The 144,179-nt window shown below is 41.8% G+C and overlaps 1 pseudogene; it reads right to left on the bottom strand.

Annotated features, from left to right (window-relative positions):
- Positions 1-104,198: 104,198 nt before the first annotated feature.
- LOC781000 (endoplasmic reticulum resident protein 44-like) lies at positions 104,199-105,272 on the bottom strand (annotated as a pseudogene).
- Between the last annotated feature and the right edge of the window lie 38,907 nt (positions 105,273-144,179).

The following is a 144,179-nucleotide window of genomic DNA, read 5'->3' as shown; positions in this document are numbered from 1 at the left end:
ATGGACTATATATACAGTCCATGGGATTCTCCAGGCCAGAATACGAGTGGGTAGCCTTTCCCTTTTCCAGGGGATCTTCCCAACCCAGGGATCAAACCCAGGTCTCCCATATTGCAGGCAGATTCGTTACCAGCTGAGCCACAAGAGAAGCCCTATTATGCAATAAAACCCCTTATGAACACATTGGAGGAGCAGCAGCTAGTCTGTCTGGGGGCTCCTGAGAAGGCCATAGAGAGACCAGCCCTGCCCTAGATGAACTCAGTCAAGCTAGGGGGCTCAGAGAAAGCACCCCTATCCCCACCCCAGGAAGGCAGAGATGGACTGTCATTCCAGCTGCCTCTTCTTTGCCCTTCTGCCCCAGCAATGGCCCCACCGCCCACCTTGGTCACGCCAATGGCCTTCTTTAGGTCCGGCCTTCTTTAGACACTGGGCTCTGGCCCCACAGCAGATCGCAGGCACTTGGCACTTGCTCTTGTCTAATCTTGAAGGCAGCAACCATAAAGAAGGGCAGCCCTGAAAGAGAAATGGCCTGCCCAGCTCCCATCTGCCAATCCACAAGCTCAAACTGAGCATCTGCTGTGCACCAGGGTACTATGCTCTGATTATACCAGTCCCCCCTCTCCCAGAACCCACAGCCTGTGAGGGAGACAGACCATTAACAGGTAATAGAACACAGTGTGATAAACGACATCATCTGTTGGATAAAGTGCTGCAATTGCAGTGGGAATCATCTGCTTGGTTTAGGGAGAAGGTAGGGAGGGTGGATGTTTGAAGTGGGCCTTGAAGGGACCTGAAGGACTTTGCCCAGTGGGTGAGATGGGGAAGAACTTCTGTGGCAGATGTTGTTGGTTACTTACTGAATGCAATTTCATTATCATCTCCTCTTCCCTCTCTAACACAATCCAGACTTTATTGAGACTTTTCCTTTAGACAGAAACCCTCTAAGCCAATCTAATCTCAGTGATGAGAGTTTATCATGACAATAACAATAGTAGCAAACATTTATATAGTGCTCACTATATGTGTGTCACTATTCTTAGTGTTATATAAATTAAATGATTTAATCCACACAACAACCCAATGAAGTAGGTATTATTGTTATTCCCATTTTATAGATGAGAAAACTAAGGCACAAGCTCTGGACACTTCACCACTGTAACCTATTATCTCTTTATTATGAGATGTTAAAGGTCCACATGGCAAAAGTAACTCTGGTGAGCAGTCTTAGGGGGGACCTTTGCCTAAGTATCAAAGGGTCAGGCCTGAAAGGCCACACTGGAAGGCAAATGCTAAATATGCTAAATTATCCTCAGTGAAAAACATCCCAACTCTGGACATCAACAGGACCATCAATCTTTTCTGTAAAATAAATTGAAATGTCATAAGGTTGCTTCTTCAAAATTGCATATTGTTCTAGTACATATAGTATTAAACGTTCTATAATATTTCCATCACTGAATGACAGTTCTCCTGCTGATCTGTACCTGTCATTTTCACAGTACATTATCTTTTATTTGTCAACAGTAAATTGTCCACTGGTTCCCTTGGGGTGCAGTGGAGAAGGTGTTAAAATGAAATTATCTGGGAGATGAACACTTAGGAAGCCAACAGATGACTTCAAATGTGAATAACGCTAATTTGGGGGCATTTCCCAACAAAAGGCCACGTGTCATTTGTATGGCTGAACAATATTCCACCAATAAAGGCCTTGTAGGGAAAAACCAGTTCTAAAGGCACACTTAACAGCTACAGTGCTACACCTGCATTCACGTGCCACATTTCATTCACCTGCATGCATGCACATCTCGTTTTATTCTCCAATGAAGTTCGGTAGGTGCATCTTATTATTATTCTCATTGTACAGGCTCAGGAAACTAAGACCCAGGGAGGCAAAGAGGCTCACCCAATGGCACTCATTTCCTGTCTTCTTTCCACAAACACACTGCATTCCCTCCTCCCTACCCCCATCCCATTCGAATCTTTATATAACTAATGAACACTTGGTTGATCTGCAGCCTGAACCTGTACACCCATTCCCTGCTCCGTCTCGTCACACACATCAGCAGGCGGGTCACGCTCAACAAATATCATATGCCCAGATCTTGTTCAAGAGAGGCTGGAGCAACCACTTCTCACTTTGGGTTGGTGGTCTTCCCACGGTAGGATCAACTCCCCTCTCTAGACCTACTGGGTCCTCCCTCCTAATCTACTTGCCAGCAGCAAGGGTTAAGCACAGCACTGTGGAGAGAGGAAGAAAAAATCTGCACTGACTAGTCCCAACATTAACCCACAGTGAATACTGACCAAGAACCTCTGTTCCAGTCACTACTCCAGGCAAGTGGCCCAACACTGCTCCCCCTGCCCCTTTCAGGTCCTCAGGAGCAGCTGCTCTCACGGCTGCCACTCCCTCTGAACTTTAGAAGTCAAAGAGTCCAGCTGATCTCCAGACCAGGAGATGCTCTTCTTCCAAGATATCAGAATGGTTCAGGCATTCTTCTGCAGAAACGAAAACTTGGCATGCTTGCATCTGCAAATCAGCAAGTGGTTTTCAACACCAAAGCAGATGTAGAAACCGGTACGGACCAATTTAATCCTTGTGGCTATTATATGTATGCACATACACACACTTTAGAGACTGCAATTTAAAAAGCTCTTTGTGTACTTTAAAGACTCAAATTAACTGTAGACTACATTTGAAATTCTGCCTCCCAGAATGTATCCAGGAATGCAGAAAGGACCTCGGTAAAAAAAAAAAAAAAAAACTCCGACTGCCACCATTCTGTGTGTTGTATGTCCCCCCAACACACACATACACATATACATACATGCACATGCACACAGCAATGTAAGCCCAGGAGGGTGGGGATCTCAGTTCTAGTTGGTGCTCCATCACTTCCGCCTGAACACTGCCTAGCACACAGCACATACTCAATATGCATTTGGTGGATGAATGTCATACAGAAAATCCTTGCTTTCCAAGTTAAACAAAATTTTTCCATACCAACTTGAACCCTTACTTCAGAAAGAACACACTTCTTTATTTCTTCAACTAAGCATTTCTGACTTAGCAGGACCGTCTTCTTCAAAGGAAGCACTCAAGACACTTGTTCCAGGACACTTTATTGGGACAACTCTCACCATTAGAGCCTTAATGTAAACCATTTAGCTCTAGTTCACGCACAGGTGAAACTGGTCCTGGGCAGTACCTGTACTAACTTTGTTTGGTACTGGAGGAAAACTCATTAAATGAGACTCAGTGATACAGAATTCATATCTCACAGGGGCCAAGCCTGGACCAGCCACAGGGCCAGGGTATGCTGAGCACATTGTGACACTTGTTCAACCGCTCTGGCAATACCTCTGCGTGTGTGTGTGTGTGTGTGTGTGTGTGTGTGTGTGTGTGTGTGCTCGCTTAGTTGCTCAGTCATGTCCAACTCTGTGCGAGCCCATGGCCTGTAGCCTGCCAGGCTCTTCCGTCCATGGGATTCTCCAGGTAAGGATACTGGAGTGGGTTGCCATGCCCTCCTCCAGGGGCTGACAATACCTATTTTCTTTCTTAAATAAAATTCCTTTTTTAATGGATATATTGTATTTATTTATTTTTAATATGTATTTTATCTTATTTTTTGGCTGAACTATGCAGCATGTGCAATCTTAATTCCAAGACCAGGGATCCAACCCACACCCCCTGCACTGGGAGCTCAGAGTCTTAACCACTGGACCACCAGGGAAGTCCCAATAGCTATTTTCTAAAAACAATAAGAAAATAGTAAAAGATTGTATTTATTCATTATGGAAAAAATCACAAAATCCATGAACTCTATAAAATTTTGTTTCACTAGAAGTTCATCTCACTTTATATACTTGGACACTTGTCCATAAGCAAGTATTTCTTTCAATCCACTATCTGATATGAGACTTTCTTTCTTCTCTTCAGAAGACACCAATCCCCTGATTCCACAGCAGAGTGACTTCACAGTATTGACCTTAAAATTTAGCCTTTGTCAATAGTATTACCAATGCCCATATATTTCCCTTGACCTGGGATGAGCTTCTTACCAGTTGTAGCTTTGGTTTTACATCTGGCATTTCTGAAACAAGACCATGTTGTGTGAGACTGCAGAGCGAAGTCTCTCCTCTGGAATAAGCAGGGGGATTCCTAGCACAGTTATAGCCCACTGGCCCGGTCCAGCCCACACCATCACTACAGTAAGTATATATACCACAGCCAGGACACAGATTCTCTGAAACAGCTCTTCAGAGGCTTCTCTGTCTTAGCCCACCACAATAACAACCACCCTTAAGTTCTTAGGGGAATGGTCTATTATAAACACTAGATGCTCAAAAGCTATTTTCTTGTTAATTACAGCATCCTTAAATCTTAAGTCAGGATCTAGCATTATCCTCTACATATTACAGACATGAATGTTGATATGAAGTTCTGAAGTGATTTTCTCTTTCATTAAATAAAGAAAGGCAAGATAATTGCAAAGCAAGGAATTCCCTGGTGGTCCAGTGGTTAAGACTCCATGCTTCCACTGTAGGGAGTGCAGGTTCAATCCCTGGTCAGGGAAATTTGGCATGCCATGCAGTGAGGCCAAAAAAAGCTAACAGTAAAACAGGTAATAAATAATGCCAGCAAAGCAGTTCTCAGGTCTCAGTGCAATATGAGGAACATTATGACACATATCCTCTAAGGTTTGAGTTCCACTTTTGACTGGTCTAGTCCTCATCTTAAAATAATATTTACATCAGTACGCTGTAGATAAGAGAGACCAAACATGCTAACATGCACCTAAGCAGAAACTGAGCCTGCATAAGAAATGAGGGATGGCTGACCAATGTCAGTTCATTTATTTGCCCAACGTTGATGAGGGTCCTACTATATACCTAGAAGTAAATGATATGATATTACGGTCATTATCAATTCACAGTTGAAAACAGTTCTGCAGTCACATTGGGGAAACTTAAAGAGATGAAGAGAAGTAGATCCAGAGAGAAGTGATGCTGTCCAATCACATACTTCCTAAGTGCTAGAGATGGAAGTGGATTCCAGAATATGAGGGTTATCCATTCTGGACTCCTCTCGCCCCCTTAATTAAGTGAGATGTAAACAGACCACTCATTACTGTTAACATTAAACCCAATCTCCTCCCCACATTGAAGAGTGCCCTCAGACCTTTAGACATTGTCCATTTTCATTCCTACCTTACTGAGTCTAAGCTGGGACCACTGCCATCAGCTTCCCGCTGCTTTCCCAGGCAGCCAGAGCTTTTCAACAATACATATCAGGTCACAAGGCTCTCCACCATGCAACCCTCCTAAGGTTTCCCAGTGCATTGGAAAAATGACATTCAAACTCCTCATCCTGATAAAGCCTTCAATGCTTCTGCACTGGCCCTGCCTACATTTCCAGGTACACCCCCATGCCTCTCTAGTCATAATGAATGTTATTCAATTATTCTCACTTATATTTTGCAATCCCTCTTCTTTTCCTTCCCCCTCTCCTTCCCTCCATCCCTCCCTTTTTTGTCTTCAGATGTGCTGTTCTGTGTTGCTTGAAATTCTCTTTCCGCTCTTCTCTGCCCAGCCAACTCATCACACATTTTTCTGATCCCAGTTTAAAGGTCTCCTTCCTCAGAAAGCCATCCCTGCCCCTTATCCAAGCTGAGTTAGCTGCCCTGCCTCTGGGCTTGCACTGCTCCCTGGGCTTCTCCTATTACAGCACTGCTCATGCTGTGTTTATCTTGATCGACTCTGGCCTTGTGTATCTCCCCACTAGACTGTAGCCCTATGAGTGCAAGAGATTATCTGTAGCTTGTTCACCTTTGTATCACCAGCACCTAGAATCAAGCCTGACACAGAGATGGCACCCAACACACATTCAATGAATGGATAAGTGAAATACATGGAACTCTCCTGAAATTCTATGTGGCAGCTCTGTAAGATTTGTGAAAGTATATTTACCTTTTCTGCAACTGCTGAAGTCAAAGTTAAGAGTCACCATGGAGTAAGTTGGAGTCAGAAATAAGTTGGCCTCCTGCCTGGCCATACTCCAAACTCTCAAAGAATGATGTTATTGTTAAATACCAAAGGTCTTTTTGACTTAATAAAAAATCATAACCTATTGAATACTAGCCCATATTAGTTTGTACTAATGGAAGTTTGTATGAATAAAGTCAATTAAGCTGCTTTCTGGGCTGGTAGTATCTGACTGCTAAACAATCCATATTCTGGATAGCTTGGAGGTTCTCACTCCTGTTATCAATTTTTTAAATAACTGCAAACACATATATGAATCTCTAATCACTGAGACAAGGATTCAAAAAACTCCAAGGCCTCTGATCTTAGCAGCACAGAATAAATTAAATCACAATGAGATATCACCTCACACTTCACAGAATGGCCACTATAAAAAAGACAAAAAATAACAAGAGTTGGAGAAGATGTGGAGAAAAGGGAACCCTTGTACACTGCTGGTGGGAATGTAAATTGGTACAGCCACTATGGAAGACAATATGAAGATTCCTCAAAAATTAAAAATAAAATTACTATAGGATCCAGCAATTCCACTTCTGGGTATCCAAAGAATACAAAACACTAATCCAAAAAGATATATGCACAGAGTCCCTTGGACTGCAAGGAGATCCATCCAGTCCATTCTAAAGGAGATCAGCCCTGGGATTTCTTTGGAAGGAATGATGCTAAAGCTGAAACTCCAGTACTTTGGCCACCTCATGCGAAGAGTTGACTCATTGGAAAAGACTCTGATGCTGGGAGGGATTGGGGGCAAGAGGAGAAGGGGACGACAGAGGATGAAATGGCTGGATGGCATCACTGACTCGATGGACGTGAGTCTGAGTGAACTCCGGGAGTTGGTGATGGATAGGGAGGCCTGGCATGCTGCGATTCATGGGGTCGCAAAGAGTCAGATACGACTGAGCGACTGATCTGATCTGACCTGATCTGATGTTCATAGCAGCATTATGTACAATTGCCAAGATATGGAAGCAACCTAAGTGACTATCAACAGATAAATGAAGAAAAATGTGATACATATACAATGGAATACTATCCAGACATAAAAATGATAAAATCTTTCTGTGTGACAACATGGAAAGACTTTGAGGGCATTATGATAAGTGAAATAAGTCAGAGACATACCACATGATATCCATCATCTGTGGAATCTAAAAAAATAATCAACAACAAAAAATAAAATAATGAACAAACTAAACAGTAACACATAGATATAGAGAACAGAAGAGCAGTTATCAGAGAGGGGAGTGGCAGGCAAAAGTATGCAAAAGGATCAACCATATGGTGACCCATGGAAACAAAATTTTGGTGGTGGAAAAAAAAACCCAACATTACCAACAACCAACAAGCTTCTACTTTGAAATCTAGCAAATTTTATTCATTTAAAAAGACTGTATCCCTTAAGTTTGTTCACAATAGGCATTTAAACACATATATTGTTATCATGAGCCTGCTTGACTTCTATGTGATTTGTCTTTTCATATATTTCTTCCAATCAGGGAACCTGCTTGTGAATGCAGAGAGAAATGATATTTTTGAAATTGCTTCTTAAGAGGTGGACATCAATAAGAATGTCCACGGCCACGTGAGCAACGTAACTTGGCACATGCAAGGCCTGGCTTGACACTAGGTTGACTTGCTGATCCAGGAACCCTGAACTTCCATCACTTCTCAGTTCTCAAGGTAAGCCCTGTTCTCACTGTCTGCCAGCATCTGCATGTAGTACTCCCACTTTCCAGGACATTCTTCTTCCTTCTCATCAACTCAGGAACCCTTGCTCACCTGCAGGTATCAGGGTATTGTCCCCACCATTAATTACCACTCAACAAGGTCAGTACCCTTTCTTCAAGCTTCCCCAGCTCTCCATCCTTCCCATTGTCAGCTCCAAGGGAGTGACAACAGCGACTCTCTGCCTTCTCAGTGTCTCCGCAGTGCCTGGCACTGAGCCTGCCATATGGCTGGTGCTCTCTGAATGAATGGTGGCCAGATTCTCAGGCATGTGTTTCTAAAGCATTGTCTATCACCTGACGATAAGTGTATCTGCACGCTCTCTGCTCATCAATGGGCAACAGAATATATTAAAAAAATGTAGGGCCTTCACAACAGAATATATTAAACAGAGCTAGGGCTTCCCTGGTAGCTCAGCTGGTAAAGAATCTACCTGCCATGCAGGAGACCTCGGTTTGATTCCTGGATCGGGAAGATCTGCTGGTGAAGGGATAGGCTACCCACTCCAGTATTCCTGGGCTTCCCTGGTGGCTCAGCTGGTAAAGACTCTGCCTGCAGTGTGGGAGACCTGGGTTTGATCCCTGGGTAGAGAAGATCCCCTGCAGAAGGGAAAGGCTACCTACCCACTCTGGTATTCTGGCCTGGGGAGAAAGATTCAGACTTGACTGAGTGACTTGCACTTTCACTTTCAGGGCCTTTATTAGAAACTGGAGTCCACTTGGGGACATTTCTATTTCAGGAAACATATAAAGATGCTTGGGAGAGTTTTGAAGATGGCAGGAGGCATGAAAAACAAGGCTTAGGAGCCAATATATAGAGTGGGAAATCTGTGCCCTGGTTATAAACACAGCACGGATGACACTGGCTGCCCAATCCAAGCCACATGCAAGACCTATACAAACCATCTTTGGAGGGGCTAGGAGGAGAGAGGATGCACAGTGAAGATGCTCAAAGGGGCTGCTGATGATGTGTTAGTCACTCAGTCGTGTCTGACTCTTTGCGACCCCATGGACTGTAGCCCGCCAGGCTCCTCTGTCCATGGAATTCTCCAGTCCAGAATACTGGAGTGAGTAGCCATTCCCTTCGCCAGGGGATCTTCCTTACCCTGGGATCGAACCCAGGTCTCCTGCATTGCAAGCAGATTCTTTACCGTCTGAGCCATGAGGGCCCTTAAAAGCCAGGGAAGAGCCCCAGAGGGGTGGCGTGGTGGTCAACACTTAAGTCCTTGCCTGGTTATTTCCTCTACTTCATGCCAAATATTTAGCAACTGTCTCTCACACTCCCCACAAAGGATCGAGAAGAAAAGAAAAAAACTTAATTGCCACATAGTTAAACCTGATTTGGGCTCCTGAACAGAAGACATGTCTCACACATCAAAGAAACAGAGAAAAACAAATAAAAATGTCAAATTGTTCCAAGACTAACTAGGAAGTTAAAGTTTTTCCAAATGACAGAAAGAGTCAAATTTCTATTCAAATAAGCATTCACTGTTTTTTCTTTGTGGGCCAGGTTCTGTCCTAGGTACTGGGCATCCAGAGATGAATGACAGGGTCTCTGAGTTCAAGAAGTTTACAGTATAGTGGGAGAGACATACAACAAAGCAAAAAGGAAATGGAGATAAACTGCAAAAGGTCACTGGAAGGCAGAGTCCACTCCCAATGCAGAGATGAAGGGTCATGGAGGCCATCACAGAGAAACCCCATTATTTCTACCAAAACATCACTGCACAAAAAATCCACACCATAAACAATAAATAGACAGAAGAGGCCAAGAAAAGCCCCCATCTCTCCTCTCATAGTTCTCAAACTTGCAAGCCATTTGGATTAACACCTCCATCCTCAGGACCCCTGATGGTTTGGGCTCTTTCTTCACTTTATTCAACATGTTACTTTGATGACCTAGGACTAAGATTGAAGAAACAAATCGAGTATGTCAAAACAACATTTCCTGGGAATTCCCTGGCAGTGCAGTGGTTAGGACTCGGTGCTTTCAGGTTAATCCTCGGTTGGGGAAAGATCACCTGGGTAAGATCACCCAGGCCATGTGGTGGAGAACCCCTCCCCACCACAAAAAAAAAAAAAAGACTTCTCCCATCAGGTAAACAACAACAACAAAAGATGAACACCCATGTTCACAGCAGCATTAGCCAAAAGGTAGAAGCAACCCAAATGTCCTTCAGCAGACAACATGGAAAAAGAAGATGTGGTACATACATATGTGATGGTTGATTTTATGTGTTAACTTGGCTGGGTTATGAGATGCCCAGTTAGCTGGTAAAGCATTATTTTGGGGTGTGTCTATGAGGGTGCCTCTGAATGAGATTAGCATTTGAATCAGATTGAGTTCATAAGATTCCCCTCACTAATGTGGGCAGGCATCATCGGATCCCTTGAGTGCCCCCAATATGACAAAAGGGTGAGGGAAAGGCAAATTCTCTCTCTTCTGGAGCTGGGAGGTCCTCCCTTTCCTGTCCTTGGACATCTGAGCTCCTGGTTCTCAGACCTTCAAAGTTCAGGACTTAGACCACCACCACACCAGCTTCCATCTTGGACTAGGAGTTACATCATCAGCTCCCTTGGTTCTCAAACCTTTGTACTCAGACTGAATTATACCATTGGCTTTCTTGGTTCTCCATCTTACAGATGGTAGATTGTGGGACTTCTTGGCCACCATAACCACATGAACCTATTTCTATAATAAATATCCTCCATCACTGTCTAATGTACAGATATCCTGTTGGTTCTGTTTCTCTGGAGAATCCTAATAAAATGCACAATGGAGTATTATTCAGCCTTTTAAGAGGACATTCTGACACACCCCACAACATGGATGCTCCTTGAGGACATTATCTTAAGTGAAATAAGCCAGTCACAAAAAGATACATACTATCTAAAATAGTCAAACTCATATAAATAGAAAGCAGAAAGATGGTTTCCAGGGGCTGGGGGGAGTAAGGATGGGGAGTTTTTGTTTAATCAGTATTATTTCCGTTTTTCAGGATAAAAACATCTTAGAGATTGTTTGCACAATAATGTGAATATACTTAGCACTACTGAACTGTACACTTAAAAATGGCTAAGATGGTTTTTTTTCTCTTATGTGTATTGTACCACAATTTGAAATAAAATTTTTACAAAGATCATGCTATAATGCTACAGGGTACACTGTCTTGACACTCCACTCCAAGAAAAAGTGGTTATGGTATACAAAGGCCCCAAACAGTTTAACTTGTGTAGAAACACTCTATTCCATCTGACCCATCCACCATCTAATGTAGTGGATGGAGTTCCATCATCTAATGTAATAAACAGGAAAAAAAAACATAATGCTTTGGTTCTGTTAGTCACAGGTAAATACAATGGTATGAGAGATTAACACACTTTTAAAAACTGTTCTTGGCTTTGTTGGGGGAAAACAATACAAGCAATCTTATTTAGGTCACAGCAGTTACTGTAAACATCCCAAAGAAAGCTTATTAATAACAGCCACCCACAAAGGACCTGGTTTCAACCATGGAATGTCTTGGAGTCAGTGGAAGGAAGGCTGGGGGAGAATTTGTCTGAATTTTGGAAATTAGAATGTTAGCACCTTTTTGTATTAAATAGTTGAATGTGGATCTAGAAATAGCAAATAGAGCCAATATTTTAAATTAGCAATTGGGACTAGATGGCCTTTTGATTTATGGCTCTAAATCATAGTGATTGATTGCTTACTTGATTTTAAAAAAAAATCAGGGAAACATCCTAAATATTTATGCCGATCCTTGATTCAGTAGAGTCTGAGACCACCTTTACCTTCAGTGTGGTCACACACGAATGCACTGGGCTAGGCCCCTGTCCATAACTTGCTTTATGGCTTTAGGCAGGTCACTGTCTCTCCGTGGGCCCGATTCCCTCTTCTTTGTAATGGGAAGGTTGAACCAAATGGCTATTATGGTCCCTTCCAACCATTATAGGGGCTTCCCAGGTGGCGCGCTAGTGGTAAAGAACCTGCTTGCCAATGCAGGAGATGTAAAGAATGCGAGGTTGATCCCTGGGCTGGGAAGATCCCCCTGGAGACGGAAATGACAACCCACTCCAGTATTCTTGCCTGGAGAATCCCATGGACAGAGGAGCCTGGCAGGCTACAGTCCATAGGGTCACACAGAGTCGGACACAACTGAAGTGACCTAGCACGCACGCGTGCACCAACCATTATAATCTCTCATTAAAAACCTTGGAAGTACGGTGGTGATGGTCACAGAGCAATTTGAATGCACATGATGCCACACAGAACTGTACACTTACAAAAAAAATCACTATTTTCCCACAGTAAAAAAGTAAAAACCAATCAACATTTTCAAAAAGAACCTGGGAAGCTGAAACAGTCACTGTGAGCAGTAACTTATAATGAGAATTGCAGGAAACTCAAATTCTTCAACAAAAGACCTCTAGCCTTGGCTTATTATTTCTTTATTTTTAATCAAGTAATACTTGATCCCTAAAGAAACATTCAGATACACCAGAGATGATGCTATGAAAAGAAAACCTTTTCATAAAACAATAATTCCTTCAATATTGCAATGACCTGCCCACTCACCATTTGAGTCCCATCTGTATATATCAGGCTTTCAGAAACTGAGCTTCATCTCTATTAATATGCTGCCCTGGTCAAAATTTCACTCTCAGTAGAGCAAGTGCTCTCATCTCCTCCAGCCATGTAAATGAAGCAAGTCAACTTCTGGCCCAAAGACAGGAGAACAAGTTTATTGTCTTTTACCTGGATTTTCCAGATCCTAGGAAGATGCCTCCGTACTAAAAATCAACACAAGATTTTTCAAGGTATTCAGTGTTGTCACTTGTCTGGAGACAATGGCCTCAGAAAAGAGGGTGAACTGTCTTACTTCCCTTTCCTCCCTCTCTGTGCCCGCTGCCCTTTAAAGACATGTTCTTTGTTCCATAAATTCAAAGGTTGCTTTTATGTCCAGTGGGGTGGAGGCAAAAAGCTGTGTTTTTTAAAATGGTGAAATCTGTCAAAGTCCCAATGGCTCTTGTGATACAAATCAGGTCATTCTATACAGCCTGAACCCCCAATTCCACAGGGGGAATAAAAACTATTTATAACTCAAAGTAAGCATCAGTAATAGGTCAATGCACTTGATTGGTCATGAACCAGTGACAGCGACACTGCTTGGTACCTGGGGGAGGAGAAGTGGGGTGCATCTAGATCTAGCTTAACTCTCACCCTCCTACTCTACTCCACCTTCTGCGTGATACAGGCAGGAAAATGGCACCAAGAAGGGCAAATTCCTTTGCCCACCTACTCCAGACTGGCAAAGGGTTATCTTAGAAGTCCCACTTCAGGCCCTTATCCCACTATATTAAGACCCACTGAGGTGCAGCCATTAAAAGGGTCAAAGTATTTCAGCATTGATCTCCACCGTTCTCATGTCCCCAAAGCTCCCTCCAGGCTTTTCCCTCCCTCCCTCTCTGAAAGGGCCCAGTCTTTAAAATTCTAGAGGAGCAAGAGAAAGACTGGAGGCCAGCCTGACAAAAAGAGAAAAGAGAAGCAAGAATGGAGAAAGGAAACTTCCAAACAGAACATTAGACTATGAAGAGTGAATAGGATAGAGAAAACCAAGGACTCAAGGCACACAGTTCATGGAGGGGACAGAGCTGAGGACAGAGCTCAGGGCTGTTTTTGGAGATACTGACCCCTCTGAGAATCTGCTGAACACTATGGATGCTACCACCTGAAACATGCACATTTACACACTATTTCCAGGGGTCCTTTGATGTCTCTAGGACAATGCCCCACCAACTTGCCCAATGACAGGAATCACTTAGATGCTTATTTACAATTCACGTTACCAAACCCTCTTCCTAAAGTTGTGGTTTAGCAGGCCAGGGGGGAACAAACCCTACAGGTGACTGTTAACTTCCAGCAACCTTGAGAAACATTGCTCAGGTGCAGTAACCCCTTAATTGGCTGTGCATTGGAATCACTTAAGTTTTATAAACCATATGGGTTCACAAGCCCCATACTTAGATCTACTAAGTCAAATTCTCATGGTGGGGATGTATGCAGTGGGAGGTGTTGCTGACATTCAAGCAGTTTCAAGAACCTCAGCTCTAGTGGTCCCTGGATGAAAGATGAATGAATGACCTATGTCCAACTCCATCCAAGCTTCCTCCTTGGTAGTGTGGATTGGCCAGGGCCCAGATGGCTATGATGGGCACCAGGTCATTTTACACACCGCCAACATTGGACAGTGTTTTGTGCATGAAAAATCCAGTTCCTTTAAAACATCAGCTCCATGAAGGCATGCGTCCATGCTTGTCTTAGTCAATGCTTTGCGACCCCATGGGACTGTAGCCTGCCAGGCTCCTCTGTCCGTGGGATTTCCCAGGCAAGAATACTGGAGTGCATTGCCATTTCCCTCTCCAAGGGATCTCCCCACCCAGGAATCGAACCTGCATCTCCTGAATTGCAGGCAGATTCTTTACCACTGTGCCACCTGGGAAGCCCTCCATGAAGGCAGGGGTAATTATCTGTTCTGCTCACTGCTGTCATAGGGAGTTTCAACAAGTATCTATTGAGTAAAGTAATGAATTAATTAATACATGAATTAGCACAGTAGGCACTCTGTATACACAGATTCTGCATCTATGGATTCAAACCAAATGTGGATCCAAAAAAATTTTTTTAATTCCAGAAAGTTTCAAAAAGCGGAAACTTGAATTTGCCATAGGCCAGCAACTATTTACATAACATTCACACTGTATTTACAACTGTTTACAGGGCAATTTACATTTGCATTAGGTATTAGAAGTAATCTAGAGGATGAGCTAAAGTATGGGGGATATGCATAGGTTATATTCAAATAAGCTATTATGTAGAGACTTGATCATCCACAGATTTTGATATCTGGGAGGGTCCAGGAACCCATGGTTTCAGGAAGCCTAGTAACTATATAACTAAAATCCATTAATCAGAGTATGACTGTCCAACAGATGTGTGACTCTGCAGATTTGTTTCTATGGCCAACAAGCTCTTTAACAAAAAACCTCTAACTTGAATAATCCATATGAAGATCACTACTATTTTGAACAATACTAATCAATATCACCACTGACCAAATTCCATGTATGTTTTTCATACATTATCTCATTCTATCTTTAAAATAAGCATATGAGATAAATATAATTATCTCCATTGTAGAGAGGCTTAGAAAGCCTCTTTGCCAAATGTCACATAGCAACTAAGCAGAGGAACATACATGTGAACACAAGTCTCTATAATCCATGCTTTTAACCATGCAGCCACTTTTACATAGAAGATGGCCCACTGGAAATTGGAAGTTATACCCCTAATTAAATTAGCAGTATTAAATCCAGATAGATTGTTGCCGTCATCCTAAGGGCTTCTAATATGGTTTGGAGTTTCAAAGGTACAAAAGCATTTAAAGAAATCTAGGAGGATGCTGAGCTTGATGGTTAAGTAACCCATTCATTCAGTATCTCTTGGTGACAAAGGCCCTTGAGGAGGTAAAATCTAGGCTGGGGAGATAAAACACCTAAATAGATGAAAAGTTAATCATGAGGATTTATCCACGGACACTGCCAATGGGTAACTGAGAAGTCCAGTTGCAGTTCTTTGTAACAAGGGTGAAGAGATGCTTCCTGGATGATGTGGGTTAAGCTTGGACATAAAGGATCACAAAATGTTGAAATAATAGAGCATTCCAGGTCAGGAAAACGGTAAGCAAAAAAAAAAAAAAAAAGGAATGGTAAGAGCTGAAGCAGAAAAGTCAGTTTGAAGACAATCTATAAGTAATATATAATGTCCATTTCATTATTTCATTATGATCATTATATACATCCATTGTAGGAAAATAGAAGACACAATATACAATACACATCCTCTATACATCTTCTATAAAGCCAATCACCCCAGATTCCCTTTTTGATATATATTTCTTTCAGGATGTATTCTAAGCATAATTGTGTTGCGTTTATTTAGACATATACGTATTTGTCTACATGCGTTTAATTTTTATATTCTATAGATTTATACATGCATATGTGTGCATGCTAGATTACTTCAGTCCTGACCATCTCTTTGGTGACCTTATGGACTGTAGCCCGCCAGGCTTCCTCTGTCCGTGGGATTCTCCAGGCAAGAATACTGGAGTGGGTTACCATGCCTCCTCCAAGGGGATCTCCTAGACCCAGGGATTGGAACCTGGGGTCTCCCGCATTGCAGGCCAATTGCTTACCATCCGAGCCACCGGGGAAGCCCTATACATGCATATATGTATCTTTAAAAGTGCACCCAAACACGAATGATGTTTGTAGAGGAGCCCAGTGAGAAGATCTTAAGGCAGTAGAGAAAAACTTTCACAACCACAGGGACAAAATCACCATCTTTTCCTTTGTCACCCCCAAATCACAACCACTGCAACACACCAAAAATGATACTATGGAAGATTATTTAATGACATCGGAAAACATTCTAACAGGGTGTTGAAGTTAAAAAAAAAAAAAAAGCCATGTGATAGTATTTACTATGTGATCCCACACATATACTTAAAGATGAAATCAGAAGAAATAAGACTGGAAGGAAAAAATCTCAAAAAGAACCTAGGAGTGCAACCTTTGGGGGGATATTTTCTTCTCTATGCTTTTATGATTTTCCGAATCACATGCATTATTCTTAATCTGAAAAGAACCAGACGCAACCGGAAACCATAAACATATAAAAGCAAACATCCGACATGGTCCAGGGCGTTCTGTTCAAGAACGCAGCCTAGGTTTTTCTGAACAGCTGAAACCGAATTTAGCATTGACCAGAAGACAAGGAGGAAGCAAAAGCCCTTGTGTTGGGCCAAGTCCAGGACTTCCAGGCTTGGACGGGTATCCGCCTTTGAGGGGCACAGCCGGTAGGTCAGGTACAGGCAGAGCAAGGAACCCCCTCCGATGGTTGGGCGGCGGGACCTTCTTTCCTCCGGCCCCCTCCCGCCCGCTCCCATCACTGCACAGAACCCGCGTTTTAGACCTCCAGGCCCAGGGCCACCCGCCCCCTTCGCCCGGCGCTCAGCCGGCCCGCCCCTCCGGGCCCTGGCGCCCAGCCCCGGCGGCGCTCGCGGGTGGTGTCCCCACGCGAGCACCCGGGGCCGGTGGGCACAGCCCTCCGCTGCCCGCCGCCGCTGTCGGCCGCAGAGCAGTTTTGTCATTGGCCGGGCGCCGAGCACTTTTTCTTCGCCAAGTTTTTCCACTTTCGGTGACACAACTTTTCCGTGTTTCTTTTTTTCGGCAGCTGCCCGCATCACGAGGTTCATGAGCACACAGGTTGGTAATAAACCCGCCGGTCGGATCCGCGGCGACCGAGGGTCGCCGGTTCACCGGGCCGTTCGGCGCTCGCCTCTAAGTCGGGTCCCAGCCAGTAGGAAAACCAACGCTCCCGGAGCGAGAAGCCGCGAGGAGCGCCGGCCCCGTTTCCAGTAGAACGGTTCACATTGTTTCCCAGGCTCCAAAACCACGCGCAAATCCGAGAGCTCTTGTATAAGTCTTAACGTTCAATAACCACCCCCCCCCACACCCCGCCCCGCAACAGGGGGAGAGGCGAGCTCACGCACGGAGAATCAAAGGCCAAAAGAAGCAGATCAATTCACAATACTTTCAAAGTCGTGGTTGAAAGAAGACTCTGAAAATATTCCATAGGCATATTCAAGAACTCGCTCAGGCCTGCCTTCTTTAGGTTGTTTACTTCTACTTTTAAACAGCAGGATAAATATTTTAAGAACTCGATCTGGTTTACTAACCCCCAGCGCAAGAGCAGAAGAAATGCTACCTCCGTAATTTTGAGGGATTTTTTTTTAAAAAAACTGGGTGTTCACGTTTGTTATTAAACTTACCTATAACCTTGCAATAGGACTCCATCACTGTTAATTACGGCTGTTAAAACATAGGTTCTGCAGCACAAGAGAAACATTACATGAGTCCTAACTTGGAGAACTATAATTAATATGCTCGTTCAAGGCGTGCATCTCTGTTAACAGATATATTTTTTGGAAATATTCTCTAACTAAAGGCAACATAAACAGATAAGAATAAGCTCACACTTTATTTTTCCATTTAAATGAGTTACATAATAAGTAATGAAAAGCTTCTTCCATGAGCAACTCTTTGAGGGGGGTAAGGATTTCTTTAATTGAAGTTAATATAGCTATTACAGGGAGAAAATCCAGACAGTTAATGAAAACCACTGATGTCTGTTCACAAGAAAGGAGTGGGGGTGGTGCAGAAAGGGAGGGGAGGAGGCAGAAGAGAGAAAGGGAGGAGGGGGTGGGGGTTGAGAGAGAAAGAGAAGGGAAATGAGACAGATGATTCTGATGGGAAAAAATAATAAATAATTAGGACTTTTACCCAGTCCCTGAATTATGAGTAAGAGTAGCCTTAGAACACAGGTGAAATAACTTTCTCAGACACAGTCTAAGGGGGAAAAAAAAACACCATTATTTTCAAACTGACAGATGGTTAGATCTTGAAAAATAAGAGTCATGGCCAACTGAGGGGAGCTGCACTTCAGAAATTACAAGTCAGAATGCCCAAGGCCAAGGAGGAAGGAAAAGGGCACAAGGGTACCCCTAAGGCTTAAGGTAGGACTAGGTTTCTCTCAGTACAGTGCCTGGGATGGATAAGTCACTCAAGAAATCTGTTCAGAAATTTCTTTGGGTGCAACAAGACCACAGCCCTGTAGCAATCGTGCCAGTATAGGCAAACTCTTCCTAGTCATGTCTATGTTGATAGTTGGGCAAGTAATTTTGTCCCTGTTGCAAACCTGGATTAGAAAAGAATCAACTGTGTTGCCTAGAAAGGCAGTGTTTGTATATCAATCCTGGATAGCTTGAACGATTTTCATGTCAATCCCTGGCATATGGTCAGTGGCTCAAAAAAACTATTGTTACCGAATGCCAAGTTCGTGTGCCCAACGTTGGAGTCTGGAGCAGAGAATCCCAAACTCCCCCAAAGGGTTTCAGCTAAGCATCCTTAAAGGCCCAGGTTGAGGGTGGGGTGGGGAGGTGATCAGCTCCAGCATAATTCTCTTGGTGGTGAGGTAACAGGGCGATTAACTTTATCAGTCCTTAGGTGCCAAAGGTCTGGGGGGTACTTGCACCTGAATCATCAAGTAGTTAACTTCTTCCATTTGGTGGTGGGTTTTAGGCATCTGAAAAATTCAGGGAAATATGCATGAGATACTATTATCTGGGTACTTCAGAGAGGGAAACTACCACAGAGGGCTATGGGGGAGGGGTCTGTCAGGGGCAGACCCCACAGGGTCCTGCTCCTGTTACATTGTATTTTTAAGACCCCAACCAAAATAACTTCTCCATCCTGTGTAGATGTCAAAAACTCACCCATTGGACATTAATTCCTTGGTGTTAAGAGGCACTGCCTCTGGCAAATCCTTTGTTCAGTGCCAGGGTACTGTGCAGTAATTTGGTCCCACTAGCTGTGTGAGCTCACACAAGCTACATGATCTCCCTAAACTTCATTTTCTCATCTCTAACATCTATAAATACTATTTTGCCACTTCATTTGGACTGCCATGAGAAATTAAATTATATATATATATATATATATAATATTATATATAATAACTATATATCATGCCAAGCTAGTAAATAGTAAGTGTCCATTAATTCCAGAAGCTACTGTAAATGGTAATGATAATAACTACGATCATTATTATTAAATGATGAATAGACACCCAGGGCTTAAATGAATTTCCTACCTTGCCTAGATCATCAACCAAATAACTCCGTTTTGGGCCAGGTCAAGGACAAGGACCCTGTTCTAGGGTGGGGTTCTTTCCAAGAAACCAGAGGAACACGACCAAGCCGAGAAGGGGTGGTCAACCAGGACGACGGAAGGCCCACTGGCCTGGAGCAGGTTTCCTAGGTGGTCCCAGGGAACCACCAGGTGGCCATTCTGTGTGAGAATCGAATGAAGGGAAACTAAAAGGTGATGGACAGAAATCAAATAGTAGTTGCCTTCTAAGGGGGAATGATTAGAAAGGAACACAAGAAACTTTCTGGGGTGATGAAAATATTCTATTATGTGGGTGTAATCATTTGTCAAAATCTATTGAGATGTACACTTAAGATCTGTACATGTTATTGTATATAATCTTTAATTACACAAAAGGAAATTGGGTTCATACCATTTTTTAAAAATAAACTCTTTTATACTTTGGCCTCTGACCAGGCCTGCCTTTTACCAGAAGATTTTTTTTTTCTTTCTTCTCAGACCCCACTGACAGGGTCCAGAAAGGACAGACATATATACCTGAGAATGCCTCTGGGCAATAGTGATTGTCCAGAACAAACCTTAAGGTCTCCGCAGAAGGCTGTGAGCAGGCAGGTCAAGCAAACGCCTCAGCTCAGTCCAGCCCTGATGCACCCCCTAGACCGTCCACCTAAACCTTACACCCACAGAAGCCAAGGGTGCTGCCAGGGTTTTAAAGACTCAGCATGGACACCTACTACCCTCTGCCCACTGCCTGTGGGGACCGTCATTAGCCAGTGACACTAATACTATTTCCATTTGAAAAGCAATGCGAAAGTAATTTACAAGGGCAGAGGCATGAGTAGGGCCTGAGAACTGTCTGACAGTAAACTCAACCTACAGTAATTGTAATTTAGGCTTAATGTTTATTACAAACTCAGATCCCTAATAAACAGCCCTTCACATTTCCGTCGTGCCCCAAGAATCAAGAACATCTCTATTTTCTAATATAAAAGCCTCATCTTTAGGATTAATATCCTGGAAAACAGGGCTTTAGAGAAAAACAAATGGCCATCCAATTAGAAATTAGAACTGCAGGCTGGAGTGGGGTCAGAATGATTACTATATAGTATTTCACTTTCTTTAGGAAATTAGTGCCATTTACCCAGAAATCCACACCCCTAAGAAATGTTTTCATCAGGATATGGCATTCAACAAAGTGACGAAGTGCCCATGTTTAAAATGTCAGAATTTCTGATTCAAATAAGTTCGTAGAACTGGTCTATCAGAGATAAGCTACCTGTTGAGCTGGTGAGGACCAACTAGATTAAACCACACTGCATAGGAATGATGAGCCTGAAGTCCGCTCCCTCAGCCTGGGCAACAAATCTACTGTGAATGTGTTTTCTGGATGCTTCTGGATAGGGAAACATAAACCGGTGACTAGACACAGTGATTTCTGCAGACGTTTGTCTTCTCTACTAATGGCTAAGAGTATACTTATGTGCCTAATCTTCACCTTCCAAAGATCATGTTAAGCTTAGCAAGGTAATAAACATGGAGGATCCCCTTCACTCACCACACTTTAATTCATGGGAGTTTTCTCCCCCTCCTTGAATTGTTTAATCTTGGCAATTATCTTCTATTCCTTTCAAATTCTCAACTCCAAAAATACAAGCCATAATGAAGCAGACACTAGAAAGCCCTTTTATTGGATATATTCGAGGAGCTGCAACACATTCTGGTTGTTCTATGTTGATTGTAATTCCCAGAATGAGTAGTTGAATTTGAACATAAATAGCACAGCTGCAAAAAGACCTGGAATGTTAACAGTTTTGTCTCCCTAGTGACTGCCTCACACACAGATCAGCTCTCCAGCTTACCACCCAGACCCTGATTCCAGTTCTCTCACCAGCTCTGGTCCAGTGCTCAGGGCCACTCTACACGGCCCCAGCACTAGGCGTGGATCTCAACCCTACAGCTCACTTTCTGCTTCTCATTACTCAGGCAACATCCTTTCCCACTCTAACCTCCCTCACATTGCCAGCCCGAGGATGCATCTGAACCCTCTGAAAGGACTTGAACTGTACTGGAAAGAGACTTAGAGGAAGCAGAACTAAGAGAGAAGATACAGCACCCCCAACCCATATCCCCCTCCTGCTCTAGCCTGTGGGTTAAGAAGAGGCACAGCACTGGAAATAAGAATGAAGAGGATCTGGGGGTATTGTTCACTTATCTCTTGCACCTATCCCCAGGAACATACTAACAATTCTGATCAGAGATCTCCCTGGTCACAACCCCTCACTGAAGCTGTTATTACCATCTTAGACACAGGAAACAACCTGGGGCTGATGACCCTCAAACCACACTGGTCCACAGTGACTGATTCACCAGGTGAAAAAGAAGTCCCTTCATGAGTAATAGGGAGGTTATGATTGCTAGTTTTTAATAAGAGGTCACCAGCATCATGATTTCTTATGGGTGAAATACCTCTCAACAGCTGGTTGGCCTGGCCCAAGCCCAAGAAAGACACTTGACGGAAGAAATCGCAGTAATCCACCAAGACCAAGATGAGCTTTAGGAATGGCCTTCAGGGTTCAAGATGTGAGATGCTGGCTGCCTGACTGCAATGGCCTTTCTTAGGTAAGGTTGGAAGGGCTACTGGAAAAGGCCAGGAAGTGAGCTGAAAATGAGCTGTCCCTGTGAATGCATGTGGGCACCATAATCTGAGAGCAACAGCTGTGCAAGTGGCTGGCCTCTCGGACTATGCTTGGAATTGTCCCGCACTGCCCAGCAGCCAGTAGGAACCCAGCCTGATGTGAGTGCTGGCCGTCTCAGCCAACCCACAACCCACAGCCCACATGGCCTTGAAACCTGTCTAGAAATGATGGCTCTCTGGCTAAGCACAAGGGAAGGGGTTGCTGACAAAACACAGACAAAGCCAACTAAACCCAAACTCCAAGTACAAACCAAATGACAGTTTCAGTGGTTTTGGCCACATCTTATAGCACGCGGGATCTTAGCTCCCAGACTGGGGATTGAACTCATGCTTCCACTCTCATGCCCCCTACGGTGGAAGGGTGAAGTCTTAACCACTGGACCACCAGGGATGGCCCAAACCAAATAACAGTTTTGAAATCCACAACTGGCTAGCACTTTCACTCAATCCACAAATGATCTGCATTTATCTGTTAGAGGCCACACATTTCCAAAAGCCACAGGAACACGGTTGCCATAAACCAGACACAGCCTTCCCTGAGTACTTTTCCAACAGAGAACTGCTGAAAAGATCTTATGTGACAAGGTAGAGAAGAGTGAATCAAAGCTAAGCAAGTATGTACTTAAACAAATGTTATGCTTTCTTTTTCCCTGAAACAGAACTAGGTCCTCCTGTTCAGGAGCTGAATGCCCCAGACTATATATTCATCTGCCAATTTAAAAGTTTGTGCAAAGCCTAAATAAATACACAAAAGATGATTTGCTGCACAAGAGGCCATTTAATACTTTCAAATGCAATCAAGATTCCCCTCCTACCTCCAAGAGTCTATCTTGTCTGCCTACCTTACTGAAAAAGGTTACAGAAAAGATCACTGTCCATCACTGGTGTTAACCTCAGTGAGTTGAAAAACATCATTTAAAAAGACAAAGAGCAATTTAGATGCTCTGAAAGCCACATTTCATTAAGGAGCACAAAATAACTTACTAATTATCTACTACCTATGTTTTAAAAAGTCTAGAAACTCTGTTCACAGTCATAAGAGTCCCATCTCCTTGGGGAAGTAAACTCTCTTCTTAAAAGTTGTCTTGTAAAATTACACTAATTTATTCTAATTACAGCCATAATTCCAAATGCTAATTACACAGTTCCTACAGAGAGGTATTCCGTTTCAAGTGAATCAACATAAGAAAATGTTATGACATATGCCTAGTAAAAATTTTCATTATTGGGTTACAGAAACTTGGGCCAATAATGTTTCCAGACTTGTTACTCCCCTTCTGGACAGTTACAAATTATATTCCTAGAGCAGCATCTCATTTTCTGTGAATGAATTTGGTTTCAGGATGCCCAAAGGTAGCCTGAAATAAGCCTTAGGTAATCACCTGATGGAAATCAAGGACCAAAGTTCAGAAACAAACTTGAAATACACCCAGATGCAGAAGAGGAATCCCTTGCCTAAGTCATTTTGGTGGTACCATCTTCAATTGCATTTACTTTTCCGGGCCCCTCGAGGGCAAACAAAACAGTCTAACGACCCTGAAGTCACTTTCTCTTATCACACGAATACCTGTTTAAAACGCACAACAATGAGTAAAGTTCTGGAGAAGTGTAGCAGGAGTTCTACTTTCTGGGTGACCGGTTCAATTAATCTGTGCGCTTCAAACAGCCAGCGGGCATCAGTAGGTCCGAAGGGGGTGACCTCGAGCCTTGAGGCAGGCCGATGGCAACACTGACCCTTAGCACCACGGATCTAAACCTCCCCACCTCAAACTTTTAGAGCCTTTCGTCGACGCTTCGCCTAGTTGGGAGAAGCGGCTCCATTTAGAAACAAGGGATAAAGGCCCTGAGCTGAAGACTTTGACAACTTTCCGCGGGGGAGGGCTGACGCTGCCCTAGAATCTCCCCGGAAAGAAAGCTCCGGAGAGATGGGGAGAGGCGAGAAGGAGGAGAAGAGAAAAAGGAAGAAGGGAAGGAGTGGGAGGGAAGGGAGCCCCAGGGCTCCAGGAGGAATCGGGGCCCGTGAACAAAGGCTGGGGCTCCCCCCGCGGCAGCCCCAACTTCTGCAGCCGCGTGGACCCGGCGTGGGTCGTTGCGGCTCGGCGAGCCTGGGGCCCTCGGGCCGGTCCAGCCCACTCCGGCGTCCGCTCCGGGGCCCTTCCGGACACTTGCACCTCAGGCACCTGCCGTTCCCCACGGCTCTACCACACCCCACCCCCCACTCTCTCTCTCTGTGCCCCTCTCCGCACCCGGGGCTTCCAGGATGCTGTCTCGGGTTTACAATCGGGAGCTAAGCTGGGCCCTTAGCAAGGCCACGGCTAGGACGGGTGGGAGTTCGGGCGGACGCCCCTTCCTGCTCCTGAGTTCTCCCCGGCCTGCGCCCTGTTCTGCTGCGCCTCCCCAGCCCGCCGGTGGGAGGCCCCAGGCCGAGAAGCGCTCTCGTGGCTGGGGGGGACCGGCGGCCGGGCGCCGCGGGCCAGGTGGTTGAACACCCCCCAGAGTGGAGGGACGGAGCTCTCCCCTCCCGCGGAGGCCCGCTCCCGCCGGGCACTAGTGGCCGAGGGACCAGAGCCTTTGTTCTCTCGGGGCTCGGCGAGGCGGCGCTGCCGAGGCGCAGCGCGGGCGGCGCCGGGGCACCGGGATTGCTCACTTTTGCACGCGGCGTAGGGAAGGTGACAAGCTCCTGCCTTCTGGGGAGGGGACGGGGAGAGTTGGGGAGCAGGGGGCGTGAGGGGAAAAGGAGCGTGGGGGGAAGGGGGTGCGTGTCGCGGCAAGGCTCTTTGTTTGCATTGGGGGTGGGGAGGGGGGGTGCGGAAAGGTGGATCGGAGCACGGGTTCTAAGAGTGGGGCAGATTCCTTCCTGAGTATGTCACCGTGTGGCACCCGCGCAGCACACAGATGCACACTCGCGCACACGCAACACACAGGCACTCGCACCGAGAGGCGGCCGGCCGGTGGCAGGCAGCGCTGTTCCCGGCGCTCCGGGCTGCAGCAGCTCCGTCTGCCCGCAGCGCCACCCCGGTGCGTCCGGAGGGGGGAGTGAAGAGGCTGCTGGCACTCGCGGGGCGACAATCCCACGAAGAAGGAGGGAAAGTGGTGCAAATTCAGAGCCCCCCACCCCCACCCCAGCGGCCCGGGCCCCTCCCGCCCCTTTCTTGCCCGGGGTCGCAGAGGTCACCAGCAGCTTAGGCTCTGGGAGGGAGGCCGGGAGCCGCCGGAGGGCGGCGCGCACGCGAGCGGGCGAGGGAAACCAAGGGAAGGGAAGCAGGCGGACTCGGCGGGCGGGCTTACCCTTAGAAGCATCTTTCTCCTCTTTGGGCTTGGTCACCTTTCCACTCATAGATCCCAGCTTGCTTGACAGGGTTCGGCCAGGAGACGGAAGTCCTCGCCGAGCGGGCCGGACTTGGGACAGTGCTTAGGGCGGCAAGTCGCGACCGCAAGCTCCCCTCGGTGTGGCTCCGGGCGGAATCCGCTGTTCCCCAGCTCTGCCACCGCCGCCTCTGCCTACGAGAGAGCGGGGAGGAAAGGAGAGGGGTGAAGGAGGAGCCGCCGCCGCCGCTGCCGCCACCGCGAGCCCGAGCGGCCGGCCGCGGGAGGAGCCGCGCGCCTGGCTCCAGAAGTGCAGAGACAAAGCGGCGCGGCGCTCCCCCCGCGCCCCGCGCCCGCCACTCCTGCCCACCCGCCCGCCCGCGGAGAGCCGCGCTCGCCACCCCCGGGGCCGTCGAGACGTGCGGCCGGGACTCCCCGGCTCGGCCGCCGCGGGCCTCCCTGGGCTCCGCGCCGGCCGCTCGCCGGGCCAGCGCGGGCCTCCCGGGGAGTTGCCTGGGGGTGGGCTACCCGCGCGCCAGCGGGCCGCTTCCCCTACTCTCCCCATATGCTGCGGGCCGCCAACTCCATCAAAATAAAACCCCGAGGAAGGTTAAAAAAAAAAAAAAAAAAAAAAAAACACATCAAAACAAAGACGAAAATATTCACTTAAAAATAACGAGGCTCCCCGAAAGGGAAATGTTTGAACATGTGATGAGCAACGTGTGAGCCTGTTACACCGCAGAGCCGCGCAGCTCTTCGCCCGCGGACAATCGAGAAAGGGAGGGTCGTCGCCTGTCTCTTTTTGTTGAACCAACGTTCCAGGTTCCTATGATTTTGCCAAAAGGGGGTCCCGAGTTGCTGGCGGGCAGAGGAGCGGGATGCGACGGCCCTTACCTGCTCTCTCTCTCCCTACACCCACACCCCCTAGGAGCTCGCCCGCTCCCTCGCTCGCGCTCTGCTTCCAAAGAACTCTCGGTCCCGGAGAGCCGAGAATCGGCGCGGCAGCGCCTTCTATATAGACCACAAGGTACGGGCTCGCGGGGGGCGGGGGCCGGTGAGGGCGGGGCCGGCACAAAGCCGCCGGCGGGCTGTAGTAAAAGGATAGCTCGGCAGGGGCGCGCCGACGTCAGCCGCGGGGTGGCCAAAGCCCCGCGAGGCCAGCGGAGCGCCGGCGAGCGTGTCGGCCGGGCGTCCTCCGGCCCCTTCGGAGCGGGCAGGACCCGCGGGCGCCGCCAGGGCGGACTCGCACTGTCGGCCGCCGAGATCGAAGCCCGGGGCCCCCCCGTCCCCCACCTACCCCGTACCCCGTTACCCTCCACCCTCTGATCTGGGCGCCCGCCTTCCCCGCAGCGCTGCCGGGGCCCGCGCTGGTCACCACCTACACTTTGGGGACTCCGCTGTTGGCAAGTGCCTGCACCGAGCGATGGAATCTCAGTTCGGGAGTCGGCGACTCCTCGCCTCCGGCCAGTTGCCCAAGTTGAGCCAGCTGGACTCTCCGTGAAGAGGGCGCGCTAGGATCTGGGTGTCAGTAGGGCAGAGAGTGAAACTGACAGCGGCCGCGGCCGCCTCCCACCCCCACCCCCCGCACACAGGCCCCTCCTCCTAGGGCTGGGCGCTCTGGTTGGCAACCTAAGCGCAGAGTGCCCACCACGCGGAATGGCCAACCCCGGATAAACCGAGTGAGGTGGGACTGGGGGCCGGTGCTGGAGAGGGATTAGCAGATCGGCCTGTCGCCTGGAGCACGCTAGTGACCAAAGAGGGACGGTCCATGAAGATCTGAACTAAAGGGAAACAGCAAAAATTGTACAAGAGAGGGGTGATGGGGAAGATGAGAGAGCCAGGAATAGGGAAGGGGGACAGGGTAACCCTGGGACATCCTGGGAAACCCTTTGCGCACGATGGCTCTGTTCTCGGCACGTGGATACCCGGAAGGGCATGGGACCGGGGTGGCCGCTGGCAGGACTTGGTCCTCAGAGCGGTCCATTAATCAGACCATAGGCTCCAGCCTGGCGGCAGAGACGCGGCAGCGACTACCATACAGAAAATCCGTTTCCCCTCGTCCCATCCAACTCCACCCGCTCCTTAATTCGGTTTCGTTAATGTCATTAAACCAGGCGAAGAAATTATATAGATGGATTAGTCTTACTGAATCCCAGGCGGTAACTCGATTACGAGAGCCTGCTGTGTCTTTTAAGACCAGGAGAGTGGGTTGCCCCTGCCTCCAGCCCCGGGTCTAAAGGTCGGCAAGCCTCTAAATTCAATTTGCAGCTTCTGTCCTTGGTCTGGAAGGAACTCCAGGCCTATTTTTCTTGTAAATAATATCTAATAATCTGGAAGTTGATGACACAATGTGATTATCCAACCCAAGTTTAGATCATTAATATCAGTACTCTGGGAAAGAAGGAATTTCTCTTCAACTGACCGGAATTCAAAAGGGATGGAAATCTGGGTGAATTTAGAAGAAAGATGAAGGAGAGAGGGGTTGAGTCTTCAGTTTACACCCAATAATAGTCAGTTACTATGGATTTAGTAACTACCCTGTGCCAGGCAGCCGGCTAAATGCTTTACATCATTATCTTATTTCATCTTCACAACAAGCCTAGGAAGTGTTATTTCCATTTTGCAAATGAGGAAACTGAGGTTCAGAGAGGTTAAGTAACTTTCTCAGAGGTCACACCTCCTAGTGGTGGAGCCTGGATAAAAAACTAGGAGAGCAAATAGGAAACCAGGTGGGTCTCTGTCTTTTCTGTGCTCTTCTATTAGACAACACGGTATCTCAACACTCCTATCAGCATCTTAAAAGGAGGGGAGGAAGCAGATTTTCACTGAAATCTGCCAAGCATGAAACCCCTCAGTCTTTTCAAACTCCCTTAACTCAGCATGTTCAACACACACACACACACATACACACACACATACACACACACACACACACACACACACACACACACACTCTTCTCTTGTGTGCATGTAACATTTGCTTTGTCTACATAACTCCAGTAAGCAACAAGACCCTCTTTGGGGAAAAGGGTCAGTCTCTGTCCCGGGGGTTATTAAGCGTGGTGTGCATCCTGAGTATCTAAGCTTTCCTGACACACTAAAATTTCCAGAAAGTTCTCTGCACAGAGAAGACTCCCCCACCCCCAAGTCCTATTACCAATGACACCTCTGGCACAGGTAACTTCAAGCTGGAAGCCAGATATCACCCTGTTCCTTGAAGGACAATAATAGTTAACATATGACTAAACCTAGGTGTGGAGAAGGAAATGGCAACCCACTCCAGTATTCTTGCCTAGAGAATCCTGTGGACAGAGAAGCCTGGTGGGCTGCTGTCCATAGGGTCGTACAGAGTTAAACACGACAGAAGCGACTTAGCATGCATGCATGCATTGGGGAAGGAAATGGCAACCCACTTCAGTGTTCTTGCATGGAGAATCCCAGGGACAGAGGAGCCTGGTGGGCTCCTGTCTGTGGGGTTGCACAGAGTTGGACACGACTGAAGCGACTTAGTAGCAGTAGTAAACCTAGGTGAGTTTATATGATTGTGGTGAATTGAAGAGACATCTGCTTGGGAGCATGAGTGGAGTCTGCCTGTCCATGCAAACAGACCAAAAAAAAAGTGTGTTTCTTCACCCCAAACCACTCTGCAAAAGAAATAATCAGAAGATAAAGAAACTAGACATTTCATGAAAGAACAATACAGTGATGTGTGTTCATTTGGGGGCAAATCAATGACATCATAAAGATATTCATGCACGAGACCAAGGATCATGAATATTTAAGGACCAGGGCAAGTTATCTCCTCTAAATAAAGCTTCTGGAGATTCTGCTAGGGAGGTCACAGAAGCCTCTTCTGTGAAAGGCATGGAGGCTTTCCCTTTTTCCAAGCCCCGTGAGATGTTTCATATGAACAAAATGGTAGTGGCTCAGAAAAATCCATACTGCTGTGTCCAGCCCCCAAGCTCCTTGGTAATTTGGGATGATCTGCTGCAGGAAGATCTGACATCCACATGAGGGGATTCAGTTGTTGTTCAGTCGCTCAGTCATGTTCAACTCTTTGTGACCCAATGGACTGCAACACACCAGGCTTTCCTGTCCTTCACCATCTCCTGGAGATTGCTCAAATTCATGTCCATTGAGTAGGTGATGCTATCAGAGGGCATTCAGAGGGTGGTCTTTTCCCCACCACCAAATAGACACTAGTGTTAAAGCATCTCAATGAAACCTGGGCTTAGTTTGTAGCACTTCTTTGCCCCTCCCAGATCCTTCTGCCCTGTTCTCCTGGGGTGAAAGTTCTTTCACTTTCAGTCTAGCAGTTGGTGCTATCTGATCCCTTCATTTCTCCTGACTTGTCACCACAGTAAAATGGTCCCTTCTGTCCTCTGCCCCTCCTATGAGAGAGAATTCTATACATTTAATACAACATGGGGCACAGGGGTTACCCTGTAGAGTCAAGTAATTCAGCCCTGGAAATAAAGCAATATTCCAAAACAAAAGCCTACATGGCCACACCCCTAAAGAGGGCCAGGTTGTTTTCTGGAGGGTGGGACCAAGTGTGAATCTTTGATAGGAAAGTGGAAAAGTTACTGAGCATCTCATCCTTTTGGCCCTATCACCTCCCTGGTGTCTGTTTCATGCCAGTTCCCAAATGCCTCAAGACACCAGCCTCTGGATTCCAGGTTTGCTCGTCCTCCAGCAGCTCTGAGCAATGCTTCTGGGCAAGATGCCACATGGTTCCATTGTCTGCGCAGAAGGGTAAGCTTAGGGTGAGTGGGGCCATGGAGGACAGACGCACTTAGGGCTTCTTCCTGACAGGTTTGGACTAGCTGAGTATAGAGCCATTGTCATCAGAAACCACCAAATTAGATGCTTCAGTGACAAGACTGCATCTCACTGGACCAAATGTGTTTTTCGTTTGTGAAAACACTTCACAGCAGAAAGCCAGTTCAGAAGGAGGCAGCCTGGCAAAAGCTATACTTCCAGCCAGAATACTTGAGATAAAGAAAGGCCCACTGGGCCAAGATCTGAGAGGTGGAAGTCCCTTTAATTTTTAAGTTCACATCTCAGGAATTTTGTTTGAGAAACAAATGATAGAGCTCTAAAAGGATTCATTTCTGATGCAAACCCTACAGTGTTTGTCCATGTCATAACTTAAGGTTGCTTTCTAGCAAGATCATAGGTAAGTTGGTGGATTTCTGTAACATTAGAGTTGGGTAAAATATAGTAAGAATCTATTGTATAGCACAGAGAACTCTAACCAATACTCTGTAATAGCTTATATGGGAAAAGAATCTAAAAAGAGTGGATATAGGTATATGTATAACTGATTCACTTTGCTGCACACGTGAAACTAACACAACATTTAAATCAACTATGCTAAGTGCTAAGTCACTTCAGTTGTGTTTGACTCTTTGCAACCCCATGGACTGTAGCCCACCAGGCTCCTCTGTCCATGGGATTCTCCTGGCAAGAATATTGGAGTGGGTTGCAATTTCCTCCTCCAGGGGATCTTCCTGACCCAGAGATCAAAGCTATATCTCCTGCAGTGGCAGGCGGATTCTTTACCACTGAACCACCACAGAAGCCTCCAATAAATTTTTTTTTAAAAGAGCTGGGTAAATAACCTCCAAGGGTTTCCCATGTGGTGCTAGTGGTAAAGAATCTTCCTGCCAATGCAGGAAACAAGAGACACAGGTTCGACCCCTAGGTTGGGAAGATCCCCTGGAGGAAGGCATGGCAATCCACTCCAGTATTCTCGCCTAGAGAAACCCATGGACAGAGGAGCCTGGTGGGCTACAGTCCATAGGGTTGCAAAGAATCAGACATGACTGAAGCACCTTAGCACAGCACAAAATAGCCTCCAAAGATGGTGACTGTGGCATGGCCATTGTGAAGTGGACACCATGAGTACTCTCCTTGATTCTAGGGGCCTTGTAACCGCTTCAATGGTGGAAGCGATGCTGTATTCATTTTAGGCTAGGTTAGAAAAGGCCATGCAGAGAAGGCAAAGGCACCCCAGTACTCTTGCCTGGAAAATCCCATGGATGGAGGAGCCTGGTAGGCTGCAGTCCATGGGGTCACTAAGAGTTGGACACGACTGAGCGACTTCACTTTCACTTCTCACTTTCATGCATTGGAGAAGGAAATGGCAACCCACTCCAGTGTTCTTGCCTGGAGAATCCCAGGGACGGGGGAACCTTGTGGGCTACCGTCTATGGGGTCGCACAGAGTCGGACACGACTGAAGCAACTTAGCAGCAGCAGCAGCAGCAGCAGAAAAGGCCATGCAGCTCCTGCCTGGCCCTCTTAGGACATTTGCTCTCAGAAAAGCCAACCACCCAGCATGATGTCAGCTTACCCTCAGACTACCACAGGGGAGAGGTGACATCTAGGCTTTTCAGCTTACAGTGCTACCTGAGCTCCCAGACGACAACTAGTGCTGGCTGCCCATCGAGCAACGAGCCATCTTGGATGTCCAGCCCAGTCAAACCACCAAATTACTGCAGGTCCTGGTGACCTCTGATGACAACCTTGTGAAAGACCCCTAAGTGCTGAACTATTCAATGGCACCCTTCTCAGACTTTTGACCCATAATTTTATGAGCAAAATTAAATGGATTTTTTAGCTGCTACATTTGAGGGTACTAAGCTGTGCAGAAATAGTAACTGAAATATTAGCGACAAACAGTTTCTCCTAATCCTATACATATATGCTATGCCACCGTCTAGAGATAATGTCTTGTTAAATCCAGGCTGGACCTGTGACTTGTTTCTACCAACAGAATGTGGCCAAAGTGATGCCGTGTCAGTTCCTGGCCAAACTTTAGGAGACTTGATAGCTCTACTTTCTTTCTGGGGGAAGCCAACCACCACATAAGAAGGCAGATGCTTTGACACCCACATGGCGAGGAAGCCCAAACAGGCTATGCAAAGAGACCCCGTGAAGAAGAACTGAGGAATCCAGCTGATGGCGAGCACGGGCCTCCAGACACATGACCCCAGTCAAGCCATCCAGCCAGCGCTCAGCCATTCAGCTGCAAGGCTCCAGAATTCATGGAGCAGAAAAGAGCTATCTTTGCAGCGCCTGGTCCAAATTTCTGACCTACAGAACTGTGAGTAGAATTGAAAGTAGGGAAAGGTTACAAGACAGAGAGATGTCAATGATTTATCCAAAAACAGTTTAACACTAAGACCTTTCCAATCTATACCGAGTATGCACGATCTTCTGTCTCCCTTGAACTTGAACATTTAGAACATTGTACTGCAATGTTTGGAGAAGGCAACAGCAACCCACTCCAGTACTCTTGCCTGGAAAATCCCATGGATGGAGGAGCCTGGTAGGCTGCAGTCCATGGGGTCTCTAAGAGTTAGACATGACTGAGTGACTTCACTTTCACTTTTCACTTTCATGCATTGGAGAAAGAAATGGCAACCCACTCCAGTGTTCTTGCCTGGAGAATCCCAGGGACAGGGGAGCCTGATGGGCTGCCGTCTATGGGGTCGCACAGAGTTGGACACGACTGAAGTGACTTAGCAGCAGCAGCAGCAACTGCAATGTTGGGATGCCTGTCAGGAATGAACATCTTAAAATGTTCTGTCACTTTCTTCTCCAGTGAAGGAGGAAACAATGAGGGAGAACTTGTTCAAGGATTTCACTCTTGCTCTCATACGAGGAACATCACTGGGCAGCATCGGGTCCCCAGCCGGAATCCCTATCAGTCCACAGCCTTCAGAATCTCCCAAGTCAAGAGGAATGGGTCATCAAAGGTGGCCTTTTCCCCACAGCATGCTCCTGGCATTTTCTCCATCCGAATCAGAAGACCTAGCCATCATCTCTCTCTGTAAATAACATACAAGAGACTTTGACCAAGGTCAGCTTCCAGAAGATTGTCAAATCTTGTTCTTGCCTCCATTCTACTGGTTACATGGCAATACTAACAGAAAACATGTCAGGCAGAAAAAAGATATTTCTTACAAAATTCTTGGATATGGTAGTAAGTTGTTAGCACAATACTACTACTTACTCCCATTTGCCCATATCTTGAATCTTCAAGGAAACTGTAAACTCCTAGATGACAAGGACTGGGTTAAACTCTCCTAACTGCCCCCATGCCCATTCCATGGTTTACATAGTACCTGGCACATCCAAGGCACAGGAAATAACTTCATCATTGTATCACCAGTGATTTAACTGACTGGGTTTCCAGCTCTGTACTAAATATTTATCCAAATTTTATACTTACAGCAACCCTCTGAATTAGTGACTATGATTATCTCCATTTTCGAGAGAAAACAAGCTTGAAGAGGTGAAACAACTGACCCAAGATTGAAGTAAAAAGGTACACCCAGAATTGAGACTCAAGTAGGACCTTCTGTCTCCAAAGGCCCAACTCTTTCTACTCTGTGACACTCCATATTTTATAAATGTTACAACATCATTGGTGGCTCTAAAATGTCTCTTTATTCAAAAATAAAGCCAAGGGACTTCCCTGGTGGTCCATTGGAACTTCTCATTCCTAATTCAGATGGTCTGGGTTCAGTCCCCGCTCAGGCAACTAGACCCCATGTCCCCAGCTAAGAGTTCACATGCCACATCTAAAGATCTCTTGTGCTGCAGCTAAGACCTAGCACAGCCAAATACATAAATAAATAAAAATAATTTACAAATGTTACAAATTTTAAAATAATTTTAAAACGTTACAATTTTTAAATAAATACAAGTATTAGAATGAGAATAGAGATCTCAGGGCAGATTGGGCTTTCATGCATTTCCTGTCAATACCTGACTGCCATGTGGTTGACAGGGAAGTGTGTCCACGGGAGGGATTCCCTTTCCCGGAAGGGCTTCCTAGCCAGCTGTGAGGGGGTGAGTCAGGGGGCAGCCTCAGAGGTCACTTCCTTCAGGGTCTGCCTCTGCTGCACAGCCCTGACCCTCACTGGAAATCCTGTCCTTCCAGGGATGGCCCACATCTGAATGGCAAGGCCTGGCCATCTGGGCTCAATGTAGGTTCTCTGGCAGATGGCCTCTCATGCCACAGCTCCCCACCTGGTGGCTGAGGCTTTGAGGCACTTGCATCAAGATCAACTTCTCCCTCTGCCTGATCCCACCTCCTCCCTCTTCCTTTAAAACTTGTTGAACCCGAGTGAGCATTTTCTGGCACAAACCCTATCTGCCTTCAGAGATCACAGCCTGTGACTCCTCTTTCCTTTTCTCTCCAACGCTGTCTGACTGCCCAGGCTTTTGTTAAAGAGAGATCCTGAGAATCTTTCTTTTCTTCTGGTGGTTTAAGTGACCATCACTGTGTGGCTAGTGCTGTTTGCCTCCAACTTCCATTTTCCTGGAAAGTTGCTTAGAACCCTCTTTGGAGCACCGGAGTTTGGGCTTGGATTTATACCTGCCCACAGAGTTCTGATACACTGCTGGTACAGTCTAGAACAGTTACATTTTAGGGATAGAGGGATAACTTGCAGATGGTTCAGAAATACCAAGCTGAGTTTCTAATGATGAGACAATTGTACCTGCACTCTCCTTCCATGAAACTGTACCCAGTTGGTGTGATTTTTACCTGCCACAGGATGGACTTGCACCTAGCACATAGCTGGGGTGTGCTGGTACCCATCACCCTGTGGGTATAACTACCTGCCAGTCTGTGGCTATGTTCTCTAAGGGATGCACTGGACTCAGTTTCCCAGTCCTGCAATTCTTTTTTTTAATGAATGTGTACATTCAGTGTCTTTGGGCTTCCCAGGTGGCACTAGTGGTAAAGAGCCCACCAAGGCAGGAGACTTAGAAGATGTGGGTTCTATCCCTGGGTCAGGAAGATCCTTTGGAGGAGGGCATGGCAACCCACTCCAGTAGTCTTGCCTGGAGAATCTCAGGGACAGAAGAGCCTGGCAGGCTATGGTCCATAGAGTCACAAAGAGTCAGACACGACTGAAACAACTTAGCATACACGCATGTACATATCTTTATATGTAGGGGATTTTATTTGTTTTTTATTACTTATTTATCATTGGCCACACCACGTGGCATGTGGGATCTTAGCTCCCCGACCAGACCAAGGATCAATCCCACATTCCCTGCATTGGAAACTTGCTGTCTTAACCATTGGACCACCAGGGAAGTCCTACCCCTGAAATACTTTATTCTGCTGCATTCCACTTCTGCCAATGCAGCCTCCAGTGCTATTTTCCTTTCCATGTTCTCACCCTCCTCTCCTACTCCCAGGGTCTAGCCTGACTGCTCCCTATTACTTTCTTCTCCGTATTCATTCCACTCTATTACATAAAGCCTACCTTCTGTGTACCTTATCCAGACTAAAAAGTCAAGATTTACTGTGTCTTCTTCTCGAGAGAGCCTCTCAGATCAACGAAAGGAGATCTGCCTCCCTGCCACTCAGCCAGCAAAAGAGGAGCCCCTTTGTGGTCCCCACTTACTACAGAAGGAAAGAAGTAACAGCATCATTTTTCTTCTCTGTAGGCAAGCACTAGAAGCATTGTCAAGGCAGTGACCAAATGAGGAGCGGTAATTAATAGATGGTGCTTTACATAAGTTGTCATTTCATACTTGTAACTGTCTTAAAAGTTTGAGATTGTTACCCTTCATTTAGAGATAATGAAAAGGGCTGAGAAAGAGTAATTTACCTGCCCAGGTAGTAGATAGCAGTAGAGGGATTTGAACACAGGTCTTTCTGTTGCAAAAGCCTGGGCACTTTGCACTGACAGATGCTGACATAGTTGAAAGGCTCACATACCAGCCTTGCCCCGGTTAGCATGGGCCACAGGATTCTGGAAGAATTCACGACCAGTAAGTGTGTGATGCTGTGGCTTTGGTGTTAATAGAGAGGACGTCTCTGAGAGACAGATCAAAGCATGCCGTCAAGAGGGCTACGGCACTGGGGCCAAAGGCAAGGAGTCTGCAGAGGCCACTTCTCTACAGCCACAGTCCTACCCTGCTCCTCTTTGCTCTTCCTGCTGGAATACTGAGCTCAACTGTCTGTTGTCAGCTCAGCGACCACTGTCACTCCTGACCAAGGCCAGTAACTAGGTTACCCAGAAGCCCCTTCACTGTGTGGTTCCAGGGTAGAGTTTGCCACTGAGAGAAACAGACTTAGAAGGTGGGAATGAAGCAAAGTCACCATTCTCGGGACTCTGTGACATTCAGTGTGACTTCACACATCTTTCTCTCTGAGCTTCCATTTCCAGGTCACTTTTTGCATTGAGACCTGGTAACTTCTCAGAATTCCAGTGAGTTCTGGCTTCCTCACCCCCTCCAATACTTTGTGAAAGTGAAAGTCGCTTAGTCGTGTCTGACTCTTTGCAACTCCATGGATCCAGGCCAGAATACTGGAGTGGGTAGCCTTTCCCTTCTCCAGGGGATCTTTCCAACCCGGGGATCGAACTCAGGTCTCCCGCATTGAGGGCAGATTCTTTACCAGCTGAGCCACCACAGAAGCCCAAGAAAACTGGAGTGGGTAGCCTATCCCTTCTCCAGTGGATCTTCCCAACCCAGGAATCCAACCGGGGTCTCCTGTATTGCAGGCGAGCTGCAGTTACTAGAGACATTTGATCCTCTGGCATGAACCTTCTGGACCTTCACTCTCCTAGCTACTCCCACTTTTTATAAATATGTATACATAAATAGATAGATAGATCCCTTCTTACTGTGACATTTCAGTTCTATTTTCACGATTGCCCCCAAACTGATATAGGTTCCACTCCGAGCCTCATTGTCAGCCCTGTGTTATTAAAGAGCAACTCTCTGGGACTCAGTGTAACTAAGGTCCAATCATATAAAAGGCTTTCTTCTTTTTCTTTAGAAACCACAGAAGATCCTGAGAAGATAGCGACCTAAGCATGAGTTGTTTCCATCCTTAACTCCAGGCTGCCTGGCTCTCCTTAACCAAAAAGCTACCAAATATGAGCAAAGCCCTAGGCATTGTGGGAGTCTCAGCAAAATCCTTTGATTGCTAAGCAAAGCTGGATGCAGCCCCAGGAAAGCCTGGTGCAAGGAGATCAGGAAACAGTATCAGACCTATATTCCTGGTCTCCTAGGCCTCCTAGGGCTTCCCTAGTAGCTCAGCTGGTAAAGAATCCTACTGTAATGCAGGAGACCCTGGTTTGATTCCTGGGTCGGGAAGATCTAATGGAGAAGGGATAGGTTACCCACTTCAGTATTCTTGGGCTTCCCTGGTGGCTCAGATGGTAAAGAATCCGCCTGCAATGCGGGAGACCTGGGTTCGATCCCTCGGTTGGGAAGATCCCCTGGAAAAGGGAAAGGTTACCCACTCCAGTATTCTGGCCTGGAGAATTCCATGGACTGTATAGTCCATGAGGTTGCAAAGAGTCAGACAGGACTGAGCGACTTTCACTTTCACACCTAGGCCTCCTAGAGACCAAAAAGGAATGAAGGAGCAGAGGGGGACTCTGCAAGGAGACCTGGGAAGAGGGCAGCTTTCTTCAGGTACTTAGTTTCTCACCACTTAAGGACCTCCTAGCCTCTGTGGGACTCTCAGAGACCCCCTTCCACCATGAGCTGACTGCTATGAGTGAACAAATAAATCCTTTATACCCAACCTGCACCCAGTGGCAGGTTGATGAAGCAATGCATGTCTAAAGAAATTAACCGATTGGGAGATAGACAGATGCCAACTTGAACAACCACAACAGCTATAACAACAAAAGAAGAACTCATACAGAGATTCAAGTGTAACTAAAAAGGACTTTCTGGAACTACAAAATGCAATTCCCCAACTACAGTTCAGGGATGAATTGAAGGAGAGGATGATCACTGCTGAGACCCAATAGTCACCTGTAAGAGAAAGTGAAAGAAGAATCACAGAGCACGAAGTCAAAAATACCAAGACATGGAATCATGAAGGAAAATATGAGAGTTGTAGATCTTGATGAATAGTCTTCTAGAAGAAGAGGGAAGACACAGAGGAAAGGCAGTAATATTTTTAAAATACAATAGATTTTTCTGAGCATAACAGCTATAAAATTTACATAATGTAAAAGATGCAAAGAATAACTGTTTGGGAAATTAAGAAATACACTCCTAGAACACCACTGGATAAAAAGTGAAATTACAAACTATCTAGAAAGCAATTTAAAAGAACACTTTATTCTAAAATCTACTTGGCACAGTAAATACCTTATTCAGAAAAATAATTATCTTCTTCAATCTCAGTATTAACAAAGATGCAAACATAAAGGAACTTAGTATTCATCTCAAGATATGTGGGAAAGAACCAGAAATTAAACAAATATGCAAAAACTAGGAAAAGTCTTTTTAGCAGCAAAAAAAAAAAGTGGAATTAATGAGATAACCAAAACTTGTTCTTTGAAAAGACATGCAAAACAGGTAACCTTCTTGTAAGCCTCATTAAGGAAAAAGGGAGAATAAATATTGACAACATTGGAATTGGAAAAGTATACATAAAAGATTTAAATAATTATAAATGACACTACATTAAACTCTATAGCAGCAAATTTGAAAATTTAGGAAAAAAGCATGATTCTTCAGGAGCCAAAATTAACTGAACAAGAAGTGTTGAATAAGTTAATTATCAAAAAGGAGATGGAAAAAGTGAATAAATATCTACCACTGAAAAAGTCATCATAAAAGAGTGGTTCATTTGTTTCAATTCAACTTTTTTTTTTTTTAAAGCAAGTAATGTTAATATGATTGGAATTATTCCAGGCCATAAAATAGAAGGAAAGCTCTTCAATTATTTTTCCCTCAGGTTTATTGAGATATAATTGACAAATAACATTGTGTAAGTTCTCTGTGTGTGCATATGTGTGTGTGAGAGAGTGAGAGATCACATAGTGTTTGTCTTTCTCTATTGTTGTTTGTTGTTGTACAGTTGCTAAGTTGTGTCTTACTCTTTGCAACCCCATGGACTGCAGCACACCAGACTTCCCTGTCCTACACTATCTCCTGGAGTTCGCTCAAACTCATGTCCATTGAATCAATGATGCCATCCAACCATCTCATGCTCGGTTTCCCCCTTCTCTTGCCCTCAATCTTTCCCAGCATCAGAGTCTCTTCCAATTTTGGCCACCTGATGGGAAGAGCTAACTCTCTTCCAATGAGTTAGCTCTTCCCATCAGGTGGCCAAAATATTGGAGCTTCAGCTTCCTCATCAGTCCTTCCAATGAATATTCAGGGTTGATTTCTTTTAGTATTGACTGGTTTGATCTCTTTGCTCAAGGGACTCTCAAGAATCTTCCAAGCACCACAATTCAAAAGTATCAGTTCTTCAGTGCTCAGCCTTCTTTAAGGTCCAACTCTCATATCTGTACATGACTACTGGAAAAACCAGAGCTTTAACTATACAGACTTTTGTCGGTGAAATGATGTCTCTGCTTTTTAATACTCTAAGTTTGTCATAGCTTTTCTTCCAAAGAGCAATTGTTTTTTTTTTTTTTAATTTAATTTAATTTTATTTTTTAACTTTACAATATTGTATTGGTTTTGCCATATATCAAAATGAATCCGCCACAGGTATACATGTGTTCCCCATCCTGAACCCTCCTCCCTCCCCATACCATCCCTCTGGGTCATCCCAGTGCACCAGCCCCAAGCATCCAGTATCGTGCATCGAACCTGGACTGGTGACTCGTTTCATATATGATATTATACATGTTTCAATGTAATTCTCCCAAATCATCCCACCCTCTCCCTCTCCCACAGAGTCCACAAGGCTGGAGCAATTGTTTTTTAATTTCCTGGCCACAGTCACCATCCACAGTGATTTTGGAGCCCAAGAAAATAAATTCTGCCACCGTTTCCACTTTATCCCCATATATTTGCCATGAAGTAATGGGACCAGATGCCATATCTTTCTCTACCTGACTTATTTCACTTAGCATAATGCCATCAAGGTTCTTCCATCTTGTCACAAATGGCAGGGTTTCCTTCTTTTTATGGCCAAATTATATTCCATTGTGTGTGTGTATATATATATACCACATCTTCTTTATCCATTCATCCATTAGTGAACACATGAGTTATTTCCATGTCCTGCCTATTGTGAATAATACTGGAATGAACATGGAAATGCAGATATCGCTTCAAGATAGTAATTTCATCTCCTTCAGATATAGACCCAGAAGTCAAATTGCTAGATCATATGGCAGTTTCTTTTTAATTGTTTTGAGGAACTTCCATACTGTTTTCTATAGTGGCTGTACCAATTTATATTCCTATAACAATGCACCAGAGTTCCCTTTTCTCTATATCCTTACCAGCATTAGTTATCTATTGTTTATTTGATGGTAGTCAATCACACAGATGTGAGGTGACATCTCATTTTGGTTTTGATTTGGATTTCCCTGATGTTTAGTGACTTCACGCACCTCCTCCTATACCTGTTGCCCACTTGTATGTCTTCTGTGAAAAAAATGTCCATTCAGGTGTTTTGCTTATTTTTCAATTGGATTGTTTGGGTGTTTTCACTATTGAGTTGTATGAGTTCTTTATAGATTTTGTATATTAATCCTTATCAGATACATAATTTGGAAATACTTCCTCCCATTCCATAGGTTGTCTTTTCATTTTGTTGATTATTTCTTTTGCTATGCAGAAGCTTTTTGGTTTAATATGATTCCACTGGTTAATTTTTGCATGTGTTGCCTATGCTTTTGGTGCCATACCCAAAAAATCATTGCCATAACCAAGGTCTCGGAGAAGGCAATGGCACCCCACTCCAGTACTCTTGCCTGGAAAATCCTATGGATGGAGGAGCCTGGTAGGCTGCAGTCCATGGGGTTGCGAAGAGTCGGACAGGACTGAGCGACTTCACTTTCACTTTTCACTTTCATGCATTGGAGAAGGAAATGGCAACCCACTCCAGCGTTCTTGCCTGGAGACTCCCAGGGACAGCAGAGCCTGGTGGGCTGCCGTCTACGGGATCACACAGAGTCAGACACGACTGAAGTGACTTAATAGCAGCAGTAGCAGCAACCAAGGTCTAGGAGATTTCTTGAATTTTACAGTTTCAGGTCTTACAATTAAGTTCTTAAACCATTGTGAGTTAACATTCTGTAAGTGGTGTAAGATAGAGGTCCAATTTCATTCTTTTGCATATGGGTATCTAGTTTTCCCAATACTGTTTATTGAAGAGACTATCCATTCTCCACTGAATATTCTAGTCTCCTTAGTGGCCTCTCAAGTCTGTTTCCTTGACCATGCCAATGCCATAGTGTTTTGATCATTATAGTTTTGTAATATAGTTTGAAATCAACAAGAGTGAGGACTCCAGCTCTTTTCTAGCTCAAGATTTCTCTGTGTATTCATGGTCTTTTGTGGTGCCATATGAATTTCAGGATTTTTTTACATTTCTTTTATAAGTGCTATTGGAATTTTGATAGAGGGTGCAATGAATGGCTTTGTGTAGTAGGGACATTTTAGTAATATTAACTCCTCTGATTCATGAATGTAGAATATCATTCTATTTATTTTTATCATTTTGAGTTTCTTTCATCAATGTCTTTTAGCTTTGTAAATAGATTTTTGGTTAAATTTATTACTAAGTATTTTATTATTTTTGATGTACAGCAGTGGAAACCAAATTGGAGGTGTACAGGTGCATAAATGCTGGGCCTAGCTGCAGGTGAGCTTAGTGGTACAGGTTAGTGATAGGAGAAAGGGCCAGATCCAGGCCCACAAGCAGCTGCAGGGGCCTTGGCTATCAGCATACACTTTCATGGCTGTAGGATGTCAACACAGATGCACACATGGCAGTGAAGGCTGGTGATGGGTTTCAGGCCAGCAGTGTGCAAGAGCACAGCTGGAGGGTCTAGCCCTGAGAGCACACATAGTGGCATGGGTCAGCTGTGGGGGGGGTGGTCTAGGTTTGTGCCTTGCACTCCTGTAGCCACTGGTTTCTTCAGTGGAGAAAGCTGCTGGGGCCATCTCCAGAGTAGGTTAATGGGAACCCCCTTAATTCTTTTCTAGGAAGCCAATTTAATTAAATAACCAAATCTACAAAGGAGGCTACCAAGAAGAAATCCATAAACACTTTTAAAATGTAGATGCTGACATTTTGAATACAACACTTGCAAATATAATCCAACAATCTTTCAGTAAAGTTATGGCTAGCGAGGGCCATAATTCTTCGCCCCCTCCTTGTGTCCAAGAATTTTTTCATTTGATTTTGGAGTTTCTGCCATCAACATGGTATATATTTCCCCGCACCTTAACTTTGTTGTTGTTCAGTCACTCAGTCATGTTTGACTCTTTGCAACCCCATGGACTGTAGCCCACCAGGCTCCTCTATCCATGGTATTTCCCAGGCAATAACACTGGAGTGAGTTGCCATTTCCTTCTCCAGGGGATCTTCCCAACCCAGGGATCAATCCTGCCTTTCCTGCATTAGCAGGTGGATTCTTTACCACTGAGCCACCAGGGAAGCCAAATGGCTTTGAGGGAATAAAATGAGGTCCAAGGGTACCAGTCCCCAGCCTACACTTCAAGAGGCCTTATGCACTTCTGTCTCCCTTCTTGTGCATCTGCAGTCACTTTGAAATAGCCTGGGCTGCCTGCTTTCCCCAGGAGGAGGATAAGAGTCACCTGGGGCAAAGCTGCTCCAGCCACCACTCCCTGAAGCAAAGCAGCCCCATTAGACCAACAGACCTGCAAGCGACAAGCAGAGCCACTTGGTTGAGCCCAGACTAGACTAATTAGACCCCAACTAGCCTGAAGAAACCATGAACAGGAAGAAATGATTGTTGTTTTTGAAGCCACTGAGATTTTGGCTGGTTTGTTTCACAGAAATTACTGATACACAGTATTACATTTGGACATGCAAAGGAGGTTCAGTATCAACAAATCTATCAACATAATTCATTACATTAGTAAATTAAAAAAGAAAACTGGTTTAATAATGGTATCAAGAAAGGCTTCAAAGTCAACTGATAAAACTCAGCTGCACTCTTAATACATTTCTAAGTGAAACAGGATTAGAAGGAAATTTCTTAAAATAATACAGATTGTTTACCAAAAATGGATGCCAAATATTATCTCAAATGGCAAAACACTGACCTCTTCAAATAAAATTCAGAAGTTGACAAGAATGCTTCTTATCCTCATTACTATTCAACATTGCCTTGGGGATTCTAGCTTATAAAAAAGACCAAAAAAAGAGGGAAAGAACTAACAAATATCAGAAAAGACGTCTATTTCTTTGTCTGCTAGGGGTATATTTGTACAGCTACCCAAACAGAACACTCTAATAAAATCTGTGAGACTTATTTAGAGAATTTGGTATGGTAAAGAATACAAGGTTACTATACAAAACAGATAGCATTTCTCTATTCAAGCAATCAACACCAAGATATGAAAATGAGAAAAATTATATTTGTAATAATGAAAAAAACCTATATAACAAGAAAAACATCAGGCCAGTAGGAAGAAAATTACAATAGCTGACTGAAGGACATAAAACAAAATCTTGAAAAAGGGAATGAATTAAAGAATTATAAGATTTTATATCATAAAATGTCAATTTTCACAAAACCAATGTTCATTTTAAAATTCCAGTTTAGGTTTCCAACATGACTTTTCAAGTAAAAGAGAGGGAATTTATTTTTGCAGATGGTCCCCCATTTATGATGCTTCGACTTATGAGTTATTGATCATACAATGGTGCAAAAGTAATATATATTCACTGGAAATTGTAATTCAAATTTTGATCTTTTCACGGGCTAGAACTATGTGGTCCCATACTCTCTAGTGATGCTGGGCACCAGCCCCCACTGCAGCTCCCAGTCAGTCAGATGATCACAAACATGAATAATCCATGTTTACAGCCATTCTGTACTCATACAACCACTCTGTTGTTCACTTTCCCTACAGTATTCAATAAATTACATGAGATATCAAACTTGTGTATGTGCTCAGTCACCCAGTATACTCTTTGCAGCCCCCTGGACTGTAGCCCACCAGGTTCCTCTATTTCCCAAGCAAGGATACTGGAGTGGGTTGCCATTTCCTACTCCAGGGGATCTTCTGGACCCGGGGATCAAATCCCTGTCTCTTGCAGCTCCTGTATTGGCAGGCAGATTATTTACCATTGAGCCACCTGGGAAGCCCTGAGATATTCCACAATTTATTATAAAATAGGTTTTGTGTTAGAGGATTTTGTCCAACTATAAGCTAATGTAAGTATTCTGAACATGTTTAAAGTAGACTGGGTTATGATACTATGAAGGGTTAGGTGTATTAAATGCATTTTTAACAGGATATTTTCAACTTAGAATGGATTTATCAGGATATAACCCCATAATGCAGCTCCTCACCCATGGACAATCAAGAGAGGAGGGTCGCCTCTCTCTTTTTGTTGAATCAATGTTCCAGGTTCCTTCTTTTTTTTGAAAGTCACTCAGTCGCGTCTGACTCTTTGTGACCCCATGGACTATACAGTCCATGGAATTCTACAGGCCAGAACATTGGAGTGGGTAGCCTTTTCCTTCTCAGGGGATCTTCCCAACCCAGGGATTGAACCCAGGTCTCCTGCATTGCAGGTGGATTCTTTACTAGCTGAGCCACAAGGGAATTTTGCTGACAAAGGTCCATCTAGTCAAAGCTATGGTTTTTCCAGTAGTCATGTACGGGTGTGAGAGTGGGACCGTAAAGAAAGCTGAGCACCGAAGAATTGATGCTTTTGAACTGTGGTTTTAGAGAAGACTGTTGAGAGTCTCTCAGACTGCAAGGAGATCAAACCAGTCCATCCTAAAGGAGATCAGTCCTGAATATTCACTGGAAGGACTGATGCTGAAGCTGAAGCTACAAAACTTTGGCCACCTGATGTGAAGAACTGACTCACTGGAAAAGACCCTGATGCTGGGAAAGATTGAAGGCAGGAAGAGAAGGGGATGACAGAGGATGAGATGGTTGGATGGCATCACTGACTCAACGGACATGAGATTGAGCAAGTTCCAGGAGTTGGTGATGGACAGAGAAGCCTGGAGTGCTACAGTCCATGGGTTCACGAAGAGTCTGACATGACTGAGCAACTGAACTGAACTGAATCCCATCATAGAGTTTCCCAGGTGGTGCTAGTAGTAAATAACCCAACTGCAAATGCAGGTAGATGTAGAAGACATAAGTTCAATCCTTGGGTCGGGAAGATCCGCTGGTAGGAAATGGCAACCCATTCCAGTACTCTTGCCTGGAGAATCCCATGGACAGAAGAGCCTGGCAGGTTGCAGTCCATAGGCTTGCACAGTCGGGCATGACTGAAGCAACTTAGCAACCCCATCATAAGTTGAGGAAGATGTGTATACATAACCTTAATATTTGTATGGAAAAATATAAACCTTAGAATAGCCATGAAAAATAAGAATAATTAGAGAAAAAATTTTAACCAGATATCAGATATACCTTAATGTCAACATAATGAAGTCAAAACATGGTAGTGGCATGGGAATAATAGGCAATTAGAACAGAGGAATCAAGTAGAGAATAAAGAATTAAGTCCCGTACATAATCATTTAATACATGGCAAAAGTATTTCATTTTAGTGGAAAAAAGATGGATTGTTAATGAACAATAGAGATGGAACTAGTTATTAATTTGGAAGAATAAACCATTAGACTTCGGGACTTCCCTGGTGGTCCAGTGGCTATGACTCCATGCTCCCAATGCAGGGGACCTGTGTTCGATTCCTGGTTGGGGAACTAGATCTCACATGCCACAATTAAAAAAAAAAAAAAAAAACAGATTCTGCATGCTGCAACTAAGACCTGGCACAGCCAAATAAATAAAACTAAATATTTGGAAAAAAAACTGGACTTCTATTTTATACCAAAAATCAATAGTTTCCAGGTAAGGACATATTTAAATATAAAAACAGTAAAAGTCTTGCAAGAAAATCTAGGAAACTATATGTGCAACCTAGGAGTAGGAAAACTCTCTTAGTTCAGTTCAGTTCAGTCACTCAGTCATGTCCCACTCTTTGCGACGCCATGAATCACAGCACGCCAGGCCTCCCTGTCCATCACCAACTCCCGGAGTTCACTCAAACTCATGTCCATCGAGTCGGTGATGCCATCCAGCCATCTCATCCTCTGTCGTCCCCTTCTCCTCCTGCCCCAAATCCCTCCTAGCATCAGGGTCTTTTCCAATGAGTCAACTCTCCGCATGAGGTGGCCAAAGTATTGGAGTTTCAGCTTTAGCATCAGTCCTTCCAAAGAACACCCAGGACTGATCTCCTTTAGGATGGACTGGTTGGATCTCCTTGCAGTCCAAGGGACTCTCAAGAGTCTTCTCCAACACCACAGTTCAAAAGCATCAATTCTTCAGCACTCAGCTTTCCTCACAGTCCAACTTTCACATCCACACATGACCACTGGAATAACCATAGCCTTGACTAGACGGACCTTTGTTGGCGAAGTAATATCTCTGCTTTTTAATATGCTATCTAGGTTGGTCATAACTTTCCTTCCAAGGAATAAGCGTCTTTTAATTTCATGGCTGCAATCACCATCTGCAGTGATTTTGGAGCCCCAAAAAATAAAGTCTGACACTGTTTCCACTGTTTCCCCATCAATTTCCATTGAAGTGATGGGACCGGATGGCATGATCTTTGTTTTCTGAATGTTGAGCTTTAAGCCAACTTTTTCACTTTCCTCTTTCACTTTCATCAAGAGGCTCTTGAGTTCCTCTTCACTTTCTGCCATAAGGGCGGTGTCATCTGCATATCTGAGGTTATTGATATTTCTCCTGGCAATCTTTTTTTTTTTTTTCCTCCCGGCAATCTTGATTCCAGCTTGTGCTTCTTCCAGCCCAGCATTTCTCATGATGTACTCTGCATATAAGTTAAATAAGCAGGCTGACAATATACAGCCTTGACATACTCCTTTTCCTATTTGGAACCAGTCTGTTGTTCCATGTCCAGTTCTAACTGTTGCTTCCTGACCTGCATATAGGTTTTTCAAGAGGCAGGTCAGGTGGTCTGGTATTCCCATCTCATTCAGAATTTTCCCAGTTTATTGTGATCCACACAGTCAAAGGCTTTGGCATAGTCAGTAAAGCAGAAATAGATGTTTTTCTGGAACTCTCTTGCTTTTGAGATGATCCAGCGGATGTTGGCAATTTGATCTCTGGTTCTTCTGCCTTTTCTAAAACCAGCTTGAACAACTGGAAGTTCACGGTTCATGTATTGCTGAAGCCTGGCTTGGAGAATTTTAAGCATCACTTTACTAGCATGTGAGATGAGTGCAATTGTGCGGTAGTTTGAGCGTTCTTTGGCATTGCCTTTCTTTGGGATTGGAGTGAAAACTGACCTTTTCCCGTCCTGTGGCCATGCTGAGTTTTCCAAATTTGCTAGGAGTGGGAAAACTCTCTTAACCAATCCTTAAAACTCAGAAGTTATAAAAGAAATTTAACTATATATATATACATATATATATATATATTTTCAAAATTTTGGCACAAGGCCCAATAAGTAAAATCAATAAAATAAGAAACTGGACACAAAGCTGCACACAGGTAATAGATGAGGGGCTTATAGCAATAACATAGGAGGAGTTTTTAGAAGCTGACAAGGAGAATCAACCCATTCAAAAAATAAGCAAATGATATGAAGAGCCACTAAGAAGTGAATCCAAATGGCCAACAATTTTTTCAAAAGATACTCAGACTCATGAGTAGCCATAGAAACTCAAGTTAAAATAACAATGAGATGATCTTTTTCATACAACTGTTAAAACTTAAAAACAGCAGAAAGATCAACAATTGATGGGATTTCCTGAAATGGTGTACACCCATACTTTACTGATGGAATTGTGTACTTGTTACATGCTTTTTAGAAAGCAACATGGTGACCTTTAATGAAATTTAAAACAATATACATGCACTTTTTAACCTAGCTATTCCATTCCTGGGAATCTGTCCCAGAGTAAGAAAAAAAAGTACAGGTTAAGGGTCTGGTTTGAGATCAAATCAGTCAATCCTAAATGAAATCAGTGCTAAACGTTCATTGGAAGGACTGATGCTAAAGCTGAAGCTTCAATACTTTGGCCACCTCATGTGAAGAGTCGACTAATTAGAAAAGACCCTGATGCTGGGAAAGATTGAAAGCAGGAGGAGAAGGGGATGACAGAGGATGAGATGTTTGGATGGCATCACTGACTCAATGGATATGAGTTTGAGTAAGCTCTGGGAGATGGTGAAGGACAGGGAAGCCTGGTGTGCTGCAGTCCATGGGGTCGCAAAGAGTCAGACACAACTGAGTGACTGAACAACAAAGCAAAAGGTTATATATAGGAAGGTTGCAATGTTGCTTTCTTGTGACCAAAAAAAAAAAAAAAAAAGGAAGCAAAGTGAATGTCCACTAAAAGTCAAATGGATAGAGAAATTGTTCTCCATCACAAAATTCTGTGCAACCATTAAAAAGAATGAAGTCCAGCAACTGCAGATGACTTGTATGTTTTGTTGAATGAGAATAATAGCAATAATGCTAATAATAAGCACTCCTATATAGCTCTATTTTAAGTGCTTTATGTATTTTAACTCCATGAATACTCATAATAACCCTAAGCGGTAAGTACTATTATTATCTTCATTTTACAGATGAGGAAACTGAAGACCAGAGAACCTAAAGTCACACAGCTAGTACATGGCAAGAAGAATAAGATGCAAGAATGTTTAAGTAACATGACATAACTTTTGTAAAATAATCTATAACAAAAATGTATTTATGTGTACATATGCATGTTTTATATAATTATATGAGAATAGAAATATAGAAGGATACCTACAAGGCTAGTAATGTGGGTTATGTATTTTTACATAATTATATATTATTTTTACACAATTATATATTAATATGTGTTTAAGTAAACTCCAAATAATTAAAGAGCCACAGAATTTCAATAATGGATGATTCTAGAGGAGCTGCAGTTGTTACACCAGGTGAAGGACAGAAGGGAAGTGTACTCCCAGTGAAGTCCCTGCAGATCTCCATCACCCAGTGTCTCCTGCCCCTCCTCTGCTCGTCCCTCCCTTATGGCAGAACTACTGTATTTAGAAATGCCAGGTGCTTTTCCATGCTACCTAAGCCAAGAGACTTCCTGGAACCCAGTCATCATTTTGCTCTGAGATTTTCCAACTCCAGAAGTCTTCTCAGATCCCCTTCTGGTGCATACATCTCAGATTTTGGGCATAGAGACAGAAAGGGTCTGCCTTACACTCACATTTCTGAGGGAAAATAAAGCTTTATCCTTGGGATGGTTTCTTGCCTTGCTTCATCTACTGCAGAGTGATTTAAACTTGATGATGTCCACTGACTCTGCACACTCAGGCTCAAGGTGTTCACATGGACAAACGGACACAGATCCTTTCTCCCAAGGAGCGTGGGTTCTCGAGGAAAGATATACCTTTATATTAGGCACTCAGTGAATGTCTGTTGAGTGAGAGAAATTATGATGTACAGGAATGATTCAAATAAAAGGTAAAGAGTGAAGTATTAAATTATGATCTATAAACAAAATGCTTTAGGATTTGGAGTGGAGAAGCATGAAAGCTTTGAGCAATGGTTTTATAAAGAGATGACATTTGAGCTAGATGTAATGTCTCTGAAAGCGTGCCAGCATCAGACCCTCTGAGGCTCCTGAGCACTCCAGGCCTGCTGAATCAGAATCTCCAGAAGTGAGATTTAGGACTTGGTATTTTAAAGACGCCCTCGGAGTCCTTCTTACGTACAGTGAAGCCTAGACCATGAGAAATAGGGCAGATTTGGGTGTGCAGAGATGTAAGGAAGGATGCAGCAGTCAAAGGCATTAGTTAAGTGCCCAGGCATGGAAGTAAAATGAAGAGTGGCCAATTCAATTTGACTGGGAGTGGATGTGAAGAGGAAAAACAAGGAATCAGATTGGAAAGGTGGGTTAGGGCTAGAACATGGAGGGCCTGGGGAATGCCAAATGAAGTATGAACTTTTTCCTGAAGGCAACAGAAAACCATTAAGAAATGTGGGACAAAGAAACAAAAGCAGGGCAACCTTGACTTTCACAGAGCCTCCAAAATCTGGCCATGTATCAGAATGATCAGGATGGCTTGCTAAAAAGTCCAGGTTCTGGGACTCTACTCCCAGACCTTTTGAATCTGAATTTCCAAGGATGCAGCCCAGAAACCATATTTTTAAACAATCTTTCCAGGTGATTCCTGGGCAGCCAACCTGGCATTGGTTCATAAAGTAGAATATGAGAAGCATCGCTTTACTGACAAATGCATTCCTGAAAAGTTGTTTGTTCATGGCGATTTTCTTAGAGGAGTCATTTGTTCAAAGTACTAGACAAGTGCGCTATTTAGAGGCAACATCCAGCAAATCACCTTCTCTAGAGTGTTTCAATAAAATGAATACCCAATTTGAATGCAAACCCCCTGACGACTTTCGATGAAATGTGACAACACATTTGGGTGGTAAGACCAGCATCTGGCATTAATGATGCCATATGGTTACACAAATTCAACATGGGGAAAATACTTCAAAACATTCTAGTTTCATCTGGCTTTAAAGCAACATGAATAAACCTTAAAGTATTATTGGAAAGGAGAAAGTACTAGTAAGATGTGATGTCAATAGAACCGTGGCTTCAAAATGGAAATATCCACCATGTATCCACGTGGAGGTCACAGGGAAAGCTGAGGCAACAATCTAGGTACAGACTAGGTGGTCACTCAACCTAATTCATGCCCCTCTAAGGATCAGACAAGATGACTTCCAAGATGTTTCCTCTAGGTTTAAGGGGGGTTTTTTTGGCCATGCCATGTGACTTGTGGGATCCTAGTTCCCTGACCAAGGATTGAACCTAGGCCCTTGGCAGTAAGAGCACAGAGTCCTAACCACTGGACTGCTAGGGCATTCCCTAGGTTTAAGATTTCAAGTTTATGATATTTAGACACTCATCTACCCCAAAGATGGGTAAAAGGGAAAAAAAGATAGGGATATAATGTTCAAGTGTCCATCCGTAATCCATTCTTCTACAAAATGTACACAAATGATGATTCTGAGTCAAAAGATTTGTCTCCGCCAGCCATGTAATATTTTAAGATTGTAGTTTTCATTTAAAGTAAGCATATCTGTTACTAAAGTGTCTCTTCGTTTTCATAAAAACACCTTGGTTTGGCAAGCTGGAATGTTGGCATAGTACTTTGCATAGCAAATGCTCAAAAGTTAACCTTAAGCAAGAAATTGTTAGTGCTTAACCTTCCAACCGCCAAGGCAACTTCTTTTTCTCTCAGAGGTCTCCTAACCTCACCCTCAGAATTTTCCAGCTCCCCTCAATTCCAACTCCTTCCCCAAGGCCTGTAGCTATAAACAAGCTGGAAATCATAGATGTGTCCTGACAGGGGTTTTGCAGGGAGGAAAGGGAATCCAAGCAAGTCTTTTGTGCACCTGGGGTGGATTCCCTCTGTCACAGGGCCTGCCTGAGCCACAGGAATCCCTGCTCTAGGCAGCTCTGTGTCACTCTCTGTCACTGTACCAGCAGAAAAGACAAACAGAGATAACCAGTGCCCTGGGCCAAGTTCAAATTCTCAGTGTTAGTAACAGGGCAGAAAGCACAAGGCAACTTTAAAAAAAGGCAACTCTAAGTTGAGAAGTCAAGAAAGGGTTAAATCTAACATTTGAGCTGCTTTCCTGCCGGCTAATATCTTGGCTTTTGGGCAGGAGGGGACAAAGAAAGGAAAGAATTGCCAAACAGTACCATGATTGGGAGCATGGACTCAGACTTTTTTTCCTAAGGTACGTCCTGCCCTGACATTTGCTTCCCTGGCCCAGGCGGAGGAAAACTGGGTCGAGGTTACCCAAGAGTATCACAATTCCAGTGGCTTTTCCCCCAAAGACTTTGGTTTCACTTACCTTAGAAGTGGAGATGCAATGGGCCCAGTGGTGAGGAAGAAGCTGGATCCCACCATGGACCAAACTCTTAAAGGGACCTGTTGTTATGAGTGCCAACGGTCACGCGCTCCCACGGGGGAGGAAGCTTCTTGATCGTATCATCACCATGCAGGTCTGAGATTTCCAAGAGTCTGCATCTGAGCCAAAGCACTCCCAGCTCCCTAAGCCCCTCGTGGGTTCAAGGGCTCCGGGCAGAACAGGCAAATCATCCAAAGTGATGGCAGGGGTTAGAGGACCCCATGCGGTGCATAGCAAACTGTTGTGAGGAGTGGTAAGTCACAGGGTCTATACAGCAGCTATTTTTAGTGAAACCAAATTCCTTCCCCAAGTTCTCTTGCTTCCAACTTGTTCTAAGTGTAGGAGACCAGCTGTGGTCAGATCATCTTACTGGACCAAGGCTCTGTCAAGGCGAAGGAAACAAACCTGGGAGGTGGAGCCAAGAGCTGGCGACTGTGGGCGCTGTGGCTCCTTCTCGCCGTCTCAGGCATCTCCGGAGGGAGTGGGCATTCCCCTCCAACCTGGCAGAAACCTGAGAGGTAGATGACATCAGCAGGAAAAACTGAGAAGTTGGCAGTCCTTCCTCTCTTCCCCGATTCCTACAAACACTCTCTCTCACATACACACACATAAACATGCACATACACACACACTCGCATTCTCAAATGCGTGGCAGGTCCTGCAGGCCAAACCCGATCTTGGTCCGGACTTGTTGTTAGAAGGGTCTAGAAAACAATGCCATGATCCAGGAGTCAGGCCAGAGGTGAAAGTATGAGGGCTGGTGTCTAGTCACTTTGCAGCTGTCATTGTTCTCAGAGGGAGTTCTAATGGGGAAGATTTATTTTGGATCCAAACCTTGGCCGAGGTGTTAATTCAGAAGAAGACAGATCCTGAGTGTGCTAACTGCATTTCCCAGATCCATCTAGGTGAGCGTTTTACAAACTGTGGGCCATGACCCATTATACAGTAGTAAAAGCTATTTACCAGGCTGTAATCAGTATTTAAGAATGAAAAGAAATAAAACAAACAGAGTAGAATAAGTATTTAGACTAGAATATCATAGAACACATTCCACGTAGTAAAGGGGAATATTGTTCTGTGAAACTTGCTTCTTCTATGGATATGTGTATCAATCACTCCATAAAATGTATTTCTTACTGCTGGTCATCATAAAATTTGTTTGAAGAACAGTGAGCTACATGATTTGGTAGAAAAGAGCATGAAGAAAAGCCCTTGGGCAACCCCCAATTTCATAAATATTACTATTAATACTACTATAACCACTATTTGGGAGGAGTCATTATGTGTCAGGCACCATTCCACTTCATGTCATCATCTTGTCTACCCTACCACAATCTTCTGAGGTAAATTTATCCGATTCTCCAGAAAGAGCAGTAAAGCTCAGTAGCAAGCTCAAACAGCAAGTAAATGGAAGAGTCAGGGTATAAACCTAGGTCTACCTATCTCCGAAATTTGTGTTTTTAACCACTTTAGACCACTCCCTTCTTTAATTGGTCAATACATGGTTAAATTCATTGTGTGTGTGCTAATTCGCTTCAGTTGTGTCCAACTCTTTGCGACACTATGGACCGTAGCCCGCCAGGCTCTTCTGTCCATGGGATTCTCCAGGCAAGAATACTGGAGTGGGTTGCCATTCCCTTCTCCGGGGGATCATCTCTTATGTCTCCTGCATTGTCAAGTGGGTTCTTTACCACTAGCAGCACCTGGGCTAAACACATATGAAAAGCTTAAATGTGCTGGTGGCTTAAATAAAATAAGATGAAAATATTTAGAAAAATAATTTCACATTTCCAAAAGCTTCTGGTAAACTCTTATCAGAAAAGAGGGCTTCATTTCAAATTAGAATTCGTTGCCTATTAGACTCAGAACCCCTCACCTCACACAGCTTCCAGACATCTGAAAAATCAGCTGGAACCATATGACTTCCAGGCACTGCATTTTCATGGTCTTACCCCTCTAGTTGCTTCCACTCTATTCCACACAGAAATCTTGTAGCAGGCCGCATTTGGTGTTCATCTTTTTATAGTTTGAGCTAAATCAGTTCAACCACTTCTGAGTTGATGAGGAAAAAAAAAAAAAACCATACTTCTTCCACTTCCAAAATAAGCTCCTCTTTTGGGCACACAGAAAGCTCAGAAAAGGCTGAAACTTAAAACTTCCCACTTCACATATGGGTACTTTTAGGCCCTCATTACTTTTAAATTTACTTTTAAAATTCCTAGTGATTTGCTCATTTTGCAGGCTCCGATGTTCTGTTGTCATTTTTGTAATTCCCACAGCCCACACCCTATGCGCTGAGTCCTCCTGTTGTAGACCAGAGGTATTGGCCTCCACAAGTGCCAGTAAAAGGGGTGGGGCTGAATAGGAGCGGAAGTACCAAATATAGCCTAGTGCAGGTTCAGTGAAAAATGCCCCAAAGGGCAAGCCTTCCTTTTGTTTCCTGGCTGCTTGCATGGGCCCAAACAATACCACCTGGCTGCTGGCTTCAGAAGACAATTCTCTCCCAAGCAGGGGAGCCTAAAACTTGACCTCACTGGCTATTCACTTCTCTGTAGTAGTTTCTGGCCACTCATCAGAGCTTCTCTGATCTTTTTGTTTGAAATGAAAACTAACTGACTAATAAACACGTATACAATTTCCAGGCAAGAAGCTCTCCATTGTCACCAGTGACCTGATCAGACCCTGTGGCCACAGGCACTGGCAGGTGTCCAGCCCAAACCTCAGCTGGGCACCTTGGGGGCCTGGCCCCTTCCTGGCGGGACTTCACTCTCAGGGGCCGACATGTACCCCCACCTGTAGCAACATCCTTCTGACACTCTTCCAAATAGGAACAGTTGTCTCAGTGCTGTCATTATCCTGGCTCTTCTATTTTTGCCGGTATGGAATAGGATATTGCAGGCCTGCCCCAGCCAGAGCAGGGCTGCCTTGTTGTAAGGGAGCCCTGGGGCTCCCCACCCCAGGATGTGCCCCAGCCCTGCCTTCTCTAGTGGCCACACCCACCGAAGCAGGGCAGGAAGGACAAAGTCAAGGGGTTCCACTTCTCAACCTTACCTCTCTGCCTGGAGCTTCTATGAACAAAGGACATTTAATAATAGAATTCCTCGTCTGGTATTTATAGCACCAATTGCTCAAAGCTGTTTTAGGCTTTATTTTTAAAATCCCAGCCTTTGTCACAACCTCCCCAGGAAATGGAGCAGAAGGCAGGTATTAGCAGCTCCACTTCGCAGACCAGGAGACTGAGGGATTGATCAAGAGGATACTATTTTAAGGATGAACAATGAGCAAAGGCAGACAAGAAGTGGAAGCCCACCCAAACCAGGTACCAGGCTGAGGAATTTGGTCCTTCACTCCTTCATCCATTCATTCTTGTGACATCGATTAAGTTTTGATACTTTTCTAGCTACTACACTAGACATCACAGAAACAGAGAAGAACAAGTTTCTGGTCTCTTGTTTCTTCAACAAATAAATTTCTAGGAAACAAGGAAGGAAGGGGGAACTTGTGATGAAAAGAGATTCGAGAGACACATAAACCAAATTCTTGTTTGGATCCCAAATCAAATATACCAACCAGAGGGACACATTTATGAAATGCCAGGGGGACTTTTGATATGGATTCAATGTTGGATAGTTAAGAAATTGTTAATATTTTTAATGAGATAGAATTACGTTAATAAAATTACCTTACCATTTAAAGACACACTTTGAAGCATTTACAAGTGGAAAGATATAATATCTGAGACTGGCTTCAAACAATACATGACTGATAGGAAATGAGCAAGAATACAGTTGAAACAAGAGTGCCCTTGAGTTGATGATTGTTGGAGCTGGGTAATGAGTACAAGGTAGTTCGCTGGACTTTTCAGTTTTGTGTATGCTTGAAAATTTCTGTAACAGAGTCAGAATCACCTGGAAACCTCAACTTATAGCCATTTATGATACGCCCAACTCAGACGTTAAAGCATCTGCCTGCAATGCGGGAGACCCGGGTTCGATCCCTGGGTTGGGAAGATCCCCTGGAGAAGGAAATGGCAACCCACTCCAGTATTCTTGCCTGGAGAATCCCGTGGAGAGAGAAGCCTGGTGGGCTACAGTCCACGGGGTCGCAAAGAGTTGGACATGACTGAGTGACTTCACTTTCACTTTCAACCTCTTCTGAGCTACATCAGCTGAGATCAAGAAACACAAGGTCAACCGGATATGAAGTAAGAGAGGAGGAGGGGAAGCAGATTTAGACACAAGGCCTCATGGGCCATGGTAAGGAGTGGGGACTTTTCCCTGAAAGCAGTGGGAAGCCAGTAAAGTGCTCCAAACAAGCAGCTAATATGCTTTTATTTGCATTTTTAAAATATCCTACTGGCAACATGGTGGGAAATGTAATGGTGGAGATAGGAGTAGAAGCAGTGGGCCCACTGGCCGACTATTAGAGAGGACCATGAGAGACAATGGTGGCCTCTTCTGGAATAGGGTTAGGATGGGAGAGAAGTGAACAGATTTTATAAGAATTTAGGAAAAAGGACTTCCCTGGTGGTGCAGTGAGTGGTTAAGAATTCGCCTGCCAATGCAGGAGACACAAGTTCAATCCCTCATCAGGGAAGATACCACATGCCATGAAGCAACTAAGCCCATGGACCACAACTACTAAGCCTGTGCTCTAAAACCTGGGAACCACAACTACTGAAGCCCGCGCATCCGAGAGCTCATGCTCTGCAACAAGAGAAGCCACCACAATGAGAAGCCCGCACACTGCAACTCAAGAATAGCCTCTTCTCACCACAATTATAGAAAAGCCTGCTCAGCAATGAAGATCCAGAGCAGCCTAAAATAAATAAATTTTAAAAAAGAATTTAGGAAACATGATCAACAGAATGAGGTGCCGATGTGGAAGTGGGGGTGAAGAAGTAGGAAGAGTCAGGGATGACTCCTAAGTTTTTGTCCTGAGCAGCTAGATGCTAGGAGCAGGGATGAGGGTGGGGTGAGCATCGTTAGGAGAAAAGGAAGATCAAGAGACTAGTTTTGGATCTGGTGTCCAATGCTTTCTTGGCAGTTCAACGAGGGTGGAGTGGCTTCACCAGGCAGAGGGCTGAGTTGTGTTAACATCCTCAGTCCATGAGCTAATTGAGCTACCTGGCGTGTCATGGTGCCCCATTCATTACTGCTCCTGGGACCATTTCCAAGATGACCATGCTGGGTCTGTGTTCTCTGTGATCTCTGCTTTCCAGGAGCTTCTTTCCAGGTACCTTGCAGGGATGGGTCCAATGGCTTGATAGGATGGACCAGGCAGAGTAAAAGACAAGGATACTCCAGATCAGCCTGGAAATGCTAAGACAGACCACAGGACCACTGCCACCCCACCTCCCATGTGGAGAGACTCCTGAAGTACCTGCCCTGCCATAAGCCCATCTGTTCTTCACAACAACACTGTGCCAAAAGCAGGAAATGAAGTCTTTGACAGATGTGGACAATGTGTGTGCTCTGATGACAGGGACCGTGATGTCTTTGTCTACCTCTCCCTCTTTCTCACCCTCGGTACCCCAGCACTGAGCACACAGCTTGCCACAGAGAAGGGACCCAGCAAGCATGTGGTGAAAGATAGAAAATGCTATCATTCATTTTAATTAAACATAGGAAACTGCAGCACCTTCCCCAAGCTGTCCAGATACTATCTAAAGTTCCTATCTAAGGCTGTCTGGACATTCTATCCAGAAACACACAACTTACCCTACAAAACAGGTAATTGTGTGTGTGTGGGGGGGTGGGTACTGCTTTTATTCATTGTCATTTGTTTTATATATACGTGTGTGCATGTGTGTGCTTAGTTGCTCAGTCGTGTCTGATTCTGAGACCCCAGGCTTCTCAGTCCATGGAATTCTCCAGACAAGAATACCAGATTGGCTAGCCATTTCCATCCCCAGGAGATCTTCCTGACCCAGGGACTGAACCCACATCTCCTGCATCTCCTGTATTGCAGGTGGATTCTTTACCCACTGAGCCGTTGGGGAAGCCTATTTTATATTTATATATATATATATATATATATATATATATATATATATATATATATATATGAAATTTCAAAAAGCCAAATGTAGTAAACACTTGGGCCTAGCCTTCCAGAAGCCACATGATCCACAGTTAAAAAGAATTTAATCAAGGAAATTGCTTCAGTAGGCACAGAGATTGTCATCTGGGAAAAATGAGATTTGCAAGGAAAGCAGCAAGCCTTCATCCTGGGAGCCTGGGGTCATAAACATCCTATGAGGATGGAAATAGAACAGTCAGGGATGGAGACAGGGAGGCCAGGTTAGAAGGATATGGTAAAGGAGGAAAACGGGTCCCTGTGAGGGGGTCCAGAGAAGCAGAGACCCAGATCCAAGGAGCAGGCCTATTCTGGAGCTGTTCAGGTCTCTCAGGCTGGAGTCTGCATGAGGACAAGGCAACCTTACCAAGGGGCCAATGGATTTCTGGTTTGAAAGGTAAGGGGGAAAGACAGAGGGGGTTTCCCTGAATGTATTAGTAAAGACTTTACATTGAAAGTAATAGAAACCCAACTTGAACAGGCTTCTCCCATCAGGTGGGTCCCTCTCTGATAACCTCAGAGACACAAGTCTAGAAACAGACCTACCTCTTTTACAATAAAACCAAATTCCAGGTTGAGTCTCATTGGACTGGATTAGCATTGTGCCCAAAAGCTTGGAATTCAGCAGTAGGCCAGGCCCAGGTCACATGAGTAGGCAATTGAGGTATAGATAGGGGTCAATCCCACTCAAACCAACTGGACTGAGAATCGAGGCCTAATGTTTCTCAATGAAAAATTAGTGTCATCAGAAGATGGAGAGGGACTTCCATGGTAGTCCAGCGGTTAAGACTCCACACTTCCACTGCAGGGGACTTGGGTTCAATACCTGGTTAGCGAACTAAGACCCCACATGAGGCACGGCCAAAAGATAAGATAAAAAAAAAAAAAAAAAGAGTACTGCTCTTTGCTCAGTGCTCTGTGATGACCTAAATGGGAAGTAAATCCAAAAAAAAAGAGGGCATATATGTATACATATAGCTGATTCACTTTGCTGTACAGTAGAAACTAGCACAACATTGTAAAGCAACTATGCTCCAACAAAAATATTTTTTAAAAAATGGGGAAATGAAAGCTGAGGAGGCAAAAACAGCAGAAATTCAGTGCATGGAGGACAAGACTGTAGAAAAATAATCCATTCGAAACCCTTGAGGGGAGAGGGAGGAGACATACGTATACCTATGGCTAATTCATGTTGATATTTGGCAGAAAACAACAAAATTTGGTAAAGCAATTACTTTTCAATTAAAATTAAAAAAATTAAATGACATTCCCCCTTGAGGGGAATGAGCCCAGGCAGGAGATGTTACCAGGAGGTGAGGAAACATCATTGGATGGGGAGGATGAAGGAGACCTGTCAGTGGAGAGACAGAAGTGTGATGGTCTTCAGAGACTTTTGCCCTATGCTTAGGGCAGCAACAGAATTCTTCTTAGGATTGAAGAAAAATGTTCTGCTGGGCTAGTCCTAAAAGGAGGGCCTCAGCCTGGTCACATGTTAGGGAACGGCAAAACACCTATACTTTGGGCCAAGCAAGTGCTGGTTGTTGTTTGTATCCTTAGTTCTCCTGTCCAATCACTCTAGTCCAGCCTCCTTCAAGAATCTCAGCTATTGTAAAGGCTAAAATGATTAGTGCTGTACAATAGAGATCCTTGAGCCATCATACCAGGAAAGGGCTTCTGCACCACCAGCCAGAATCTGACTTCTCTGATTCCAAGGTGAGTAAGACAGTAGGAATGAGAAACTGAAAAGCTGTCTATCAGCCTGTTGAAGTCACTCCATCTCTTTGAGCTTTAGTTTTATGATCTGTAAAGTAGAGATAATACTGTAATACTGTATTTGGAAATGCCTAGCATCCTATCTGGCTCACAGTAAATTCTCAAAAATGACCATTTCTTCTCCTGTTCTACCCCAAATCCTCCAAGGTGACATGGAAGCACTTCCTACAAAGTACTTTCAAAGTACTTCCTGAAAGCATCTGTTAACTCATCAGCTGAACCACAGCCTAAAATCCTGAAACCAGAGCTAAACCACCTTATCCCGCTGGCTCTTCTGACCTCTTGGTGTCACTGGAAACTGCCTAAGGCCTATTCCCTCTTATTTTGTAGAACAGTGGAAAGAGTCATACCCTATCCTAGCCAGGAACCTAGGGATGTTACTTGTCTGCTCACTCTGATCATCCTACTATACCAGGACTGACAGATTCACAGTTGTAGAGAAGTGCCAATTAGCCAAGATGGTGATGGTCAGGCTCTCTTGCCCCACGTTCTCTCACTCTCACCCCACATTCTATAAACAATAACTTTGCATGGTTACATAACAGTGGAGATCATTTATAGCAATGCACATGTACATCATGATATACTCGCTTGGCCACGTGCCACCTTTGTTCGGAATACCTATATAAGCACCACCTGAACAGCCTTTGCGTCTGTGTCAGTCACAAAAGAATAAAGCATGGCTGCCTCAGTGCTGCATCAGCCATTAGCAAATAAAGCATGTCTGTAGTTCCTATGGCTCCTCACATTTTCTTCCAGCTTTCCTGCTTGTGCCTTGTCTACCCTGGATTCAGCGATCAGCAAGACAACAGTATTCCCCAAACTCAAGTGAGCCTGAGAGGTCACCTGGCCTAATTATCTCTCCCATATTACTAAATTGGAGACAGATGCCCAGAGGGGGAAATTAGTTGACTTGAGGTCACACAGCATCTTAGGGACAGAGTCAGGAGTAGACATTAGGGCTGAAAGACCAGTGCTCTTTCTGTTGCTACACAGCTGTTTATAAACCTTTTTTATTTTCACAAAATGTAGTATACTTTACTAGCTAAATTAACTTATTTTCAACATGCATCTACAATAAATGTTTTCAGAGATAAGGCAAAAAGATGAAATGATAACTGTTCCTCAAAGAAAAAAATCATCCTGCTAATACTTATCCAACCAGGGCTGATTATGTGGAGTAGGGGGCTGTGAGGGAAGGAAGCCACTAGGCCTAAGCCATATATTCACAGAGAGTCTCAGTTCAACTTTTTATATCATCTAACAACAACAACAAACATACTGTATTTGGTATGTATCAGACTCTACTCCAAGATCTTTATTGACAAAAACTCATATAATCCAAAGTTATACTATAATGATATTCTAAGTGCATGCTAAAGTGTTAATATATGAATGATTTTTTTAAAAATAACACAAGTGTTGCTACCCTATTTTGGCATTTCTTCTTTTCTTTTTTTTTTTAATTTTTAATTTTATTTTATTTTTAAACTTTACATAATTGTATTAGTTTTGCCAAATATCAAGATGAATCCGCCACAGGTATACATGTGTTCCCCATCCTGAACCCTCCTCCCTCCTCCCTCCCCATACCATCCCTCTGGGTCGTCCCAGTGCACTAGCCCCAAGCATCCAGTATCGTGTATAGAACCTGGACTGGCAACTCGTTTCTTATATGATATTTTACATGTTTCAATGTCATTCTAAGACCAGAAACTATAAAACTCCTAGAGGAGAACATAGGCAAAACACTCTCTGACATACATCACAGCAGGATCCTCTATGACCCACCTCCCAGAATATTGGAAATAAAAGCAAAAATAAACAAATGGGACCTAATTAACCTTAAAAGCTTCTGCACATCAAAGGAAACTATTAGCAAGGTGAAAAGACAGCCTTCAGAATGGGAGAAAATAATAGCAAATGAAGCAACTGACAAACAACTAATCTCAAAAATATACAAGCAACTCCTACAGCTCAACTCCAGAAAAATAAACTACCCAATCAAAAAATGGGCCAAAGAACTAAATAGACATTTCTCCAAAGAAGACATACAGATGGCTAACAAACACATGAAAAGATGCTCAACATCTTCTTTTCTTAATATATCACAAGCTTCAAACAGTGAAAGAGGCCTGGATATTGACCTTGGAGAGGTCCTACTACCATCCAGTCATCTATCCATTCATCCATCCATCTATCCATCTACCCATGTACTCATCCATCCATCCACCCACCCACCCATTCACTCATCAATTCAACCATCCATCTACCCACCCATCCATCTGTCCATTCAGCCACCCACCCACCCACCCATCTATCCATCTGACATTTGCCACATTCCTCCCATATGCCAAGCATTGTTTTTGGTGCTAGTGATACAGAGATGAAGAGAATACACTACTGTGCTTTAGTTGCTCACAATGTGGGGAGAGGAGGGATAAGTAGGAACTTAAATGGAAACCACTGTGGAACAGTTGCATAAAAGCATGGAGGAGGGGTACCTTGTCAAGTCTGTTGGCTTAATTATTTTCAGTGGGGAGTATTAAGGAAGACTTGCTTAAGAAGGTGACACCTCAGAAGAGACCAGGAAAATAACAGTAGGAGACCTCAGTAAGAGTTCTTCTGGGGTAATAATACCCTTGGAAAATCTGATGAAAAGTATATCTCTCTAGATAAGGGCATGTGTCTACTTATATGCACATTTTACCCTTTCACAGGTGAGTTTAAGATGCAACTGCATCACTCACTAGCTGTGAGACTTAGAACCTCTGCTCTCTAATTGGTAAAATGAGAATAACAATGGTACTATTCTTCCTCTCAGGGTAGTTGCGATGATCAAATGCAAAATTGCCTGTGAAGCACCTACAGGGACTTGGCAATCAATAAATGGTCATTCTCCTTCCTTCTCCTAAGTGGAATTTAATTTTCGAAAGCAATGAGATGACAGTGTAGCCAAGAGATAAATTGATCTTTTTTTTGTTTGTTTGTTTGTTTCCTACAGAGTCTATTGGTTTTTTTTTTTTTTTCCTCTTCCATCACGCAGATTAGTCTGTCTGGCTTCATTTTCCCAAGTGGCTTCTTATGGCCAGCCTCTTAGATTATCTGGAGTCCCTCAGGGGACCTTAGAGATGTGATCCCTGCTTAGGCCAGGAGGCCATTCTTTCCCTTTGGGAATCCTCTTCTCTACGTGAAAGGACTTTATTTTATTATTATTTTTTAATCTCAGTTTTATTCATTTATTTATTTACTTTACAATATTGTATTGGTTTGACATGACATGAATCCGCCATGAGTGTACATGTGTTCCCCATCCTGAACCCCCCTCCCACCTCCTTCCCCATCCCATCCCTCTTGGTCATCCCAGTGCACCAGCCCCGAGCACCCTGTATCATGCATCAAACCTGAACTGGCGATTCGTTTCACATGAGATAATTTACATGTTTCAGTGCCATTCTCCCATATCATCCCGCCCTGGCCCTCTCCCACACAGTCCAAAAGACTGTTCTATACATCTGTGTCTCTTTTGCTGTCTCACATACAGGGGTGAAAGGACTTTAATGTTTCTTTTAGGGCTTCTAGAAATCTCCAGCTATATATAGAGTAGCAGTTCTAACAGGGACATGGGCTAGAGGTGCTGTGTCAGGCCTGCAGGAAAATACACAACCCCAACTAATCTCTTAACTTCTAGAGTCTGCATTTGTTTCCTAGGGCTGCTATAACAAAGTACCACCAGCTGGGTGGCACTAAACAACAGAAATGTATTCTGTCATAGTTCTGGAGGCTGGGGGTCTGAAATCAAAGCGTTGGCAGGGGCAATTCCTTCTGGAGGTGCTGAGGGAGAATCCACTCACTGCCTCTCTCCTCACTTCTGGGGGTTGCCAGCGTTCCTTGGCATTCAGTGGCTCCTGTGGATATCACTCCAATCTCTGCCGCCATCTTCCCATTCCCTTGTCAAACTCTTTGTTTGCTTGTTTTTGGTTTTTTGGCCACACCATGCAGCATGTGGGATCTTAGTTCCCCTACCAAGGATTGAACCTGCGCCCCCTGCAGTGAAGGTGAGGAGTCTTAACCACTGGACCACCAGGGAAATCCCACATTTCCTTCTCTGTGTTGCTCTGTGTCAAATCTCTCTCCTTTCTCTTAGGAGGACATTTGTTGCATTTAGGGACCATCCAGGCAACCCAGAATGATCTCATCTGGAGATCCTTAACTTCATTACATCCGCAAAGACCATTTTCCCAAATCAGGTCACATTCCCGGGTTTTAGGAATTAGGACATGGATGTTCTCTTGTGCATCACCATTCAATCCACTACATGTCTTCATTCCATGACCAAAGTCTACCTTTTTCAAGCCTGGTGATTTTGGTTTTTCATGATGTCACTACCTTTGAGTAAAGGGGAAAAATATATCCGATACTAACTGGTGCCAGAACCAGGGCTGGTGGCTGTATCTGCATTCTGTCGCTTAATCCTCACAGCGTCTATAGAAGGCAGATGCTCAGGTCAACTTTATTTTGCAGATGAGGCTGAGAGTACTTCAGTCATTAGCCCCAGGTCATACAGTTAGTACATAGTGAAGGTGCATTCCAACTCATCTCCGCCAGATTCTGAAATTTCATTTATTGAGGACTGAGCCTGGGCATGGCATTCTCCTATGTGCTTGACAAATCAAAACACATCTAACATCCATAACTGGGACTTCCCTGGTGGTCCAGTGGTTAAGAATCTGCCTTAAAATGCAGGGGACACAGGTTCGGTCCTTGGATGGGGAATTAAGATCCCACGTGTTGCAGAGGAACAAAGCACATGTGCCACAACTAGAGAGTTTGTGCACCACAAGGAAAGATCCAGCCTGGTGCAACTAAGACCCAAAGCAGCCAAATAAATAAATAAGTAACATTCATAATGATCATACCAGTTAAATACATTATTAACAGTCCCTTCTTTTCCTAGAGATGAGTAACCTGAGACATGGAGGGATTTAGTAACTTGTCCAAGGGCTTCCCTGGTGGTTCAGTGGCAAAGAATCTGCCTGCCAAGCAGGAGACATGGGATTGATCCCTGGGTTGGGAAGATCCCCTGGAGAAGGAAATGGCAACACATTCCAGTATTCTTGCCTGGCAAATCCCATGGACAGAGGAGCCTGGTGGGCTACAGTCCATGGGGTGGAAAAAGAGTTGGACATGACTGAGTGACTGAACAACAACAACTCCTTGCCTCCCAGAGTCGTGGGAAGGATCTCGGGAGATGATGTATGTGACTGGAACTCACTTTGAAAAGAAGACAAGTCCCATGGAAAATAAAGTAATTATCCATATTCTTATAGACTTCCTCTTCTTCCTCCTCATCATAATAACCAGTGCTGTCAGCACCATCCAAGTACCTCTGCAGTTACCCAACCTGAGAAGTCCAAGGACAGGGTCAGCAATGACCAGGGGGTGCCACTGGCTTGCACAGCTCTGACCTGATCCTGACACTCCTGAGGAAAATATTATACAACCTGAGGGAAGAAGGATGAGCTGGCATAAGGCACACAGCTTGGTCACATTGTCGTCATGCTTGGAGTGTCTCCTGACAATGGAGAGGTTCAGGACAGAACTAACACACCCCAACGTACACGAGGAGCTGAGCAAGTAGACTATGCAGGCTTCACAGAGTCACGTGTCACCAAGGGCTTCTCAAGTCAGGCCCAGCTGTTAACAACACTGGGGTAGGGCTGGAGATGAAGGGGAAGCTGGAGTTGATGTCACCAGAAATGCTATAGGTCAAGGGTGGCAGGGACCCCCTTGCCTGGGGCACATGCCTCAACACCCCAGCTCCAGCTCCAGCTCCTGCCTTTCCACTGCTTCATTTTTAAGGATACTATCAAGCCTGAACCTTTAGCCTGTCTCATTCTTTCCTCACCCTTAATTCCCGTGGAGCCTGCATTGTGGTCACTGCCCAGGTTCTAGAAGTCTCCTCACCTGCTGTGCTTATGGCTCCATCTCTCTTGTGAGAAACAGTTCCTCTTGTGCTGTGACATGTGATCCAGGAAGCACCCCACCTCCCATCCTATTGTGCCCATGGAGGTCAGTCCAAATAGTGCTCATGTGTGTGTTCAGTCGCGTCCAACTCTTTGTGACCCCATGGACTGCAGCCCGCCAGCCTCCTCTGTCCACTAGATTCTCCAGGCAAGAATATTGGAGTTGGTTGCCATTTCCTCTTCCAGGGGACCTTCCCAACCCATGGATCGAACCCACATCTCCTGTGTCTCCTGCACTGGTAGGCAGATTCTTTACCACTAGTGCCACCTGGGAAGCCCCTAATAACGCTCATAAGTCTGGCCAATCAAGGCCTTCTGCTGGGCTTTTTCAAATTGGAGCTGGAGGGGAGGACCATCTTTGTTTTCTTGGGTCCCCGCAGTCCAGTTTCTCACCTCATGGAGGATGCTGCCTCCAGCAGGAAAGAATGAAGCTGCCCCATGAAGAAAAGAGAGTGGAAAGGCAGAACTAGCTTGTCCAAGCATTCTTCTTCCTGCTTTCCAGCTGTCCCCAGGGCTAGCTCCATTCTTGTCCTTCCCCAGCTTAATCGCAGGAACCAACACATTCCTCCCTTTTTTGTTTTAAGCTGAATTGAATGGTGTTTCTGTCACTTTCAATTCAACAGTCCTTATCCACACCCCCATATGCCAAGAAGAGTCATAACTATCCTATTTAATCCATGGCACTAGGGGCCTCATAACATTTCTCTGAGGCAGCTAGCCCCATTTTACAGACGAGGAAGCTCAGTCACGGAGAATTGAATTGTCTGAAGGCCCCTAGCAAGTGAGAAGCAAAGCCTAGAATCTGTGTTCTTTCCCCACCCTTGCTCCTCAAAGTTACTCACCTAACCTCCACAGCATGCATCACAGTCCTGCTTTCCTTTCTGTCCACTGTACCATCTACCTAGGGCCTCTTTGCCCTCTCCTAATAGAGTGCGCTAACATCCTAACCAGCTCCTCTGCCTCTCCCCATCTCCAATCCACTAATTCAGGTCACGATTCCTAAACCATACTCACTGGTTGTGTAATTTACTCAGTTAAAAAGTGGTCCAGTCCTTCCCACTGCCTACTCAACTAACTTCTGAGCCTAATCAACCCTTGCATGTTTCTCTTTCTTTCTCCTGATACCCACTGTCAAGGTTCCAGCTGTACCAGACATGCCCTTACACTCCTATCCCTAGCCCTTCACTCAAGAAAATTCTCCACTTGAACTGCCCCTGTGCCCACTGTGGAAACCCACCCGGTTCATTAAAGCCCATCTCAGACACTAGTACATAGAAAAAGCCTTCCCAAGGCCACTAATTTTATGTTACGGTACCCTCTCAGAATCCTGATGGACCCTTCATTCTCCCCTTTTAAGGCACTTTTCATACTCTTCTGAATATTATGGGCTTCCCAGGTGGTGCTAGCAGTAAAGAACCCACCTGCCAATGCAGGAGATGTAAGAGACGTGGGTTTGACCCCTAGGTTGGGAAGATCCCCTGGAGGAGGGCATGGCAACCCACTCCAGTATTCTTGCCTGGAGAATTCCATGGACAGAGGAGCCTGGCAGGCTACAGTCCATAGGGTCACAAAGAGTCAGACACAAGTGAAACAACAACACGCACATGCACTGGATATTATAGTGATCTTGAGATTTTCCTCAAAATCTTTACCAAGTCAAGAGTATCAGGAAGATGAGGTCTGTGCCTTTCTTGAGCACCTTCTCCACAACTGGCCCTCTGTTTTGTGCTAGAGGTAGTAAGTTGTATTAGACAATGTGCCAGGCACTATTCTAAGAATTTTATGCAAGATAGCTCATATCATTCTCACAATAATTCTACAAAGTACGTATTGTCATGCTTATTGTAGAGTTGAAGAAACAGAGGCCCAGAGAACTTAAGCAACTTGCCTGAGATCACACAGCTAGTAAATGGCAGAGCTGGGATGCAAACCCAGGCAGTCTAACCCTGGGCTAGGTGCTCGTAAGCACTCTGCCAGACTGCCTTTAAGTTCTCTTCTCTTTCAGCATTCTCTTCTGAGGTCATCCCACCTGCATCTTCATATCTTTTATTTTTTTGCATCTACTCATATCACACTGGAGAAGGCAATGGCATCCCACTCCAATACTTTTGCCTAGAAAATCCCATGGACGGAGGAGCCTGGTGGGCTGCAGTCCATGGGGTCGCGAAGAGTCGGACAGGACTGAGCGACTTCACTTTCACTTTTCACTTTCATGCATTGGAGAAGGAAATGGCAACCCACTCCAGTGTTCTTGCCTGGAGAATCCCAGGGACAGCGGAGCCTGGTGGGCTGCCGTCGGTGGGATCACACAGAGTAGGACACGACTGAAGTGACTTAGCAGCAGTAGCAGCAGCAGCATATCACACAGTTTTATTGATGCCTGCTGTAATCCAGGCACTGATGGTGATTCAGCATTGCAGTGGGTTGAATGACTGCCCCAAAGATATGTCCAATGAGCATGACAATACTTACTTTGTACAATTATTGTGAGAATGATATGAGCTATCTGTTATGGTGGCATGGCACACATGGGTGCCAACAACACTTATGGAATGTCACACACAGTTTAGAACAAACTACTTTCTCCAAAAGTTACCTTGGAACATTCATTGTTTTCTCTATTTAAAAAGCCTATCTTTTACTTGCATATTGGTATATTATGAAAGATGTGGGAATTCCTTGGCTGTCCAGTGGTTAAGACTCTGCATTCTCAATGCCGAGGGCCCAGGTTCAATCCCTGGTCAGGGAACTAAAGTCTCACAAACTGGGAAGCTCAGCCAAAAAAAAAAAGCCATGATTCTTGTGGATGAGAATGGTTGGATAAACCAGGGAAAAGCCTGGGATCACCTATGGGGAGTGCAAAGCCCACACATCCTCTAAAGATAATTGACAAGCCCTGATCATATTTGTATGTTTCAGGAATTCCAGGCTTGGGTTTTTTCCCACAAATTCATCAGCAAAGGGAGAGTGCAGAATTAGGATCCTTCTTTGGGGATTTTTAGCTCTTTTTTGGGCTGCAGGGAAGAAAATATAAAACTAAACTCACACCAAACAGTCATACTTAGAATCCTGAAGCTTTAAAAACCCAGAGTAATGGGGAGGGAGGAGGGGGGAGGGAGGAAGGTTCAGGATGGGGAACACAGGTATACCTGTGGCAGATTCATTTCGATATTTGGCAAAACTAATACAATATTTTACAGTTTAAAAATAAAATAAAATTAAAAAAAAAAAAACCCAGAGTAACATCATGATCTGCAACTTGCAGAGAAACAGTAGAAAAACCTTTGGTCAGCTGTTAGATGGATGGCAGTGTGTGTCAAGAGAACAGAAAATTCTCAGTTATGTGTTGTAGACATGAATTTCGGAAACAATGACGTGTATAAATACAAAACTTCACATTTCTAAAGCTTAACTGACCCCTTAGGCCTCCTATTTATGCTGAAGACAAAAATTTAACCTTACCAGTTCAAAGTAAACTTATTATTTCTTGATTTTTGGTCATTTTTTAATGCCTATTTCAAGTAAATATTTAAACAATCCAGGATACTCTCTCCCCCATTTTTTATCTCCTTCCTCATGTCAGGTGGGCAGCGGATGGTTTCATAGGGTCCAGACATCTGTGATCTGCTTCTTGTCTCTGATCAGTTTCAGTCCCAAATTGGCATTTACTGGCCATGTAACTCATCCTGTGTGTTCTTTGCAGTCCTTTGGCAAAGGACATCCTACTTCTTTCCCCTAAGCTGAATTACAAGGATAACACAAAGGGTGAGGAAAGAGACAGTCAGCTCCATAAATGGAAGGGCAGGAGGAAACACAGTAGGGTGACATTTGCCCAGACATGAGTGGACGTTGCTGCCACCCACACTGAAATGCCCAAGCCTCCTCTAATCTTTATTGCCATGGACCCTGCAGATTGTTCTGAATCATCCATTCTCTGTCTAACTGGGCAGCCTCCTCAGGTCTGTTTGCCTACAGTAGAGTCCTATCCCAAAGTAACAGGAGCTAGAAGAGTATGTAAGCCAGTGTCTTCCTAATCATTCCATACAACCCTTGGTGTTGGCAAGGTGGGGTGGGGTACAGGTATATTTCTCTACTGGCCCCAGAATATCTCCTGATCAGAAGATGCCTCTATCCTCAGATGGCAAGGAAAGAAGAAGAGTGGCTCCAAAGGAAAAGAGGAAAAGGAGTAAGTCATTTACCCTGCATCTGGTCTGGGTAAAAAGAGTCTGTGTCATTCAGACCATCTCACCAGGGGAGGACTGATCATATAGGGATCTGGGGCCAGTGTTTTTGGAAATGATTTCAACTTCAAGGACTTATAGCACTAAGAACCTGTTGAAAGTTAGTAGCCTTGGGGCTCTGGACAAACCCTTTGTTACATCTAGGGACCAACTGAGCTTTCTTCTTCACTTGCTATCAATTAGTTATTTCCATTATTTCTCCCTCTCTTTCTGTACTGTTTTGGCTTTAGCTCATCTCAGTTATGTTGGCATTTCAAGGAAGCACTTTTTCCCACAAGCCAGAAGTTGATGTAAGTTGATCTTTACACATTCTGAGGAGACTTGATTATCAAAGACCTCAAAGAATCTCATTATCAAATGTTTTAATGATGACAATCCTAGCATGTGGTCCTTCCCAGAAGTTTAGAACTATAAAATTGTTTTTTTTTAAGACATCTTTTCTTAGTTCCACAGACGAAACTTTTAAATCGAACATATACACACCTTAGTAAATGGATAGCTTTTTTGTGATATGGGAATTATAATGTGGAACTACTATAGCAACAGCTGAAGGAAGCACATGTTCAAAATTCTCCCAACAGCAATTTAGCCATATGTAGAAAGAAATCTTAAAAATGTGTTTATTCATATCCTTTGTTTCAACTGCACTTCTAGGAATTTATAGTAAGAAATAAAGATGTGTGCACAGAGACTGAACTTCCACTTAGGATGTAGAAAGGCACATGAGAATGTGATTTCCACCCTAACAATGAGAAAGATTGAGTAATTTATAAAAACATAACATTTCTTGATCCCAATAGAACTCTGAAGTCAGAGGGAAAGCAAGTAAAATGAGTTCTTGGATCACCAAACCTTCTGAGAAGAGATGAGACAGCTGATCTATTTCATCTTTGGCAGAGCAGAGGGAAAAAGGAGTTGGCAACACAAGTGGTATCAGCTAACATTTTTTTTTCTTTGCTGTGCAACATGTTAGATCTAGTCCCCTGACCAGCGATCAAACCCACACCCCCTGCGTTGGAAGCATGGAGTCTTAACCACTGGACCAGCAGGGAAGTCCCCTCAGCTAACAATTTAACGAATTCTTAAAGGCCAAGTCTGGGTTAGCACATCAGTTTAAAATAGCTAAGGAGCGCAGACATAAACAGATCTCACACTCACTTCCACAAACCTTCACTGGGGGTTGACTTGAAAGACTGAAGGGAAGGCAGGAGACTGGAAAGAACTCCTCTTGGTGAAAGAGGCCTGCAGGAAGTGATGACTGATGCTGGGGGACCAGTACAAAGTCTCATCTATTTCCCTGAACCTTTTTTTTTTAATGAAGCAAAAGCTTTAAGTGACTGGGAGAATGGTGACATATCTTTTTGCTCCTAGGTTCCAAGTCGAAATCTCTTGCCTCAGGAGGAAGGTAGAAGCAAAAACCTCCTGACCCTGAAGGAGGGGCAGGAATCCATCTCGAGCTCAGGAGCTTTCAAGGATACCAAGCAAAGATCCACATCATCTGGGAGAGGGGAAGGGAACTCCTATACCAGATCAACGCTGAAAACAAGGCAGAATCTGGTGCCATAGGGAAGAAGGGCAAGAACACTGAGAAAACACTACCCTTGAAGACCAAGTACACAGAGCTTGCCTAAGAAAGGGGCTGGACCAAGACAACAGAAAACGTGTCCACCCCCTACCACAAGCCGACTATCGAGTAACAAGCAATAGCAGTTTAACAAGAGTGGACAGTCAGTCAACCTCTGTAGGGCAAGTGTATAAAACCTAGTAATTCCCTTATGGGTGGATAATGGAGGCATTGAGAAAAACCCATGAGCATCAAGTTCCATTCTAAGAACAGGGTAACAACAGCCAAGATCTGGAGAAATTTGAAGCCTGTAGCACACTTAGGTAAAGATAGCAACAACAAAACAACACAAACCCTGCTAAACTCCCAACTAAGTTGACTCAAGCCCCAGTGGCCTAGCAGAAGAAGAGGTGTACTCATTGGCAGGCTAATGTTCTAACCATGATGCCCAGGATTCAATAAAAAAAATTTTAAGAAACACAAAAAAGCAAGTTAAAAAAAACATTTTCAGGCGATTACATAGTTAACAGAACTAGATTCAGAGATAACCCACTTGTAGGAATTTTTAAACAGAGACTTTAAAATAAATATTAATAATACGTTAAAAGCAGAAACATTACTTTGCCAACAAAGGTCCATCTAGTCAAGGCTATGGTTTTTCCAGTAGTCATGTATGGATGTGACAGTTGGACTATAAAGAAAGCTGAGCGCCGAAGAATTGATGCTTTTGAACTGTGGTGTTGGAGATTTTTGAGAGTCCCTTGGACTGCAAGGAGATCCAACCAGTCCATCCTAAAGGAGATCAGTCCTGAGTGTTCATTGGAAAGACTGATGTTGAAGCTGAAACTGCAATATTTTGGCCACCTGATGCGAAGAACTGACTCATTTGGAAAGGCCCTGATGCTGGGAAAGATTGAAGGCGAGAGGAGAAGGGGACGACAGAGGATGAGATGGCTGGATGGCATCACTAACTCAATGGACATGAATTTGGGTAAACTCTGGGAGTTGGTGATTGACAGGGAGGCCTGGCATGCTGCGATTCATGGGGTTGCAGAGTTGGACACGACTGAGCAACTGAACTGAACTGAAAGGCGGAGGAGGGCTTCCCAGATGGTGCTAGTGGTGCCAATGTAAGAGACATGGGTTTGATCTCTGGGTTGGGAGGATCCCCTGGAGGAGGACATGGCAACCCACTCCAGTATTCTTGCCTGGAAAATCCCATGGACAGAGAAGCCTGGCAGGCTATGGTCCATAGGGTCTCAAAGAGTCAGACATGACTGAAGCAACTTAGCACACACAGAGACTCAGAGGAATATGATATTAGATGGAAATTTGGATATATGAAGATAAATTAAGTGGAAAATGGCAAAAATTAAGGTAAACAAAATATATTATTTTCACATTTAATTGCTTTATTTTTAAAATTTTTTATTATAATAGTTGATTTACAATGTTGTACATGTTTCAGATGTACAGCAAAGTGTATTTTAAAAAGTTTCCTTGAGATGTCCTTTTTGACCTATGGTTTATTTAGAAGTGTATTGTTTAGCTTTCAAATGTTGGGAGAATTTTCTGTTATTTTTCTATTATCAATTTCTAATTTGATTCCATTGTAATAGGAGAACACATTCTGCATTATTTTAGTTCTTTCAAATTTGTTGAGGTTCATTTTATGGCCCAAGATATGAACTATCTTGATAAATGTTTTGTGGACCTTTGAAAATAACAGGTATTATTCTGTTTTGAGGGGAAGTGTTCTATCAGTTCAGTTGTTTGGTCCGACTCTTTGTGACCCCATGGACTGCAGCACGACAGGCTTCTCTGTCCATCACCAACTCCCAGAGCTTGCTCAAACTCTTGTCCATTGAGTCAGTGATACCATCCAACCATCTCATGCTCTGTCAGTTCTATAAATGTCAATTAAATTCTGTTGGTTGACAATATTCTTGATTTCTTCTATACTCTTCCTGATTTTCTCTCTAGTTGTTGAGAGAGGGATGTTGAAGTCACCAAATATATCTGTGGATTTGGCTATTTCTCCTTTTTTTCATCACAAATTTTATAGCTCTGGTTTTTTTTCCTGCATTTCTGTTTTGGGTTTCTATGTCTTCTCTTTTATTCATTTATTTACTTTTGACTGTGCTGGGTCTTCGCCACTACATGCAGGCCTTCTCTAGTTGCAGTGAGCAGTGGCTGCTCTTCTTTCACTGAGGTGCACATGCTTCCCACTGTGGTAGTTTCTCTTGATGTGGAGCACAGGCTCAGGAGTTGTGCCGCGTGGACTCAGTAGTTTCGGCCCTTGGGCTCCAGAGGACATGCTCAACAGTTGTGGTGCATGGGCTTAGTTGCTCCAAGACGCATGGAATCTTCTCAGACTAGGAATTGAACCCATGTCCCCTGCACTGGCAAGCAGCTTCTTATCCACTGCACCACCAGGGAAGTCCTCCCTAGATCTTCCTGGTGGATTGATCTTTTTGTCATTATATAATGTCTCTGTCATTCTCTGGCAACTTTATTTGCTCTGAAGTCTGCTTTCTCTGATATTAATGTAGCTACTCCTGATTTCTTTTTGTCTTCCTTTTACTTTCAACTTATTTCTAATTATAGAGTGAGTTTTTATAGACACTATATAACTGAGTCATATTTTTTAAATCTACAGTGAAAATCTATGTTTTTAATTGGTGGATTTAGACCATTTACATTTAACTTAATTATTGCTATGCTAGCACTTAAGTCTGCCATTTTATTTTTCATTTTCTGTTTATCCTCTGTATTTTTTTTTCTCTGTTTTATTTTTCTTGCATTCCTGTGGGAATTCTACTTTGATTTATCTATAATATTTTTGACTGGATCTCTTTGTATAGGCATTTTTTAGTATTTTCTCTAGATACATCGTGTCCAACTCTTTGTGACCCCATGGACTGTAGCCTACAAGGCTCCACCATACATGGGATTTTCCAGGCAAGAGTACTGGAGTGGATTGCCATTTCCTTCTCCAGGGTATCTTCCCGAACCAAGGATCAAACCCGAGTCTCCTGCATTGTAGGCAAACGCTTTACTGTCTGAGCCACCAGGAATGTCTTTACAGTCTACTGGTGTCATCATTAAACTAGTTTGAATGAAGTATAGCAACTGTACCTCCATTGACATCCCTTTACTCTTTCCATTTATGATAGAGTTGCCTTAAATAGTTCTTCTACATACAGTTAGAAATACAAGAGACACTTTAAATTTTTGCTCCAACTGTCAAACATAATTTGGAAAGCTCAAGAACAGGAAAAAAGTCTATTTACTTGCATTTTTACTAAGTGTATTCCTTCTTCCTTCCTGATGCTCCAAGATTTATTTATTACTTAATTAAAAAAAATCATTTCCTTTTAGTTGAAGGAACTTCCTTTAGCCTTTCCTTTAGGGTAGGTCTGCTGTTGAAAAATTCTTATATTCCTTTATCTGAGAATATTTTGATTTCTCTTTTATTTCTGAAGTATATTTTCATTGGGTAGAGGATTCTGAGTTGACAGTTTTTTGTTTCAGCACTTGAGAAAGATTGTGCCAGTTCCTTTCTAGCTCTGTGGATTCTGATGAGAAATCCCTTATTCCAATTGTTTTCTTCCTACAAAGTGTCATTTTTCTCTTACTGTTTTCAAGATTTTTAATTGTCTTTATTTTGCAGAAGTTTAACTGTAATGTGTCTTGGCATAGATTTTCTTTGAGTGTACCCCTTTGTAGTTTGTTTAGCTTCTTGAATCTGTGTGTCTTTGCCAACTCTGAGGAGTTTTCAGCCATTATTCTTCAAGTATTTTTCAGCTTTTATTCCTATCCTCCAAGACTCTTATTACATTAATGTTAGATATTCTGTTATAGTTTCATGGGGTTCTGAGGATCCATTCATTTTTGTACTAGATTTTTTGTTGTACAAATTGTATGCATGTGTGCTCAGTTGCTTCATCATGTTCAACTCTTTGCGACCCTATGGACTGTAGCCCACCAGGCTCCTCACTCCATGAGACTCTCCAGGCAAGAATACTGGAGTGGTTAAAATCTGGAGGGACAGTGTGGGGAGGGAGGTGTGAGGGGGTTTCAGGATGGAGTGGACATATGTATACGTATGGCCAATTCATACTGATGTATGGCAAAAGCCATGACAGTGTTGTAAAGTAATTATCCTCCAATTAAAATATATAAAGAAAAACACAATACTGGAGTGGGTTGTCATTGCCTCCTCCAGGGGATCTTCCCAACCCAGGGATCAGGCCCACGTCACTTAAGTCTACTGCATTGGCAGGCAGGTTCTTTTCTGCTAGAGCCACCTGGGAAGCGCTGTACAGATTGAGATAGAATAAATATTATTCTGTCTTCCAGTTCACTGATCCGTCCCGCGATCTCCTCCTTTTGTTATTCCACCCATCCACTAAACTTTCTATTTCAGTTATTGTATTTTTCAGTTGCAAAGTTTATGTTTTGCTCTTCTGTGCATCTTCTATACCTTTGTTGAAACTGTCTGTTTCTTTGCTGAGAGTTTTATTTTATTTTCTTTTTCATTCTTTTCAAGTGAAACTGCTCCTTGAAATATTTTTATTATGGCTGCCTTTAAATTTTCATCAGACACTTCTCACACCTATGTCATCTTGGAATTGGCACCTCTTTTCATTTTTATTTTGTGGCTTTACTTCTCAGCATGTGGGATCCTATGACCAGAGGTTGAACCGATGCCCCCTGAATTGTAAACATGGAGTCTTAACCACTGGACCACCAGGGAAGTTCTGGAATTGGAACCTCTTGAATACATTTTTTATTCAGTTTCAAATCTTCTTTTTGTACATGTAAAAGGAAGATTTACATGTACAAAACAGAAAATTAGATCTGATAAACAGAGTGCCTGAAGAACTATGGATGGAGGTTCGTGACATTGTACAGGAGACAGGAATCAAGATCATCCTTAAGAAAAAGAAATGCAAAAAAGCAAAATGGTTGTCTGAGGAGGCATTACAGATAGCTGAGAAAAGAAGAGAAGTTAAAGGCAAGGGAGAAAAGGAAAGATTTACCCATTTGAATGCAGAGTTCCAAAGAATAGCAAGAAGAGATAAGAAAGCCTTCCTCAGTGACCAGTGCAAAGAAATAGAGGAAAACAATAGAATGGGAAAGACTAGAGATCTCTTCAAGAAAACTAGAGATACAAGGGAACATTTCATGCAAATATGGGCTTAACAAAGGACAGAAATGGTGGGAACCTAAAAGAAGCAGAAGATATTAAGAAGAGGTGGAAAGAATACATAAAGGAACTGTATAAAAAAGTCTTCATGACCCAGATAATCACAATGGTGTGATCACTCACCTAGAGCCAGACATCCTGGAATGTGAAGTCAAGTGGGCTTTAGAAAGCATCACTATGAACAAAGCTAGTGGAGGTGATGGAATTCCAGTTGAGCTATTTCAAATCCTGAAAGATGATGCTGTGAAAGTGCTGCACTCAATATGCCAGCACATTTGGAAAACTCAGCAGTGGTCACAGGACTGGAAAAGGTCAGTTTTCATTCCAATCCCAAAGAAAGGCAATGCCAAAGAATGCTCAAACTACTGCATAATGGCACTCATCTCACACGCTAGTAAAGTAATGCTCAAAATTCTCCAAGCCAGGCTTCAGCAATACGTGAACCGTGAACTTCCTGATGTTCAAACTGGTTCTAGAAAAGGCAGAGGAGCCAGAGATCAAATTGCCAACATCTGCTGGATCATGGAAAAAGCAAGAGAGTTCCAGAAAAACATCTATTTCTGCTTTATTGACTATGCCAAAGCCTTTGACTATGTGGATCACAATAAACTGTGGAAAATTCTTCAAGCAATGGGAATACCAAACCACCTTATCTGTATGAGGGTCAAAGAAATCTGTATGTGGGTCAAGAAGCAACAGTGAGAACTGGACATGTAACAACAGACTGGTTCCAAATCAGGAAAGGAGTACGTCAAGGCTGTATTTTATCACCCTGCTTATTTAACTTATATGCAGAATACATCTTGCAAAATGCTGGACTGAATGAAGCACAATCTGGAATCAAGATTGCTGGGAGAAATATCAATAACCTCAGATATGCAGAAGACACCACTCTTATGGCAGAAAGTGAACTAAGGAGCCTCTTGATGAAAGTGAAAGAGGAGAGTGACAAAGTTAGCTTAACATTCTAGATCATGGCATCTGGTCCCATCACTTCATGGCGAGTAGATGGGGAAACAATGGCAACAGTGGCTAACTTTATTTATTTATTTATTTATTTTTGGCTTCAAAATCACTGCAGATGGTGACCACAGCCATGAAATTAAAAGATGCTTGCTCTTTGGAAGAGAAGCTATGACCAACCTAGACAGCAGATTAAAAAGCAGAAACATTACTTTGCTGACAAAGGTCCATGTAGTCAAAGCTGTTTTTTCCAGTAGTCATGTATGGATGTGAGAGGTGGACTGTGAAGAAAGCTGAGCACCAAAGAATTGATGCTTTTGAACTGTGGTGTTGGAGAAGACTCTTGAGAGTCCCTTGGACTGCAAGGAGATCCAACCAGTCCATCCTGAAGGAGATCAGTCCTGGGTGTTCATTGGGAGGACTGCTGCTGAAGCTGAAACTCCAATACTTTGGCCACCTGATGCGAAGAACTGACTCATTGGAAAAGACCTTGATGCTTGGAAAGATTGAAGGCAGGAGGAGATGGGGATGACAGAGGATGTGGTGGTTGGATGGCATCACTGACTTAATGGACATGAGTTTGAGTAAATTCCGGGAGTTGGTGATGGACAGGGAGGCCTGGAGTGTTGCAGTCCATGGGATCGCAAAGAGTCGGACACGACTGACTGAACTGAATTTTCTATTGAAACCTGAAGAATTTCATAGTGTGTTATAATGCTTTGGATCTAATTTATTTAAACTTTAGCAGGCTTTCTCTGACACCACACTGGCAGAGGGAGGATGACTCAGCCTCACTGCTGATAACAGGGGTTAGAAATCCAACTTTCCTACTTGACCTCTGCTGTCAGTCAAGAGGAGGTATCTCATTAATGTTGAGTGGTGAGTAGGATTTCTGGCTCCTCATGAGGCCTCCATTGATACCTTCTTGCCTTGGAAGGGTAGGAGTTCTTTGTTACTGCTCCCCAAATAAACTTGACTGACACCAGGAGGTGTGGAGCTCACTATTAGCCATCAGGAATGAACACTGCTCCCTATATGGCCTTCTCTAATATCATCTTGATGTGAGTTTTGGGTCACCTTCTAGCAGTCTGCAAGGACGGAGGTCTACGCTCCCCATTCTGCCTTTGTTGATATGAGTTGGAGGTGGGTTCATAGTTTTATCTGTGATGTTGTGCTGGAGGAGAGCAGTATTCTCTAAAAGTTTCTGTCTTCCTAGGCTACTCCTTTCCTAGTCCTTTGGCTAGAGAAGGCATGCTTCTACTGGGTCTTTTTTTCTCTTGGTATGTGCCCATTATTATTTCTCTGTTACTGACTTCTCCAGCTTCAAGTCTGGGATGTATGAGGAAAAACAAAACCCAGAGAACTCAGTACCATGTTGTACCTCAGGTCCTGAAGTCCATACATGGTTTGCATGTCTCTCCACATTTCAGCGTCTTCTTACATTTCTTTTATATATAATTTCTAGGGCTTTTATTTGCACTTAGCAGGGCAAAGAGGATAAAGTATGTCCATCTTCTCAAAAGTGGAAGTCCTCCAAAAATATTTAAAGAATTAAAATTATACAAACCATGTTCTCTGGTTACAAAAGAATTAAACTAGAAACCAATAGCAGAAAGATATCTAGCATATCTCCAAATATTTGGAAATTAAGAAATATACTTTTAAATAACTTATGAAACAATAGGTAAGTCACAAGGAGAGTCAGAAAAAAATTTGAGTTGAATAAAAATAAAACATAATATAGTCAGAATGTGTGGGTAGAGCTAAAGTAGTGCTAAAAGGGAAATTTATAGCACTAATTGTATAAACTAGAAAAGAGGAAAAGTCTAAAATCAATCAACTAAGTTCTACTTTGAAAAACTAGAAAGAGTAGAAGAAATTAAACATAAAAGAAGCAAAATGAAGGAAATGATAAATATAAGAACAGAAATAAATCAAATAGAAAACAAATAATAGAGAAAATCAATTAAATTGTTTCCTTGAAAAGAATAAAACTGATAAATCTCTAGCAAGACTTCAAAAAAGAAGAGATAAAACACAAACTTTTCAACATCAAAATAGATTGTGTAATAGCTATAGCTTCTAAAGATATTTAAAAGATATTAAGGCTATATTATGAATAACTTCATACCAGTACATTTAGTAAATTAGATGAAGTTTAGTAACTTAGATATTCTTTGAAGATCACAAGCCTCCAGTTATTCAAGAAGAAACAGATCACCTGAATGTTTTTATGGCTATTAAAGAAATAAAATTTATAGTCAAAACCTTACCACAAACAAAACTCTAGCCCTAGTTTGAAAACCTCCCCAAAGAAAACTATTGACTCAAGAGGAAGGAATAATTAATTCAGTTTGTAAGTCCAGCTTTATCCCAATACCAAATCAAAGGCATTAAAATAAAATTACAAAATAATATCCCTCTTGAATACAGATGTAAAAATCCTTAACTGTATATTAACATATTTAATCTGACAATATATAAAAGATAAACTATCATACCTAAGTAGAATTTGGTCCAAGATAGTAAGTTTAGTTCAAAATTCAAAGACCAATAGATAAAGAAATGGTACAAAAATACAATGGAATATTACTCAGTAATTAAAAAGAATGAAACGCCATTTGCAGCAACATGAATGCAAGTAGAGATTATCTTACTAAATGAAGTAAGTCAGAAAGAGAAAGATAGATACCATATGATATCACTTATATGTGGAATCTAAAATACGACACAAATGGACCCATCTACAAACCAGAAACAGACTGATGGACATTAGAAAAAGACTGGTGGTTATCAAGGGGGAAAGGGTTGATGAAGGGATGCAGTAGGGGGTTGGGGGTAGCAGATGTAAGCTTTTATACATAGAATGGATAAACAACAAGGTCTTAGCATATAGCACAGAGAATTATATTCAATATACTATGATAAATAATAATAGAAAAGAATATTTTTAAAGAAGAATGTATATATGTATAACTGAATCACTTTGCTGTACAGTGGAAATTAACACAACATTGTAAATCAACTATATGTCAATAAAAAATTCAAAGACGAGTAAGGCAATTCACTATAACAAGTGAATTGTTTTTTATTATCTCACTCCATGCAGCAAAAATATTTGACAAGATTCACCATTTATTCAGTTAAAAACCCTCAAGAAATAAGAATAAAAGAGAAATTTCTAAAACTGATAGAGTATTTATTTTTTAAAAACCCTCAGCCAGTAGATGTTCTCTAAAAAATTGCTCTATCACAGTCAAATGATGAGTTTATGTGTTTTTCCCCCTATGATTAGGAATAAGACAGGAATGTCCAGTCTCATCTCTCTTTCTCAACATTTCACTGGAGGTCCTAACTACAAATACAAAAGAAGAAGATACTCATTTACTAGAGATTTGAAAGGGAGAAATAAATTTTCATTCATGCTGGAAACTGTAAAAAATTTCAAAGCTTCTGGAACTAATAAGTGAGTTTGTATCAAAGTCATAAGATGTAAGATTCACTCACAAAAATATATTTCTATATGTTGGCAATGAACAATTGGAATTGAAATTTTAAAACAAGTATTAACTTTTACAATACCACCAAAATACATATAGATCTGTACCCTGAAAATAAATCCTAATTGTAGAATTGTTTTTAGTAGATATGAACCTCAAACTACATAAATGCCAATATAGAGGTATGGGTAAATTATACATGGTTCTTTCAAATAAAGGGATGCTATCCAATCACTTCCCTTCATGGTTCATAGCCTTGTTGTGGCAAAGGGGCTTGCATAATTCAATGAAGCCATGAGCCATGCCATGCAGGGCCACCCAAGACAGATGGGGCACAGTGAAGAGTTCTGACAAAGGGTGGTCCACTGGAGGAGGGAATAACAAACCACTTCAGTATTCTTGCCCTGACAAGTGACAGACTTCATTTTCTTGGGCTCCAAAATCACTGCAGATGGTGACTGCCGCCAGGAAATTAAAAGACACTTGCTCCTTGGAAGAAAAGCTATGACCAACCTAGACATCATATTAATAAGCAGAGATGTTACTTTGCTGACAAAGGTCCATCTAGTCAAAGCTATAATTTTTCCAGTAGTCATGTATGGATGTGAGAGCTGGATCATAAAGAAGGCTGAGCACCAAAGAATTGATGCTTTTGAACTATGGTGTTGAAGAAGACTCTTGAGAATTTGTTGGACTGCAAGGAGATCAAGCCAGTCAATCCTAAAGGAAATCAGTCCTGAATATTCATTGGAAGGACTGATGCTGAAGCTGAAGCTCCAATACTTTGGCCACCTGATGCGAAGAGCCACCTCATTAGAAACAACCCTGATGCTGGGAAAGACTGAAGGCAGGAGGAGAAAGAGACGACAGAAGATGAGATGGTTGGATGGCATCACCAACTCAATAGACATGAGTTTGAGTAAGCTCTGGGAGTTGGTGATGGACAGGGAAGCCTGGTGTGCTGCAGTCCATGGGGTCGCAAAGAGTTGGACATGACTGAGTGACTAAACAACAACAATTCTTGCCCTGAGAACCCCATGAATAGTATGAAAAAGCAAAAAGATACAACACTGAAACACGAGCCCCCCATGTTGGAAGGTGTCCAACAGGCTATTGGGAAAGAGCGGAAGGCAGTTATGAACAGCTCCAGAAAAAATGAAGCAGCTGGGCCAAAGCAGAAACAACACTTGGTTGTGGATGTGTCTGGTGGTGAAAGTAAAGACAGATGCTGTAAAGAACAATATTGTATAGGAACCTGGAATGTTAGGTACATAAATAAAGGTGAATTGGATGTGATCAAGCAGGAGATGGCAAGAGGAACATCCACATCTTAGGAATCAGTCAACTAAAATGGACAGGGATGGGCAAATTTAATTCAGATGACCATTATACCTACTGCTGTGGGGAAGAATCCCTTAGAAGAAATGAAGTATCACTTACAGTCAACAAAAGAGTCTGAAATGCAGTATTTGGGTGCATTCTCAAAAACAACAGAATGATCTGGGTTCCTTTCCAAAGCAAACCATTCAACATAACAGTTGTTATCATTCAGTTGCTAAGTCGTGTTAAACCCCATGGACTGCAGCACACCAGGCTTCCCTGTCCTTCACTATCTCCCAGAGTTTACTCAAACTCATGTCCATTGAGTCAGTGATGCCATCCAACCATCTCATCCTCTGTCACCCCCTTCTCCTCTTGCTCTCAATCTTTCCCAGCATCAGGGTCTTTTCCAATGAGTTTCAGCTCTTCACATCAGGTGTCCAAAGTATTGGAGCTTCAGCTTCAGCATCAGTCCTTCCAATGAATATTCAGGGTTGACTTTCTTTAGGATTGACGGGTTTGATCTTGCTGTCTGAGGGACTCTTAAGAATCTTCTCCAACAGAACAGTTCAAAAGAATCAATTCATCAGTGTTCAGCCTTCTTTATGGTTGAACTCTCACATCCATACATGACTACTGGAAAACCATAGCTTTGACTATTTGGACCTTTGTTGGCAAAGTGATGGTTCTCCTTTTTAATACGCCTCGTAGGTTTGTCAGAGCTTTCCTTCCAAGGAGCAAGCCTCTTTTAACTTCATGGCTGTAGTCACCATCCACAGTGATTCTGGAGCTCAAGAAAACAAAATCTGCTACTTTTTCTACTTTTTTTTCAACGAGCTTCTTGATGAGGGTGAAAGAGGAGAGTGAAAAAGCTGGCTTAAAACTCAACGTTCAAAAAACTAACATCATGGCATCTAGTCTCACCACTTCATCACAAATAGGGAAAAGTGGAACCAAGTATACGTCCCAAGCACTGATGCCAAAGAAGCTGAAGTTGACTGGTTCTATGAAGATGTGCAACACTTTATAGAATTAACATCAAACCCCCCCCCCACAAATTTCCTTTTCCTCATAGAGGATTGGAATACAAAAGTAGGAAGTCAAGAGATATCTGAAATAACAGGCAAGTTTGGCCTTGGAGTTCAAAATGAAGCAGGACAGAGGCTAACAGAGTTTTGCAAAAAGAACACGTTGGTCATAGCAAACACCCTTTTCCAACAGCCCAAGAGATGACTCTAGACATGGACATCACCAGATGGTCAATACCGAAATCAGACTGATTATATTCTCTGCAGCCTAAGATGGAGAAACTCTAGACAGTGTGCCTGAAAAATTATGGACAGAGATTCATAACATTGTACAGGAGGCAGTGACCAAAACCATCCCAAAGAAAAAGAAACGTAAGAAGGCAAAGTGGTTGTCTGAGGAGGCCTTACAAATAGCTGAGGAAAGAGAGAAACAAAACACAAAGGAGAAAGGGAAAGATATACCCAGTTGAATGCAGAGTTCCAGAGAATAGGAAGGAGAGATAAGAAGACCTTCTTTAATAAACAATGGCAAGAAATAGGGGAAAACAATAGAATGGCAAAGACAGAGATCTCTTCAAGAAAATTAGATATGCCAAGGGAACATTTCATGCAAGGATGGGCATGATAAAGGGCAGAAATGATAAGGACCTAATAGAAGCAAAAGAGGTTAAGAAGAGGTGGCAAGAATACACAGAAGAACTATACAAAAGTCTTAATGACCCAGATAACTGCAGTGTATAATTACTCACCTAGAGCTGGACATCCTGGATTGTGAAGTCAAGTGGGCCTTAGGAAGCATTACTAAAAGCAAAGCTAGTGGTGGTAATGGAATTCCAGCTGAGCTATTTCAAATCCTAAAAGATGATGCTGTTAAAGTGCTGCATCAATATGTCAGCTAATTTAGAAAAGTCAGCAGTAGCAAAAGGACTGGACAAGGTCAGTTTTCATTCCAATCTCCAAAAAGGGCAATGTCAGAGAGTGTTGAAAGTACCATACAATTACACTCATTTTACATGGTAGCAGGGAAATGTTCAAAATTCTTCAAGCTGGAATTCAACATTATGTGAACCGAGAACTTCCAGATGTACAAGCTGGGTTTAGAAAAGGCAGAGGAACCATAAATCAAATTGCCAACATCTGTTGGATCATGGAGAAAGCAAGGAAATTCCAGAAAAACATCTACTTCCGCTTCATTGACTATGCTAAAGCCTTTGACTGGATCACAACATACTGTGGAAAATTCTTCAAGAGATGGGAATTCTTTAAATTCTTACCATCTCTTGAGAAACCTGTATAGGGGTCAAGAACCAACAGTTAGAACTGTACATGGAACAACAGACTGATTCAGAATAGGGAAAGGAATACATCAAGGCCGCATATTGTCACCTTGCTTATTTAACTTTTATATAGAGTACATCATGTGAAACATTGCAAGGCTAGATGAATTACAACCTGGAATCAAGATTGCTGGGAGAAATATTAAAAACTAAGAAATGCAGATGATACCACTCTAATGGCAGAAAGTGAAGAGGAACTAAAGAACCTCTTGATGAGGGTAAAAGAGGAGAATAAAAAAGCTGGCTTGAACTCAACATTCAAAAAACTAAGATCATGGCATCCAGTCCCATCACTTCATGATAAATAGAAGGGGAAAAAGTGGAAGCAGTGACAGATTTCACTTTCTTGTGCTCCAAAATCACTGAGGATGGTGATTGCAGCCATGAAATTAAAAGAGGCTTGCTGCTTGGAAGGAAAGCTACAACAAACCTAGACAGCATTTAAAAAAGTAGAGACATTAATTTGCTGACAAAGGTACGTATGGTCAAAGCTATGGTTTTTCCAGCAGTCAAGTACCAATGTGAGACTTAGAACATAAAGAAGGCTGAGCACTGATGAATTGTTGCTTTCTAATTGTGGCGCTGAAGAAAACTCTTGAGAGTCCCTTGGATGGCAAGGAGACCAAATCAGTCAACCCTAAAGGAAATCAACCATGAATATTCATTGGAAGGACTGATGCTGAAGCTGAAGCTCCAATACTTTTGCCATCTGATGCGAAAAGCCTACTCATTGGAAAAGACTCTGATGCAGGGAAAGATTGAAGGCAAAAGAAAAAGGGGGCAGCAGAGGATGAGTTGGTTAGATAGCACCACTGACTCAGTGGGTATGAATTTGAGTAAACTCTGTGAGATAGTGGAGGCCAGAGGAGTGGTATGCTTCAGTTCATGGGGTCACAAAGAGTAGGACACAATTTAGCCACTGAACTGCAACAATAATTCAATCTCTAAAAAAGACAATGTAGATTATTATTTATCAAATGTATTTTAAATATCTTATGCTTTTTAAAAGTTAAAAATAATATATGCAGTAAACTTTATTTAAAACTATCTTATACACGGTGCATAATAATGAGCTGCAGTAGATAAACATCAAGGTTTACATGACAACTTGCTGTGAATTATAAATTGTGAGTATTTTAAACTTTTTCATCTATTTACTTATCTGCTTTTCTTCATTTTTATACATGAGCTGTATAGCTAACATCATAAAAATAAATAATACTTTAATATATGAAATTTGGTCTCTATCAGATCTCTTGTATAGTTTAGAAGTAATATTACAGAATAATATAAATGTATCATCTTTTTAAATTTCTCTTCATCTTTTTCATCTTCATCTAAGTAAACCCTCTAAAATTTATTTAGGTCCTGACCTTTTCATGTAAGTATAGTGAGATTTGGTTCGATTTGATCTTTGTAATTTCAACATTTTAGAATCTCAATTACATTTCCTATTTCCCCCAATACTTTGAGATACACTAGTATTTTAACATTCATATACAATTCTGCCTTTTGAAATTTCCTTTATTTTATTCCTAGTGCAGTTGGTATGACAATCTAAAACATCATTAATTCCAAGATTAGTTTTAATCAAACAATATTTTAAGTGATCAAATTTCTACTTGCATTTTAAAATATCCTTTAAGCATTCACATCATGTATATATTTAATTCAGATACTGCTGAGAAACATAATTTCTGTTTTACTTGTACTGTCTGCATTGGAAAAAATCACTAATTTACATCTCAGAATTATTATGTTAAAATGTTCCTGAGCAGAAATCAGATCCTGAACTGTCAACAAAGTCTTTTGCCTGATATTATTTCTAAAAGTCACTTATTATACCCTCTCTGTTAAAGGATTATGGAAATCAATACACACTGGTCAGTCACTAGATTTGAAAGAGAAAACCGGCCCAGGACTCTAGCATATAATTATGGAATTGAGTGAAAAATATTGATAACTGAGTTAATTATGACACATCTTCTGCTTATAGCATGGCATTTAGGAGAACAGGCCATGGAGTGAGATTGCTTGGGTTCCAAATCCTGACTTACTAGCCAGAGAATGTGGGAAACTTACCCTCTCTTGGCCTCTATTTCCTTCCTTTAAAATAAGAGTAGTGTAAATGAAAAGACGTCCCAGAATGGAAAAATAAAATAAGGGTAATGCCAGTCTCTTCCTCAAAGGAATGATATATTGATTAAAGCACTACATTCAAAGCACTTAAGAGTAGCACCTGGCAGGTTGTAAGGATTCAGTAAATATTATCTATTATTTGATAAACTGATGGTTTGAGGTGAAGTCAGTTAAGAAACAGATGGAATGAACAGTGAATTAAGTTGTTGTGGTTGTTCAGCCACTAAGTTGTGTCCTGTCCTGTACAGAGAAGATTGATCCTTGGAGCTCTGCTAAAGACTGTTTGTATCCCCCTAAAATTCATACGTTGAAATAAAATCTCCACTGTGATGGTATTTGGAAGTATGGCCTTTAGAAGGTAATTATGTCATAAATACTCGTAAATGAGATTAGTGCCCTTGTAAGGGGTTGAAGAGACCAGAGCTCTCTCTGTCCACCATGTGAGGATACATGGAGATAATGGCCTTCTATGAACCAAGAAGTGAGCACTCACCAAACATTGATCTGTCAGTGCTTTGAACTTAGACTTCCCACACTCCATAACTGTGAGAAATAAATGTTTGTTGTTAAGTCATCCAGTCCATGGTATTTCTGTTAGAACAGATCTAATGGGTGTAGACAAGCTCCTCAATCATCTTCATAGAAAGATTTCCTCATGAGAGTGGATTTTTATGCTTTTGTTTCTCTCTTTAGACATGACTCTTCCCATCCTTATACAGAGGAAGGCCAAGAACCAAATTTATCTTGCCTTTGGCTTGGACAGAAGAGCATTCCCAGTGCTTCTCAGTAATAAGCTTTCTGAGTGTATCAGATCATATATGCTGTATACTCTTATAACAACTAGAAAAACTCAAAATAATTCACAAATCATGCAGATACTTGTACTTTAGGTCACAGTGCCATATTTACTGGTATCCCCCTTTCAGCCTTGTATCTGTGCTGTCATGCTAAGTGCTTCCAGGAAAAGAATGCTCTTTGCTCAACTTTTGGCTTAGACTATACAAATTTCTCCAGAAATCATTGTTTTTGTTTTTAGAACAGAAAGACGAATTTATAGTATAGCAAGAGATCACAATGTTTACTTTAAAAATGACGCTCTTGGGACTTCCCTCAGTGGCCAAGACTCTGGGCTCCCCATACAGGGGGACTAGATTCAATTCCTGGTCAAGGAACTATTAATAGACCCCATATACCACAATTAAGAGCTTGCATGTCGTAACTAAAGAGCCTGCATGCCACAACTAAGACCTGGAGCAGCCAAATATATATATTTTTTTAATGAGGACCTTCACTTAAACCAAAAAAGGAGAAGTGACTTGCCATCACAAGCAGCACAGAACCAGGCAAAGAATAGGAAATAGAGAATTAGAGAGCTTTGTGACCTGGGACTAGATATTTATGATTATCTGTTCTAGTAGCAATAATAACATCTCAGGAGTCTTGATCACCTATGTGCCACACATTGTGCTAAGACCTTAATATGTAGTAACTCATTTAAACCTCACAGGTACGCTATGATTCTGGCCTTTTGCTTGAAGTGTTTCACACTTTAGATATGGGGACATTGAAACTTTGAATGTTCAGGTGATCTGTCCCAGATCATGTAGCTAGTGAATACTAGAGCCATGATTAAAACCCTGGAAATCTGATTCTTGATCTGAACTCTTACCCCTGTGTTATGAAGTGACATGGAGATGCTAATACTTGTCTGATAAGATTACATTAAACCACATAGTGCTATGAGATAGCAATTAGCACAGTTCAGCTCAGTTCAGTTGCTCAGTCGTGTCCGACTCTTTGCAACCCCATAAATCACAGCACGCCAGGCCTCCCTGTCCATCACCAATTCCCAGAGTTCACTCAGACTCACATCCATCAATTCAGTGATGCCATCCAGCCATCTCATCCTGTGTCATCCCCTTCTCCTCCTGCCCTCAATCCCTCCTAACATCAGAGTCTTCTCCAATGAGTCAACTCTTCGCAAGAGGTGGCCAAAGTACTGGAGTTTCAGCTTTAGCATCATTCCTTCCAAAGAAATCCCAGGACTGATCTCCTTTAGGATGGACTGGTTGGATCTCCTTGCAGTCCAAGGGACTCTCAAGAGTCTTCTCCAACACCACAGTTCAAAAGCATCAATTCTTCAGTGCTTAGCCTTCTTCACAGTCCAACTCTCACATCCATACATGACCACAGGACAAACCATAGCCTTGACTAGACAGACCTTTGTTGGCAAAGTAATGTCTCTGCTTTTGAATATGCTATCTAGGTTGGTCATAACTTTCCTTCCAAGGAGTAAGTATCTTTTAATTTCATGGCTGCAGTCGCCATCTGCAGTGATTTTTGAGCCCCAAAATACAAAGTCTGACACTGTTTCCACTGTTTCCCCACCTGTTGCCCATGAAGTGATGGGACCGGACGGCATGATCTTCATTTTCTGAATGTTGAGCTTTAAGCCAACTTTTTCACTCTCCACTTTCACTTTCATCAAGAGGCTTTTGAGTTCCTCTTCACTTTCTGCCATAAGGGTGGTGTCATCTGCATATCTGAGGTTATTGATATTTCTCCCAGCAATCTTGATTCCAGCTTGTGCTTCTTCCAGCCCAGCGTTTCTCATGATGTACTCTGCATATAAGTTAAATAAACAGGGTGACAATATACAGCCTTGACATACTCCTTTTCCTATTTGGAACCAGTCTGTTGTTCCATGTCCAGTTCTAACTGTTGCTTCCTGACCTGCATACAAATTTCTCAAGAGGCAGGTCAGGTGGTCTGGTATTCCCATCTCTTTCAGAATTGTCTACAGTTTATTGTGATCCACAAAGTCAAAGGCTTTGGCACAGTCAATAAAGCAGAAATAGATGTTTTTCTGGAACTCTCTTGCTTTTTGGATGATCCAGCGGATGTTGGCAATTTGGTCTCTGGTTCCTCTGCCTTTTCTACAACCAGCTTGAACATCAGAGGTTCATGGTTCACGTATTGCTGAAGCCTGGCTTGGAGAATTTTGAACATTACTTTACTAGCGTGTGAGATGAGTGCAAGTGTGCGGTAGTTTGAGCATTCTTTGGCATTGCCTTTCTTTGGGATTTGTTGACTCTATATACAGTCAATAAAAACGAGACCGGGAGCTGACTGTGGCTCAGATCATGAACTCTTTATTACCAAATTCAGACTTAAATTGAAGAAAGTAGGGAAAACCACTAGACCATTCAGGTATGACCTAAATCAAATCCCTTATGATTATACAGTGGAAGTGAGAAATAGATTGAAGGGCCTAGATCTGATAGACAGAGTGCCTGATGAACTATGGGCTGAGGTTCGTGACATTGTACAGGAGACAGGGATCAAGACCATTCCCATAGAAAAGAAACGCAAAAAAGCAAAACGGCTGTCTGGGTAGGCCTTACAAATAGCTGTGAAAAGAAGAGAAGCAAAAAGCAAAGGAGGAAAGGGAAGATATAAGCATCTGAATGCAGAGTTCCAAAGAATAGCAAGAAGAGATAAGAAAGCCTTCCTCAGTGATCAATGCAAAGAAATAGAGGAAAACAACAGAATGGGAAAGACTAGAGATCTCTTAAAGAAAATTAGAGATACCAAGGGAACATTTCATGCAAAGATGGGCTCAATAAAGGACAGAAATGGTATGGACCTAACAGAAGCAGAAGATATCAAGAAGAGGTGGCAAGAATACACAGAAGAAGTATACAAAAAAGATTTTCACTACCCAGATAATCACGATGATGTGGTCACTCACCTAGAGCCAGACATCCTGGAATGTGAAGTCAAGTGAGCCTTAGAAAGCATCACTACAAACAAAGCTAGTGGAGGTGATGGAATTCCAGTTGAGCTCTTTCAAATCCTGAAAGATGATGCTGTGGAAGTGCTGCATTCAATATGCCAGCAAATTTGGAAAACTCAGCAGTGGCCACAGGACTGGAAAAGGTCAGTTTTCATTCCAATCCCAAAGAAAGGCAATGCCAAAGCAATTAGCACAGGTATATGGAATTCAGTACTCAGTAGGTAAATGTTGGTACATTTTGCCTGTTACATAGTCATCAGATTAAATAGGGCCCCTTCATGGATCACACCCTTCTCATGGTGAAGAGGCTTACATAATTCAATAAGGCTATGAGACATGCTGTGCAGGGCCACCCAAGATGGATGGGTCATAGTGGAGAGTTCTGACAAAACATGGACCACTGGCGGAGGAAGTGGCAACCATTCCAGTAGTCTCACTTCAAGAAGCCCATGAACAGTATAAAAAGGCAAAAAGATATGATACCAGAAGAAGAGCCACCCAGGTAAGAAAGTGTCAAATATGCTACTGGGGAAGAGCAGAGGGTGATTACTAATAGCTTCAGAAAGAATGAAGTGTCTGGGCTAAAGCAGAAATGACACTCACTTGGGGATGTGTCTGGTGGTGAAAGTGAACTCCAGTGCTATAAAGGACAGTATTGCATAGGAATCTGGAATCTTGGGTCCATGAATCAAGGTAAATTGGACATGATCAAGCAGCAGATGGCAAGAGTGAACATCAACATCTTAGAAATCAGTGAACTAAAATGCATGGGAATGAGTGAATTTAATTCAGATGACAATTATATCTACTGCTGTGGGCAAGAATCCCCTAGAAGAAACAGAGTAGCTTTCCTAGTCAACAAGAGTCTGAAATGCAGTACTTGGGTGCAATCCCCAAAATGACAAAATGATCCTGGTTTGTTTCCAATGCAAATCATTCAATATCGCAGTAATCCAAGTCTATGCCATGATCACTGATGTTGAAGTTGAATGGCTCTATAAAGATCTACAACACCTTCCAGAGCTAACACAAAAAGGATGTCCTTTTCATCCTAGCAGACTGAAATGCAAAAGTAGGAAGTCAAGAGATACCTGGAATAACAGGCAAGTTTGGCCTTGGAGTACAAAATGAAGCAAAGCAAAAGCTAACAGAGTTTTGTCAAGAGAACATGCTGGTCATTGCAAACACTCTTTCCCAACAACCCAAGAGACAACTCTACACATGGACATCACCAGATGGTCAACACTGAAATCAGATTGGTTATGTTCTTTGCAATCTTTGATATATTTGAACAATGTGATTAATTCTTTTTGAAAACTTTGAAAAGCAAAATTCAGAAGTCAAAACGTCATGAGAGACATTTTAGCAAGAATACCAAATGTGGTGAGACAACCCAGGAAAACAATGAGAAGAGGTGGCTAAGTCTAATGCTTCTTTACTTCATTTTCTTCCAGTTTTAATGAGAAATAATTGATATTTTTTACTGTATAAGTTTAAGGTGTACAGGATGATGCTTTAATTTACGTATATTGTGAAATGATTACATTATGTTTAGTTAATATCTGTCATCTCATATAAATACCAAAAAAACACACCCTTCTTGTAATGAGAATTCTTAAGATCTACCATCTTAACAACTTCCTGTACATCATACAGCAGTGTTAACTATAGTCATCATGTTGTACACTACATCCCTAGTACTTATTTTATAACCGAAAGTTTGTACCTTTTGACTACCTTCCTTTTAATCACTCCCCTTCTTGCCTCAGGTAATTACAAACTGATCTCTTTTTCTGTGAGTTTGGTGATTTTGGCTTTCTTTTTAAATTAGATTCCACAAATAAGCGAGATCATATCCGATTTGCCTTTCTCTGTCTGACTTATTTCACCTAGCATGTCTGCAAGGTCCATCCATGTTGTCACAAATGGTCGGACTTCCTTGATTTTTTTACGGCTGAATAATATTCCACTGTACCTACGTGTGTGTGTGTGTGCATGCACGCATGTGTATCACAAATTCTTTATCCATTCGTCTATCTATGGGTACTAAGGTTGTTTCCATATTTTGACTATTATAAAAAATGCGTCTATGAATGTGGCAGTGCAGACATCTTTTTGAGTTACTGTTTTCATTTCCTTTTGACATATTCCCAGAAGTGGAATTGTTGATTATTTGGTAGATCTATTTTTAATTTCTTGGGAGACCTCCATACTGTTTTTCCAAAGTGGCTGGACCAACTTACAATCTCATGAATAGTATACAAGAGTGCCCTTTTCTACACATTCATGCCAGCATTTGTTATCTCTGGATTTTTGATGATAGCCATTCTAACAGGTGTGGGTTGAGAGCTCACTGTTGTTTTAATTTGCATTTCTTTATTAACTAGTGACTTTTCAGATACCTGTTGGCCATTCATATATAAAAGACATTCTGAGAACAGAAGAACAAAGCAGGAGGCATCACACTTTTTAATTTCAAGGTATACCATAGTTCAGTTCAGTTCAGTTGCTCAGTCGTGTTTGACTCTTTGCGACTTCATGATTCACAGCACTCCAGTCCTCCCTGTCCATCACCAACTCCTGGAATTCACTCAGACTCATGTCCATCGAATCAGTGATGCCATCCAGCCATCTCATCCTCTGTCGTCCCCTTCTCCTCCTGCCCCAATCCCTCCCAGCATCAGAGTCTTTTCCAATGAGTCAACTCTTTGCATGAGGTGGCCAAAGTACTGGAGTTTCAGCTTTAGCATCATTCCTTCCAAAGAAATCCCAGGGCTTATCTCCTTCAGAATGGACTGGTTGGATCTCCTTACAGTCCAAGGGACTCTCAAGAGTCTTCTTCAACATCACAGTTCAAAAGCATCAATTCTTCGGTGCTCAGCCTTCTTCACAGTCCAACTCTCACATCCATACATGACCACAGGAAAAACCATAGCCTTGACTAGATGGACCTTTGTTGGCAAAGTAATGTCTCTGCTTTTCAATATGCTATGTAGGTTAGTCATAACTTTTCTTCCAAGGAGTAAGCGTCTTTTAATTTCATGGCTGCAATCACCATCTGCAGTGATTTTGGAGCCCCAAAAAATAAAGTCTGACACTGTTTCCCCATCTATTTGCCATGAAGTGATGGGACCAGATGCTATGATCTTTGTTTTCTGAATGTTGAGTTTTAAGCCAACTTTTTCACTCTCCTTTTTCACCTTCATCAAGAGGCTTTTTAGTTCCTCTTCACTTTCTGCCATAAAGGTGGTGTCATCTGCATATCTGAGGTTATTGATATTTCTCCCAGCAATCTTGATTCCAGCTTGTGCTTCTTCCAGCCCAGCGTTTCTCATGATGTACTCTGCATATAAGTTAAATAAGCAGGGTGACAATATACAGCCTTGACATACTCCTTTTCCTATTTGGAACCAGTGTGTTGTTCCATATCCAGTTCTAACTGTTGCTTCCTGACCTGCATACAAATTTCTCAAGAGGCAGGTCAGGTGGTCTGGTATTCCCATCTCTTTCAGAATTTTCCACAGTTTATTGTGATCCACACAGTCAAAGGCTTTGGCATAGTCAATAAAGCAGAAATAGATGTTTTTCTGGAACTCTCTTGCTTTTTGGATGATCCAGCGGATGTTGGCAATTTGATCTCTTGTTCCTTTGCCTTTTCTAAAACCAGCTTGAACATCAGAAGTTCACGGTTCACGTATTGCTGAAGCCTGGCTTGGAGAATTTTGAGCATTACTTTACTAGCGTGTGAGATGAGTGCAATTGTGCGTAGTTTGAGCATTCTTTGGCATTGCCTTTCTTTGGGATTGGAATGAAAACTGACCTTTTCCAGTCCTGTGACCACTGCTGAGTTTTCCAAATTTGCTGGCATATTGAGTGCAGCCCTTCCACAGCATCATCTTTTAGGATTTGAAATAGCTCAACTGGAATTCCATCACCTCCACTAGCTTTGTTCGTAGTGATGCTTTCTAAGGCCTGCTTGACTTCACATTCCAGGATGTCTGGCTCTAGGTCAGTGATCACACCATCGTGATTATCTGGGTAGTGAAGATCTTTTTGTACAGTTCTTCTGTGTATTCTTGCCGCTTCTTCTTAATATCTTCTGCTTCTGTTAGGTCCATACCGTTTCTGTCCTTTATTGAGCCCATCTTTGCATGAAATATTCCCTTGGTATCTCTAATTTTCTTTAAGAGATCTCTAGTCTTTCCCATTCTGTTGTTTTCCTCTATTTCTTTGCGTTGATGGCTGAGGTATACCTTAAAGTTATAGTAATTAAAATAGTATGGTATTGGCAAACAAAAGACTAATAGACCAGTGGAAAAGAACTGAGATCCCAGAAATAAACCCAAGCATACACAGTCAAGCAATATTTGATGAGTAAGCCAAGGATATTTAATGGAAAGAGAGATTCTCTTCAATAAATGATACTGGAGAAATTTGATATGTACATGAATAAGAATCAAAGTTAATCTCTACCTTACACTACTCAAAAAATTGACTCCAAATGGATTAAAGACTGAACTATAAGACATGAAAGCATGAAACTCCTAAAAGAAAACAGAAGAAAACTCTTTGGCATGGGACATAGTAATGATTTTTTGAAAATCACACCTAAAGCACAAGCAAAAACAAACAAAAAAACAAAGTGGACTATATTTAACTAAAAAGGTTCTATATGGCAAAAGAAACCATCAACAAAGTGAAAAGACAACCTACAGAATGGGGTAAAGTATTTGCAATATATTTATCATATATCTGATAAGGGGTTAATATACAAAGTATATAAAGAATACATTCAACTCAACAAAAAATATAAGGGGTTAATATACAAAGTATATAAAGAATACATACAACTCAACAAAAAATAAAACCTCAAATAATCTTTACTACATTCTGAACCTTGCACATTCATACTTCATTTGAATTGTCCTCTGAGGAAGCTATATTAAATGTTCAAATCTAAGTAATAACGCAATGTAATTAGTCTGTATTTATGTTTGGGGAAAATTCTTTGAAGCAAATTATACAATAAGAGTTTAGCTTTAAATAAGTAGGACTAAGTACTATAAAGCAAAAATTAGGTTAACAGGACTTTTATTTTTTAAGCTTTGATCTGGGATCAAGTGAACCATTAAGTCCCCTTATCAGCTTGCTGGTACCTGTACATATCAAACGAAAGGTACTCCTTGTCAAGATGGTGTACTGAGACAATAGTAAAAATGAAAACAAAAGCAACCTTCTGCCTCAAACACAAAATAGATGTTAGATAAAATATGACAAAGTCATTTAAAAATGCCTGGTCAAGATTAAAATAGGAAGAGAAAATATCTTTATAAAAACCAAGAAGGAACTCAAAAGTTAGAATGGCAGGCAGATATTGACATAGAACAGCTCTTATAGGTGACAAGGACAGGTCTTGGAGTATTTGTATTTTAACATCTATTCAAGGATAGCAAATAAAGGTTCAGGACCATGTAGAAAGCTAGAATTGAGCTTCCTCCCTAAAGCTACATGCCCCTCCCCACCCCCACAAAAAAAAAAAAAAAAAACATGTCCTTTATGTGAAACAGAGAACCACAAAACTCTACCTAGGAGCCAATGGAAGAAGCAGAATAGCTTGTCATACTCTTGTCAGTATGGGTAAAGAAAAGAGCCAGTTGCAAGAATGGGTTCCCAAATCTGCATTATCCATGGAAGTGAGACTCAAATTCATGGTACTTGCATGGTTCAGGAAACTGAAGCAAGAAATAAAAAAATATGTTTGAAGCAAGAAGATTCTATAGGGATCTGAAAAAAAGGGCCAAATTGACCTACAGGATTTCATCTGCTACCAAAGGGTCTAGGATACCTACTAAAATAACTTCCTCTGAAGACTAGTTCACATTCAAGACTTACAAGAAAACAAAACACTGTGAATGAGATTTTGGACTCAAGACTAGAAATAATTCAGCATTTAAAATGTATTTAATTTAAGCTCTTTTTGAAATTATTTTGTTAAAAGAGAGAAAATGAATAAGAATAAGTGGATTTACAAATGATCCAAATAAAAACTTCCAAATTTGGAAAATATAACCATTGAAATTGAAAAAACTCAACATATGAAACAATATATTAGAAATCATTGAAAAGAGTTAAATGAATTGGAAGATAAAGCTGAAGACATCACTGAAAATGCAGCACAAAGAGATAAAAAGAACATATGAAAGTGAAGTGAAGAGACATGAAAGATAGCATGAGAATAGCCAACACTTAGCCACCGGGAGTTCTAGAACCGACAGTGTAGATGCAATCTTCAAGATAATATTTGCCCCAAATTTCAGAACTGAGAAAAGTGAGTGTCCCCAGATTCAAGCAGCATATATAATGTAACTGAATCCCTAGAAGGTTATGTTACAACAAAATCACAACTAGATAGACTGTAGTGAAATTGCAGCCACAGACAAAAGATAGATTAATTGCAAAGGAAGGAAAGCCACAGTGCAGTGTATTTCAACTGTATCTCAATAAAAATGGAAGGGAAAAAACAAAGAATGCCACAGTTGCTGTAGATATTGAATCACCAATAAGAGATGTCAGAAAAAATAATATATTCATAGTGCTGAAGGAAAATAACAATCTAATAAGCTCTACACAGCTAAGCTCTCATCTTGGAGGAGCATAAAATACTTTTACAGGCATATAAATTCTGAGTTTATTACTCACAGACCATCACTAACAGAACTACTAAATGACACATTATCACAAAAAGGAAATAAAACTAGAGGGGAAGTTTTAGTTACAAAAATCACTGTAAACATATAAAGTGCTAAACAATATACTTAAATAATATTACATCTACTACTATTATGTGGTCTTCCCTGGTGACTCAGAGGCTAAAGCGTCTGCCTGCAATGCAGGAGACCTGGGTTTGATCCCTGGGTCGGGAAGTTCCCCTGGAGAAGGAAATGGCAACCCACTCCAGTACTCTTGCCTGGAGAATCCCATGGACAGAGGAGCCTGGTGGGCTACAGTCCATGGGGTCACAAAGAGTCAGGCACAACCTTATTTACTTACTTACTACTATTATATAATACTTATACAGCACTTGCTAGGAGCCAAATATTATATTTAGCACTTCACAAGAATCTTTAGAGATAGGTGCTGATATAATCCTATTTTATAAAGGAGAAAACTGAGACTCAGGGAGGATAAGTGACATGTTCACTGTCTCATAGCTAATAAGTGGCAAAGTCTGGCTACAGAATCTGTGCCCATAAACCTGTTTGCTGTATTGCCTCTCTAATAAATTACTAATAAAAATGGTAAACATAAAATGAAACTAAAAATCTAAACAATGGTAACATAGAAGATGGAACATGTGAGCTCAGAATTAAAACATTCTAGGGGCTTCTCTCGGAGAAAGCAATGGCACCCTACTCCAGTACTCTTGCCTGGAAAATCCCATGGAAGGAGGTGCCTGGTGGGCTGCAGTTCATGGGGTCGCTACGAGTCAGACACGACTGAGTGACTACACTTTCACTTTTCACTTTCATGCATTGGAGAAGGAAATGACAACCCACTCCAGTGTTCTTGCCTGGAGAATCCCAGGGATGCGGGAGCCTGGTGGGCTGCCGTCTATGGGGTTGCACAGAGTCAGACACGACTGAAGCGACTTAGCAGCAGCAGCAGCAGCAGGGGCTTCTCTGGTGGTCTCCTGGTTAAGAATCTGCCTTGCAATGCAGCGGACAGGTTTAATCCTTGGTCCAGGAGGATCCCACATGCCATGGAGCATCTAAGCCTGTGGGCCACAACTATTGAAGCCTGCATGCCTTAGAGCCCATGCTCCTCAAGAAGAGAAGTCACCACAATGAGAAGCCCATGCACTACAACTAGACATTAGCCCCGGCTCGCCACAACTAGAGAAAGTCTGCATGCAGCAACCAAGACCCAGCACAGCCAAAAATAAAGAAAGAAAGAAATCTTTAAAAAAAAAAAAAAAAGGAATTAAAGTACCCTAAAAGCATTTTATTTTTTAGGAGGAGAGAAATACAGATTAAATTTAATCTGTATTAAGTATAAAGATAAAACCATCAAAAGAATAGAAACAAAATGTGTATCAAACCAAGAGAGGGGAGAAAAGGAATAAGGAATCCTTAATTACTCCAATGAGTAAGTAAATGAGAAAAAAATACAAGTAATTCACCACAAAGGCCAATTCAATCAGTTCCAAGAATACAATGCCATATAGACTTCTTTCTTTAACCACAACTAATGCAATTAGAAGTCAATAATTATAGCAAAAATGTGGACTCTAAAGAACTTAAAAATGAAATATGGATTAAAGAAGAGATCATGATGGATACAGTATTTGCAATAAACAGCACTGAAAGGAATACTTATAGAAATTGTGGGATTTGGTTTAAGGGGAGTATTTGGGGGAAATTTTATAGTTTTAAATACATATTTAGAAAATAGAAAAAAATTAAAATTAATGAGGTAAAAGTTCAAATAAAGAGTAAAGAAAAATAACTAAGCAGTACTAAAGCAGAAAGAAAAGAAAGATAATAATAAAAATCAAAAAGAAACATTAATAAAAACAACAGAAATGATCAACAACATGAGAAGTTGGTTCTCTACAGACAAATAAATATTGGAGGACATTACTATAGATTTTATAGAAATTTAAAGATAATAAAATAATACTGTGAACAGTGAGTGTAGGCCAATACATTTGGAAATGTAGATAGAATGAATAATTTCCTTTAAAAGTGTACTTAAATCAATCAAGAAGAATATCACAGTAAAAGTACTAGAGAAATTCAATAGTAGCAAAAAAAGAAAAAACTAACCACTAAGCCAAGGAATTTTCGGGACTATTTTCCAAAACAAACTTTAAAGGAAAAAATAAAATAATATGTATGTATTTATTATATTTTTAAACAACTTTACTAAGGCATAATTGAAATTCAAAAAACTGCATATATTTAATGTTTACAATTTGATGAGTTTGGACATAAACATATACTTGTGAAACCATCACCACAAATGAGGTAATAAACATACATAACCTTCAAAAGTTTTCTCTTACCCCATTTTGTTTGCCTGTTTGTTTGGTAAGAGTACTTAACATGAGATCTACCCCCTTAACAAATTTTTTAAGTGCACAGAACTATTAACTGTAGGCACAGTGTTATAGACAGCTTTCTAGAACTTACTCATCATACAAAACTAAAACTTTAAGCCATCCCTACTTCTTCTTTCCAACCCTTTGCAACCACCATTCCACTATCTGCTTCTATGAGCTTGACTATTTTAGATATCTTATATAAATGGGATCACACAGTATTTGTTTTTATGTGTCGGTTTATTTTACTTAGTATAATATCCTGAAGGTTGGTCCATGTTGTTGTATGAGATGGATTTCTTTTTTCCTTTTTAAAGGCCAAATAATAATATTCCATTGTGTGTAATACCACACTTTCTTTATCCATTCACATGTCAATAGACATTTTTGTTGTTTCCATATATTGGCTATTTTAAATAATGCTGTGATGAACATGGGAGTGCAGCTATCTCTTCAAGATTCAGCTTTCATTTCCTTTGGATATGTATCCAGAAGTTGGATTACTGGATCATTCATTCCCACCAACACTTTTCTTGACATCCTCACTGACATTTAACTTTCATCTTTTTTTAAACATCTGTCTTCCCTCCCTACCACATCACTCATTGTAAGCTCCACAATATCTTTTGTCTTTTTGAAAATAGCTATTCTAACAGGTGCTATGTGATAGCTCACTGTGGTTTTTATTTTGATTTTTCTCATGACTAGTGATGTTGAGCATCTTTTTATATAAGTGTTGGCCATCTGTATGCCTTTTTTGGAAAAATGTCCATTCAGGACCTTTACCATTTTTAAATCAGGTTATTTTGGTTTTTTTATGTACTCCCACTTGTCAATTTTTGCTTTGGTTGCCTGTGCATCATACCCAAGAAGTCATTGCCAAAATCAATGTCAGGGGGGTTTTCCCCAGTGTTTTCTTCTAGGAGTTTTGTAGTTTCAGGTCTCATGCTTAAGTCTTTAATACATTTTTAGTTGATTTTTGTATATGGAGTAAGGAAAGGGTCCAATTTCATCCTTTTGTATGAAATGCAGATATACAGCTTTCCAAACTTTCCTGTTTGTTGAAGAGACTTTTATTTATTGTAGATTCTTGGCACTCTTGTTGAAGATCGGTTGACCATGACTTTATTGGGTCAATTCAGGGCCCTCTATTCTGTTTCTGGAGAAGGAAATGGCAACCCACTCCAGTGTTCTTGCCTGGAGAATCCCAGGGACAGAGGAGCCTGGTGGGCTGCCATGTCTGGGGTTGCACAGAGTCAGACACGACTGAAGTGACTTAGCAGCAGCAGCAGCAGCAGCTATTCTGTTCCATTAGTCTATATGCCTGTCTTTATCCCATTACTATACTGTTTTAAATACTGTAGCTTTGTAATGTGTTTTGAAACCAGGAAGGTATAATGTCTCCAGCTTTGTTCCTTTTCAAGATTGCTTTGTTATTTGGGGTCTTTTGTGGGTTCCATATGAATTTTTCAATTGTTTTCCTCATTTTGTAAAAAAAAAATGCCATTGGGATTTTGATGAGGATAACATTTAATTTGTAGGTCAATTTGAATACTATGGACGTTTTAACAATATTGAGTCTTCCAGTTCATGAACATGGGATGTCTTTCCATTTATTTGTGTCTTCTTTAATTTCTTTCATCAATATTTTATAGCTTTTAGTATATGGCTTTTACCTTCTTGCTGAAGGCTATTCCTAAGTATTTTATTCTTTTTGCTATTGTAAGTTATTTTATTTTCAAATAACTTTTTGCTAGATTATAGAAATGCAACTGATTTTTTTATGTTGAATCTGTATTTTTCAGATTTACTGAATACATTTATTTGTTCTAACAGCTTCTTTGTGAATCTTTTCTACATATAAATAGTTTTCTATACATAAAATCATGCCATCTGCAAACAACTATTTAGCTTCTTTTTTTCTGATTAGGATGACTTTTATATCTTTTTCTTGCCTAATTTCTCTGGCTAGGACCCCAGTACTTGAATAAAGTGGTAAGAGTAGGCATGCTTGTCTTGTTTCTGGTCTTAAAGGAAAGACTTTCAGTTTTTCACCATTGAGTATAGCATTTGCTGTGGACTTTTCCTATATGGCCTTTATTATGTTCAGGTAAATTCCTCCTATCTTCTAAAAACTATTTGAGATAATAGAAAAAGAAGCAATGTCCTCAATTCCTTTATGATCCTATCACAACCTAATTTTCAAAATAAACAAATAAAAAAGTTAAGAACCAAAAAACATAGTAAAATTATAGGCAAATTCAACATAATCTTATAAATGAAAAAGTCTTAAAATGTCTGCCAGATGAATCCAACCAATGAGGTAGTTTTTCTAAAAACTGCATCAGAGGGATTTCCTTGGCAGTCCAGTGGTTAAGATTCTGTGCCCTCAATGCAGAGGCTGGGGGTTCAGTCCCTGGCTGGGGAACTAAAATGTCATGTGGTGTGGCCAAACTTTTTTTAAAAAATTGCATCATGACTAAGTCAAGTTGAATTTGTTCGAGGAATTATAGAAAAAGCAAAGAAAAGATCAAATCATCCCACTGAATTCAGAGAAGTTATTTCAATAAATTGTCCACAAATTCATGATTTAAAAATCCTTAGCAAAATGGGAATAAAAGAAATTTTCTTAGCCTTATAACAGATGTCTACAAAAAACTATAGTGAGCCTCATGCTATGTAGCAAAATGTTAGAAACACTGATATTGAATCAGGAACAAGGAAAAGAAGTTGATTATCTCAATGCATTCACCACTCACTAGAGATCATGACTGATGAAGATAAGAAACAATTAAAATGATTATAAAGGGAAAAATAAAATTTTCATTATTTACAGATGATGTGGTTATATTAGAAAATCCATGAAAATCTAAAGACAAATGACCAAAAATAATATGAGCAAGATTCAAGAATCAAGACAAACAAAAAAAATAAGTAAATGTATCTATAAATAAGGAAAAATAGACAAAATAAACTATAAAATATAAGGGATAAATTACATCAAAAGAGGTACATCACAGTTATATGTAATCTATTATTATATAAACTTTTACAGAATCACTTAAAAGAAGATTTAAATAAAGAAGTAGGCATGGATGGGAAGACACAAAATAATTAAGATGTCAGTTTCCTTCAAAGTAATCTATGAATACATTGCAACCGCAATCAAAACTCCAATAGAAGTTTCCATAGAATTTGACTTACTGATTTAAAAAAAAAAAATCTTCTTTCAGTTTATTCAAAATAAAAATTGAAGATGAGATGTATGAAGGTGAGATGTATGGAAAAAGTAACATGGATATTTACATTACCATATGTAAAACAGATGATCAATGGGAATTTGCTATATGGCTCAGGAAACTCAAACAGGGGCTCTGTGTCAACCTAGAGGGGTGGAATGGGGAAGGAGATGGGAGGGAAGTTCAAGAGGGAGGGGATATGTGTATACCTATGGCTGATTCATGTTGAGGTTTGACAGAAAACAACAAAATTCTGTAAAGCAATTTTCCTTCAATTAAAAAATAAGTTAACTAAAAAACCCCAAATCTTTCAATTTATTCAAAATAAAAACAAACATAGAATTATGAAAATATGATTTTCATAATTGAAAGGCTTGCAAGTTGTTTTTTTAAGTTTTTAAAGCTCATCTCCATCCCTCAATAAAGTATACTTATATTCACTGGGTGCTTTGGAAGGAGCTCTCAGGTGGACTGCTTACTACATCTTGGACTTCCTATCCTGAGGCTGTATCAGTTGGGTCAGGACCATGATGGAATTTTCTGTGTAGTTTTCTAGAATGTAAGTCAAATATGAACTGCTTGAGTTTTTCAGGAATTACTACATTACTGAAGTCTGCAAACACATGCATATGCCTAAAGTTGTCAATAGCTTTCACAGGGCAATCTGTATGTGCGGAAGACAATGTTTAAATGTGTCACCATCAGCGTGTAAAAATTTATTGTACCGTTTTCACTTATTAATTGTTGGCCTACTTCATTCTGGAACATTTCTAAACTTTCTGTATCTTCTTTCATACAGTGGAACCATATCAGAAAAGGCAGTCTTTCCTCTGTCAATCCCTCTCCATTTTCAAATGCTATTTCTCAGACAAGAGGAACACATTTATCTTGAATCCAATTATATATCTCATCAGAATTTGTCATAGATTCCAAGTACAACATATTTGGAGCAGAAAGCCCTGATGGTTTGTAGATTATGTTGTCTCCATTGTATCTTTCTGGTTCTGAAACAACCCCAAATGCAGCTAGCTAGGAAGGCACAATCATCATGCAAAATATTTGCTACTCTTTCAAAAACTCTATAGTTTTCTGAATCTTTTGCTCAAAATATCTAATGATACTTCTTTTGCTGCGGACAAGAGTGGTGATTTCTGCTAAGTCATGAAGTTCTTGAAGGGGTCACTTTTTTGTTGCCTGATGTAATCTGCAAGTTCTTTCTCTTATCACTACCCCTGTATCTTCTCTTCATCATCTTCCCATTATGCAACGATTTGAAGGTTGTGTATTTGCTTATCCTGTATCTCTGTGTTATATCAGCATGCTGATCGCAATCAACTTTGGCAAACACTACTTGATTTGCATTTGTATATTCTTCCTTAACGACATTGGAAGCTTCCTCAAAAATTGTGTGCAACAATCTGCTTTTTTTTTTTTTTTTACCACTTTTTGTTCCATAGAACCATGGAAGCATGCAAGTATTACCTCGTTTGTCTTGGTTTTTGAGACAGACAAGAGCAAAGCTCTAGACTAGCAATATTCCATGGCACTTTCTGACAGTTTTCTTTGGCTCCAATACTTGCATATTTTTCTAAGATGATTTTTTTCCTTCTTTTACATTGTTTTCTTCTTTTTTGTATTACTTTAGTAATGTTCATGTCTACAAACTCAGGTGAATAAAAATTAGGTACATTAAAGTATAATGTTCAAGGTTTCACATAATGAGAAAATCCCAGAATTAGAGGAATCAGAGATCTTGATCACAATATCATCATGGGAATCAAAGCAGTTAGAATTGCATTGTAATATTTACGAGAACTGAACCAAGACCTGAGATCCATGGCATTATATAAGAAACTTCTCCAAAGTCCCATTTTTGTCCCTCTCCTCTTGAGTGGAGTAATTGGAAGGCTACTGAGAATCCACTAAAGACCATGATTTTATTTTGGCTAAGATAATAAAGAGCCATCCTAATGGAAACTGGCCAAGGGCTTTGCCAGTTTCTTTAGGGCCAGTTCTGACATCTGGCCATGTCAGCATGTCACACAATAAGACTCCTTAAAAATATAAAACCAAAAAAGAAGGTAACCAATTCATAATAAAGATTTATTAAGTTATTGAAGGGAACAAGCTACCTTATTCATTCCACTTAACACTGAAAATTTAACATCAGTTTAACATTTCAAGGCTCTATTCTCCTCTTCCTTCAAGAAGACTTCTCTGATTCTGCCAATGAGAAGAAATTTTCCTCTTTTCAGAAATCTACAGCTGTACTTCTCATATTTAATGGGCATATATGAATCAGCCAGGTACACTGCTAAAGTGCCAGTTCTCAATCAGTAGGCCTAAGGTGAGGACACTGGAAGAAGCAAGATCTACAACCCACTTCTACAAATACCTTAAGGGCACCAATCACTCTCACTTTGGAATTCTAATTATTTACACATATACCTTCTCCCCCCTCCACTGAATTATAAATTCCTTGGAAGTATGACTATTGTTGTTGTTTAGTTTCTAAGTCATGTCGGATTCTTTCACAATCTCATGGACTGTAGCCCGCCAAGCTCTTCCATGGAATTTCCCAGGCAAGAATACTAGAGTATGTTGCCATTTCCTTCTCCATGACCTACTGATCTTAAAATTCATATTTTTCAAGTGATAGTGTTTTCTTGTTACTGTATCTAAATTTTCTACATACAGTTCATTTTGATCAGAGAATGTTCAATGTATCATTTCTGCCAGCTTCAACTGAATTTTACTGTCCCACCTAACCTCACCTGGTATCTTTCACACCTGCCTACATAGCTGCGTGTGTTACACTTGGCACCCCTTCTTCATACATTTTTGTTGTAGGTTACAGAGTGTATACTGATTTCTTTTCATACTGGTTAATTTGAGATGATTTCTGAAAGAAGGAGGCAATAAAATCTTTACTTCATTTGTCTTCAAATCTTTGCATGTTTTAATGTTGACTCTTTTTGTTACATGTGTGAAGTACAAGGAATATAATTTTCCACAGATTGTGAATAAAATAAAAACCATTGAAGTATTATCTCCTTTAAATATACACAGTTCCTATTTTTCTTTGACCTCACATATCCATTCCATATCCCCAGTATTTCTATCCTAATATATTTTTATACTTGAATGTCTATAATTAAGTCACATTAAAATACGTATATAAATTGAAATTAAAAATTTTCTATTGGCGCAAAGTTCTATATGCCTTTCTTCTGAACTGCATTGTAATTATAATTATCACTATTACACAATTTTAAAAAGAATATAAAATGTTTGATTATTTCATTAAATATTATTAAATATTTTATTAAATAATGATTAATTATTCATCATTTTATTTATAATATTAAATAAAACATTTACTATTTATTAAGCCACTAAATTTACTAAAAATAAAATTTTATTGCAAATCCATTTCTGAATGCATTGGATGAGGATAGGTTCTCTGTTAACTTAGGTATCTCTTAACTGATACTACTTTCTGACAGAATTAGATAAGGTTCAGCATCAATTCTATCCCTCTTTTACATTTTTGTATGCATGAGGGCTAGGAAACTTTGTTCACATAAGCAAGTATTAAAAGGAGTTTGGTATAGCAAAGTCACTCTATTCCTTGAACTCCTTTTGAATCATATACCCTAATCACTTATTCATATTTCATAAAAAATTATGTTTAATGATCTATCAGTGGGCAAGTTTATTAAACCTTCTACTATCTTTACTCAGGCTGATCAATTTCAGGAAAGAATATATAAGGAGAGGATATAGAAATAGATACAGAGTACCTCTGTATTCCCAGGGGTCTATTTACCCCAACTCAAAAATTGTATTCAACCATTTTACAACTGGAAATTTCAGTAATATAATTTTTTATTTAAAAAAATGAAAAAGCTTAAAGCAAAAGGTTAACATTTGTTAATATTGGATATGGTATATGGGTGTGTCTCTTCAAGTACTCTGTATACTTTTCTCTGAATTTAAACTGTCTCATGTAACATAACTCATTTCATCTTGACAATGGTTAAAAGAACCTAATGAGAACATTTTGCTCAAGTTTGAGTACAAGTCCACCCATTATCTAGCACACCTGATTCCACTGTGGCATGTAGTTGCTTAGACTTCTCAGACTTCACTGTGAAGTTCAAGATGTACTTTTTTAAAACAACCATTTACAATAACTATTCTCAAATCCACTGAGAAAGTGTGTAGAGAATGTGGAGGCTTATCAAGTTTGAAAGCCCCAAATACGGGTGATGGGTGTTTATGTTTAACCAGCCTCCACCACCACCCCATCACCACTCACCATAACCACAACCACACAAACTGAAAATTTGCTGTGTAGTAGGATCCTTGAGAACAGGATTATAGCCAAAGTTCGATAACTAGGATATCTGGCCTTGGGAACTGATGAGGTTGGGATAGTGTAAAGAACCATTCTGAGCCTGGACTGGGAGTGGGGAGGTGTTGGGAGAGAATGGATACATGTATATATGTGGCTCAGTCCCTTTGCTCTTCAACTGAAATGATCACATCATTAATTGGCTACAGCTTAATATAAAATTATTAATAGCAGAAGTTACATTCCTTCTCCTTCACCCTATTTATTAAAATTTGAAGTCATATAAAGTAAGATGAAAACTAAACAAAACAAAACAAAAAAGAACCACTCTGAAACTACCTGGCCTGAAAGAGGCCATAAATGATATATACTAACCTTGACTACACAGCTTAGATGGCCCAAAGCCAAGAAGTGTTCATTGAGTAGTACAACACCAAGGTCTATGAAAATCATTGCAAAAACAGTCTGTTAGATGAAAAGAAGTACAGACTGATAGGCTTGGTGACCTGGGTTTCCACCCTGGTTCTCCTACCGTGTGCTAGCTTAGTGATCTTGAACACATTCCTTAAGCTATGCAAAGCCTAGTGTGATCGCATATAAACAGGGGGTTATAATAACTATCTGAAAAGACTGTTGTGAGAATTAAGTTAAATGAGATGATTTTATGTTATAGGTCCTGGTCAGACCTGCACAGAATAAGCATTCACTGAAAGCATGTTCTTCTATCATTTTCTAAAAGACATTTTTATATGATTTTAAGTATAGGAGGCAGAGAAGAATAAACAGATAAACACATAAATGATAGCTTGCCATTGGGAAGTGTATGAGTTCTAGGTAGACACTGATATGCAAGTTTAGGGTACTGCCCTGGTTAAAGGGCTCTGGTGTTCAACTGTCTGTGTACAATTCCTGGCTCTGCCATGTTCTACATACATAAACATAGACAAATCACTTCACCTCTCTGTGCTCAGTTCCTCAGCTATAATAGCACTGCTATAGGCTGAATGTGTCCACCTAAAATTCATATGTTGAAACTTAATTCCCAGTGTGATGATGTTAGGCGGTGGGGCCTTTGGGAGGTGATTAGGTCTTAAGAATGAAGCCTTCTTGATCGGGACTGGTGCTCTTACAAAAGAGACCCCAGAGAGCTCCCTAGTTCCTTCCACCATGTGAAGACACCACAAGAAGCTGGCCATTTATGAACCAGAAAGTATGCCCTCATCAGACACTGAATCTGCCAGCAACTTGATCTTTGATTTCCCAGACTTGAGAACTGTGAGAAACAAATTTCTCTTGTTTATAAGCCACCCAGTCTAAAAGACAAGTGACTTCCTCATGGAATTGTTCAAAGGACTGAAAAGGGATAATCAATGAGATGCTTTAGCACTGTGATTGACACGTACTAAATAGTGTTTGCTATTTTACACAAAAACACACTCAACTTTATCCAAAGCCTTATTCCCAACAAACCATGCCTCTGTGACTTTCTAGTACAGTTGTTTCTTCAAAAAATTGCTAAATGAAGGCTTTAACTGACAACCTAGGTGAACAGTCATTCCTTTACAGCCTTCTTTCTCAAAGTATATTCTTCAGAGATCAGCAACATCAGTGTTACCTAGGAGCTTATTAAAAATGCACAATCTCAAGACTTGCCTGGTGGTCCAGTTGTTAAGATTTTGCCCCCTAGAACTGTGTGCCCCTAAAATGCAGGGGATGCGGGTTCAATCTCTGGTCTGGGAACTAAGATCTCACATGCTGTGTGACATGGCTAATTTTTTTTTTTAATGCAGAATCTCAAACCTCACCCCAAATCTACTACATCAGAATCTGCATTTTAACAGGATGCCCAGGTGTCTCCAAAGCATGTCATAGACTGAGAAGTGCTAATTTACATCTCCACCTAGTCACTTGGCTTCCCAGGTGGCACTAGTGGTAAAAAATCTGCCTGCCAATGCAGGAGATGTAATGGTTGTGGGTTCGATCGCTGGGTCGGGAAGATCCCCTGGAGGAGGGCATGGCAACCCACTCCAGTATTCTTGCCTGGAGAATCCCATGGACAGAAAAGCCTGGAGGGCTACAGTCCATAGTCCATAGCGTTGCAAACAGTCGGATACGACTGAACAGCTAACGCACACACACACACAACCTAATTGGTGTGAAGTAGTATCTCATTATGGTTTTGATTTGCATTTCCCTAATATAGCCCACCAGGCTCCTCTGTCCATGGAATGTTCCAGGCAAGAATACTGGAGTGGGTAGCCATTCCTTTCTCCAGAATAATAGTGACAGTGAAGTGTTAGTTGCTCAGTCATGTCTGACTCTTTGCGACCCCATGAACTGTAGCCTGCCTAGCTGCTCTTTCCATGGGATTCTCCAGGCAAGAATACTGGAGTGGGTAGCCAGTCCCTTCTCCAGGGGATCTTCCTGACCCAGGGATTGAACCTGGGTAATGAGTATCTGTTATATATTTGTCACCCACTTTTATATCTTCTTTGGAGAAATGTACATTCAACTCCTTACCAATTTTTTAGTTCTTTTGTTGTTGTTATTGCTCTATGAATTTTTTTAATTTATTAGGATATTGTTGTTGTTCAGTCGCTAAGTCGTGTCTGACTCTTCGTGATCCCATGGCCTGCAGCACGCCAGGCTTCCCTGTCCCTCACCATCTCCCAGAGCTAGCTCCAGTTCATGTCCATTGAATTGGTGATGCCATCCAACCATTTCATCCTCTGTCACCTCTTCTGCCTTTGATCTTTCCCAGCATCAAGGTCTTTTCCAATGAGTCAGCTGTTTGCATCAGGTAGCCAAAGTATTGGAGCATCAGGATATTAGGATATTAATCCTTTATTAAATGTTTGATTTGCAAATATTTTCTCTGACATTGTGAGTTGCCTTTTTACTCTGTTCATAGTACTTCTTTGATGCACAGAAGACTTTAATTTTGATGTTCAGTTTATCTATTTTTTCTTTTGTTGCCTGTGCTTTTGGTGTAATATATAAGAAGTCACTCCCAAATCTACTTTTATGAAGGCTTCCCCTATGCTTCATTCTAAGGGTCTCCTAATTTTAGTTCTTATATTTAGGTCTTTGATCCTCTTTGTGTTAATCTTTGCATATGATATGAGGTATGAATCCAACTTCATTCTTTTATTAATACATAAACATATCCCGCTTCCCCAGGATGACTTGTTAAAAGATTGTCATTTTCCCATTGAATGATCTTGGCATCCTTGTGAAAAATCAATTGACCTTAGACATATGGATTTATTTCTAGACTCTCAGTTCTATTCCATTAATCTATGTATCTATCCCTATTCCTTTATTGACATTTTTTTTCTTTTAATAGTTTTGGCTGTGCTGGGTCTTTATTGCTGTGCCCTGGCTTTCTTTAGTTGTGGCGAGGGGGTGGGGCTACTCTTCATTGTGGCGCACAGGTTTCTCATTACAGTGATCTCGCTTGTGGAGCACAGCTCTAGGTATGCAGGCTTCAGTAGTTGCAGTATGTGGGCTCAGTAGTGGTAGCACATGGACTCAGTAGTTGCAGCTTGCAGGCTCTAGAGTGTGGGTTCAGTAGTTGTGGCACATCGGCCTAGCCTCTCTGTGGTATGTGGAATCTTCCTGGACCAGGGATTGAACCCATGCCTCCTACATTGGCAGGTAGACTCTCAACCACTAGATCACCAGGGAAGCTCCTACCAACACTTTTAAAAATTACTGTATCTTTTCAGTCAAGTTTCGAAACAGGGAAGTGTGACTCCTTGCTATTGACTGAATACTTGTATCCTTCCAAAATCACATGATGACATCCTAACCTCTAGGGTGATGGTGCTTGGATGTGAAGTCTTTAGAAAGTGATCAGCTCATGAGAGCAGAGGTCTCATAAATGAGATTAGTGCCCATATAAAAGAAACCCTGAAAAGCTCCCTTGTCTCTTCTGCTATATGAGGACACACTGAGAAGATAGCTATATATGAACCAGAAAGCAGGTCCTCACCAGATGACAAATCTGTTGTGCTACATTCTTGGACTTCCTAGCCTTCAAAACTGTGAGAAATAAATTTCTGATGTTTATAAGCCATTCAGTCTATGGTATTTTGTTATAGCAGCCTGAACGGATGGAGACACTCCTTCAGGTTTGTTTTGTGTCTTTAAAACTGTTTTTGGCTACTCAGAGTCCCTTGAAATTTTATATGAATTTTAGGATCAACTTTTCCATTTATGTAAAAATAAGGCGGGTATTTCACGTCTGACTCTATGGATATGAGTTTGAGCAAGCTTCAGGAGTTGGTGATGGACAGGAAGTCTGGCATGCGGCAGTCCATAGGGTCGCAAAGAGTCGACACGACTGTGTGACTGAACTTAAGGGGGCTATTATGATATTGACAGGAATTGTACTGAATCTTTAGATCAATTTAGGAAGTATTAGATAGTGATAATACTAAATCTTCAAGTTCATGTACACAAGATATTTTTCCATTTAACTCTAATTTCTTTCAGCAATGTTTGTAATTTCCAATGTATAAGTCTTGTACCACCTTGGTTAAATTTCTTGCTATTGTGAATGAAACTGTTTACTTTAAATTCCTTTATGAATAATTTATTACTAGCATATAAAGTTACAATTGATCATTTTATGTTGAACTTATATCCTGAAAATTTTCTGAATTTGTTTATTAGCACTAATAGTTTTTACGGATGCTCTAGGAATTCTATATATAATATCATGGAATTTCTATATATATGATCATGTCATCTGAAAATAGAGATAGTTCTACTTCATTTCAATTTGGATATCTTTTCTTTATTTTTCTTGCTTAATTGCTCTGGCTAGAACTTCCTATACAATGTTGAATAGAATTGGGGAAAGCAAGTTGCATGTCTTGTTCCTGATCTTACAGAGAGAGTTTTCAGTCTTTCACCATTAAATATGTTGTTCACTGTGAGTTTTTCATAAATGCACTATATCATGTTGAGGAAGTGCCCATCTATTTCTAATTTGTTGAATATTCTTATCATAAATATCGAAATCTAATTTTATCAAATGCTTTTTTCTGCCTCAGTTGAGATAATCATATGAGTTTTCTCCTCCTTCATTCTGTTAGTATGGTATATTAAATTCTGAACTGAATCATGTCCCCCTCAAAAAAAAAAGCATATGTTGAAGCCCAAACCCTCAATGTGACTGTATTTGAAGGTAGGGTCTTTAAGGAGGTAATCAGATTAAATGAAGTAATAAGGACAGGGTGTTAATCCAATAGGACTGGTATGCCTACAAGAAGAGGAAGAGACTCTAGGAGTGCATGAGCATAGAGGAAATGCCATGTGAAGACACAGCAAGAAGGAAGCAAGGGAGAAGGCTCACTGGAAACCAACCAGCACCTTGATCTTGGACTTTCAGCCTCTATATCTGAGAAAATAAATTTCTGTTATTTAAGCCACCCAGGCTGTAGCGTTCTTTTAAGGCAGTCCTAGTAGACTAATATATACGGACTGTTCTTTTTCCTTAATGTCGAACTCCTTGCATTCTTTAGACAAATCGCAACTCCTCATGGTTTAGAGTCCCCTTAATATACTGCTGGATTTGGTTGCTAGTAATTTGCTGATGATTTTTACATCCATATTTGTAATGGATATCAATTTGTAGTTTTCTTTGCTTGTGAGGTCTTTGTCTGGCCTTGATAGGAGAATGCTGGTTTCAAAGAATAAATTAGGGAACAATCCCTTCAAAATTACATATTTTGGAAGAGTTTCCGAAGAATTTGTGTTAGTGCTTTTTAAAATATTTTGTAGAATTCATCTGGTCCTAGGTTTTTCTTCGTGGAGAGGTTTTTGATTACTGATTCAATCTCAGTTTGTTATGAGTCTACTTAGATTTTCTATTTCTTCTTGAGTCAGGTTTGGTAGTTTGTTTCTAGGACTTTATCCATTTCATCTAGAATATCTAATTTTTTTTGGCATGCAATTGTTCACAGTACTATCTTACAATATTTTTTATTTCTGTAGGTCTGTAGTAATGTCAACTTCATTTTTGATTTTAATAATTTGAATCTTCTTTTTGTGTTTCTTGGCCAGTCTAGCTAGAGGTTTGCCAATTTTATTGATCTTCCTGAAGAACCAACTTTGGGTTTTATTGATTCTATTGCTTTTCTCTTGTGTACTTTGAAATTTTTCTACTTTAAACTCAACCCTTCCTTCTGCTACAGTAGGGTTTAGTTTTCTCTTTTTTTGCCTTTATGGTGCAAAGATATAGATTATTGATTTGAGATCTTTCTTCTTTTGTAATGTAGGTGTTTATAGTCATAAATTTCCCTCTGAGCACTGCTTTCATTGCATCCCTTAAGTTTTGGTATAATATCGTTTCACTTTCATTTACCTCCAATTGTTTTACATTTTCCCTTGTGATTTCATTAGATCCATTGGTTGTTTGAGAGTGTGCTGTTTAATTTCCACATATTTGTGAACTTTTCAGATTTACTATTTTAGTGATTTCTAGTTTCTGTTGAGTTAGAGAAATTACTTTACAGAATTTCAATATTTTAAAATTTACTGAGACTTGTTTTGTAGCCTAATTTATGGCCTATGTCTCCCAGATAGTGTTCCAAGTGCACATCAGAAAAACGTATAGTCTGTTGCTATTGCATACAGTGTTGTTAGGTCTAGTTGGTGTGTAACATTTCTTTATTGATCTTCTCATTATTCTATTCATTTTTGAAAGTGAGGTATTTAAATCTTCAAATATTATGGAGAACTATCTATTCTATTTCATTTCTGTCAGTTTTTGGCTCCTATATTTTAGGGTTCTATTATTAGCTATGTATATATTTATATTATTGGATCTTCTTAATGGACTACTTCTTTTATCAATGAATAGTGTCATACTTTGTCCCTTATAATGATTCTTTAATTAAAGTGACCCTCTTGTAAAGTGAATATAGCTGGATCATTTTCATTAAAAGTTTTTAATGAAATTTCAGAAAAAGTGAGGGGAAAGTACAGAGATTTCTCATGTATCCCCTGCCCCACACATGCATATCTACCCTCATTATCAACATTCCCACCAGAGTGGTTTATATGTTACAATTAATGAACCTACATTCACATATCATAATCACTCAAAGTTCATAGTTTATATTAGGGTTCATTCTTGGTGCTGTATATTCTATGGGCTTGGACAATTGTATAATGACTTTCACTCAACTTTATCAAGTTGAAGAAGTTCCACTCCAGCTTATTAAGAGTTCAGTGTGGATGTGTCAAATGCTTTTTCTGCATTTATTGATATGATCATGTGATACTTTTTCTTTTTTGTCTGTTGATAAGATATATTACATTGATTTTCAAGTGTTGAATCAGCCTTGCACACCTGGGATAAATCCCATTAGTCATGGTATAAAATCTTTTTTATACATTGTTGGATTCAATTTGCTAATATTTTGATGAGGATTTTTCCATGTTCATGAGCGATATTGGTCTGCAGTTTTCTTGTAATGTCTTGTCTGGTTTTGATATTAGGGCAATGCTGCCTTCAAATGAGTTACGATGTATTCCCTCTGCTTCTATTCTCTGAGATTGTAAAGAATTGCTATAATTTCTCTTTTAAATGATTGATAGAATTCAGCAGTGAACCCAGTCTGGGACCAATGCTTTCTATTTTGGAAGGATATTATTGATTCAGTTTCTTTACATACAGGCATATCTGTTGTCTGTTTCTTCTTGTGTGAGCTTTGGCAAATTGTGTCTTTCAAGGAATTGGTCTAGTTCATCTAGGTTATCAAATCTGTGGGCTTAGAGTTGTTCATAGTCTTCCTTCATTATCATTTTCCTTTGTTGTCTGAAAGCAGACATTGTATGACTTAGTCTTTTAAATTTGTTAAGTTGTGTTTTATGACCCAAATTGTAGCCTATCTTGGTGACTATTCCATGTTAGCTTGATAAGAAGGTGTATTCTGCTGTTGTTAGATGTAGTCAAGAGATATCAGTTATATTCAGTTGACTGATGGGTATTGTTCAGTTCAACTCTGTTCTTACTGATTTTCTGTCTGTTGGATCTATCCTTTTCTGAGAGAGGGATGTTGAAATTTTCAGCTATAATAGTAGATTTATCTATTTCTCTTGGAAGTTCTATTAGTTTTTGCCTCCCATAGTGTGATGCTCTGTTGTTTTCCTTCTAACACTGGCTCTCTTCCTAGGCTACTGGTTTTCAAGGCTGCCACTGAGTTGGGGAGAGGAGGATGTAAGTAGGGAAAGATAAAACACAACAAAGTCTTCTATTCTTATCAAAGCCCAGCTATTTTTCTTGAATAAAATTCTCCATGGACTTTTGAAGCCTTTGGTTAATTTCTAGAAAAAGTTGTGAACAAGTTGACTTTGATAAATTTGCCAGTGTTTTCCCTGCTTTCACGAAGGAATGATTTTTGGACATCCTTACTCCTCTATTCTGCAAGTGCTTCTCTCTATTGCTTTTTGGTTCTAGTCCCACACTGTCTCTGTGGCTTTGGGCTACTCATGTTACTTCTCCAGGCTTTCTTCCTCTGTACAACGTAAAGGGGTCTGTGAGTGTGAAGGCCAGATAATCTTAAGATTTGAGATTAGGATGTAAGTTATCATTGAAACATAAAACAGTATTGTTTCGTAGTTTAATGGTAAGCATTAAAAAACATTTTTTAGTGGTATATAAGAGAGCATCTTACTAGTATGGCATTTTAGATTCCATGAGATACATTAAGTTAGTCACATTCAGGCTTTGAAAGTGAAGTGAAAGTGAAAAAAGGGGCTTTAAGGCTCATTAAATTCATGGCCAGTTGATTTAAGCTTTAAGCCCTGGGTCCTGGATCTATTATTAGACTTCTCAAACACCCCCTTCTTTATAAACCTGGAAAAAGGGGTAAACTTCAAACCTGTTGATTTTTAATCCTAGATCACTAAAACTGGCAGGAAGCCTAGAGATCAGTGTCCACCCTCCTCTACAAAAGGATTTCTCAATGACCCAGAGACTTAGTGGCAGAATGAAACTTAGAACCATGGTTCCTTGCTCTTCTCTACTAGGCTACGTCTCTTGCATCCCTTTCCTCTCAGCTTCACATTTATCTGCATATCATTTTTCCCTATCATTCCATAGTCGTGTTCCTTGCCTTAATGGGCAATTAGAATGGAGACAGCTACACATTTTAAAAACCATTAAATCATGTTTGTATTTTAAGTAATGTGATTTCCATTTGGACATGAGTAAAAATGCGAAGATAAGCCAGAGGCCCATTGCAAGCCAGATTCTTCTTCCAGGCAGCAAGCAGCCAGATCACTGTTGGCAAGAAAGAGTGGGCTAGTGGTGGCCATTGTTAGCCCTTTGTCATTGTTTACTCGCTCAGTTGTGTCCAACTCTTTAGCAACCCTATGGACTGTAGCCCACCAGACTCCTCTGACCATGAGATTTCCCAGGCAAGAATACAGGAGTGGGTTGCTATTTCCTTCTCCAGGGGATTGTCCCAACCAAGGGATTGAACCCACATCTCCTGCATTCACAGGCAGATTCTTTAACACTGAGCCACCAGGGAAGTCCCTTAGTGGTAACCCAAATGTTTATAAGTCAACTGGGTCAGAAAATTAAGGTTTTAGCTTCTGCTCTGACAATATCTGGCTGGCTGTATGACCTAAGATCTTGGTTGGTGGGGCAATACTTGGTCTGAGGTTTCTGAAGTGCAAATGGAATAATCTGGGAGGCAATATTTTTAGGAGAAGATGGATCAAAAGCTAAAGACACAAGATCGGGCAGGTTCAGGGTGTTATGGACATAGACTCAAAGGCTAAACAGATAAGGATTAAAAACCTCAAAAAAGTATACACCGCTTGATGTAGAAATTCAGTTTCTAGGAATTTATTCTTTGGAAATAATAAGATAAACATACAAATGTGTGTATATAGGACTTCCCTAGTGGCTCAGTGGTAAAGTATCCACCTGCCAATGTAGGAGACATGGGTTTGATCCTTGGGTAAGGAAGATCCCCTGGAGGAAATGGCAACCCACTCCAGGATTCTTGCCTGGGAAATCCCATGGACAAAGGACCTTGATGGGCTACAGTCCATGGGGTCACAAAAGAGTTGGATACAACTTAGTGACCAAACAACAACGTGTGTGTATACAAGGATAAATACAGAAACAATTCATTACAGAGAAAAATTGGAAATAATTTAATATTCACCAACATGTGGTTAAGTACATGATAGTTCCTCTTTACAGTAAAATGTTCTGCAGACACCAAAAGTAAAAATGCAGTATTTGTGGTCATGGAAATCTTTGCACAGTTGATCAAAAGGCAAGCTATAGTGTCTGAAGTATAATTTCATGTGTATAAATTTAAAACACATGTGACTCTCTATGCATAGGAAAAAAGACTGAAAACATGTTCACTAAATGTTGAGTGGTTTCTTATGGTTCGTGGAGTTAATCAATTTTTTCTCAATTTTGTTGTCTATATTTTATATACCTTCTACAAAGAATATGGCATTTTTGAATAATTAAAAAGTTCAGTGCTTAATAAAAAGCAAGAGAGACCATTTAAAATAGAAGAGGCTAGAGAATTCCCTGGTGGTCCAGTGGTTAGGACTTGGTGCTTTCACTGCCAGGGATCTGGGTTTAGTCCCTCGTCTGGGCACTAAGATCCTATAAGCTGCACAGCATGGTCAAAAAATAATAACAATAAATTAAAATCACTTTAAAAAATAAAGCAAAAGAGGCTAAGAAGCAGGGGAGACTATGAGAATGAAGCTGAAAGGATGGATCTTGGATGAAGCAGTGCTGACAGGGGAAAGGCAGAACTTTTCTTTGTGATCAGAGCTGCTCTGACTTTCTGGAAGGCTTCTGTGGGGGTAATATAGGGGAGGGGTCCTGAGAATTGAAGGGCTTGTGTCCCACAGCAAGGCATGTCTTTGGCCCACATATCCACACAACCCTCCAAACAACACCTAATCCAACTCTCCAACAAGTGCTCTGTAAATGTTTAATGACTGAATAATGATAAACAGATACACAGCTATTAGTCACTCATCAAGGAACATTTTTTTTTTACATAACACAGCAGAGGCAAAAACTGCATGATTTCCGGCAAATCTCCAAGTTAATATTTCAGAAAAACACTTCATTTATAGTATTCTGATACTTTCAAATAAACATATACACACAAAGAGATGACTCACCCTGTTATATTTCCATAACTTACTCTGGGCTGGGGAGAAGATATGCCTCTAAGCCTACCATACTATAAAAGATTTATTACATTAAAATTACTTCTCATTTTTATAAAATGATTAAACCCAAGCTTGCTTTGAAAGGATCTGGAGCAGTCAGCCTTAATCTAGTTCTCCTGCTGGTACTGACCAGCCAGGAGGTGTTCAACAGGTCATGTCCACCCCACCCTCTGAGGCCTCCATGTCTCCATCTATACAATCTACTAAAGACCTCCTCCATATCTAACAGAAAGGTCTCCACAGTGGATAAAAGTTACAACAAGCCCCTGTGTCACCTGTTAAAATATAGAAGATTCTTTGCATTCCCACCCAAAGCCCTGGCTCCATGAGGGTTTCTGGTATTAAACATGCATAACTCCCTTCCTTCAATGGGATGATTCTGCTTGTGCTGACTCTCATGGGTCAAAGTCACCACTGAAAGGATTGGGAAGACAAGCTGATCTCCAGAGACCCATGACGACTGGTGGTGGGAAAGGAAGACCTCTCTCTGCTCAGCAGTGACCTCCACACATTAGACTCCTCCTCAAAAAATCTCCATCTAGTATATTCCACCAATTGGTGAGATGCTGAGGTTGATCAATGGGTTTGCACATACATAGAAGCCATTCATCCATTGGTGTCTACTGTTTTCAATCAGCCCTTCACTTTTCACTTTCATGCTTTGGAGAAGGAAATGGCAACCCACTCCAGTGTTCTTGCCTGGAGAATCCCAGGGATGGGGGAGCCTGGTGGGCTGCCGTCTATGGGGTCACACAGAGTCAGAAACGACTGAAGTGACTTAGCAGAAGCATAGGGGAGGAAATGATCTTGATCAAAGTTGTGCTGATTCCTTTGCAGGAGGGAGATGAGAGAAATAAAAGGATATATGGACATGGAGAAAGGAGGTAATTCATTCACTGTTTATCAGATTCCTCCTCATCAGTGATTCTGCTTTTCTTGGCTTATTATACATCCTTCCTTTCCATCTGTATTTTGGATATCCAGAAATTATTGCTTTCCTCTATATTAGTTAAGGTCAGTAAAGCTAGCCTCTGTAACTAAAAATTCAGTAGCAAAACAAAAAAAGGGTTGTTTGCCATTCGTGTCATAACCCAGTGCAAGCATTCCTGGTCAGGCAGCTCTCTCATTGTTATCCTGTATCCAGGCTCCTCTCATACTCAGAGCTGTTGTTTGTTGTTTTAGCCATGAAGTCATGTCCAACTCTTTGTGACCTCACGGACTGTAGCCGGCCAGGCTCCTCTGTCCATGGGATTTTCCAGGCAAGAATAGTGGAGTAGGTTGCCACTTCCTTCTCCAGGGGATCTTCCCAACTGAGGGATCGAACTTGTGTCTCCCATATTGCAGGTGGATTCTTTACCACTGAGCCACCTGGGAAAGCCCAGTGCTTAGAGTTCTCTCCATCAATCTGATTGAGATATGGGAAAAGGATTGAGGATTACCTGGAGCTGTTCTGGGCCAACTCTGGACAAAGTTCACATCATTTACATTTGTTTTATGTGGAATAGTCACATGGCCACACCTTATTGCAGGGGAGCCTAGGAACAACAGTTGAACTACATGCCTAAGAAGAGTAGAACATGAATATTGGTGAGTGCTAGGGATCTCTGCAACATCCTCCAAGGTCAAGTCCTCCATTCTTTGATTTTCAATTAGGAATGCAAATCCCTAAGTCATTACAATAAACCTGGAGATAAGAAAAGACAAAAGGAAAATAAGTGGGTTTCCTGAAACTGACCACAACATGACTTATACCTTCTCTAAATAATCCAAAGGGAAGAGCCGGCTCACAAATTAGAGGTTACTTGAATGAAGACAGAACTCTACTGACAGAAAGGATCTGCTTTCTGACAATGAAGCACTCAACGGCTGAGTCACATAATTAGAGGTGAATGACAGGTGACACAAGCCACGCACACTGCCTCTCAGCCTATAAATTATGCTGCTATTAGGGGAAGTTACAAATGTGACCAATGGGAGATATGCAATGGGAAAAGGTGCAGAACTCCATATATGTTTGCAGGCAGATTTCTAGACTTTGGGAGGCAGTGAGTTGAATGGAAATAGAGCAGCTTCTGGAGGTAGACAGTTTGGTTTGAAGGCCAGGACATGCCATTTACCAAGTCTATGGTCTTGGGGAGAACTCAGCTTCTGTTAAGTCTTGGTTTTCTCATCACTAAGATGAGTATAATAATGATACCTTCCTCACAGAGCTCCTGGGGAAAGGTAAATAGTTAATGTAAAATTGATTGGCATGAAATTTGGCACAGAGAAGATGCCCAAGAGAGGGTCTCTTTTAAAAAAAATATTGGCAAGCAATTTGTCAATGTGGGGCCTACTGCTCTAGCCTGTCCTCGACTCTCAGATATCCCACCAGACAAAGGAGAAAGGGGAGGGAATGAGAACAGAGAGCTAGAAGGACCTGCAGGGGGGACTGGCAGGCCACAGCAAGGCTGTTAGTGAGTGGAAGTGGAGGAACCTTTGCGGATAATATTAGTACCTATGTCCCAGGATTGTTTTGAGTGTTACATGAAATAATACGTTCATGCTTAGCCCAGTGCCTAGCACATAACGTCAGCCTGAGTACTCATATTATTTATTTTTCTTCTGAACAAAGGAGAGTGGTACCTACCAGCTGGGTAAGGAGAAAGGGAGAAGAAATTGTCGTGTTCCTTTGGGTGGTCTCCTTCTTCTCTGTAATGTACAGGGTGGGGGGGGGGTGCAGTAGGGGTCCTGGGGGAGTCAGAAAGGCCTGGCAATGCTGCCATCATGAACACTGTCTTCCTCAGTCCAGCCTCAGAGGGGAATGTCTGAAGACAGGATGAGATCATGGCTGGAAAGTTCTTTGTGCTCCAGAGGAGAAACATGTCCTGTACATTTAAGTCGCTATTATTTGCAGAGCCAAATGCCAGGCTTTGAAATGCAGCCAGCCTCTCTTCAATATCTAGTTATGTTTCCACAGCACAGGATGAAAAAAACCAACTGTTTATATGCAGTAGTATTTCTGGTAACTGAACTTACTAGTTTAAAAGGCAATATTTACTGAGCTCACAAAATAGCATGCTTTCTGTCCACAAAGACCTGTTTTAATTAAAGCCCTACCTTTAAAATTCATTAAAGTAATCATTTCTAAGAGATTAGGAGCCCATGTATTAGATTTCCACCTGGGAGTGCCACATATTCCCTTCTGCAGGTGCAGGAGGCCATGATTTCAACAACTGTGAAGATCTCTCCTTTCACTGGATTTCAGTTTTATTTAAAGGCACTGGCTGCCTAGCCTCGGGAATTTGTCTTTTTTATTAGGCATGAGCGGCTCGGTCGCCTACTAGGTGGATCACCTCATTATTCTCGTTACCTGGGCAGAGTCATGACTCAAAAGCCAGCTCTCCCAGGGCAGACGGAATGGGTTGGGAAGGGGACTGTGGAGAGACGAAAAGCCACCATGTTCCCTGGTCACAAAGTGGCTCGGCTCTTATGCCCTAGCCTCCTGGCTGTTCAGAGGAAGAGGGCTGGCTGGAAAGAGCTCAGTGGGCGCAGCTTAGAGGCGTAAGGTTACATCACTAACTACAACCACCACACGTGTAATTGCTAAAACACACGGAGCACTTCCTCTGGGCTAGGTCTACACAGCTTGTGTTTTGAGCCTCTTGGCAACTCTATGAATGGGCACTCACATCATCTTCCTTTCACACATGAGGACACTGAGGCTTGGGGAGGACAGGTCCCTGGCCAAAGCCCACATGGAGAGGAAGTGACAGGAAAGCAGCACAGGCAGAAAATGATTGGCCTTGGACCTCCACTGGGGCCACTTTCTATTTTTAACTTATTTATTTTAATTGAAGGGTAATTGCTTTTACAATATTGCTTTTGTTTCTGCCATAACATCAACATGAGTAGCCACATGAGTCCCCTCCCTCTTGAACCTCCCTCCCACCTCCCACGCTTGGGGCCCCTTTTTAGAGGTGAGCTCTGTGATGTCATTTCCCTGAGGTTTGGTTTGCTTATGTATAAAGGATGGGCCTCTCTCTGACAGTGTGATGGCAAGGATTCCACGTGGTGACACGAGGATGGCATTCAGCACATGTCCTGGCACGGAGGACACACACAACACAGGGTAGCAATTCCTACCAGGAGACTGTAAAATGTGACGCTGGCCACTGTTGAGGGAGTCAGCTCCCCTGTCAAGGTTGTCCCTTGACAACCTCCCAGCAACCCCGAGTGGGAGAATGGAGGCAGGACAAGTGGCTTGCCAAGGGAAGAGGGGACCTCCATCAGCTTGTGTGTGTGTGGGCGGGAAGGAGGCGGGCGAGTGAGGCAGAACCATGAGTGCAGGGCCAGGGCGGCAGATGACCATCAACCCACTCCTCGCAGTGGGAGTGGAGCTGAGGTTCATACAAGGTACCGTGGCAGGGATCTCGGGGACAGGCTGACTGCACAGAACAATGAGACCCGGAGGTGACAACTGGCCCTGAAAGGGACTCAGTTCAGCAATTCTCCCTGGAAAACAAGCTGTTGCTGCCAGATGGAAACACTAAGAAAGACCCTTGACGGCACCTCTTGTTCCAACCTCTTCACTGTCCACCTAGGGACACCCAAGGCCCCATGAGCAGGAGTCTATTTTATGTCCAGAGAACAAGTGTCTACACTGGAGTTCAAAATGACACTGCTATATGAGCCTGACAAAATTATCTAATCTCATTATGCCTCAATTTTCTCACCTATAAAAGATTATGTATTGCACAGAGTTTTTCAAGGATTAAATTAGAGAATGCCTGTTAAACTCTCAGCACAGTGCTTGGCACGCCTGTAAGCTGGCTCAGGAATTTCCGGGCAGTCCAGTGTTAAGACTGTGTGCTTCCAATGCAGGAAGGCACAGGTTTGATCCTTGTCAGGGATCTAAAACCCCACAAGCTGTGCAGCAATGGTCAATAAAACAAATAAATAAAAATAAGCTGGCTTGCACCAGGTCCTGTGACAGTGGGTCCTCCCTACTATGCTCACTCAATCATGTCAGACTCTTTGTGACCCCATGGACCATGGCCCCCCAGGGATCCTCTGTCCCCTGGGATTTTCCCAGGCAAGAATACTGGAGTGGGTAGCCATTCTCTTTACCAGAAGATCTTCCTAACTCAGGGATTTGAACCTGCATCTCCTGCATTGCAGTAATTCTTTACCTGCTGAGCCATCGGGGCCTGGTGGTACAATTCTGGGAGGACTCTGGAAAATGGCAGTCTTGTTTCACTTTTCCTGCTCCAAAAGCCTCCAGGAGCCCTCTCCAGGGGGATCTTCCTCACCAGCTGTGGCTTCTCCTGCAGAGATGACTGAGCCAGGCCTGCCACAGGCTTGGCATTGGCAGCAGGTCCAGGCATCCCTGAGGTGAGGCCATGCCCATCCCTAAACCAGACTTGCGTCCTTGGCCAGGCATGGAACAGGGAGCAGCAGACTACAGTGGTAGCAAGCTAGATTGCTGGCTTGGCCCTCAGTGATCACAAACAATACTCAATTGGGCGAGAAATAACAATATTCACATATTTATTTAACCACTATGAATTGAAGTAAAATTTTGTGCAAGTCCTATGCTTAGTGTTAGAGAGTGCTGTGATATAAAAGCAGACAGCATCGCCTGACGATCAGGTGGCTTATAACATAGTGAAAGGGATTGCCTAATTTAAACCATACACTTCCTGTTTTAATTACTTGCTAGGTTGTAGGTGATGGGAAGGAAAGAACCAGGTTGCTAGAGAGTAGATAATGAAGCTTGGCTGGGCTTGGAGGATCATGAAGCAGTAAACATTTGTCTGAGCTCTAAAGGATATGGCAACTCACTCCAGTATTCTTGCCTGGGGAAATCCCATGGACAGAGGAGCCTGGTGGGTCTACAGTCCATGGGTCTGAGAAAGAGACACACATGACTTAGTGACTAAACAACAACTAAAGATGTGAAGTTTTCTAGGCAGAGACTGCAGAAGGCAGGGTGGTAGGTTGGGAGAAAGGCTTACAGCAGAGGAAACTTTAAGGAAGACCCAAGAAAGGAAACTTGTGACAAGTTGAAGGAGTTGATAGATTGTTAGTTAGGCTGGGGTTAATCAGGAAAGGAAGAATGGTACAGGATGAGTGATGAGGTCAGTGGGCCCATGTCACTCAAGGTCTTTGGTCCAGGATTAGACTTGCTTTTAAAAAGGCCAGTGGGGAACAGTTGATGGATTTTAAGCCAGAGAGCGACATACCTGACTTAGGTTTTGAAAGATCTGGCTGCCATGCAGAGAATGGATTGTGGGGAGGCAGACCAGAGTGAAGGCGCAGAGACCTGCATGGATGCTATTGTCCAGGGAAGAGGTGATAGCCACTCAGAGGAGGAGAGAAGGAAGAGGGATGCGATGAATTGAATGTGGAGTGTGAGGGAGCAGGAGGGGTCAGGAGTGACTCCTTCTCAGGCTGGCACCCTTGGTGGATGGGTGGGAGCTATTCACGGGGATGGGAAACCCCAGAGGAAGTGATGGTGTGGAGTGGGCTGGAAGGACGGGGATTCCTTTTGAGATGAGTTTGAACTGAGATGCCTGGGAAGCAGGGCAGTGGACAGCTGCATATATAGATCAGGAGCTTAGGGGGAAAGAAGCTGGAAATATAAATTCTGTCAGCTCAGTATAGAGGCAGAATTGAAGGTGAGGCACGGAATGAGCTCCCCAGCGGGGCACTGAATTGAGCACGGAGGACAGAAACATAACACTGATCACCTCCATCAGATTAACGTCAGGGAGAGGACAGGACTGAGAAGACTAAGAAGAACCAAAGCAGGCTGGGAGCTAGGAAAGCGAGGGTGTCAAGGAGGGAGTCATCACGGAACAAGATAGAAAAGCCCAGAAATTAAAACCGTGCACCTATGGGTACCTTATTTTTGACAAAGGAGGCAAGAATATACCATGGGACAAAGACAGCTTCTTCAATAAGTGGTGTTGGGAAAACTAACACTAATGTAAAAGGATGAAATTAGAACACTTCCTAACACCATACACAAAGATAAACTCAAATGGATTAAAGACCTAAATGTAAGACCAGAAACTATTAAACTCTTAGAGGAAAACATAGGGCAGAACACTTGATGACATAAATCAAAGCAAGATCCTCTATGACCCACCTCCTAGAGTAATGGAAATAAAAACAAAAGTAAACAAGTGGGACCTAATTAAACTTAAAAGCTTTTGCACAGCAAAGGAAACTACAAACAAGGTGAAAAGATAACCCTCAGAATGGGAAGAAAATAATAGCAAATGAGACAACTGACAAAGGCATTAATTTCCAAAATATACAAGGCAGCTCAAACAACTTAATTACCAGAAAAACAAACAACCCAATTAAAAAGTAGGAAAAAGACCTAAACAGACATTTTCTCCAAAGAAGACATGCAGGTGGCTAACAAAACACATGAAAAGATGCTCAACATCGCTCATTATTAGAGAAATACACATCAAAACTACAATGAGATATCACCTCACACCAGTCAGAATGGCCATCATCAAAATGTCTACCAACAATAAATGCTGGAAGAGGGTGTGGAGAAAAGGGAATCCTCTTGCACTGTTGATGAGAATGTTAATTGATACAGCCACTATGGAAGATGATGTGGAGATTCCTTAAAAAACTAGGAATAAAACCATCATATGACCCAGCAACCCTACTCCTAGGCAATATACCCTGAGGAAACCAAAATTGAAAAAGACACATGTATCCCAATGTTCATTGCAGCACTATTTACAATAGCTAGGAACATGGAAGCAACCTAGATGTCCATCAACAGATGAATGGATAAAGAAGCTGTGGTACATACACACAATGGAATATTACTCAGCCATAAAAAGGAATGCATTTGAGTCAGTTCTAATTGAGGTGGATGAACCTGGAGCCTATTATACAGAGTGAAGTAAGTCAGAAAGAGAAAGATAAATATTGTATACTAATACATATATATGAAATCTAGAAAGATGGTACCAATGAATTTATTTGCAAGGGAGCAATGGAGGAATAGACATAAAGAATAGACTTATGGACACAGGGAGAGGGGATGAGAGGGAGAGCTGTATGGAGACAGCAACATGGAAACTTACATTATCATATGTGAAACAGATAGCCAATGGCAATTTGCATTATGTCTCAGGGAACTCAAACGGCAGGCTCTGTATCAACCTAGAGGGGTGGGATGGGGAGGGAGATGGGAGGGAGGTTCAAGAGGGAGGGGACATATGTATACCTATGACTGATTCGTGTTGATGTTTGACAGAAATAACAAAATTCTGTAAAGTGATTATCCTTCAATTAAAATATAAATAAATTTTTAGAAAGGGGAGTCATCAACAGTAGCTCTGGGGCAGATGCCCTGTAAGATGAGGATGGGGAAAATGTCCATTAGATTTAGGAAACTAGAGGTGATTTGGGACAATGAAGAATCAGCTCTGCTCCCCCTTGGGCTGGACTGTATGATATGACCATAGTTAAGTTGCAGAATCCAACCTCAAATTCTTCACACGTCCCCTTGCCCCTTTCCCAGACCCACCCACGTGTTGAGAACTTCAGTGGCTGAGCGGAACCTTCCTGAGTACAGTTCATCTGGTCCTTCAGATCTCAGGGTAACTCCCAACTGCTTGCTGTTCCAGGCATCATTTTTCTAACTACCACTTATCGCTAATGTTGATCCTCATGCTGACTTCATGTGTCTGCCTTTTATTGAAGGCTAATAGTTAGGCATTAGCTACAATTTATTCCTACAATTACTTTTCAAGGGCTCAGAAATGATAGCCGTTTTCAATCCTACACTATCAAATGTGTTTCTGACGCCATTATAATCATAGAATTATATAAATAAATGAACAAGCAAATTATCCAAAGCAAAATGTGATTAGACTCAGGCAGCCCATCTATTCTTTAGTATTCCAGATAACCCTCCTTTTTAGGTACCTCCCAATCACCTCCCTCACCCCCATATGGATACACAAAAATGAAGCATCAGGCTGGATTACTAAAGTGGCAGACACAATTGTCAGGTCCATCCTAGGTAGGAAATTTGATGATGCAGATGTCATTGAGAAATGAGCAGTTATTTCAAACCACAGAGACTCATAATTAAACCAAATTCAGGATCACAATTCAATTTGTTTCCAAATTAGTTGTTATTTTTCTTATACAGGAAAGCAGAGCATAAGTGAGGGTGGATTTTATATTTTATAGTACACAAATTCATCCATTAATGTCTCCTTTGAGGATTCTCATCAAGTTTAGTTTCAAAGATGCCATTAGTGACTACTTAACATCTGGACCAAAATGGTTTCCTCTAGTTCTAGTTATGTTTGAATTTATTAGGAACGTAACTGAAAATTACCTACCCAGTTTGGCATCTCAAAAATGCCATATAGTTTACAGGTAAGGAAGATAAGACTAAACGTGATGAGTCTAGAGACTTCTTCAGGGAATTGTGCCTGATGTTCTGGGCTCCACGACCTACTCAGGAACTTGGGGAAAATACCCTCTCAGTCAGCAAGGCACTTCCTCTGAAGAACTCATTAGCTCAATTCACAAATAACTTTAAAAGCCAATTATAATTTGATGCCACACCCTTAGAACAATCCACTTGGTCTCCATTACCGTTTCTGGGGCCTGATATGCCAGCAAATTTGGAAAACTCAGCAGTGACCACAGGACTGGAAAAGGTCAGTTTTCATTCCAATCCCAAAGAACGGCAATGCCAAAGAATGTTCAAACTACCACACAGTTGCACTCATTTCACATGCTAGCAAGGTCACGCTCGAAATCCTTTAAGCTAGGCTTCAATAGTACGTGAACTGAAAACTTCCAGATGTACAAAAGATTTAGAAAAGGCAGAGGAACCAGAGATCAAATTGCCAACGTCTGTTGAATCACAGAGAAAGCAAGGGAATTCCAGAAAAAAATCTACTTCAGCTACATTGACTATACTAAAGCCTTTGACTGTGTGGATCACAACAAACTGGAAAATTCTTAAAGAGATGGGAATACCAGACCACCTTACCTGCCTCCTGAGAAACTTGTATGAAGGCCAAGAAGCAACAGTTAGAACTGGACATGGAACAACAGACTAGTTCAAAATTGGGAAAGGAGTACGTTGAGGCTGTATATTGTCACCCTGCTTATTTAACTTCTATGCAGGGTGCTGTGCTGTGCTTAGTTGCTCAGTGGTGTCTGACTCTTTGCTACCCCATGCCAGGTTCCTCTGTCCATGGGATTTCCCAGGCAAGAATACCGGAATGGGTTGCCATGCCCCCCTCCAAGGGATCTTCCCAACCCAGGGATCAAGCCCAGGTCATGCAAAATGCCAGGCTGGATGAAGCTCAACCTGGGATCAAGATTACCCAGAGAAATATCAATAATCTCAGATATGCAGATGATACCACCCTAAGGGCAGAAATTGAAGAGGAACTAAAGAGCCTCTTGATGAAGGTGAAAAAATAGAGTGAAAAAGCTGGCTTAAAACTCAACATTCAGAAAACTAAGATCATGGCATCTGGTCCCATCACTTCATGGCAAATAGACAGGGAAACAATGGAAACAGTGACAGACTTTATTTTCTTGGGCTCCAAAATCACTGTGGATGGTGACTGCAGCCATGAAATTAAAAGACACTTGCTCCTTGGAAGAAAAGCTGTGACAAACCTATTGCTGTTCTGTGCTGTACTTAGTTGCTCCATCATGTCCGACTCTTTGTGATCCCATGTACTGTAGCCTGCCAGGCTCCTCTTTCTATGGGGATTCTCCAGGCAAGAATACTGGAGTGGTTGGCCATGCTCTTCTCCAAGGGATCTTCCCAACCCAGGGATTGAACCCAGGTCTCCCACATTGCAGGTGGATTCTTTACCCACTGAGCTACCAGGCAAGCCCTGACCAGCCTAGACAGCATATTAAAAAGCAGAGACATCACTTTGCTGACAAACATCCATCTAGTCAAAGCTGTGGTTTTTCCAGTGGTCATGTATGGATGTGAGAGTTGGACCATAAAGAAGGCTGAGTGCCAAAGAATTGATGCTTTTGAACTGTGGTGCTGTAGAAGACATTTGAGAGTTTCTTGAACAGCAAGGAAATCAAACCAGTCAATCCCAAAGGAAATCAATCCTGAATATTCATTGGAAGGAGTGATGCTGAAGCTGAAGCTCTAATATTTTGGCCATGATGCAAAGAACTGACTCATTGGAAAAGACTCTGATGCTGGGAAAGATTGAAGGCAGGAGAAGAGGGCAACAGAGAACGAGATGGTTGAATGGCATCACCGACTCAACAGACATGAGTTTGAGCAAGCTCCAGGAAACAGTGAAGGACAGGGAAGCCTGGTGTACTGCAGTCCATGGGGTCACAAAGAGTCAGACACAACTGAGTGACTGAACAATAACTACCCAGCTAGAGTGATCAATGCTATAGCCCAAACTTACTGTCCTTCCAATCTCATTTCAAAATTGCTCCTTTCTTTTTCAGAGGCCTTTACCCTCAATATCAGGCATCTGATCCAGATGCCTGGTTTCTGCCTCAGCTATCCTGAGGGAACCACAGGATAAATTAGTTGGCAAGTGAGCCAGCTAAGAAACAAAGAGGCGTCAACACCCATCAGACATTTGAGTTGAAAAAACAAAAAGCAAAGCTTTCGGATTTTGAAAGATTCCTTTTTACAAGATTTTGGAGGCCCTAACTCCAGCCTGAGAACTGAGGAAGAGAAAAGTCATTGTGCCACTACTTGTAATGCACCAACCACTTACTTCCTTTTTCAAAGGAAAAACAAAAACGAAAAGCAAAACCAAAAGATCTCAGTGTCATTGTCCCTGATCCTTGACATCTGCCTTCCCTTTTATTTCATGATCGCCTTGATTTGTCCTTGTTAGTTTTGAAAATCTCCTGCAAAGTCTCCAAAGCTTGATGTGACCAAGGTGAAGCGGCTCTAAATACAGTCAGTATTTGGCAAGATTCATTAACGATAAAGAGAAACAATGGGATAGGAATTTCTAGGTGGCTGTGTGCTCAAATGAATAGCTGATAAATAAACACAATATTTGTGATTTGGGGCCATTACTAATACATCCTCTTTAAGAAAATCCTAAACACAAAACTCAGAAAACAATGAGGATAGATTGGAGGGAGCTTATTTGCATGACAAAAAGAATCTCTTTTAGCTGACGAAAGGATTCACCATTCTCTTTTAAATGAGAGCATATTTGTACAAGATTCCTGTTACAAAAAATAAAAACATCACTTGTACCAGAGTTACAGGAACTCTCCAGTGGGTAATATGAGAGCCACTCTATAATAGATGATTTATCTCAGGTCAGCTAGACTGGAAGGCACACTTGGGACTGTGACGGCTGACTCTGCCGGACTCAGGAATCCACTGGGGTAACTCTGGGCTCATTTTCCCAGATGCTCCACTCTTCGTTTCTTAATGCATATGTATGGAAGAGTGTCCTCAGAAAGCAATCTTTGGGGACATTTTAACCCCACATATCAAGGAATCACAACCCTTCTGCTCTCCTATTTCCCTGACATCTGACCCCTAAAATCAGGATGGGTGAGTTGGGTGGTCAGGACTCCTAGAGCCACTGGACTTGACCTGAACTCTGATCTGTGGATATCCCTCTGGATCTGAGGCCTGGATGAAGCTGCTTAGAGTCTCCATTTATAACAAAAACAATTTGTTGATGATTAGATTAAAATGCTCCAAAGTTCTGTCATGGTACAAGCCTCAGTTGTGTCTGGAAGCTCTGCCAAACAAGGCGTTGTTAGTTTCTGCAGTTATGAAGGAAGCTTTAAAGTGTAGTTAATGATGTTCCATCTCTTCACACTTGGTAGTTTCCAGACAAAGAAGCAGATACAAAAAAGAGGATCCTGCTGTTCTTACCGAAGAGAAATCAGTGAGCATATTTTAACCATTAAGGGCCCAATCCTACTGTGATGGGCACTTCTTCTATTTAACTGGGAAGAAGAAACAAGTAAACATCACATAAAGCAGGACTCAGTCCCCCTAATCTGGAGATGAGCCCACAGGTAGCTGGAAGCCAGATGAACATATGATTAGAAAGAGCTTATGCGGCTTGGCAGCTCAGAAGACTTGGGTGTGAATCGTACCATCTATTCTCTGTGGAACCTGCCCAAGTGATTCCATCTCTTTAATGAGATGATTCTTCATCTCGGAAATTGGGAGGATACATCAACCTTACAGGGGTGTTGTAAGTGTTAAATGAGATAGTGTATGGTAAGGGCTTAAGAGTATGGAGCCTGATACAAAAGTAGGGCCCTCCATAAATGTGGAATAATGCCCATTTATGATATCAAAACTAAGGCTGTCCTTTGCTGCTGCTGCTGCTGCTAAGTCACTTCAGTCGTGTCCAACTCTGTGCGACCCCATAGACGGCAGCCCACCAGGCTCCGTAGGCCCTGGGAATTCCAGCAAGAATACTGGAGCGGGTTGCCATTTCCTTCTCCAATGCATGAAAGTGAAAAGTGAAGTGAAGTCACTCAGTCGTGTCGACTGTTAGCGACTCCATGGACTGCAGCCTACCAGGCTCCTCCGGCCATGGGATTTTCCAGGCAAGAGTACTGGAGTGGGGTGCCATTGCCTTCTCTGAGGCTGTCCCTTAATTCACTCTAAAGCTTAAGCAGGATCAAGAGGAACTGATAGTCATTAAGTAAAGAAAAAACTGAATCTATTGCTATCTAGCATGGAGTAAGAGAACCATCTCATGAGAAGATATGTGGAGAGATGAAGACTAAATAATGCCCTGGAATTCAAGGTGTGAACTGGATATGGCAGCCCCCAAATTAAAATTGACTGTAACTCTTTATCTACAGTCCAAAAGAAAGATCAGAAAATATAATCAGAACTTTCATAGTACTTTGGTGGAAATTAAAGAAATGTCAGAGGAAAAAAAGAATACTGATGGTTGTGACAGAAAACTGCATACATCATTAGGCTTTTGATGCAAATCCTGAGAGAGTCATTTCCTAGGCAGGTTTGATAGGAAAATCTAGGGGTCCCCAAGGAGAGAGGGGTCTGGAATTCTCAAGGAGGGAAGAAAGGACAAACTTTTTTCTTTCTCCACATTCCTTAGATTATATAACAATAATGTATCCTGCCTGAGGACAGTCTCTGGATTAAGGGACAGTCTTTGGATTAAACCTTCTGGCTAATTCTGTTATCTTAAAATGTAAATTATGGGAGTAGGTCTGAATGAGGTCTTTACAACCTCCAGACATTCTTTGGATTCACTGGGAGAGTATATAATTCATTGTTAACACTAGCAAGCGGGTACTCTTTTCTGCCCCCTTCTGATGCCTATGTCAGAAAGCTTTCTCTATCTCCTTTATACTTTAATAAAACTTATTACACAAAAGCTCTGAGCAATCAAGCCTCGTCTCTGGCCCGGATTGAATTCATCTCCTCCGGGGGCCAAGAATCCCGGTGTATTAGTGTGATTCAACAACAACCTTTCAATCCTAGGCCCAGGAAGAAATTTGATTCTCAGATTTCATTTAGAGTTAACAAGGGTGGTCTCATCTAAGTCTGTGAGCAAAAATGTGAAGATGACCATGAAGGAATGTGAAGATTGTCAACTCTGCTTGCTATGACCTAGAACTCTGGGTCATATACCAGGGCACAGGGTGACGGTGTGACCTCTTTGCACACAACTTACCTGAAAGGAAAAATAGTGCCAGTGCAGAACCTGCTGGGCTTCTGACCTCAAAAACGTGGACACACAATGATAATCCCTTCTAATCACTTTAAAAACTATTTATTTTTATTTAAATATTTCAAAAAATACTTATATATTTATTATATACTTGGCTGCATCGGGTCTTAGTTGCAGCATGTGGGATCTAGTTCCCTGACCAGGGAGTGAACTTGGCCCCCTACATTGGAAGCATGGATTCTTAACCACTGGACCACCAAGGAAGTCCTCTGAATCATTTCCAATGAATGAACTCAGTACTTTAGAAAAATGGAGAAGATTCAAATGTTTTTCCTTTCAAGCCTGTGGCTCCCAATCATAGAGGTCTTTAGGGACAAAGTAGCCTCCTTCTGAGGATCTCCTTCTAGTAGCATGAGGCCTCTTGGCTCTTCTTTTTGTTGCCTTGGATTAGTTCAGTGAGAAACATGGCTAAATAGAGAGTGACATCAACAGGTGTCTTACCAATAACCCAAAGCAAAACAAAGCTTGAAACTTGCTTTGGCTTAATGAATCTCTTTCTCTTCATCCACTTTGTTATGGGAAGAAAGAATTAGCTGATCCCTCTTATTTAAGCCATATCAGTAACCCTTTGCCCTGACTGTCAGTTGAGTTTTCCCTGTCTCAGGGTAAAAGATGTTTTCCTATGACATCCTCTTGAGAAATCAAAGCAGCCTTTATCTGCACTTATTTGCATGTGAGAGGATCTCAAGCCTGGTACTCCAGAAAATTACTGTGAGCTCTAAAGCGGTCTTTACACCAATACCCACTCTGGCTACCCCAGGGCTCTTCAGGGCCAAAATGAAGAGCAGTCTTTGGGCTATACCAATTATCATAGGGAGCTTCCCTGGTGGTACAATGGTAAAGAATCAACCTGCCAGTGTAGGAGACAAAAGAGACTCAGGTTCGATCCTGGGTCGGGAAAGTCCCCCTAGAGGAGGAAATGGCAACCCACTCCAGTATTCTTGCCTGGAGAATCCCATGGACAGAAAAGCCTGGAGGGCTACAGTCCATGGGTCACAAAAGTCAGACACAACTGAGCGACTAAACAACAATAGCAAATTATCACAGGGGGTGCTTCTGACCTTTCGCAGTTCAAGTTCACATTCCACCTTCCACAGGTACCATACATGTATGCCTTCACAGAGTATTTCTTGAGCATCACAAGTGATGAATACTTATTTAATGGGTACATTTGGGTAGATTACTAGACAAGCTCAACTCAACACAGTCCTCCTTTCTCTTGGGAACAATCGTACTCCTGGGAGTAGCTGTTCTCTGCTCCTCTGTGTGGGCAACCTGCCCTGGTTCTGTGCTGCTTATATTGAAGTGGGCAGTCTGTCTAATTTTTACAAATTCATTTTAACAGACACATTTCACTTACTCATTAAACTCAGTCTTCTAGGATGGCCTCCATCAGCAAGGAAGTGATCTTTAAAGCCCGTATTTACTGTTTGTGTATTTCTCAACTTGCTCAGAATCTAGATGATGAAATTGAAATTGGGACCCCCTTTGCTCCACTGCATAAGCACCAACCATGTGCCACGCATACTGTCTAAGTCACAGGTAGAACAGAATCAATAAACATAGTTCTTCTCCATGGCGCTGATATGTCTAAGCCTCCCAGGGGACATTTCTGGTGTAAACTGCCTTTCCTGCCACTATCACTTATGTAGCATGCTATCTTGTGGAACAGGGGATTGGGACAGTCCCCCAATAGAGGACATCAGGAGCATAGCCAGGACGATGTTCTGTCCTGCTTCCCTGCCTCATGCTTGTCCTGATATATCTTTGCTCAGAGTTGTATTTGTTGCTGAAACAGAGAAGGAATCCTACCTATTATAATGTAAAAACTTGGCACTTTTTTTTCCTTTTTCAAATACAGTTCTCTTCTTGTTTATAGATCACATTAATGCCCTGTAACAGTCAAAGCTTTTGAAGGCACACTGTTTAGGATTCAACATTACTTCAAAGCCCAGGAAACTTTAAACCTGACCAAACAGCAGATATAATTTCCAAATAACACCAGAAGAGTTTCCAAGAATATTCTGTGTGGTACACCGTGCTGAAAGTTTTTTAAGTTGTTTCAATGTTTTTAGTGTGCAAGTCCAGAACCACAACTTGAAACCAGATTCTATTTCTACTGGGTAGATTGGAATTACTTCCAATAAATCCTTTCAATCAATATGCTTTGACTGGGTACCAGCGATGTGCCCAGAAGGGTGATAATGGGTCATCTCCTATTTGCCAAGCTCTGCCAGCTTTATTATGAAAAACCTATAAAATCTATGCCAAGTAGGATACCAGAAGCCCACCACAGGTAGGCTTAGTCTTCAGTCCTGCTAGCTGGCACTTGCTCTCTGGTGTACTGGAGAAGAGACTATGGCTCTCTATGCAACTAAAATATGGCCTCCATGCCAAATCTCATTGTCTGTGCCCAACAACAGTTCCTAATGACCATTCCAGCTCCCCATTGGTACTGGAACACTGCTCTTCCTCCACTAGGCAAGTTATCTCATGCTCAAGAGTTCATGTGATAACAGGCTTTCAATTATCTCTTTCACACGCTATATAGGCTTAGCCTGCCAAAGTCACAGTCACATGTCAGCCAAGGCTAATCTCAACAAGAGTCAGACCTAAAGATTCCAAAGGGGTGGTGGAGAGAGAGCCAGGTGGGGAGGTAGGGATGACTGGTTTGGAGGAAGGGAAGGAGACACGCTCTGCTTTAGCATCTTTCCCTTCTCATGTGTTGACTGATTTACAGGTTAACTGTGGTGATTATTTCTAAATCATCAGTCTTCAGACACATGGTCTGTCAGACTTTTGTATCACTTATGGTATTAAAACACTTAGAATTCTGACTCCAAAAGATGAACAGGTCTTGTACATTTTGATTGTTTATGTCAGGGGTTAAAACTCAAATGTCAGTATATAAATAAATTTGTAGATCCACATTTGCAGATTGGAAAAGAAACTTACATGTCTGCAAAGGTCACATATAAAACATAAATGAGTGAAATGGACTCAGTGTAAGATAACAGGAGTGCTGGGGACATTTGGGAAATTGGAGTGTGACTACTCTATTAAACACATACCAATTCAATGAAAACAAAACTATGGACAAATTAAGCAGGTCTGAGGGTTAGATTTGTCTTGGGATCGACCAGTTTGCCAAACTTAGCTTTACAGAGATCAAAGATAATTGTATCACCCTTGAAACCTCAGGTTTTATAATCTCTATAGGAGAGAAGAAGAAGTTAGCTATAAAGATTATAAAACCTGAGGTTTCAAGGGTGATACAATTATCTTTGATCTCTGTAAAGCTGAGTTTGGCAAAACTGGTGGATCCCAAGACAAATCTTGGGAACCAGAGATCAAATTGCCAACATCCTCTGTGTCATGGAAAAGCAAGAGAGTTCCAGAAAAACATCTATTTCTGCTTTAATGACTACGCAAAGCCTTTGACTGTGTGGATCACAATAAACTTGGAAAATTCTGAAAGAGATGGGAATACCAGACCACCTGACCTGCCTCTTGAGAAACCTATATGCAGGTCAGGAAGCAACAGTTAGAACTGGACATGGAACAACAGACTGGTTCCAAATAGGAAAAGGAGTATGTCAAGGCTGTATATTGTCACCCTGTTTATTTAACTTATATGCAGAGTACATCATGAGAAATGCTGGGCTGGAAGAAGCACAAGCTGGAATCAAGATTGCCAGGAGAAATATCAATGACCTCAGATATGCAGATGACACCACCCTTATGGCAGAAAGTGAAGAGGAACTAAAAGCTTCTTGTTGAAGTGAAAGAGGAGAGTGAAAAAGTTGGCTTAAAGCTCAACATTCAGAAAACAAAGATCATGCCATCTGGTCCCATCACTTCATGGGAATAGATGGGGAAACAGTGGAAACAGTGTCAGACTTTATTTTTTGAGGCTCCAAAATCACTGCAGATGGTGACTGCAGCTATGAAGTTAAAAGACGCCTACTCTTGGAAGGAAAGTTATGACCAACCTAGATAGCATATTCACATGCAGAGACATTACTTTGGCCAACAAAGGTCCATCTAGTCAAGACTATGGTTTTTCCAGTGTCGTGTATGGATGTGAGAGTTGACTGTTGAAGAAGTTGAGCACAGAAGAATTGATGCTTTTGAACTGTGGTGTTGGAGAAGACTCTTGAGAGTCCCTTGAACTGCAAGGAGATCCAACCAGTCCATCCTAAGGAGATCAGTCCTGGGTGTTCATTGGAAGGACTGATGGTGAGGCTGAAACTCCAATACTTTGGCCACCTGATGTGAAAAAGTTGACTCACTGGAAAAGACTCTCATGCTGGGAGGGATTGGGGGCAGGAGGAGAAGGGGACGACAGAGGATGAGATGGCTGGATGGCACCACCGCTCGATGCACACGAGTTTGGGTGAACTTCCGGGAGTTGGTGATAGACAGGGAGGCCTGGCGTGCTGCGATTCATGGGGTCACAAAGAGTTGGACATGACTGAGCGACTGAACTGAACTGAACTGAACTGAACTTCTTCTAGATAGAACTGTTCAGTATTGCACAACTGTGGAACCATGGAAGGAACACTGCTTCACTAACAGAAAGACTTGGTTCTAGTTTTGATCCTACAAAATGTGCTTGTAAATAAAGTGATATTGGATAAATCCCTTGTCTTCTTTAGTTATCTGTAAAGTTGCCTGCCTAAACAGCCTTTAAGGTACCAGACACCTTCATCTTCTAAGCTGCTTCTTCCATTTCTAATCTTGCCCTCAGGGAATGAGGCTCTAGGAGACAGGAAGAGGAATATATTAGACTACCACTGTTACTTCTATGATGTGCAGCTTAAGATGTCCATGGTCAAGATTTGAAATAATACATTTTTTAAGGCTCATGACAAGCACTTAAATTCAGTGTGTATCATGTGCACAAGTGGTTTGGGACAGGATATAGTGAGGGACGGCAAGGTGGCACCATTCCATTTTGATCTGTTTCCAAAAATGCTGAGGTACAGTCTGACTCATGAATAATTGTTAGCAGGGAAAAAGGAAACGGATGCTGCCTAAGCATTTTTCATTCACCATGAGTTGATTATGCACTCGTTCACTCAACAAACATCTAACACCTCAGATTCTGGTGATGCTGAGCTAAATGAACAAGATCTCTTGTCAAGTTCACAGACAAATATTAAGAGGCATCTGGTCTCACTGAAAAATATACTGAACACAAGGATGTTGGGGCTGAAGTATTTCCAAATAGTGTCTTCCTTTCAGGTATAAATCAGTTGTATTTAAACCAGTCCTAGAGCCATAAGGTTCCCCTTGGGTGCTTCTGGGACCATCATGGTTAGGAAATACTAGAGGTTAAATGAGTAAGACTTAAAGTATAGCTGTTCTGCTTTGATGTAATTTATGTATTGGGGTTTCCTTACATGATTTCACTTGAAAAAATGATTTTATTAGTTGTAATAAGTTAAATAAAGCCCACCCCCACCCTATGATTGTCCACATCTCAGTCCCTGGAAGCTGTGAATTTACCTGAATGGCTAAAGGGATTGGCAAATGTGTTTTTTTAAAAATATATTTATTTATTTATTTGGCTGAGTTGAGTCTTAGTCACAGCATGCACGCATATGGGATCTTTTGTTGCAGCAAGCCAGCTTCTCTCTCAGAGGCTTAGTTGCCCCTTGGCACGTGGGATCCTAGTTCCCTGAGCAGGGATTGAACTTGCATCCCACACATTGGAAAATGGATTCTTAACCTGGATGTGTTTTATTAATAAATCAGGGATCTTGAGATGAGTACTTAAGTAATCCTGGACTATCCTGGTAGGACTAATGTAATCACAAGGTCCTCAAAAGAAGGACTCAGGACTTCCCTGGTTGTCCAGTGGCTAAGACTTTATGGTCCCAATGCAGGAGGCCCAGGTTCAATCCCTGGTCAGGGAACTAGATCCCACATGCCACAACTAAGATCTGGTATAGCCAAATAAATAAATAAATAAATCCTTCTTTCTTACTTAAAAAGGAAGCAGGAGGGTCAAAGTGAGAAAGAGAGACAGTAATGTGACAATGGAAGTGGAAGTTCAAGTGATGCCACCACGGGACAAGGAATGTGGGCAGTCTCTGAAAGCTGGAACAAGCAAGAATGGATTCTGCCCTAGAGCCTGCAGAAGCCTGCTGACACCTGGATTTGATTCCACTGAGACTCATTTTACTCTCGACATCCAGAATTGTAAGATAATGGGTTTGCATTGTTTTAAACCCTAAGTTTGTGGTGATTTGTTACAAGCAATATAAATAATGAATATGCTAGTATAAAACATCATGAAGCTTTTAAAGCCATGCTTCCTTTAACCCAGAGGCAGAGAGACATTTTTCCAGGGCAGTGACTCATCATGACTCTTTCTAGGGTCCCTCGAATCCTGGCACAGCAGTTAGAATTCTTGGTGTGAGCTACGAAAGTGCCCTAATTTTGAACTGGTTCCCCCCCTACTCCCCCACCCCCCCATCAGCTTCCTCAGGCCAGACTCTGACTTGTTTGTCTCTTGCTTTAAGGAGAGCGGAAGCCTCCAGTTTCCCCTCTGTAATAGCACTGACCCAGTTCTGCAAGCCGTTGCTAGTTAACAATATGAAAAGGATACAGGAAGCCTTATTGTTCACCATCTTATTTTCCAACCTGGTAGGATTAACAGCTAATCAGAAATTAATGCTCTGGGTAGGCACTTCTTCCAACTTAACAGTGAGCAAGTCAGCAAAATCCTTAATTGAGCACTTCATTGCCCGCCTCCACATTGACAGGGTTAACGATTATGAAGTAGGGAACTCAGTCATCATCATTTCCCATTGGGAATTTGGCTGTTCTTTTGGTTCCTGAATTTAAGATGAAACGGGAAATAAACACTGCACAGTAAAACTTGTTACGTAGTTAGGTCAACAGAGTTTTTTCTTCAATGCCTCTTCCCATTTGGAGCAGCAGGGCAGGGCACAGGAAGGCTTTGTGTGCTGGATACCAAGGGATGTGATCCTAATTTTGGTTCTGCTCCCAACTTGCTCTGAGTTCAAGTCCCTCAGTTGACTTATCTGCAAAATGGGGATAGGGACCTTAACATCAAAGAATCTTTTCATCTTTGGCAGTCTGAATCAATGGTTCCCAGATTTTGAATTGCATGGACCAATGACACTTTCCATGAACATTTTGGAGACATACATAGAATTCACAAAGTTTGACTGCCGAGTGAAGGCATTTTTAAAAGGTACCACAATACTTTCAAACAAGAAAAGACATTTTATCACCAAAAAAACTTGGAAGGGCATCATCTCAAAATAGAGAACAGGTCATTACGTTGAATCCTTTTAGCTTTATAAAAAACTCACTATCTTGTCTATTTTTTTTTTTTCTCTCTCGTTTAGATACAGATATAAGAACATTGGGCTTCCCAGGTGGCTCAGTGGTAAAGAACCTGCCTGCCAATGCAGGAGAGGCAGGTTCAATCCCTGAGTCAGGAAGATACCCTAGAAAAGGAAATGGCAACTCATCCCAGTATTCTTGCCTAGGAAATCCCATGGACAGAGGAGTCTGGCAGGCTACAGTTCATGGGGTTGCAGGGAGTTGGACAGGACTCAGCAACATGTACACATAAGAATCATTGTCCAGATTTCCCAGGCAGTCCAGTGGTTAGGACTCCGCACTTCTACTGCAGGGGGCACAGGTTTGATCCCTGGTTGGGGAACTAAGGTCTCACATGTCATGTGGCCCAAGAAAGAAAAGAAAGACTGTTAAAGATTGACAAAGCTCATCAGATCCACTTTTGGGATTCCATGCTCTATGGCACCAAAACTTTCTTATTTGTCCCCTAAATTCACCCTGGGTGGGTGATTTCTTTCGCCAGGCCTGCTTACTGCTGCACCAGTCAGAAACTCATCAAGGGGAATGCTACTGGCCTCTTCCTCCCCAGAAGGAAAAGAACATCTATGTCTAAAAGCTTCAGCAGAGAACAAGACAGAGACTAAAGTGGCAAAGGAAGCTAGGTTTGATGAGTTGGAAAAAAATCAAGCAAATCAAAAGGACACGTGTGGCGCATTGTGCCTGTGCGTGCCCATGCATGCATTCTGAAAGAAGCATCTAGGAAATTTGAAGTTTGGCCTCAGGCATCTGAAGCTGGGTCTCATTCATGTGACTCTGGTTCACAGAGAAAAATGCCAGACTCCAGATCTCTCTGCCCCTTAGGGAGGGTAGGCCTCTCTAAGCATCTCCGAAAATGCTACAGATAGTCCCAACTCAGTAATGTTGGGGCTGCTTGCTGATTCAAAGCCTGGATCGATGACCAGTGTTGCCACACTGTGTTGACTTTTTCCCTCATGGACTCAAAGAAGTTGGGTGACCCAAAGTCACAAGTTGGTCAGTGGGAAAGCTGAGGTCCCATTAAGGACTGTCAAAATACAATGGGTACACACTTTATTAAAAAAATTAAGATACTATCACTTTATAATACTATCTAAGTTTCATGTGTACAACATTCTATTTCTACTTTTGTGTACACTACAGTATGCTCACCACCAAAAATTTAGTTTCCATCCGTCACCAGACAATGGATTCCTCTAATTCATTTATTCTTTTTGTCTGTCTTTCACTATCCCTTCCCCTCTGGTTACCACTACTCTGTTCTCTGTATCTACATGTTTGGTTTTGTTTGGTTTGTTAATGTATTTTGTTTGTTTGTTTCTATATTCCACAAATGAGTGAAATCATATGATATTTCTTTTTCTCTGTCTGACTTATTTTACTTAGCATAATGCCATCAAGGTCCATCCATATTGTCACATGTAATGCCTACATTCCTAACCATGGTTATATACTGCCTTCCAAATAGTCCTGTTTTACCATAGAATAGGCTATATGATAGTTTGGTTTCCTATTCATCAAGGCTTTTTTGATCCTAATAATAGAATGATTGTGGTAAAATTAAGGTGGAAGGGTAAATGGGAGTTCTTTGTAACTATTTCTGTAAGTGTGAAATTATTTCAAAATGAAAAATTACCCCAAAAACTGCCCAAACTGTCACTATTTATAGATGACATGATATTATATATGGAAAACCCTAAAGACTCCACCAAAAAACTGTTAGAATAAATAAATTCAGCAAACCTGCAGGATATAAAAATCTACATACAACATCTGTTGTGTGTGTATACACTGATAACAAATTATCAGAAAGGGAAATTAAGAAAACAATCCCATTTATAATTGCATCAAAAAGAATAAAATATCTAGGAATAAATTTAACCAAGGAGGTGAAAGAACCTATACATTGAGGTTGACTATAGTACATTGACTATAAGACATTAATGAAAGAAATTGAAGAAAATACAAATAAATGTGAAGATAATCCATGCTCATGAACTGATAAAATTAATACTGTCAAAATATTCATACAACCCATAATACAGATGCAATGCAATTCCTATCAAAATTCCAATGGCATTTTTCACAGAAATAGAGCAACAATTCTAAAGTTTGTATGGAACCACAGAATACCCTGAAAAGCCATGGCAAAGAAACAAAACCCATTTCAGATAGGGTTGAGAACCCCATTGTACTCTTCCCAATCTAGTCCCTACTTTTCTCTTCTTGTAGTTAGGAACACAGTATTAAAGTTCCCATGCACATTTTTAATCATCACCAGACATGTACATCCATAAACAATGTATGTATTTTTCAACACTTAACAAATGAGGTTATACTGTATAATAAGGCAATTTGGGTTTTCCACTCAACATTATGTTTTCAAGATACTAAATGGATAGATAGCTAGTGGAAAGTTGCTATGTAACATAGGAAGCTCAACTCGGTGCTCTGTGACAACCTAGAGCGGTAGGATAGGGTGAAGAATGGCAAGAAGGTTCAAGAGTGAGGGGACATATGTATACTTATGGCTGATTCATGTTGATGTATAGGGGCTTTCCTGGTGGCTCAGGGGTGAAGAATCTGTCTGCAATGCAGGAGAGATGGCAGGAGCCACTGGTTACAGATCCCTAGGTTGGGAAGATCTCCTGTAGAA

Source organism: Bos taurus, unplaced genomic scaffold, assembly GCF_002263795.3.
Source record: "Bos taurus isolate L1 Dominette 01449 registration number 42190680 breed Hereford unplaced genomic scaffold, ARS-UCD2.0 Super-Scaffold_1723_ScbfJmS_2085, whole genome shotgun sequence".
Classification (NCBI taxonomy): domain Eukaryota; kingdom Metazoa; phylum Chordata; class Mammalia; order Artiodactyla; family Bovidae; genus Bos; species Bos taurus.
Note: the sequence above shows the minus strand (reverse complement) of the source record. Positions and strands in the feature narration are given on the sequence as shown.